Below are 116,531 nucleotides of genomic sequence, written 5' to 3'. Positions count from 1 at the left end.
CTTTTATTGTCCCCAGCACAAGGTGCACCTGTGTAATGATCACGCTGTTTAATCAGCTTCTTGATATGCCACATCTGTCAGGTGGATGGATTATCTTGGTAAATGAGAAATGCTCACTAACAGGGATGTAAACACATTTGTGTGCAAAAATTGTGAGAAATAACTTTTTGTGCGTATGGACATTTTGGGGATCGTTTATTTCAGCCCATGAAACATGGGACCAACACTTTACATGTTGCGTTTATATTTTTGTTCAGTGTAGTTAATTAAAGGGGTAGTTTCGATAATCTATCCCAGTCATTTGAAATTGATACATGCAGATTTCTCTCTAATGCATACATTTTATAAACCTTTGATTTTTGGATGAACTATACAGTACCTTCAAATCAAATCTTTAAGAGCTACACATTCTCACACTATGAAACAGGTAGTGGGTACAGCAGAGAGGAAGAAGCGAAACGAGAGGGTTTACTCTGCCCAAAACACGCCCGGGAAGGTCAATGAGTGTCGAATTTGGTCAACACATTTTTTTATTTCAAATTTGCTACGTGAGGCTTATTTGATAATGGTTTCGTAATGCGCTGATATAAGTGGACACGTAGCCTGTTGTTCACACGCGTATCTGCCCTCTCATTGGCTAGAATGGTCCCACCGGATTCTCGCCTCCTCCCGCCTGCCTTCCATCTTTGAGGACATGTATTTCCATTGTTAGAGCTGTCACTCAACTATCTTGTCAAATATTATAGATAATCTTTGGGTACAGGTAGGGGTGAGGGTCACATGACTGAAAGGTCAGAGAAACAACTCTTCACCTTTGACCTCCAGATAAACCACAGAGTAGACATCCAGACCTCGATCGACACGGACGCCACACATATACATCCCAGAATCCTCTTGAGTCAGCCCAGTGATTGTCACGGTGAACACTCCATCTGTGTTGTTGTCATGGAGAGAGAACCTCCAAGTGTTGTGGTTGGATGTGACTGTAGCCTGTTGTAGACATGTCGAGGGTCGGGTCCCTATGCAGAAGTACTTCTCACTCTCCTTGTGCTGAGGCTTGTAGGGACAGCTTACTGACACAGAAGCTTGGCTGTTGCCCTGGACGAGGGCGCGGTTGTCACAGCACCAGTCTGCCAATCAACTGAGATACACATTTCAGTTCTATTCCATTTCTTCCAAGACATTATCACACAAAGGGCAAATTCCTTACGGAAAAACCATATGAATTTCACGTAATCACTATTCACATGTAATCTTACGTGAAGTTAATGTGATAACATGTGACAACATGTAAAGATAACATGAAACTACACGTGAATGTTTCTTGCATGTGGAACTGCAAATTTCAAATGTGAATCTGCAATTCACATGTGAAAACGTGGTGTTAACATGTGAACTCTATATTGAATACATGTGAACATATGTTTTCACATGTCAACAACTGACCTCACATGTCTCTTTTGTTTTCACGCGTGAACATTTCAGCTCAACATGGGAAAACAGCTATTTCACATGTGAAACAGCAAATTTCACGTGTTTTCTTTGTAAAGGAAGTAATAAAAATGGTATGGGGGTTTTAAAGTAAGTGGTTCCCTGTTCAGCTAAAATAGTGTACAAATCTTAAATAAATGACAATATGATTACATTAAACCTAGTTCTGACTCTTCAATAAAACCCCACCTGGGATTTGAACTCACAACTCCTGGGTTGAAGGTGCATTGATCTTTCTGCTGCACCACAAAGTCTGTAAGTCTGAGGCATTCTCAGAAGTCCCCTACACATTCATTACCTATAATACATCTCTGCAGTTAGCAAAATAGTTCCATCTGCACTGTTATTTTAGTTATTAATTAATCCGATTTTTCTCCCATCATTGATTTAATTGACTTATTTCAGCAATTTGAGGGTTTTCTGTATAGTTGTCTAATGTTGGTGGGGCATATTATTCTGTTTAATGTTACTCCTGAATCACTATGATAAATATAATAGTTTTTCTTGAGTGTATTGTGCAAAGCTGAAGTCCAAAGTGTAGGAATAGAGGTGAAATCAGTCATTGACACAAACATGGTGTAGCGTTGCAGGAAGATCGGAATGCCGTGAACCAAGAGGTTGTGAGTTTATAATCCCAGGTGAGGACATGTTGAATAATAATTACTGTATAAATACACACACACAATATAATCATGTATGTCAAATATGTAAATTGAAAACACTGCGATTATTTTGTGACGTTCCAGGGACATCCTAACGAGTCATTTTTGTTTCCAGGATATCATCTGTAAAATCGAATGTGAAAAATATTAATATGTGAAAGGTTATGTGATCACATGTGAAATATCACCACATGGGAAGTGTTCCAAAACCACATGGTTTCACATGATTTCACATGTGAAATAAATTGTTACGTTCAAAACGTGGAAATTTCACGTGAAATCATTCTATAAGGGATGTGCTGGACAAAGCGATTTGAGATACATTATATACAAATACACATGAAACGTTAGTACATGAGCTTAGTTATGTCAAGTTTAGTTATGTCATGAGTTTAGTCAATGCCATCTGTGTCTAAGTATCTGTAGTCTGTAATGTTTATTTGAAATTGTTAAATGTGCCGTGTCATATTTGTGTTGATGTTTGTGTAAAATAAAAAAAATAAAAAAAATAAATAAATAAGAAAATATATATATATATACACTACCAGTCAAAAGTTTGGACAAACCTACTCATTCAAGGGTTTTTCTTTATTTTTACTATTTTTACCAAAAGTTTGAGATTTGAGATTCTTCAAAGTAGCCACCCTTTGCTTTGATGACCGCTTTCTTAAAAGTTAATTTGTGGAATTTCTTTCCTTAACTTTTAAGAAGGCACACCTGTTAATTGAAATGCATTCCAGGTGACTACCTCATGAAGCTGGTTGAGATAATGCCAAGAGTGGGCAAAGCTGTCATCAAGGCAAAGGGTGTATATTTGAAGAATCTCAAATATAACATATATTTTTATTTGTTTAACACTTTTTTGGTTACTACATGATTCCATATGTGTGTTATTTCATAGTTTTGATGTCTTCACTATTATTATACAATGTAGAAAATAGTAAAAATAAAGAAAAACCCTGGAATGAGTAGGTATGTCCAAACTTTTGACTGGTACTGTATATAAAAAAAAGGGAACTTACCTTTGACTACTTGAAGTCTGACTTCTGTATAGATGTCTTTCCCATATCTGCTCACCGCACACCAGTATGTCCCAGCGTGTTGTAGGGTTAGTTTAGTGACATTCACAGTGAAGACTCTTCTCTTTATGTCATCATACAGAGAAAAGCTGCCTTTCTTAGTGTGGTGAACTCCCCATTGAGTTTCAATGACAATATCAGAGTAGTAACAGCCCCTATTACAGAGGTACTTCTGGTAATTCTCGTACCCACGGCCATAGGAGCATCTGATCTCTGCTTCTCCTCCCTCATATCCTGATACCACAATCTCATCTGCAATAGATACGCTCCACAGAGCAGCTGGAGAGAGACCACAAGTTCACATCAGACACAGATCTGCCTGTTAGTTATTAGCTGCTTCAGCACAGAGAACAATTAGCTATAAGCAACAGCAAATCAAATGTGTTTAGCAACTGCGACGGTGTCCAGTGTTCTTTAAAGAAGCTTTATTTTATGTTCTGTAGATTCGATGATGAACTCACCAGAGAGGCTAAAGAACACTCTTCGAAGACTTGTCATGATGAACTGCTGTCCTCAGTTTGTCTAAAGTGACTTTATTAAGCTGCTGTGTCCTGTCTCTCACCAGTTCGGTATTTCAGAATGAATCCTACTTCCTCCTAGTGAGGATAGGTTACCTAGTATCGGTGTGTGTGTGTGTTATTCTATTCTCTCCTCTTCAGTGTTTCCTGTGTGTGTCGGCTAGTTTCTGTTGGGGGACACCAGCCCTGCAGATCACACATTGTTGTTCACGCTCATATAAGGCAAAGGGTGTATATATACACCCTTTGCCTTGATGACACATTGTTATAATAATTGTTTTTTAAATATACAAGTAGGAAGGCCTTAAAATAAATAATCCACTTCTTTAGAGAGAAACATTTAGATAATGTTTTAGTAAAGTTGTAATCTGTTGGATGAGTGTGTTGGGGGTAACCCCCCCCCCCCCCCCCCCCCCCCCCCCCCACACTACTATGGGGTAACTGGCCCCTGGGTGCTAGTTACCCCTTTATGGTTATGAATGTGTTTCTACCTGTCATTCAGACAATGACTAGCCCAGTTAGCGCTAGTTTATACTAACTTACTAGCTAACAACTTCACTAGCAGTAAATGCTAGCCTGCTACCAAGTTAGCATAAGCTGCAAGGAATGCTAGCTAGCAACCTTACTACCAGATCGTCTGAGGTAAAATACATTAAAAAGATAACGTAACTTAATTGCAGTTGTAAATGTTTCCACTAGTGACTGATAGCTTTACAGTTAATGTTACTTTATAGCCTTTTAGCTATTTTATGTCATTTTTACATTTTAGTCATTTAGCAGACACTCTTATCCAGAGCAACTTACAGTTAGTGAGTGCATACATTATTATTTTTTATATATATATATTTAATTTTTTTTACTGGCCCCCCGTGGGAATTGAACCCACAACCCTGGCGTTGCAAACGCCATGCTCAACCAACTGAGCTACATCCCTGCCGGCCATTCCCTCCCCTATCCTGGACGACGCTGGGCCAATTGTGCGCCGCCCCATGGGTCTCCCGGTCGCGGTCGGCTACGACAGAGCCTGGATTCGAACCAGGATCTCTAGTGGCACAGCTAGCACTGCAATACAGTGCCTTAGACCACTGCGCCACTCGGGAGACCACTAATATAGCTAGATAGCTAGATAGCTACAGTTAAAGTCAGAAGTTTACATACACCTTAGCCAAATACATTTAAACTCAGTTTTTCAGAATTCCTGACATTTAATCCTAGTAAAAATGTCCTGTCTAAGGTCAGTTAGGATCACCACTTTATTTTAAGAATGTGAAATGTCAGAATAATAGTATAAATAATTATTTCAGCTTTTATTTATTTCATCACATTCCCAGTGGTTCAGAAGTTTACATACACTCAATTAGTATTTGGTAGCATTGCCTTTAAATTGTTTAACTAGGATCAAACGTTTCGGGTAGCCTTCCACAAGCTTCCCACAATACGTTGGGTGAATTTTGGCCCATTCCTCCTGACAGAGCTGGTGGAACTGTGTCAGGTTTGTAGGCCTCCTTGCTCGCACACGCTTTTTCAGTTCTGCCCACAAATATTCTATAGGATTGAGGTCAGGGCTTTGTGATGGCCACTCCAATACCTTGACTTTGATGTCCTTAAGCCATTTTGCCACAATTTTGGAAGTATGCTTGGGGTCATTGTCCATTTGGAAGACCCATTTGCGACCAAGCTTTAACTTCTTGACCGATGTCTTTAGATGTTGCTTCAATATATCCACATAATTTTCCTTCCTCATGATGCCATCTATTTTGTGAAGTGCACCTGTCCCTCCTGCAGCAAAGCACCCCCACAGCATGCCACCCCCCTGCGTCACGGTTGTGATGGTGTTCTTCGGCTTGCAACCTACCCCCTTTTTTCTCCAAACATAACGATGGTCATTATGGCCAAACAGCTCTATTTTTGTTTCATCAGACCAGAGGACATTTCTCCAAAAAGTACGATCTTTGTCCCCAGGTGCAGCTGCAAACCGTAGTCTGGCTTTTTTATGGCGGTTTTGGAGCAGTGGCTTCTTCCTTGCTGAGCGGCCTTTCAGGTTATGTCGATCTAGGACTCGTTTTACTGTGGATATAGATACTTTTGTACCTGTTTCCTCCAGCATCTTCACAAGGTCCTTTGCTGTTGTTCTGGGATTGATTTGCACTTTTCGCACCAAAGTACGTTAATCTCTAGGAGACAGAACGCGTTTCCTTCCTGAGCGGTATGACGGCTGCGTGGTCCCATGGTGTTTATACCTGCGTACTATTGTTTGTACAGATGAATGTGGTACCTTCAGGCGTTTGGAAATTGCTCCCAAGGATGAACCAGACTTGTGGAGGTCTACAATTATTTTTCTGAGGTCTTAGCTGATTTCTTTTGATTTTCCCATGATGTCAAGCAAAGAGGCACTGAGTTTGAAGGTAGGCCTTGAAATACATCCACAGGTACACCTCCAATTGACTCAAATGATGTCAATTAGCCTATCAGAAGCTTCTAAAGCCATGATATCATTTTCTGGAATTTTCCAAGCTGTTTAAAGGCACAATCAACTTAGTGTATGTAAACTTCTGACCCACTGGAATTGTGATACAGTGAATTATAAGTGAAATAATCAGTCGGTAAACAATTGTTGGAAAAATTACTTGTGTCATGCACAAAGTAGATGTCCTAACTGACTTGCCAAAACTGTAGTTTGTTAAAAATTAATTTGTGGAGTGGTTGAAAGACGAGTTTTAATGACTCCAACCTAAGTGTATGTAATCTTCCGATTTCAACTGTAGCTACGTTTTTAAGAGAGAGCTTTTCAAATGGCATCTTTCCCCGTTTTCAGTCACAGGTGGGAACTGGATTAGGTGTGAGCAGAGCAGCAGGTGGACTCATGAGTTGAGCTACAATTTTATTGGGGATAGCTTTATTTGTGACCTATGTACAAATTAGAATCGTGGAATAGCACAGCATAAGAGAGTTGCCACATCAATAGGTCGATTGAGGTTTTACAGACGTGTTTAATAACGTTTTATGTACACACTTTATTAGAATACTTATGAAATGCACATTGTTATATTTGGTAACATGTTTATTTTCCTTCGACTCCAACCCCATTCGATGCATTGAACAGATGTGGGTGGAGCAATGTCTATATGTAGGTCCGGTGTAGCTCAGTTGGTAGAGCATGGCGTTTGCAACGCCAGGGTTGTGGGTTCGATTCCCACGGGGAGCCAGTATGAAAATTTATGCACTCACTAACTGTAAGTCGCTCTGGATAAGAGCGTCTGCTAAATTACTAAAATGTATATAAGGGTGCAAATTACAGAAGGTCTTGAGGCCGATACGTACAGCGTAATAAAGAGCAGTGATACTAGCAAGAAAGAGTGGGTTTATTATTTTTATCTCTCAAGAAATCCAATTCATGAATGAAAATCCTTTTTGAAAAATGTCACTTTTTAAGTCACATTGGAATTGACTGGATTGAAATGGAATTCACCCCGTGATTACACCCAAATGGTCCCAAGTAGCCTAACCCATCCTATATAATTTAATAAATTATATGTTAGGCTTATTCTGGCATGTGCAATACGCTATAATAAATTATATTAGGTCTAGTGAAAAGGCAAAAACTTGACTTATTTGTCAAATGTGAAGAAATCAACTGTGCATGAACAGGACAAGGATGCGATGCGCGCGTCCTTCAGAACCCATATTCTAACCAAATAGGCATAATTGCGGCGAACGTAATTGATGGAGACTGCGTACATGTTTTATTGGAGGATTGAAAAGACCATGGGGATGAGAATAGCCTATGGTTTATGTCGTTAGACTGGTGTGATAGTTTGCGGCACAGGGCATTGATCACCGCGGGGTGATTCACCTTCTCTGTGGGTCTCCATCAATATGCTCTCAGTTTGCGTCCGCTTGGTCCGCCTCCAGGCAGAGCGCGTACAACTCCATTCGAAGCAGCTACAGCCGCGCATGGTCGCCAATCTGTCCCGTTTATCGGTCACAGAATCCTTTTAGGCAGCCTTCACCGGAGGATAGCCTACATTTGGACAACGCAGTCCCTTCCGGATTTCAAATAACATTTTACCGGGTATTCTTTCAAGGAATGATTCTCTTTTTCTTTATTTAGGCCAACGTTTTCCTTGACAACTGGATATTTTTTTATTTCTTGAAACCCCTATGGCCAGTCTTTATATCAATGAAATGATACGTCTGCTGTGCGGACCTGCGCGTCATCGGTTACCTTGCTGGTTTTACAGGGCGTGGTATTCATGTAAGTATTTCATTTATCTCAACGTGGATTTATAAAATGTATATGGAAAAATTATTTATCAATATGTGGCAGGTTTTTACGGGTACATGGCAGGTCGTCCCGATTCACATTGTGGTGGGTGCAGAACGTCATGTGACGCAATTAATCCCTGAACGGCAGATGGATGGAATAGGTATTTGTGTTATTGAGCAGTGGCATAATATTTGTCGCAGCGTTTGCCCCATTAATTGGTGAGCATCACAGTTATCGATAACCTGCTTGTGTACCAGCTAGCTATACGTCAGTCTTGCTAATTATCCTTATTAGTAACATATACTTTTTTTTTATATACAATAAGGTTTATCATAATAGCCTAATAATAATAATAATAATTAGTATTATTACATAATATTCATCAACTATGTTTGTTGTTAATCATATTTGAGTTTTACATCATATCAAATGCATATATGATTAGCCTACATATTGGCACTGCTTCATTTTAATGAATGCAAATGCATGCCGGTTATAATTGAACTCTTATGACCATGCCCAAGAAAATATAGCTCATGGGTTTCTCCATGAAGTCAGCAATACCCACCAGTGTTTGTGTACAGTGGCTTGCAAAAGTATTCATCCCCCTTGGCATTTTTCCTATTTTGTTGCCTTACAACCTGGAATTAAAAAAATGTTGGGGGGGGGTTTGTATCACTTGATTTACACAACATGCCTACCACTTTGAAGATGCAAAATATTTTGTCTTGTGAAACCAACAAGAAATAAGACAAAAAAACAGAAAACTTGAGCGTGCATAACCCCCCTTCTGCAGCAATTACAGTTGCAAGTTTCTATAAGCTTGGCACATCTAGCCACTGGGATTTTTGCCCATTCTTCAAGGCAAAACTGCTCCAGCACCTTCAAGTTGGATGGGTTCCGCTGGTGTACAGCAATCTTTAAGTCATACCACAGATTCTCAATTGGATTGAGGTCTGGGCTTTGACTAGGCCATTCCAAGACATTTAAATGTTTCCCCTTAAACCACTTGAGTGTTGCTTTAGCAGTATGCTTAGGGTCATTGTCCTGCTGGAAGGTGAACCTCCGTCCCAGTCTCAAATCTCTGGAAGACTGAAACAGGTTTCCCTCAAGAATTTCCCTGTATTTAGCGCCATCCATTATTCCTTCAATTCTGACCAGTTTCCCAGTCCCTGCCGATGAAAAACATCCCCACAGCATGATGCTGCCACCACCATGCTTCACTGTGGGGATGGTGTTCTCGGGGTGATGAGAGATGTTGGGTTTGCGCCAGACATAGCGTTTTCCTTGATGGCCAAAAAGCTCAATTTTAGTCTCATCTGACCAGAGTACCTTCTTCCATATGTTTGGGGAGTCTCCCACATGCCTTTTGGCGAACACCAAACGAGTTTGCTTATTTTTTTCTTTAAGCAATGGCTTTTTTCTGGCCACTCTTCCGTAAAGCCCAGCTCTGTGGAGTGTACGGCTTAAAGTGGTCCTATGGACAGATACTCCAATCTCCGCTGTGGAGCTTTGCCGCTCCTTCAGGGTTATCTTTGGTCTCTTTGTTGCCTCTCTGATTAATGCCCTCCTTGCCTGGTCTGTGAGATTTGGTGGGCGGCCCTCTCTTGGCAGGTTTGTTGTGGTGCCATATTCTTTCCATTTTTTAATAATGGATTTAATGGTGCTCCGTGGGATGTTCAAAGTTTCAGATATTTTTTTATAACCCAACCCTGATCTGTACTTCTCCACAACTTTGTCTCTGACCTGTTTGGAGAGCTCCTTGGTCTTCATGGTGCCACTTGCTTGGTGGTGCCCCTTGCTTAGTGGTGTTGCAGACTCTGGGGCCTTTCAGAACAGGTGTATATATACTGAGATCCTGTGACAGACCATGTGACACTTAGATTGCACACAGGCAGACTTTATTTAACTAATTATGTGACTTCTGAAGGTAATTGGTTGCACCAGATCTTATTTAGGGGCTTCATAGCAAAGGGGGTGAATACATATGCACGCACCACTTTTCCATTATTTATGTTTTTGCATTTTTTGAAACAAGTTCTTTTTTTCATTTCACTTCACCAATTTGGACTATTTTGTATGTCCATTACATGAAATCCAAATCCATTTTAAATTACAGGTTGTAATGCAACAAAATAGGAAAAACGCCAAGGGGGATGAATACTTTTGCAAGGTACTGTATGTCATTGAAATGGTCAGCCCTTATGTATGACCCAAACCTGGGCACTGTTGGAATACTTAAAAAAATGCATCCTTCCTTCCTCCCCTTTCTTGGAATATCTACTGACCTGACATTATTTGATCTGTAATAGATACTGTGCTTGTTTTGGCCAGGAGCTCAACCGAGCTGAGTACCGGCACCTCAAAATTTCTACTGCATTATAGAATATTATCTCAAAAGTATTGTGGAGCTCCTGCACCTAAATATAACCAGTACCGGCACCCACAATGAGTACCATAACTTATTTTTGTCCAAGTCAAACACTGAATAGATGTGTAGTGGAAGCACTACTTTATCCGATCTACACTGAACAGAAATATAAACTCAACATGTAAAGTGTTGGTCCCATGTTTCATGAGCTGAAATAAACGATCCCAGAAACTTTCCATAGACACAAAAAGCTTATTTCTCTCAATTTCTGTGCACAAATTTGTTTACATCCCTGTTAGTGAGCATTTCACATTTGCCAAGATAATCCATCCACCTGACAGGTGTGGCATATCAAGAAGATTAAACAGCATGATCATTACACAGGTGCATCTTGTGCTGGGGACAATAAAAGGCCACTGTAAAATGTGCAGTTTTGTCACACAACACAATGCCACAGATGTCTCAAGTTTTGAGGGAGCATGCAATTAGCATGCTGACTGCAGGAATGTCCAACAGAGCTGTTGCTGCCTCCAACGTCGTTTTAGAGAATTTGGCAGTATGTCCAACCGGCTTCACAACCGCAGACCACGTGTAACCACACCAACCCAGGACCTCCACAACCGGCTTCTTCACCTGCGGGATGTCTGAGACCAGCCACCCAGACAGCTGATGAAACTGAGGAGTATATCTGTCTGATTGGCTGGGCCTGCCTCCCCGGTGGATGGGCCTATGCCCTTCCAGGCCCACCCATGGCTGCGCCCCTGCCCATAGATTGAATTGATTTCAATTTATATGAACTGTAACTCAGTGAAATCGTTGAAATTGTTGCATGTTGCGTTTAAATTTGTGTTCAGTATAGTTGTGTTGGATCAGTACTTAGCCTATAGGCCTACTCTAAAGAAGAGAGGAAGAAAGTATGCATGTGTTTAATTTTCAAACAGGACCCTGCGATTTGTGTACTGGTGGACCAGTTATGCTAAACCTCTCTCTCATTATAGGCTAGACACTACAGGGGACACAGATCAAGTGTTGTACTGGAAAGACACGTGTGCCGGCAAGACGCCACCAATAACAATGTGCTGTACAGCAATCAAGACTGTTTCCTAAGCAGGCCTAAACAATAGTAGTTATCCAAAACACAGATATAGAGAGAGTGTGAACTTGACTAAAGCCCCCCAAAATGACTCACTTGCAAGCGGGCCTGAGCTCCGAGACCACGGAGAAAGCTCGACAGGAGCTCAACGAGAACCCCGACACCCTCCACGCGGACATCCAGCAGGTGCGCGACATGATAGTGACGCGGCCAGACATCGGCTTCCTGCGCACGGACGACGACTTTATCCTGAGGTTTCTGCGGGCGCGCAAGTTTAACCAGGCAGAGACCTTCCGGCTCCTGGCCCAGTACTTTCAATTCCGCCAGCAGAACCTGGACATGTTCCAGAGCTTCAAGGTGGACGACCCAGGGATCAAGCGGGCGCTGATGGATGGCTTTCCAGGTGTCTTAGAAACACCGGATCAGCACGGCCGGAAGATACTCATCCTTTTCGCCTCCAACTGGGACCAGGGCAGGTGAGTGTACGGATATTTTAGTATGCACATTTGTCTCAATAAAATGGCTTCAGTGATTTCTCACTGAAATGGCTTCAGAGATGTCTCACTGAAATGGTTTCTGTGATCTAATTGTTTCATTAATCAAATAAGCAATTGTGCTGTAGCTACTGATTGGTACTGATTTGATAGAATACTTTCAAACATTTAATTTGGAACTAAATAGCAAAACTCACATGCACAGAAACTTTACTCCGGCCCTTGTCTGGACAATGTCATTGGTCAGACACACCAGAACGGACCCAGAACAAAAATCATTGAATTATTGTAATAATCTTGATACAGTACAGTGCTGGATTGTTCTGGATTTTATCCCAATCTGATGTCTCTTTCTCTCTCTCTGTGAAGGAACTCTTTCACAGACATCCTCCGGGCCATCCTCCTCTCCCTGGAGGTTCTCATAGAGAACCAGGAACTCCAGATCAACGGCTTCATCTTGATCATGGACTGGAGTAACTTCTCCTTCAAGCAGGCTTCCAAGCTCACGCCTAACATCCTCAAACTGGCAATCGAAGGCCTGCAGGTAGGCCTGACCAGGGATGTGTTCAGTAGGCATGAACAGGTAGGCCTGACCAGGGATGTGTTCAGTAGTTTGGTCCTCTGTAGCTCAATTGGTAGAGCATGGCGCTTGTAACGCCAGGGTAGTGGGTTCGATCCCCGGGACCACCCATACGTAAAAATGTATGCACACATGACTGTAAGTCGCTTTGGATAAAAGCGTCTGCGAAATGGCATATTATTATTAATATTATTATAGTTTACCCATGCAATATGTGGAGCCATCGCACCCCATATGGCCGATTCTACAGTCAACTTTTTTTATTGCATCATTTCATTGTCCTTCTTTATCAGTTCTAAGGACAGAGACAGATAGACAGCGTATCCTGCCTTGCAATGTAGCCTATATGACTACCAGTAAATAAAGATTTCTATACAATATGATGATGATCCTCATTTTAGACCTACATAACGATGGGATGTCCTGTTGCTAAGTAACAAGGTGAAGCACAATGGTTAGTGTATGCCCTGATTTTAAATGCTATGATAATCAGACACTGAATGATGTGGACACATTATATGGGCAGATCAACAAGCAGACAGTGGATATATCAGGGAATATATTAATTTGAAGTTAATTACAAATAGATAGTGAGCCCAAAAGTGTTGTGAAAACACCAAATGCTTATGGCTTATGAGGAAATTATTTAGCATTGGCCATGATACGTCTGAGATGTACAACCAATCTATTGTAGGAGTATACCACTTTACAGAAAACTTTTTTTTTATGCTTTCACAATATTAAATCCTGTGAGACGCATAATTGAATGACCCAGCCGCCTTGTTTTACATGGTTTTGTCACGGGGATTACATTGTTGGTCTTACACTGCAATCATTAAAGGTGTCAATTGCAAGGGTGAAAGGGACATGTCCAAACAATGCACTGTAGCAGTGCTGCACACTGTAGATGGCTAGCACAGTTTCAAACAGCAAGGAAAATCCTCATTATCAGCATCTATTTAAGCAATAAAGCATGAGAAAGCGGGGGATTATTGTGTGAAGGAGCAGCCTTTAGAAGGGTGTTATTCACAATAATTCCCGGGTTCTGGGGCTACTACTTTTGTAAAATGGTTGCCAACATATAAAAAAAGATTAACAACATGTTTTCATTAACAGCGTTATTTTAATGAGTTTTATTTAATCCTTCCACCATAAAATATAGTCTGGGCAAAAGTCAGTCGTTAGTTCTGATATTCTGAAGTTGCTAGCCAAACAGGCTGGATGTCCATTCTTCCGTTCTAAGCAAAACAGGTTGCTATGAAGGCTAGCTACTTCTCCTTTGCTAGCTAGCCAACTAAAGCTAACACACAATCACATCAAGCAGCTGAAATGACAACAACCTAGGCTGTATGAATTTGGAAATAATTTCTAGATGCTTTTTTCCCAGGGGAGATGAAGTTTATGCCTGTCTGGGCTGTTGGAAAGTGGACGCGCATTGATAAATCAAATGGAACTATTAACATGCATTACCCAGGGATTGTGGTGAATAGCTCCCTGCTCTCAACCAATCAGCATCCAGGATACAAACAACCTGTTTTATAATAGAAACTCTGTCATGCTCTTGGCCTGCTTCCCTAGGTCCCTTTTGCTGCAGGGTACTGTACTGTTAGGTCAAAAACCTTTTCAATAATAGAATGAATGCCATTTCATTTAGCTATAACAATCGAGAAGACCGAGGAACTGGGTTAGCCTACCATTTAATACATTTTTTTTGTTATGCCATTGAATTTCTAAAGAATCTCTATTGCAACTAAAATAAAAGAGAGGGAGCAGAGTTTATGAAACAACATTTAGTAAAACATATAACTGTATTTGAGTATCTCAACCAATTTCCCCTTCCCTGCTTCACTACAGGACAGCTTCCCTGCTCGCTTCGGTGGGATCCATTTTGTGAACCAGCCCTGGTACATCCACGCCATGTACACCATTATCAAACCTTTCCTCAAGGACAAGACTAGGAAAAGGGTAATTGCCTTTTTCACTGCTTAGTCACCTTCTCTAACCCCTCCCCCCTTTTCCCATCCATCACTTTATAACTGCCTCAGTTGCAGTTCTATCGAGTGGTTACGCTCTGGCCTGCTAGAGGTACAACACTAATGAGCTGACGAAGCCAGATAAAGAGATGTCATTAAATGCCTTTGCTAGTTGAATAAAATGAAAGGTACCACAAAGGAGATGTATCATTTAGTACTTCAACCTTTCCTCAGGTTAGTGCAGGTTAGATCAATGGAAAAGCTAAAAGCTATTTTGTAATACAGCTTCCTTCAAAGATGACGCCGGTCAAACATGAAAAGGGAAAGTAAGATAACAGGAATTGTGGGAGTTCTGAAAATAGTGTCTGAAAACCTTCTTCCCATCAGATTTTCCTCCATGGAAACAACCTCAACAGTTTACACCAGCTAATTCTACCCGATTGTCTGCCGTCCGAGTTCGGCGGCACGCTGCCGCCATATGACATGGGCATCTGGGCACGGACCCTCTTAGGGCCCAACTACAACGACGAGACGGAGTACACACTCACCTACGACGCCCTCCACGTCAAAGAGAACTATGGTGGCGGAGACAAGGAATGTGCCGACAAACTTCTGAAAAGGTGAGCTACAAAAAAGGTGGCAAAATTCCAGTAATTATCAAACTGAAAAATATCTATGGGAATATATGGGATTTGTGGGAATTTACCGGAATGTTTGGACTATTCCCCTCCCTAGCTACAGTATAGTAGTGCAGAAAGCTAACAAAAAAGCTCAACAGAAAGTTAGAGAACACAAACGGCTTGCCTATGGAGCAGTGAGGGGAACGGCACCTCTGTACCTTCGGGCTCTGATCAGTCCCTACACCCAAACGAGGGCATTGCGTTCATCCACCTCTGGCCTGCTGGCTCCCCTTCCTCTGCGGAAGCATAGTTCCCGCTCAGCCCAGTCAAAACTGTTCGCTGCTCTGGCACCCCAATGGTGGAACAAGCTCCCTCACGACGCCAGGACAGCGGAGTCACTCACCACCTTCCGGAGGCATTTGAAACCCCACCTCTTTAAAGAATACCTGGGATAGGATAAAGTAATCCTTCTACCCCCCCCCCCCCAATTGTAAAGTGGTTATCCCACTGGCTATAGGGTGAACGCACCAATTGGTGAGTCGCTCTGGATAAGAGCGTCTGCTAAATGACGTAATTGTGCCCTTGAGCAAGGCACTTAACCCTAATTGCTCCTGTAAGTCGCTCTGGATAAGAGCGTCTGCTAAATGACTAAAATGTAAATGTAAATGTAAATCCAGAGCGGTCATTCTTCTCCGATAGTATTGACAGCCGATTGTTTGAAGTCTGCCAGGGCAATTACGCAGTCCAAAGACTTTCAGATAATGACCGCTATGGGGCTGATCACTGACTAGTGTGAACCCTAAGAAATGCCTGTTTCAATACGAGATGGTCATTACGCTTGAGATTTGCCCACTGCTGTCTCCTAAACAGCTCACTCACTCAGAGACCCACTGCAGTTTTCCATTAATTCTCGCCCCCCAGCTAAAAAAAAGACTCCTCTCTGAAACACAAAAGGTTACACCAGAGCTATGTATAGAGGTACTGTACATGGCTCTGGGTAACATTACTTTTAGGTTCAGAGCTTTTGGACAACGTACCCTTTTACAAGCTGAAAGCTTATCTATAAGACTGAACATGTATACAGTACTGTAGATGGATGCTCTGTCGAAAGCAATGGGAAAACAGAATGTCTTAGAGACAGAGAGAGAGAAGAGAGAGAAATCTAAAAACCTTCTCCACATAAACTGGCCGCATGCACGACTCTCTCCCATCTGCAATCAACAGAAAGCCATGTAGTATCAGGTCTTGGGAGAGCGGGCTCCTCTGAATTTTTTTAATTAAAAAAGCATATAAGAGACCCTCTTCCTGACCCCAGCTAGTGTCTGCTCCAATCCCAGGGTTCCCCAGTTTCATTCGCTTGCCACAATAACCCAGGAGACGACATCTGGAGGGGGCGGGGCGTGGATGGGAGGTTGGTGCAAAGAACATGAACCTGCTCCCGCTACATGGCCAAGCTGCAAAGTCAAAATTGACTATATCGTGAAAATGTATTAGCACGGAAATGAGCGTTTAGTTCTTAATTTAAGGTTGAGTTAGGGCGAGCCACATGGTTAGGGGTATGGTTGAGGTTAGGGTTTGTTTTAAAATCAGATTTGTTTGGAGAAGTTGTCATACGGCCGGCTTTGTAGCTTGGCCGGATAGTGACAACCGTTGATGAGGGATACTGGGAATGCTTGCCTGTTATTGGTCATCTGAGATTGCCATTAGTGCAGCCAGTCAACATAGTAGTCATGAGCAATGAGATGGCATGAGCCCATGGACGCAACGATCGGATGGATAAAACAGATTATTGAAGATTGGGTCGTTTGTGGGTTGGTTGAATACGCTTAGTGTTCTCTGATTAGATCAAGGAGGGCTTGTTAGTCTTTGATTGCTGCTGTTTTGCTCCAGTGTGGAGTAAGTAAGCCATGTTGCCTGTAGTCTTACAAGGCTGTGCAGCAGAAGGCCTGACAGATGTAACTGAGATTAAGGCTGCTAGTGAAGAACATCCTCCCAGAAACAAGATGGCAGAATAAACTCACCTCTTGGACTGTACTGACTAGTAGAATTTTGCTACAATTTGATTTGCAAAGCTCCAGATGTAAAGACCCTGCTATATAATCCAGTTCAATAGGTTAGCGACACCTGCTCTTTCCATGACATAGATTGACCAGGTGAATCCAGGTGAAAGCTGTGATCCGTTATTGTTAAATCCACTTCAGTCAGTGTAGATGAAGGGGAGGAGACCGGTTAAAAAAGGATTTGTAAGCCTTGAGACAATTGAGACATGGATTGTGTATGTGTGCCATTCAGAGGGTGAATAGACGAGACAAAATATTTAAGTGCCTTTCGAACAGGTTATGGTAGTAGGTACCAGGCGCACCAGTTTGAGTGTGTCAAGAACTGCAACGCTGCTGGGTTTTTCACGCTCAACAGTTTCCCTTGTGTATCAAGAATGGTCCACCACCCAAAGGACATCCAGCCAATTTGACACAACTGTGGGAAGCATTGGAGTCAACATGGGCAAGCATTCTTGTGGAACGCTTTCGGCACCTTGTAGAGTCCATGCCCCGACGAATTCAGGGATATTCGAAGGGCAAAAGGGGGTGCAATTCAATATTAGGAAGGTATTCCTAACGTTTTGTACACTGAGTGTACATGATCCGTGAAGCTCTATGTAGGTTTTATAAAGGATTATGGAGAGGCTTTATTAAGCTTTATAAGCTATACTTCTGCATTATGAGAGATAATGTGAATTGGGACCTTTCACTGTCATATAAGCGTTTCATTTTGAGAGTTGCATTCAACAATATGAGGCAAAATTGAAAACATTCAATTCAATGCTATATTCATCATCACGTTAAATCGGATAGATATTTAACAAAGCTTATTTTGGGATATCTAAATCTCAGTACTCTCAATGTGACTGTCCTTCCTTCCTTTAGCATTTACATTTTAGTCATTTAGCAGACGCTCTTATCCAGAGCGACTTACAGTTAGTGAGTGCATACATTTTTCATACTTAGCAGAGAGAGTTTTGGGTAGGCTCCATTTTTATCGGCTGTTGATTTTAATCAGTGGGCTTACAAGGGGAGAGGAGAGGAGGGAGTGGAGAGGAGCGGAGCGCTAATCTCCCCCACTCGTGTTAAACAGCACGGAATCAGGGATTTAGTCTTAGCCCCATTGGATTGCCCTCCTCAGCTTGGTCGTTGAGCTCATCTTTAATGGACCAGTCATAACCTAGCATGCTATAAGTACTTCCTGGTAGCTAAAAGAGACAAGAACACAGAGGCTTTGTGATGATGACGCATGGAAATGAGGGTAGATAAGAGCACAAGGAGGAGGAGTGTTTAGGGACGAGGGGTATTGCGTCATGTATTTTACCATTGGCAGTCATGTGTTTTTAGGATATAAAAACAAGTGTGCTATTTTCCTAATCTGGATTTTCCCCCAAAATGGTTGGTTTTCAGTTTGTGTTCAGACATTATAAGGGGGGTGATCCAAACTTAGTCTTACAATGTATTATAATCACATCGTAATGCATCATAACCCCAGATACAGTACGTCTACAGTTCTCTCTTTGATCTCTATTACCCTGGTCCCTGCTGGACTTTCTCCATTATACTGCTGATAGTAGTCCATCTGTGTCTTACAGGAAATGACCATCTCTTACTGTTGTTGTTGTTTATCTCAGGTCCCAGTCAGCCGTGGAGCCGGGTACCCTACGGCAAGCAGACAGGGAGAACACGGCACAGCCACTCCTGGCTCTGGACTGATCTCTCCCTTCCGCCCACACTGGATCGAAACCCCTCTCATTAGGATTCCAACCCCACTGACTCCAAAACCTAAAGCTGAACTTTGAGAAAGTATCAAACTAACTCTAAACCATTGTTCACATGGAGCTGCTGTACTGAAAACCTCTCATCTCTCGACTTTGAGCCAGTGGCAGTTTCAGCTGTGCCATCCACTTTCACAGGCAAACCGATCTGTCACCAGCCATCCAAATCAATGCCGATAGGAGTAGAATGATTAAACGAATGTCAGTGTTACCAGTACCACTAGGAGGGACTGACTGACAAGAGTTAAATGTCAAAAAGTCCAGAGAACGCCAAACTGTATCTTACTGTTTTAGGGGCTGTCGTTACTATGAAAGTCAATATATTTCAAGATTGTATATTTATCAGGGCTACTGCACCATCGAACTGCAATGTATTTAAAGTAATCTTTAAAAGAATGTATAGAAAATGCATTTTCAGTTGTGTGCTAATTACGTGTGTGAATGTTCAGGTTGTCATTGAAAATCACACAAATGAGTAGAATTTCAAATGAGACGAATCAGTGTTACAATATACAAATGAAGCTACCTATGTAATTAATTAAAACTACACAAAATTCTGATCACTTGACACCATTTTGACCAAATGTTTAATTTACTGAAAAATAGCTTTACAATCATTCAGTGCAACTAATTACAACACACAAAATATAATTGAAAGAAACATTACTTACTTGGAAGGCCAGTTACAACAGTTGGAACAGCTCAGTGATATCAACACCATAAAAGTATTAACTTCATATCTAAGATGAGTGATAGCAATTCATAAGAGTACCATAAAAGGTGAAAACTCAAACGATGTGGCTTTGTGAAGGTGCTTGATTTGTTACCCTTGTAACTAAGGAAATCATTTGAAGCATGGAGGAGATAACTTGAGTGTCATCGTCACAACCCAAACTGATAACCACAAATACCCCAAGACACATTTACATTTACATTTTAGTCATTTAGCAGACGCTCTTATCCAGAGCGACTTACAGTACCAATGTCCATGAGACACAACCACAATGTTGAAAGGCAATTCAATGAGCCTAAGGGTTCGACATGGCATTATGATGTATTGACATGCTCCTCTGAAGTAGGGAAGTTGAGGGTAAAATGATGTTACCCAAGTTTCCCACTCGTAGTTCCCACTTGGAAGTTCATTATGAACGGTTTTGGACATCTGAATCTCGTATTGTGACGAGTCCCTGGGATTGCCAAGAATTTGTCAGATATATAATGTTTTATTGTCTCACAGGTGCATTTCATTGCTCCAATGAAGCTGACTACCATTGCCCATAGAGAGTGATTAAATAACATATCTAGAAGAATATGCTTTGGCACTTTTCTTTTGAATATCAACAACATTGGTTAGGCAAAGACCCTCTAATCAGCTCTGCTATACATGGAATGGAGCAGATCTGGGTCCAATACTTTCAAATACTCAAGTATAGTCTATGCTTGATTTAGCTTGGGGTTCTCCTTTTAGGGACTATTCCATTGGTTCCATTGTACAAGGCAAACTAAATTAAGAGCAGATGAAGTATTTGACATGTATTTGACCCAGGTAAGAATGCAGTGTGACAAGACTGGTGTACATTTAACATGCTCCTGCCGAAGTTTTACACAGGGAAATTGTAATTTTATAAAACATTAAAATGTTATGCATCTACAAAATACATGCCTTCAGTCACGTGTTCATATGACACATTTAATAATGTAAATTCACACATTTGGCAGGATTTTAAATGACAAAGACAAGCCTGTTGAGTAGAATGGTTTGTGTGCGCTCCCAGGTCAAGGTGCAGTTGAAAATAGCGTATATTGTTAGCGTACAAAAATAAGATGTGTCAGTCAAGGTTTTCTTGGCAATATTAATTCTGCAATAAAAACATATTCTTGGCATTGTGAAGTCCCATTCATTGATCTAAAGTGACATGCGAAAATCCTACAAGTGAAATGGAATGGCCTAATAAGTACTGTGTCTGTATTTTACAATAGTTTTTCTCCCAAAATACAGTAAGAGGCAGGTTACTGTATAAAGCCATGGAAGTTACAGGAAGTATATTCACAAATTACGTGTTAGAGAAACAACAGATTTAGGTTCCCACTTTTCAGCTAGTAGAGGTTTAGCTAGCTTAGCAACATCTTAAAAGGATAGTTTTCTGTGTTTTAACCCATATCATTTACTTACCTCAAAAGTAATCAACTACATTTTCTTGAGGTAAGAAATGAATTATCCCTTTAAAGTATCAGTAAGTGTCCAACAGTAAACTCGCAAACTGCAATAGTACAGCTTTGTGAAGTTCATGTAGGTACTGTATGTTTCAGACATATAGCACTTTGGTTCCCTAATGAAAAAACAAGAATGCACTTGTGAAAAATTTACAACACAACCTACATGATATTCAACCCACACCTTACCGTTCTTATAAATTCATATTTATGCCTAAAAACCTACTTGGTGAGTACCACAGTTAGCAGTCAGTGTTCCCAAGGGTCGTTGTAAGGCTTTTTCCAATCTGAGAGGGCCTTTAGTAACTCTTCAAGATGGAGCCAAAATGGCACCCTGGACTGAGCAAAGGCAAGTGTCACATTTGTCACGTTTGACCTAAAATGGCTGGCTGTGGGGTCAATACTTGTGAGGGAATGGGTTGACAGATACCTTGGACCCTTCTGTTCTCATGGGTTAAGCGTGTTAACCCCAGCACTCGAGTAGGCGACAGTTTGTCTGCACATCTGTCTGCCCGTCTGACAGTCTGTCGGACAGTCTAAATGGGGGAGAGAGTCTGCCGTTGGTACTGGGTGAGCTCGGGGTGCCACACGTCCACGATGAAGATGAGCCGGTAGCTGTCGGCGTCCTGCCACACCTCATGCTCAAAGGAATCATCAAAGATGAGCACTTTCCCCTCCTCCCAAGCCCTGGAAGAGAACAGAACAAACCATAGCCTTTCTATTAATGAAGCCACATGGATGAGTTTATAAACCCAACAGCAGCTCCTCCAGTTAGTTTGGTATAAAGCTGAGAGGGATGGGGCTGGGGAAATGCAATCACTCAAATTCATAGGTGGAGCTATGGATGCAAGAACTTACAGTCCACAAGATCGACAAGATAACATTAAAGATATTTTGCAACAATACTTAGTCTTGAGTGATATTAAGTACTGAGCACTCAAATGATAAGTATCACACTGTACCAAAAACTAACAAGTGCGTGATGTTATTAGATGTAAAAAGGCATGACGTTGATAGCTGTGGAAGGTGTTACCTGGTGTCGTTAGTGCACCTGATCTTGCAGCCCGTCTTGGGGACGACCAGGCCCAGGTGCATGCGCAGGCGACAGTTGGTGGGCCCCGTGTGAGGCCAGACATGAGTACCAGACTGCATCACCGAGAACTTGATCTGGAACCCAGGGAGACAGAGACAGAGAGAGACAGAGAGAGACAAGAGACAGAGACACAGAGAGAGACAGAGACACAGAGAGAGACAGAGACACAGAGAGAGACAGAGACACAGAGAGAGAGAGAGAGAGAGAGAGAGAGAGAGCAGAGACAGAGAGAACAGAGACAGAGAGAACAGAGAACAGAGACAGACAGAGAGGCGGTCATACACCCAGAGAAAGTGAACACAACTGAAATTAAAGTATTTAAATGAAGTACGTAAAAAAAAAAGAATTCAGACAATTTATATTTGTTTTTGAAGCAACCTATTAGCTCAAAGGCACATTGGCCAGCCACATACAAAAAACACAAACATTTCCTATTTTTGCAACAGAAATTGAAAGAAATTGCAGTGAGTGCAGCATAGTGCCTTTGTAACTCCATCCATCTCCAGTAGGAGCCTGCAGGGCAAGACTGTCTCTCCATCTATCCTCCCCTGCTCTACAGCAGTGCTGGTTGCCTAATAGTTGGCATGTCAGTCCCGTCTGTGGCGGGGTGACCTACCTGTCCTCTCTTGCAGCCCGTAGCCTCTGGATAGCGCTCCAACAGGCCACAGGTCTTTGGAACACTGCGGCACGACTCCCCTGCCTTCTTGCCTGCATGACCAGGAGGACAGAGAAACAAGGAATTAGAGGCCAGGTTCAGACACCACTAACCCCTAATCCTAAAGCACTTGTGGGGAGTTTTTCAGTCTATTTGTAACATAGGAAGTTGCCAGGTGTTTGATTGGTTTACCTTGCTGCCAGAGGGTAAACTGACCCCACTCCCCTTTTTCTCTGAGGTTCTCCTCCTCTGGAACAAAGAGGCCGGTGGTTTTATCCATCACTGACAGGGCCTCGTCCCTGATGGTCCTCCAGTTCCTCTCCAGGGTCTGTCCCGTTGACATAGAGACACGTTATTATATTTCTATGGTCTGCCCCTGGCACAGCAAAGGGGATACATGGTCAGAGACTGCTTTACGCCAGTTCAAAACTCAAACGGAGAAGAAAACTATTTTAAAAAAGCAGGCAGCCCATGTTCAATCAATCAATCAAATGTATTTTATAAAACCCATTTTAAGCAGTTGTCAAAGTGCTATACAGATAACCAACCTTAAATCCCAAACAGCAAGCAATGCAGATGCAGAAGCACAGTGGCTAGCAAAAACTCCCTAAAAAGGCAGGAACCTAGGAAGAAACCTAGAGAGGAACCAGGCTCCGAGGGGTGGCCAGTCCTCTTCTGGCTGTGCCAGGTGGAGATTATAAGAGTGCATTAAGGCCAGATCGTTCTTCAGCTGTCCCTGCCCACGCTGTCACAGAAGTGATCAATGGAATAGAGAGGAAGTACTCCCTCTAGACTTTATTGAACTCTGTCACATTGATCAATCAACTATCAGGGAGAAAAGACAACCAGCTGAGACATTATCATGTCTATCATTATTATCATCATTTACAGTACCTTGACTAGATCCATATAGCCAGTGTCCTTGGGCGTCCACCACGGCTGGGCTTTGAGACCGTCCACATTGTAGAGAGATCGCTGCCATACAGAGGCAAAGTGACCTCTTTGGTGCCCTATCTCATACCATTTGTAGGCCTGGAAGATTATTCCAAAACCAACACATTTTAACTCACATACAGTATTTTCAAATGCTCTGTTTTTGTCTTATTGTCAGAAGAAAAATACTATTACGAGAAGCCATACTGCTACAATACTCAGTGAAGTTACTATCTAGTGAATACTGCTGGTGCTGAGTCAGTATTGCTGTAAGCTTGGTGTCTGAGTTTGATCTTAACTCACACTGTCATCTCCCATTCTCTGTAAAGCGTCTCCGAGGTGGAAGTAAAACCTGCCGTCGTCTGTGCCAGGGTCTCCTGATTCCAAACCATCCTGCAGTGCAGAGAGAGGGGTTTCAGTGCAGAGACAGGGGTGTCGGTACAGAGACAGGTGGTTCAGTGAAGAGAGAGGGGGGTTCAGTGCAGAGAGAGAGGGGTTCAGTGCAGAGAGAGAGGGGTTTAGTGCAGAGAGAGGGGTTTCGGTGCAGAGAGAGGGGTTTCGGCGCAGAGAGAGGGGTTTCGGTGCAGAGAGAAGGGGTTCAGGATCAAAAGAGTGGTTTGAATCTGTGTGAGCATGATTGATTTATTATTTATTATACACACAGTACATACCCTGAGGAATGGGATGCTCTCTGCTATCTTGTTTTCTGATTTGAGGATGAAGCCGTAATGGACTTTAGCAAAGCCGTCACTTGGTGCAATGGCCAACACCTACCGGGGGATAACATCATTAGAAATCATCAATTGTTAATCAAACAATCAATCATGACACTCATTGAAACTTCCCTACTGAAAATGGCCACATTCCATTTACAAATTACGACCACATTTAAATTGCAACACAATAGCGATACATTTTTAACACATTGTTTCACCAATGTGGTGACGACTTTGGCTCACCTCCTCGTAGACCCTCTTGGCGCTCTTGTTGTCTCCGATGAGCAGATGGGCCACGCCCAGATCGTTCTTCAGGGCCACGTCCTCAGGGAAGATCTGTACCAGTTTCTCCAACGTGGCCAAGGCACCCCTCATACGACCTACACCAGAGAGAGAGAGGAAGTCACCCTATGTACAACCAGACTCCCCAGTAATCTCAATTAGACTAAATATTCCAAAATACTGGAGATATAAAAAAGATATACTCAATTAAATCTCATTGAGAAAGACAACCACTACAACCCCTTTCCCAAATGGTTTTCAAACTAAGTACGCAGGAGAAATGGACAGTATAATATTCTCTCTCCCTTCAAAAATATGTGTGTGTGTGTGTGTGTGTGTGTGTGTGTGTGGTCACTCCAGTATGCTGGGCCCTGTGCGTTACCTAGGAACTGCTGACGCTCAGCCCGTTTCTTCAATGTGGCCTTGATGAGGTCAGGCGTGGCGTTGGGCAGCTCTGACGCCTCCTTGTATGTGCCGATGGCCTTCTGCAGCATGTCGTTGCTGAGCATCTTCTCTGCCAGATCATCCTCAGCCTGGACACACACAATGAGCCCCAGAACATTTCAGGCCTTTTCCCTATTTGTACATGGGTGCAATTTGTTTATGCTCATAGTATACAGTAGTGTAAACACTAAGTGTTAAAAATGTTAAAGGGTTACAATTTGTTTAACCAGTTCAATATAAACCAGGAAAATTGAGACAGTCGTTCTCACCAGAGCTTTCCCATAGCGACACCTGGGACTCTGGGGGTACTGCAGAACTAGAGTTTCAAAAGCCCGGACAGCCTCCTCCACTTTCCCCTGGGTGGTGAAACAAGACAACAACAGATCAGCATTGATTCAGCCATTTACTTTCAAGATACATGTTCATTAAAAACCTCACACAGGCTTATAAAGAGGACAACATCAGACCTTTTTTACTTACCTTTTTACGTAACTTCTCAGCAGCGTCAATCTCCGTCTTGATTGTTTTCTCAAATTTATTCAGGAGTTTGGGCTTCTTCTTTTTAGCTGAAACGAAGAACAGAACCTCAGTGAGGGATTGGTTGGATCACTCAAAGCGCGTGTGGCTGCAATCTCAGCATGTGGCTACTGTATGCAGTTTCTCAGTGAAAATGGCAGAGCACACTGTAATCTCAGTTATGTTCTACTCTAAAGTCACTTCCTGATGCGTCACTCATTGTGACTGAGTGGGTCGTTTCAAGACATTTCAATGACATCAGTATTCACAGTTAAAAGCTTGACACAGCAACATCATTGGCAGGGCTAGGTGGGAGGCCATTAATGCCGACTGAGGACAATAACTACAATACTACGGTGCGGGGGTGGCCAACCCTCCTGGAGAGCTTCTGAGTGTACAGGATTTTGCTCCAGCCCTACACTTACACACCTGATTCAGTAAATCAAGGTCTCGGGGGAGGATAATTAGTAGGTGTGTCAGAGTAGGGCTGGGAAAAAAAACCCTGCGGCAGGGTAGCTCTCCAGGAGGGTCGGCCACCCCTTGCTATCCTGCTTCTATAAAGCTTGTGTTCGCCATAAAAATAAGGATTAAAAGAAACAATGACCTTTTTCTTTAAGCTTATCCTTGGGTTGGACCTCAGCATTTTCTGAAAGACATACAAAAGGGAAGAAAATGACAGCTAGACTAATGCTATGAATGCTATCAACATACTGAATAACGCTTTTCAGATCCATGTAACTAAAGCACGGTCTAAAAAACATTACAAGATTTTCCATAGTGCTTTTAAAGGAAGACACATTTAAGCCCCAAGAACAGATCTGGTTTAAAAAGCATAATGATTTTCTTGGAAAAAACAAAGGTTTATATAAAGGATTCTATTGAGAATGGTGTCCACCAATTCAGTAAAGAAAATAATAACGCCAACAGCAGCAAACCAATGATTTATATACAGTATAAACTAGATGACTGTGCTGAAGCCACCGTGCTTCCATCTTGGCACTCCCCTACCATTAAATGCATTTGTCTACATTGGTTTTTGCCATGTTTATTCTATTACAGATACCTAATGCATACTTTTAAATTATATGAGCTAAACATAAAAAACTATATTTATAAAAAACATATTAAAACATTTTCCTCAAAGTATAATTTTTAGAAAGTTCTAATGTTACTGTCCCCATTTCAACAAAAAAAGACAGTCATTTTGTCCTTGAATCATTCAATAGAAATATTGTAGAATTCCATTCATTCTGGAGGACTGCTTCCTCTGGGGAGGACCAATATGGCTGAACAGTGGCTTCAAAGCCTCTCACTGACCAATACATAGCATTTACAACCCAGGGTTTACAAACACTCTGCAATAATAGACACTTGACATTGTAGAGGTCTGCTTTTTTCATGATGTATATTGACTGCTCATATTATACAAATCTCACAGATTACAATAAAACTGACAAGGCCTGATGAAAATGGCACGCAACCAGGAATAAACTGAAGAATTCATTTTAAATTGTGACATGAGCTGACATTTCTCAGCAGTGATGTAAGGTGATTATGTCACAATTGACTAGGCTTATTGGATACAGGCCATAGGCAAGGGATCTGGGGGGCTTTTCAAAGTGCACCCCACACTTCAACTTCAGACCAGTGTTTTTCCTTCTGCTGTATGTGGTCCTCTGTAGCTCAATGTGGTCCTCTGTAGCTCAATTGGTAGAGCATGGCACTTGTAACGCCAGGGTAGTAGGTTCGATCCACGGGACCACCCATACGTAACAATGTATGCACACATAACTGTAAGTCGCTTTGGATAAAAGCGTCTGCTAAATGGCATATTATATTATTATTATTATTATTAAAAATTACTGTATAGGCAGTGTTCCTCCCACCACAACATTGTCCTTGCAGTTCATGACCACAAGAAGGTGCTGATGGGCCAGTATATCAGTCAAGGCTTATTAGGAGGAACTGAGTGACTTTGATACCTAGTAATGTAGTGATGCACGTCTATTGAACATCTTACTCCACTGTTAAGAGCCAACTCATGTGTCAACTAGTGGCAAAAAGTTATACTACTTCCCGCAGCTATGGGAACCACCCAAAAAAGTATCCAGCACAAACTCGCACAGCACAACCCTCAACATGCAGGTGAAGCCCTCCATAGAAAGGACAGTTACATAAGTGCCTTTGAGGTGGCCTTGAATGACTGGAAGCACTGGGATATGCCAACGGGGGCTATAATTACATACACGCTGCATTGAGCCCCCCGACACGTCAAGCAAGCCTGCCTGTCAACTGCAGCTGTAGACGGCTGATCCGAGGTCAATAATGCAACTCTACTCTATACAATAACCTGGCCTGCATTAGAGTCCCTATTATAGTCACGTTATTTGACTGCCAACATTAACAGATTTATTATTCAAATTAGCTTTAGCTGTTGACATACAATGTATTTATGCGTGTTCAAATGTTTACTGTGAATAAAGCATAAACGTGTGTGTTGTTGGTGTGCCCACGTTCTGAATCTCCCTCTGGTGTTTTGTCCTCTATCACCACTGGCTCCTCTGCTACATTTTACATTTACATTTACATTTTAGTCATTTAGCAGACGCTCTTATCCAGAGCGACTTACAGTTAGTGAGTGCATACATTATTTTTTGTATTTTTCATACTGGCCCCCCGTGGGAATCAAACCCACAACCCTGGCGTTGCAAACGCCATGCTCTACCAACTGAGCTACATCCCTGCCGGCCATTCCCTCCCCTACCCTGGACGACGCTGGGCCAATTGTGCGCCGCCCCATGGGTCTCCCGGTCGCGGCCGGCTACGACAGAGCCTGGATTCAAACCAGGATCTCTAGTGGCACAGCTAGCACTGCGATGCAGTGCCTTAGACCACTGCGCCACTCGCCACAATCCACATGCACAGGTTAGCAGGTACAGTGCAGTTAACGTAGGAAATCAACACTATTCAATGGTAGACACAGGAGCTCTAAGTGAGAATGTTCCTTTAAAAAGCAATGGTTTGAGACTATGGCACAAGACGTGTTATACTCCTAACCTTTCAGTTCTGGGACTGATTCAGCTTCCAGTTCCGGAACAGATTCCACCTCTGGTTCCACGTCAGCCTCCGGTTCTGGGACTGATTCAGCCTCTGCATTGTATCGCAATTCTACTAAAGATTAGATTTCAGTGCCCTTTGTAAGATTGGGGACTTATCTAAGATATCACATTGGTGTGTGTTGTGTGCATCAGCAACCCACCTGCTTCCTGTGTCTCCTGGGAACCTGACTGGTCATTGTACTGCTCTGACTCTTCTGCAAGACAAGCAAATAAACACTTCATAAATACACAGACCCTTCACAGACCCTTCACAACGTCTAACTATTCACAGACCCTTCACAACGTCTAACTATTCACAGACCCTTCACAACGTCTAACTATTCACAGACCCTTCACAACGTCTAATAAATCACGCTATGACCAATGGTCATACTGAAACGTTTAAATGTAGAATCGGTACTGTAGCTTACCTTCTGTCTGCTGTGGCTGTGCCTTCTCAACCAATTCTGAAAATATACATCCCACAGTTTATTTAGTGCAAAACGTTCTGCTTAGTGTTCAGTGCAAGGTCACAGTTAAGACCAGTTAACCAAGGAGAAGGCAGGGAAGGAGAAAGTAGAAGAGTCTATTTGGCCAATGAATAACAAAAACATTCTGAATATCTCACCTCCTTTTGTGTCAATGGCATCGTTTTCACCCTCTAAAAAAGAAATGCAAAACAGACTCATGTAAGTATGAATGACTTAAAAGACACATTGTAAAACAAATCGAAGACATACTAACCATAAGGATGTGTTGCTTCATCTCTACTATCATCTAAAAGAGAGACAGGACAGATCATTTAAAAACTTTAACAATCATGCTAAAACACACAGCAGCCTATAAGGGTACTGGCATGATAAGTAGTAGGAATGTAATGACTCTCGATTCAAATGTTTAAGATGCGACTAAATCGGTCTGCTAACCCCAAACCTATCCAAATGTAGCATGGATCGGTGAGAAAATCGACTCAAACGTTACGAATCGCGATCAACTAAAATGTTTTCCTTATATTATTTTCTTTCTACCTTCCGAAAATACCAATTGTTTTGTGACAACTGATGCGTCCTCTCCTTCAGTGTCGAACTAAGCATGTAACTGTGTTGATCTATAAGTCATTTTGCATACTAGGCCAGGGTTCCACAATTGGCGGCCTGTGGTTTTATTTGGTCCTCTGTAGCTCAGCTGGTAGAGCACGGCGCTTGTAACGCCAAGGTAGTGGGTTCGATCCCCGGGACCACCCATACACAAAAAAAATGTATGCACGCATGACTGTAAGTCGCTTTGGATAAAAGCGTCTGCTAAATGGCATATTATTTTATTATTATTTATTATTATTTGGTCCCTCAAGTTTCGGAGCAAAAAAAAGTAATAATTATATACAGTACCAGTCAAAAGTTTGGACACACCTACTCATTCAAGGGTTTTTCTTAATTTTTACTATTTTCTACATTGTAGAATAATAGTGAATATCTCAAAACTATGAAATAACACATATGGAATCATGTAGTAACCAAAAAAGTGTTAAACTATGTGTTAAACTATATAAATATTTTATATTTGAGATTCTTCAAAGTAGCCACCCTTTGCCTTGAACACAGCTTTGCACACTCTTGGCAGTGTTCCCACATATGCTGAGCACTTGTTGGCTGCTTTTCCTTCACTCTGCGGTCCAACTCATCCCAAACCATCTCAATTCGGTTGAGGTCGGGTGATTGTGGAGGCCAGGTCATCTGATGCAGCACTCATCACTCTCCTTCTTGGTCAAATAGCCCTTACACAGCCTGGAGGTGTGTTTTGGGTCATTGTCCTTTTGAAAAACAAATGATAGTCCCACTAAGCGCAAACCAGATGGGATGGCGTATTGCTGCAGAATGCTGTGGTAGCCATGCTGGTTAAGTGTGCCTTGAAATCTAAATAAAATCACAGACAGTGTCACCAGCAAAGCACCCCCACATCTCCTCTTCCATGCTTCACGGTGGGAACCAGACATGCAGAGATCATCCGTTCACCTACTCTGCGTCTCACAAAGACATGGCGGTTGAGTCTCAAATTTGGACTCATCAGACAAAAGGACACATTTCCACCGGTCTAATGTCCATTGCTCGTGTTTCTTGGCCCAAGCAAGTCTCTTCTTCTTATTGGTGTCCTTTAGTAGTGTTTTCTTTGCAGCAATTCGACCATGAAGGCCTGATTCATGCAGTCTCCTTTGAACAGTTGATGTTGAGATGTGTCTGTTACTTGAACTCTGTGAAGCATTTATTTGGGCTACAATCTGAGGTGCAGTTAATTGCCGATTTCTGAGGCTGGTAACTCTAGTGAACTTATCCTCTGCAGCAGAGGTAACTCTGGGTCTTCCTTTCCTGTGGCGGTCCTCATGAGAGCCAGTTTCATTCTTTAAAAGTGCTTTCCTCTCCATCTTAAATAAGCATGCCCCATTCAAAAAATGCAGAACTAAGAACAGATATAGCCCCTGGTTCACCCCAGACTTGACTGCCCTTGACCAGCACAAAAACATCCTGTGGCGTACTGCATTAGCATCGAACAGCCCCCGCGATATGCAACTTTTCAGGGAAGTCAGGAACTAATATACACAATCAGTTAGGAAAGCAAAGGCTAGCTTTTTCAAACAGAAATTTGCATCCTGTAGCACTAACTCCAAAAAGTATTGGGACACTGAAGTCCATGGAGAATAAGAGCACCTCCTCCCAGCTGCCCACTACACTGAGGCTAGGAAACACTGTCACCACCGATAAATCTACAATAATCGAGAATTTCAACCAGCATTTTGCTACGGCTGGCCATGCTTTCCACCTGGCTACCCCTACCCCGGCCACCAGCTCTGCACCCTCCGCTACAACTTGCCCATGCCCCCCCCCCGCTTCTCCTTCACCCAAATTCAGACAGCTGATGTTCTGAAAGAGCTGCAAAATCTGGACCCCTACAAATCAGCTGGGCTAGACAATCTAGACCCTTATTTTCTAATATTAGCCGCCGAAATTGTCGCAACCCCTATTACTAGCCTGTTCAACCTCTCTTTCGTATCGTCTGAGATCCCCAGAGATTGGAAAGCTGCCGCGGTCATCCCCCTCTTCAAAGAGGTTTCAAACTGTTACAGACCGATATCCATCCTGCCCTGCCTTTCGAAAGTATTTGAAAGCCAAGTTAACAAACAGATAGAATCACTACTCTCGGCGGGTCTGACTTAGAATATGTGGACAACTACAAATACCTAGGTGTCTGGTTAGACTGTACACTCTCCTTCCAGTCTCACATTAAGCATCTCCAATCCAAAGTTAAATCTAGAATCGGCTTCCTATTTCACAATAAAGCCTCCGTCACTCATGCTGCCAAATATGCCCTCGTAAAACTGACTATCCTACCGATCCTTGACTTTGGCGATGTCATTTACAAAATAGCTTCCAACACTCTACTCAGCAAATTGAATGTAGTTTATCACAGTGCCATCCCTTTTGTCACCAAAGCCCCATATTCTACCCACCATTGTGACCTGTACACTCTGGTTGGCTGGCCCTCACTACATATTCGTCGCCAAACCCACTGGCTCCAGGTCATCTATAAATCACTGCTAGGCAAATCCCCGCCTTATCTTAGCTCATTGGTCACCATAGCAACACCCACCCGTAGTATGCGCTCCAGCAGGTATATCTCACTGGTCATCCCCAAAGCCAACACCTCCTTTGGCCGCCATTCCTTCCAGTTCTCTGCTGCCAATGACTGGAACGAACTGCAAAAATCTCTGAAGCTGGAGACACATCTCCCTCACTAACTTTAAGCATCAGTTGTCAGAGCAGCTTACCGATCACTGCACCTGTACACAGCCCATCTGTAATTAGCCCACCCAACTACCTCATCCCCATATTATTTACATTGTTATTTATTTTGCTCATTTGCACCCCAGTATCTCTATTTGCACATCTATCACTCCAGTGTTAATACTAAACTGTAATTATTTTGCACTATGGCCTATTTATTGCCTTACCTCCATAACTTACTACATTTGCACACAGATTTTCTATGGTGTTTTTGACTGTACGTTTTGTTTATCCCATATGTAACTCTGTGTTGTTGTTGTTTTTATCACACTGCTTTGCTTTATCTTGGCCAGGTCGCAGTTGTAAATGAGAACTTGTTCTCAACTGGCTTGCCTGGTTAAATAAAGGTGAATTTTTTTTAAATAATCATAGCACTTGATGGTTTTTGCAACTGCACTTGAAGAAACGTTCAATGTCCTTGTTCATGAAGCTGGTTGAGAGAATGCCAAGAGTGTGCAAAGCTGTCAAAGGCAAAAGGTTGCTACTTTGAAGAATCTAAAATACATTTTTTAAAGAAAAACCCTTGAATGAGTAGGTGTGTCCAAACTTTTGACTGTACTGTATATAAATACATTTTTTCATTGTTTGTCATAAAAGCCCATAAAAACACAAGGAAAATCAGCACCAAGTGATTTTAATTTTGGAAATCTATTCCCAAGTATTACCACACATAATAGAGAGACACATGATCATATACAAATGTAAGCAAGGTTCGAAGAATTATGTTTTAGTCAAATATTATATCTGTTTGGGCTTCTTGCGGTCTATTCACAGTCTGCTAATTATTTGTGATTATGTTCCAGCCTCCCGACCATCCACTCAAGAAAAAAAAAAAGTCCAGCGGCTGAATCTAGTTGAGAAACCCTGCTGTATATGGTCATTTTTAGATATACAGAGTAAAGTATATCATTTCATAATGAGGAATCACTTTTGTGAGGTGCACTGCATGGCCAAAGCGGGAGGGGAAAAGAAGCTCATTAAACTTCCAACCGGTCAAAGCCATTCAATTTTGAGATGAGGGTGAAATCCATAGTTGTGCTACATATTCATTGGCTATGTCATTTGTAAACAATAAATATTGATACATTACTGGCTCAAAACACTTAATTTGCAAAAATGACAAGTTAATTTGAGGATAATTAACGTAGCAGGTTAGGAGAATTAGGTTAAAGTTAGTAAAAGGGTAAGGGTTAGCAAAAATGCATTAAAGAAAATCTACTTTTGATGTTAATTTGACAAAAGCTGAATCCCTTCTAGCCATGACCCAGATCAGGTGTCTACATAGTATATACACCATAGATGTACATCACACGTGCACGTCAGCTCAGACAGATCCAGCTCAGAGGCCCATCAGCAGCAGATTTTAATTTTGAATGGAAAATGAATGAGTTTATGCAACAAATGTTAATGCATCAAATTGCATCGATTCGTTCTCTAATCAAACCGAATCGAAACAAATAGTTTCAAACTAAAACGTATGGTTCCTGTATTGTATCAGAGCCCATGTATCTAGATATGTATCTAATCATCTTAAACGGGAGAGATGCACATCGCTAATGAGTAGATACAGTACAAGTATGTATAAGAGTCCGTTTTGTGATTCATGATAACATGTTGTGATAGCCATTGCTAAAACATTGCATGTCATTTATAATTGTTGTCACGTTTCAGTAAGAGGAGATGCAAAACATACCTGGGATAAAATCATCTGATATCGGGGGGAGAGGGACAGCAGCTGAAATGATATTGACATGAAGCTTGAGGAAGATAGAATAAATACTGAAACGTGGAAGGCAGTCACACCATACTGTACAGCAGAAGCTTTTTAACTAGGGTTAAACTGAGCTTGATGGGAAAAAAACTAAGCCGGTTTACAGTTATGTGCTTAGCCTATTGCTGTAGCAGCCATTGACAGCTACAGTATGCTTTCATTGGCAGGAAGAAGGCCAATCCAGTGTCTTCCCATTATGACTTTTTCCAGGTGGGTCGTATCAGTTTGTGCAGTTTCCAGAAACACTCCTGCTGCCTTTTCGGGTGGTTCCTGCCTTTCTTTGTGACACACCCAATTGCAATTACTTTTTCCAGGTGGTTTTCAAGGCCCCCAAAGCAACATCCATTTTCTATTGGAAAATGGGCCAAGCAGGTTACTGGTCCTGCCATTGCTTTGACCTCTCCAGTCCTTTCAGAAGGACGAGTCATCACAGTAAGTATAAAGGTATGGTGTTAAATGAATGGAGCCTAGCCATTCCCCCATCTATCCAAAGGTATTATCATGACATATGCAGCAGTGCAATCTCTATACAAAAACCCCCAATGTTGTTATGATAAGATCTCTGAATCTGAATTGCAGCTTTTGATTGAATTCCAAATCAGGATTATAAGAACGAGTTACACAAAATAATGAATAAGAGGCCGGTGCCGACCACAAAGAGATTTAGTATCCATCCTAAATGGATTGGGCCAATGGTTCTTCTATGGGTTCATACGTTGAGGTTTGGTAGAGACATAAGACAGCCATCCATTATTTGTCCATCATTTTTATGCTATGTGCGTAAAAAGTTGAAATGAGTAAAAAAAAAAAAATCTTGATTAACGGATGTGTAATGTCTTCTTCAGGCATTTAATCAGTCTCTGTGAGGCCGGGACCAAGGAGGATACATGACTGAGGTGAGTGGAGGGAAAAGCACTACAAGATCTTGACTACCTCTATCATGTACAATAGTCTGATTCACACAAACCTTGGATTTCAGACTCCACATCCGTGTTTTGAGCTCCATCAACTGTTATGAGTAATGACATTACAAAAGGTTAGTGGTTAGGTTAGTGAATGTTACAGTCTGATGGTTAAGACAGAGAGAGAGAAAATATACCGACTTACCATCATCATCAGGAGTGGGGACAGCATCTGGAAGGAACAGACAGGACATGTATTGCAAACTGACAGAAACCAATTATATTCTGTGATTCCATAATTCTGCAATGAAGCACAACGACAGAGTGAGTGGAAGGTATTTGTCTCAAGAGTCACAGTGAACATATCTCTCCACTGAAACTGTATGCCAGCAGATTGACACATTGGTGGGACAGCGCTTAGCTACACATGGAGGAAATGGAACAGCAGTAGATATGAGCCATGATGACAATATGTACCAGGTGATAATGAGGTGGTTTACATTCGTACCCTGGTGGGATTGGGACGGACAATGTTTTATCAAGAGGGGTATTCACCTTCCTCTACCTGGACAGCAGGCCTCAGAGAGAGCCTCAAGTTATCCTGCCTCAACCTCCAGTTTCCCCACAAAAGCTTCCTCAGAGGTAGCTTCCGATAATGACCGGATCTCCCTCTGCATCCGGACTCTCCCCTTCAGGGGCCTGCTGTTCCTGTGATGGGGTCGGTGGATGCTCAGTCCCCTCTGCGTCCGGACTCTCCCCTTCAGGGGCCTGCTGCTCCTGTGATGGGGTCGGTGGATGCTCAGTCCCCTCTGCGTCCGGACTCTCCCCTTCAGGGACCTGCTGTTCCTGTGATGGGGTCGGTGGATGCTCAGTCCCCTCTGCGTCCGGACTCTCCCCTTCAGGGGCCTGCTGCTCCTGTGATGGGGTCGGTGGATGCTCAGTCCCCTCTGCGTCCGGACTCTCCCCTTCAGGGGCCTGCTGCTCCTGTGATGGGGTCGGTGGATGCTCAGTCCCCTCTGCGTCCGGACTCTCCCCTTCAGGGGCCTGCTGCTCCTGTGATGGGGTCGGTGGATGCTCAGTCCCCTCTGCGTCCGGACTCTCCCCTTCAGGGGGCTGCTGTTCCTGTGATGGGGTAGGTGGATGCTCAGTCCCCTCTGCGTCCGGACTCTCCCCTTCAGGGGCCTGCTGTTCCTGTGATGGGGTCGGTGGATGCTCAGTCCCCTCTGCGTCCGGACTCTCCCCTTCAGGGACCTGTTGCTCCTGTGATGGGGTCGGTGGATGCTCAGTCCCCTCTGCGTCCGGACTCTCCCCTTCAGGGGCCTGCTGTTCCTGTGATGGGGTCGGTGGATGCTCAGTCCCCTCTGCGTCCGGACTCTTCCCTTCAGGGGCCTGCTGTTCCTGTGATGTGGTCGGTGGATGCTCAGTCCCCTCTGCGTCCGGAGTCTCCCATTCAGGGGCCTGCTGCTCCTGTGATGGGGTCGTGGATGCGCAGTCCCCTCTGCGTCCGGACTCTCCCATTCAGGGGCCTGCTACTCCTGTGATGGGGTCGGTGGATGCTCAGTCCCCTCTGCGTCCGGACTCTCCCATTCAGGGGCCTGCTACTCCTGTGATGGGGTCGGTGGATGCTCAGTCCCCTCTGCGTCCGGACTCTCCCATTCAGGGGCCTGCTGCTCCTGTGATGGGGTCGGTGGATGCTGCTCTTCTTCCTCAGTCCCTTCCGTTGTCTGGACGACTTCCTCCACAATGGGCTCGGCTAAAAGTTGAATTTTACAATCCAAGGACATTCGTTTAGGGCAGGGACTATATCCTTATGAAGACATGTTTGTCGAAACGCATCGGTCGTAAGTGGGAGTTTGACTGATCTTCGAGATACAAACCACAGGTTACTTTGCTTTTTGTCATTCATTTTTAAGACTAGGTGTGTACTGCATGTCCAGGCAGTGCAGCACAACCCCTTCATAGTTAGTCATTTTAGCTCTATGGGGTTCTGCTGGCCGGAGGTCATGCATACGTTTCTCATTCAAATATCTTCCTATCCGTGACGGTCTCTGACCAAACACCAACGTCAGGCTAGATAATGTCTACCGGTTGTGGGTCATTCCATGGGTCCTACAGTGCAAACTCCGCCCACCACGTTGGATGAGCTTATCCAACGCTTTTAAGACGTTTATCCGGCTAACGAAACATGGATGGTTAGCTGTAGGACAGGACAAATGCCTTTTCTGATAACAAATAAGCCCAGAGGGCGTCATTTGAGTGACAGTTACACCCAACCTAACCCATTCTACACCCACTCTAAACTGTCCCCTAAAAAAAAATCTGGTGAGGATATGTACACAGGCATCTTTGACATTCCGGTAATTATTTCAACGTAGTATCATTTCCTCATTGTCTCTTGGTAATGGAAGATGGAACAGATCACATTATCCGTCTGTGTTTTTGGAGTAAGAAGAGTGTGTTTGTTTACGTAAGATAATACCTTGCTATATGTAATGTGAAGGGACACTATGTTTGGTCCTTGCACAGAATCCCTGAAAAACAAATCAGCCTCAAGAAGGTGTGGTCTTACCTGGTTCTTTCACAGCAGATTCCTCCTTGGTTTCCCTCAGCACCACAGAAACCGGCCTCTCCTTCAGACCTGTTCATTTGTAAATGTTCATGCGGGCACGTGAAACATTAGGTAAAAAGAAATATGCCATTTCTCACCACCACACAACTCTAGAAACCCAATCTCGGCTAGTCTATTTGCAACACAGACAAAAAAAATAGCTATTTCACAAGAGTATCATTTTCGACTGTCAGGAATATGATTCATTTAAAAACATTAATACGTTTGAAGAAGTGAGAATAACCAAAGACTTAGGCCTAAGTCTTTTGTAGAGCCCGACCGATATATTGGTTCACCGATATTAATAATCTGCCTTTTATCGATATATTGCTATCAGTCGATAATTCAACCGATAACCAATATTCAATAAATAGGATGAAAAAAGGGACAGTTTCTATAAAGATTAAGGGAAATGAAATGAAAGAAGTCATCAACAATGCACAACTGACTTGGGTTTACAGCTTGTCGTACCAGTGCCTGACCCAGCAGGTATGGGAACACTTCCATGGGCCATCAGTCACACAGCAGGATATGACATCCTGAACTATTAACCCCCTCCCATCTTGTTTGGTTATTTTAAGAGGATCCTTTGACAGTCCTGGCCATGCCCTAAGCAATGTCAACATTGACAGTTTATCAATCACATATCAGGGCTACTGGGAATCTGAGAGAATAGAGCTCTACTTACAACACTAACGTAAAGAACATCAAATATGTACTACATGCTCCAAGATTAAACATGTTGGGGTTGGGCTACAACATTTTGTATGAAAGTTGCTATAGATAAAGTAATTATTGCTATTGAACGAGCACACACGCCAATTTGAGAACAGATCTTTAATAAATCAGAGAGGCTTTACATTTTGAGGACACAAGCTTTCCTTATCTGGTATCATTACATTTTTGGACCATAAACTGTAAGTCAGTAATGACTTCAGGTTTTCAGCAGGACTACCAGCACCTGATAAGATTTTAGTTTCATCAAATCAAGAAAAGGCCTTAATCTGATTATGAAAATACACCTCAGCTGTTTCAAACACAAAGACACAAAAAACTAAACAAAAGTATTTTTTCTGTCATACAATTTCTAAATAATACCTTTACAACAATAAAATACAGTACAGGTAGGATTTACAACTGGTAAATGGCAAAAAGAGTGCTCCAAAAGGAGTTGGTAGGTTGTTCCACCCGGAGAGTTTCACCCTTTCACCAAAACAGCATAATCAAGTCTAAATAATGTACAGCCTGGTTTCATAAGACTTCTCACATAATATGCAAAGAAGCGCCCAGGTTATACTGCAGATACATGTTCTCTCTAAAGAAACAATCTTATTGTCATCATACATAAACACCTAGCTAGCTAACACAATACATATTATTTAACTAGCATATACAGTGGGGAAAAAAAGTATTTAGTCAGCCACCAATTGTGCAAGTTCTCCCACTTAAAAAGATGAGAGGCCTGTAATTTTCATCATAGGTACACGTCAACTATGACAGACAAAATTAGAAAAAAAATCCAGAAAATCACATTGTAGGATTTTTAATGAATTTATTTGCAAATTATGGTGGAAAATAAGTATTTGGTCAATAACAAAAGTTTCTCAATACTTTGTTATATACCCTTTGTTGGCAATGACACAGGTCAAACGTTTTCTGTAAGTCTTCACAAGGTTTTCACACACTGTTGCTGGTATTTTGGCCCATTCCTCCATGCAGATCTCCTCTAGAGCAGTGATGTTTTGGGGCTGTCGCTGGGCAACACAGACTTTCAACTCCCTCCAAAGATTTTCTATGGGGTTGAGATCAGGAGACTGGCTAGGCCACTCCAGGACCTTGAAATGCTTCTTACGAAGCCACTCCTTCATTGCCCGGGCGGTGTGTTTGGGATCATTGTCATGCTGAAAGACCCAGCCACGTTTCATCTTCAATGCCCTTGCTGATGGAAGGAGGTTTTCACTCAAAATCTCACGATACATGGCCCCATTCATTCGTTCCTTTACACGGATCAGTCGTCCTGGTCCCTTTGCAGAAAAACAGCCCCAAAGCATGATGTTTCCACCCCCATACTTCACAGTAGGTATGGTGTTCTTTGGATGCAACTCAGCATTCTTTGTCCTCCAAACACGACGAGTTGAGTTTTTACCAAAAAGTTCTATTTTGGTTTCATCTGACCATATGACATTCTCCCAATCCTCTTCTGGATCATCCAAATGCACTCTAGCAAACTTCAGACAGCCCTGGACATGTACTGGCTTAAGCAGGCGGACACGTCTTGCACTGCAGGATTTGAGTCCCTGGCGGCGTAGTGTGTTACTGATGGTAGGCTTTGTTACTTTGGTCCCAGCTCTCTGCAGGTCATTCACTAGGTCCCCCCGTGTGGTTCTGGGATTTTTGCTCACCGTTCTTGTGATCATTTTGACCCTACGGGGTGAGATCTTGCGTGGAGCCCCAGATCGAGGGAGATTATCAGTGGTCTTGTATGTCTTCCATTTCCTAATAATTGCTCCCACAGTTGATTTCTTCAAACCAAGCTGCTTACCTATTGCAGATTCAGTCTTCCCAGCCTGGTGCAGGTCTACAATTTTGTTTCTGGTGTCCTTTGTCAGCTCTTTGGTCTTGGCCATAGTGGAGTTTGGAGTGTGACTGTTTGAGGTTGTGGACAGGTGTCTTTTATACTGATAACAAGTTCAAACAGATGCCATTAATACAGGTAACGAGTGGAGGACAGAGGAGCCTCTTAAAGAAGAAGTTACAAGTCTGTGAGAGCCAGAAATCTTGCTTGTTTGTAGGTGACCAAATACTTATTTTCCCCTATAATTTGCAAATAAATTCATAAAGAAATCCTACAATGTGATTTTCTGGATTTTTTTTTCTCAATTTGTCTTTCATAGTTGACGTGTACCTATGATGAAAATTACAGGCCTCTCCCATCTTTTTAAGTGGGAGAACTTGCACAAATAGTGGCTGACTAAATACTTTTTTTCCCCACTGTAACTGGAAAGCGAGAACTGACAGCACAGAGTTGATAGTTAACAATTTAGGCTATAGCGCTTATATTTAAATCTGTATTTATGATAGGTATTTTAAAAGACATTTGAATTCACTGAGAAACACCTTAAAAACAAACAGAAATATTCTCTGTTTCATTTTCAAATGGAAAAAAACTCAATTCAAGCAAATTATTATACTTCATGTCTCTAGTCTGAAATTGTATATGGTTTTTCTGTCATTATCTTTTGACATTATGACATTACCACTTTTATGTCAGAAAAATGGTAGGATGATGTAAATGTTTGTAGCAAAGTAAAAAAATATAAGTTAATCGTCACTCTTATATTGCATTGTAACTAGTTTTAAAGTAGAGTACGCACATTCTGTGACTTGCAGGTTCAGGGTACAAAAAGTACACTAATGAAAGAAAGACAGACACCCACACACTAATGAATGCTTCCGCAGTTTTAATGAATGCTCCCAGAGTTGTATCTGTGGCAGCACTTATCAGTGCGCAGGTACCAATTTTTATTTCATTATTACATTGTATTGTGGGATAACAGTGGAGCGAAAGGGGGAACCCAACCCTCTGATTTGTATGAGCCAATGTCCAAAACAAAAGTCACAGACCACCACAGACCAGCCATAACATATTTAGCACTGAAAGTGATTGAGTTCAGCACCACCAATTCCTAGCCCCTCCTTAGACACACTTGTAGATCTGAAGGGGTGGGATAGGTGTAAGCAATATGGCGGAACATCCATCCAGCCAATCAGAAGCAAAGGTGAAGCAAACACTGCATTGTGTATACCTGTCTGATCCCTTCAGATATACAGGATTATCTTTAGGGAGGATTTATAACATCAGCCTGATCTGCGCAGTTTCACTTCTTGTTCACCTTGGTGGCTTTAGGCTTTAAGGTTTATTAGGCTAGAAGGTTTATTGCAGCCAACTTTTCCTCATTCATGATTATTTCCTTCTTGTTTGTAGTAGTGCAGTTGTTTGTATTCTTCTCAGGCATCTCTTCTTTAGCCTGTTTGGACTTTTTCTCCTCTTTCACAACTATCTCCATTTCTCCACTCTTTTTCAGCTCTCTCCTTCCCTGTCTTGACCTTGGTTAACTGTTCCGTCTCGACCTTGGCCTTTGCAGTCTTTTCTTTGACTAAGCGCTCATTCGCTAACCACTCTTTTTCTTTAGCAGCTCTCTCTTTGGCTCGTTGCTCTTTCTCCGCTCTCTCCTTCTCTGCCCTCTCTTTGGCCACCCTCTCCTTTTCTGATTTTTCCTTGGCTACCTGTTCTCGCCACCCTCTCCTTTTCTGATTTTTCCTTGGCTACCAGTTCTCTCGCCACCCTCTCCTTTTCAGATTTTTCCTTGGCTACCTGTTCTCTCTCTCCATCCTCTCCTTTTCTGATTTTTCCTTGGCTACCTGTTCTCTCTCAATCCTCTCCTTTTCTTTGGCGGCCTGTTCCTTCTCAATCCTCTCCCTCTCCTTTTCTTTGGCGGCCTGTTCCTTCTCAATCCTCTCCCTCTCCTTTTCTTTGGCGGTCCGTTCCTTCTCAATCCTCTCCTTTTCTGCTCCCTCTTTCTCCATTCTTTCCAGCTCTGCCTTCTCCTTTTCTATCCGCTCTTTTTGTCTCTCCTCCTCAGCTTCCCGCTCTTTCTCCAGCCTCTCTTTCTCCAGCCTCTCTTTCTCTGCTTGCTCCTGTGCTCTCCTTTCAGCCTCTTTTCTCTTCTTGTTCTCTTTCCTCCCCCTCTCTTTCCTCCCCCTCCTTTTCCATCCTAAGATGAGCCGCTAGCATTTCCTGGCCTTTTTGTGCCGCCTCTTGCCTCTTAAGCTCCAGAGCATTGACAAATTGTCTCTCTTCCTCCACTTCGGCCATGATCCTCCTCACTTCAGCCAGAGCCATTGCAGAATTTTTTCTCTAGTTGGATGCTCTGGGGGTTGGAAACTTGTTTTAAAGGGCAGCATGTCAACACCCCTTCCATTTTCCACTGCCCATGCCAGAAGGTTTAACATTATGCTATGTTTAGGGCTGTCAAATGACAAAAAATAAAACATTTGAGTTAATTTGCTGTGATTAATCACAAATTCGGAATTTGCTCAAATTAAGCTGCAAAGTAAGTTTGTTTTTATAAAAAGCATTAGGAGAATATTTCCAAATACCAAATTTAACAGCATGTTAATTTTCAAAACCTTAAATTTCTAAAAAATAATAAAAAAATAAACACAAGTTGACAGTGTCCAAGAGCAAGCTGGAAAGTGAAAAATGGCTATATTGTGAAAATGTATGAACACGAAAATGTGCTTTTTGGTTAAAGGGTTAGGTAAAAGGTTAGCAGAATGGTTAAGGTTAGATTTTTAGCAGAAATGACAGAAGTTCCGGCTTTGCAGCTTGGCCAGTTGCTTAGAAACTATTTAACGCTGCCTGGTTGCTTTAGACCTTAAGCTCCATCTTAGAATTACCCTTAAAAAAGGTAGAATCCGCAGTCACCCCGCCTCCGTTTTGGATGGCCTGGAGAAATGTAACCACTCTCAAATTCATAGACAGAGCTATGGATGCAAGGACTGACCATCCATGATATCAAAAGTTTTTCAACAGGGAAAGTAAAAAAATGACTGGAGTGCATCTTTAAAGCTAGAATCCTTAGTTGAGACATTCGTTTTTGGACTTAAATTAATCATATACAGTGGGGAGAACAAGTATTTGATACACTGCCGATTTTGCAGGTTTTCCTACTTACAAAAGGTACACTTCAACTGTGAGAGACGGAATCTAAAACAAAAATCCAGAAAATCACATTGTATGATTTTTAAGTAATTAATTTGCATTTTATTGCATGACATAAGTATTTGATACATCAGAAAAGCAGAACTTAATATTTGGTACAGAAACCTTTGTTTGCAATTACAGATATCATACGTTTCCTGTAGGTCTTGACCAGGTTTGCACACACTGCAGCAAGGATTTTGGCCCACTCCTCCATACAGACCTTCTCCAGATCCTTCAGGTTTCGGGGCTGTCGCTGGGCAATACGGACTTTCAGCGCCCTCCAAAGATTTTCTATTGGGTTCAGGTCTGGAGACTGGCTAGGCCACTCCAGGACCTTGAGATGCTTCTTACGGAGCCACTCCTTAGTTGCCCTGGCTGTGTGTTTCGGGTCGTTGTCATGCTGGAAGACCCAGCCACGACCCATCTTCAATGCTCTTACTGAGGGAAGGAGGTTGTTGGCCAAGATCTCGCGATACATGGCCCCATCCATCCTCCCCTCAATACGGTGCAGTCGTCCTGTCCCCTTTGCAGAAAAGCATCCCCAAAGAATGATGTTTCCACCTCCATGCTTCACGGTTGGGATGGTGTTCTTGGGGTTGTACTCATCCTTCTTCTTCCTCCAAACACGGCGAGTGGAGTTTAGACCAAAAAGCTCTATTTTTGTCTCATCAGACCACATGACCTTCTCCCATTCCTCCTCTGGATCATCCAGATGGTCATTGGAAAACTTCAGACGGGCCTGGACATGCGCTGGCTTGAGCAGGGGGACCTTGCGTGCGCTGCAGGATTTTCATCCATGACGGTGTAGTGTGTTACTAATGGTTTTCTTTGAGACTGTGGTCCCAGCTCTCTTCAGGTCATTGACCAGGTCCTGCCGTGTAGTTCTGGGCTGATCCCTCACCTTCCTCATGATCACTGATGCCCCACGAGGTAAGATCTTGCATAGAGCCCCAGACCGAGGGTGATTGACCGTCATCTTGAACTTCTTCCATTTTCTAATAATTGCGCCAACAGTTGTTGCCTTCTCACCAAGCTGCTTGCCTATTGTCCTGTAGCCCATCCCAGCCTTGTGCAGGTCTACAATTTTATCCCTGATGTCCTTACACAGCTCTCTGGTCTTGGCCATTGTGGAGAGGTTGGAGTCTGTTTGATTGAGTGTGTGGACAGGTGTCTTTTATACAGGTAACGAGTTCAAACAGGTGCAGTTAATACAGATAATGAGTGGAGAACAGGAGGGCTTCTTAAACAACAACTAACAGGACTGTGAGAGCCGGAATTCTTACTGGTTGGTAGGTGATCAAATACTTATGTCATGCAATAAAATGCAAATTAATTACTTAAAAATCATACAATGTGATTTTCTGGATTTTTGTTTTAGATTCTGTCTCTCACAGTTGAAGTGTACCTATGATAAAAATTACAGACCTCTACATGCTTTGTAAGTAGAAAAACCTGCAAAATCGGCAGTGTATCAAATACTTGTTCTCCCCACTGTATACCCATTGATTCTTGAAGAATATAACTTCTAAAATGCCTCATGAGCTTAGTTCAACTGTCTTAACCCATCAGACTCCACAATACAAGCTTGTTTTACGCCAATGTTTGTAAACAACGCAAATGTCAACAAACACTGTATAGGGTTCAGGCATAGCAATGGTATAGTTATCCAAATCAGCCATCTGATTCACGCTGTAATTGGCTATCGTGGTTCTGCAGCAGACATATGCAGTAGTTCTGCAGCAGACATATAGTGAGCAATATGTTTGGAACATCGAATCACAATACATATAGAATCGTGAGAATCGCAATACATATCGGCACGTAAGTGTCATGATAATATCGTATCATGTAGTCCCTGGCAATTCCCAGCCCTACCCAATAACCCACAATAAAACCAAGTAACGTGCATGATTTGTCATTGTCAAAACCCACCAACAATGAGAGAGCAGTGGACTTAGCTATCCCACCAGGTTTACTCCTCCATTAATGTTTTTGTTGCCATTTTAACGGCACGATTTATTGCATCCATTTTTCTTTTCTCTTCCCATAGGTTTCTTAACTGACATTTTGTTGCCGGGTTGAATTAGATTTTTTTTTATATACGTTTTCTCTTCCAGTAGTCTTCTAGAAGTAACTGTCAAAGAATAAATGCCATTAGTTTTATCTAGCTTCTCTGCTAGAAATGTACAGTTGTTTTGGTAAGTGTGTAATGTTCATACCATAACTGCAGCAAATCACTTAAGGTTTTCCCTTACATGAGGAAAATGTTTGAGGGGCTAAATGTAATGTTCCCAAACTTGGTTGGTCTGTGACCCCATTTTGATATGTTTTTCCACACCATGTAACAAAAGTGACATAAATCAACAGCCAATGTTTACTTTCTTGTTTGGGGCTATGACACCATTACAAAATCAGTCTGACAGTACTTCATTCTGAAGACGGTATGGTTTGAAGTGATTGAAATGCATCAGAAAGGTATTGGGAAGTTCAGAAGATCATCAAGCAATAATTGTGTATGATTTTCTGTGTAGAACAGAACACCATCATTGCTTTCAATGATGTTCATTTCCCCCCAGTCTGATTTGGTGCCTGGTCCTGTCCAGTTGGATTGTGAGCAGTGTAGAGGGAAACAGAAGACACACACACTACCGGTCAAAAGTTTTAGAACACCTACACAATCAAGGGTTTTTCTTTATTTGTTACTATTTTCTATTTGAAATAACACATATGGAATCATGTAGTAACCCAAAAAGTGTTAAACAAATCAAAATATATTTTATATTTGAGATTCTTCAAATAGCCACCCTTTGCCTTGATGACAGCTTTGCACACTCTTGGCATTCTCTCAACCAGCTTCATGAGGTAGTCACCTGGAATGCATTTCAATTAACAGGTGTGCCTTCTTAAAAGTTAATTTGTGGAATTTCTTTCCTTCTTAATGCGTTTGAGCCAATCAGTTGTGTTGTGACAAGGTAGGGGTGGTATACAGAAGATAGCCCTATTTGGTAAAAGACCAAGTCCATATTATGGCAAGAACAGCTCAAATAAGCATAGAGAAACGACAGTCGATCATTACTTTAAGACATGAAGGTCAGTCAATATGGAACATTTCAAGAACTTTGAAAGTTTCTTCAAGTGCAGTCGCAAAAACCATGATGAAACTGGCTCTCATGAGGACCACCACAGGAATGAAAGACCCAGAGTTACCTCTGCTGCAGAGGATAAGGTCATTAGAGTTACCAGACTCAGAAATTACTGCCCAAATAAATGCTTCACAGAGTTCAAGTAACAGACACATCTCAACATCAACTGTTCAGAGGAGACTGTGTGAATCAGGCCTTCATGGTCGAATTGTTGCAAAGAAACCACTACTAAAGGACACCAATAAGAAGAAGAGACTTGCTTGGGCCAAGAAACACGAGCAATGGACATTAGACCGCTGGAAATGTGTCCAAATTGGAGATTTTTGGTTCTAACCGCCGTGTCTTTGTGAGACGCGGTGTGGGTGAACGGATGATCTCTGCATATGTATTTCCCACCGCAAAGCATGGAGGAGGAGGTGTTATGGTGTGGGGGTGCTTTGCTGGTGACACGGTCTGTGATTTATTTAGAATTCAAGGCACACTTAACCAGCATGTTTACCACAGCATTCTGCAGCAATACGCCATCCCATCTGGTTTGGGCTTAGTGGGACTATAATTTGTTTTTCAACAGGACAATAACCCAACACACCTCCAGGCTGTGTAAGGGCCATTTTACCAAGAAGGAGAGTGATGGAGTGCTGCATCAGATAACCTGGCCTCCACAATCCCCCGACCTCAACCAAATTGAGATGGTTTGGGATGAGTCGGACCGCAGAGTGAAGGAAAAGCAGCCAACAAGTGCTCAGCATATGTGGGAACTCCTTCAAGACTGTTGGAAAAGCATTCCAGGTGAAGCTGGTTGAGAGAATGCCAAGAGCTTGCAAAGCTGTCATCAAGGCAAAGGGTAGCTATTTGAAGAATCTCAAATCTCAAATATATTTTGATTTGTTTAACACTTTTTTAGTTACATGATTCCATATGTGTTATTTCAAAGTTTTGATGTCTTCACTATTATTCTACAATGTAGAAAATAGTAAAAATAAAGAAAAACCCTTGAATGAGTAGGTGTTCTAAACCTTTTAACCGGTAGTGTACGTGTTTCTGAGAGTTTCTTCACTTTCAGGAATGGGGTCATAAAAGCTTATATCTCCAACCATTTAAAAAGTTAGAGCCACATTTGTAGGAAGAAAACAGAAACCGTTCTGTTTGTCACACTCACATTTAATATTGAATATCGGAGGTTACTTACGTAACCGCGGTTCTCTAAACCAAGCGGAACAGTTTCTCTCGCGACCCCATTTTCAAATCAGGCGAACCCACATGGGGTCGCGACCTCTAGTTTGGGAAACGCTGCACTAAGGTAAGGGGAAATCATTCCTTAAGGTAGATCCTTAAGGAAAACCCTTAAGATGTTTAATGCAACCAGGCACAATACTGTTTACCACTGTAGCGAAGTCTTCAATCATTTAACCAACTCAAAAATGGTTGTCTGTATTGCGTGTATCCCTTTGTGTAAAGGGTGGTGTGACCAACCTACTATAGTAAGAAAGGTGAAGATGCACAGATGCAAAAGAGAACATTCCGGTTCCTTTCTTATTACTTCACATCTATGGAAATAAGTGTTTGGCGCTAGGAACACAAGCATTTCGCTACACCCGCAATAACATCTGCTAAGTATGTGTATGTGACCAATAACATTTGATTTATGATTTATTTAAGTGTTAAAAGCAGCCACAGCCTGCTCCAAAAAAACACACACCGACAGGAGGAGATGTGAATCAACGCAACGTACTGATCTAATGGCGGATGATTCCACAACTCTTTATGGAGTTAATTCATCCAAAACAACTCACTCCAGTCATTTCAACACCACTAAATCAAAACGAAACAAATCACATCAGAAAAACAAGGTTATTCAGACTATGGCACACATTAGGTATTAGGACAACCAATCAATCTTAAATACCATTCTCAATCCAGCGTTTTTGTCACGTTTTAAAACCAAGAGGGATGCAAGCAAACACAAACCAGTTGTCAGTTTTGACAAAGCCTGTGCACGTCAGGTAAAACAACCACAAACCAAAGAAGTTCACTTTATTCTTACAACCAAATGCAACATGCTGATACCTTTTGTTCTGTTCTTTTTAGAAGCCACCTCTCCAGGACTCATCTGATTTGGGAGAGGAAGAACAGTAATAGAACAGCGAGGCCATTAGTGCTAATTCACAATAAATTACAGCCATGGTTGATAGTTAGCCTGTTAGACCCTTAAAATTCAGTGACCTTTAAACTTGCCGGAATACTTAGTGTAGCCCCCAGTGCCCTTTGCTTTAGGAAGGGATTAAAGACGTAGCACAGTAGTTAGAAATACAATGGGTGTGAAAACAGTGGCACACACAACTATGCAGTTAGGCCTACGTGAAAAGTTATGTGAGCAAATGTTACCACATATCGTATAAACTACTCACAAGGTAAGACAATGGTAAGCTCTAACGTTAAACAACTACTCAAACAAGTAGCTTTGCAATAGCCACCCTCTTCGTCCGCTAACCCAAAATCTTTCAAGTATATTCAGCAATTAGACTTAAGAATGCAAAGTTGTCCTGAATGCAAACAACTTTAGTTTGGGTCAACATTAATGGTTTTGGGGTTATTACAAATACTGTATTTCCTCATACAATGTTAAATCTACGTACCTCTGACCCTTGTCCATGCCCCACAGAAATGTGGTCTGATGCAGAATCAAAACTCAACGTCTCCAAAAGTATGACTGATGATTGTATTCATGAATCAATGAATGAATGAATGAATGTTAACCTCACACATATGCAAACACAAGCAAACACATAACCTTTTTTTTATCCTGAGAGTAAAACTAAATGAAAAATGGAAACAAACTAAATATCAGGTAAAGTACCTTCAGGTTTGACTTTATCTAGCATCCACAGGCTTGTCTTTCATTTTTTTCAAAGAAAGGAAGAGCTTTTAGCTTCAGCAATGGTCAACAACAATGTAGACTACTCATACAACAGACTCACAACCATTAAAAGAAGTAGGCTATCTTTTGGCTTTTCTGTTTTTGGAACAGGAACCTCTAAAATTATGGTGGAAAATAAGTATTTGGTCACCTACAAACAAGCAAGATTTCTGGCTCTCACAGACCTGTAACTTCTTCTTTAAGAGGCTCCTCTGTCCTCCACTCGTTACCTGTATTAATGGCACCTGTTTGAACTTGTTATCAGTATAAAAAGACACCTGTCCACAACCTCAAACAGTCACACTCCAAACTCCACTATGGCCAAGACCAAAGAGCTGTCAAAGGACACCAGAAACAAAATTGTAGACCTGCACCAGGCTGGGAAGACTGAATCTGCAATAGGTAAGCAGCTTGGTTTGAAGAAATCAACTGTGGGAGCAATTATTAGGAAATGGAAGACATACAAGACCACTGATAATCTCCCTCGATCTGGGGCTCCATGCAAGATCTCACCCCGTGGGGTCAAAATGATCACAAGATCATCCAAAATCCGAGAACCACATGGGGGTACCTAGTGAATGACCGGCAGAGAGCTGGGACCAAAGTAACAAAGCCTACCATCAGTAACACACTACGCCGCCAGGGACTCAAATCCTGCAGTGCCAGACGTGTCCCCCTGCTTAAGCCAGTACATGTCCAGGCCCGTCTGAAGTTTGCTAGAGTGCATTTGGATGATCCAGAAGAGGATTGGGAGAATGTCATATGGTCAGATGAAACCAAAATAGAACTTTTTGGTAAAAACACAACTCGTCGTGTTTGGAGGACAAAGAATACTGAGTTACATCCAAAGAACACCATACCTACTGTGAAGCATGGGGGTGGAAACATCATGCTTTGGGGCTGTTTTTCTGCAAATGGACCAGGACGACTGATCCGTGTAAAGGAAAGAATGAATGGGGCCATGTATCTTGAGATTATTAGTGAAAACCTCCTTCCATCAGCAAGGGCATTGAAGATGAAACGTGGCTGGGTCTTTCAGCATGACAATGATCCCAAACACACCGCCCGGGCAACGAAGGAGTGGCTTCGTAAGAAGCATTTCAAGGTCCTGGAGTGGCCTAGCCAGTCTCCAGATCTCAACCCCATAGAAAATCTTTGGAGGGAGTTGAAAGTCTGTGTTGCCCAGCGACAGCCCCAAAACATCACTGCTCTAGAGGAGATCTGCATGGAGGAATGGGCCAAAATACCAGCAACAGTGTGTGAAAACCTTGTGAAGACTTACAGAAAACGTTTGACCTGTGTCATTGCCAACAAAAGGTATATAAACAAAGTATTGAGAAAGTTTTGTTATTGACCAAATACTTATTTTCCACCATAATTTGCAAATAAAATCATTAAAAATCCTACAATGTGATTTTCAGGATTTTTTTCCCTCATTTTGTCTGTCATAGTTGACGTGTACCTATGATAAATTACAGGCCTCTCATATTTTTAAGTGGGAGAACTTGCACAATTGGTGGCTGACTAAATACTTTTTTTTCCCCACTGTATATCTATATATAGAAAAATTAACTTTGAAGAATTAGATCAATTCTGAACAGGGAACAACTTGAATCCACTACTGAGATGTCATTGTACCATACAAAAGCCTGCAGGAGCTGCAGTTCGTCTTACATCATACAAATTTAGTCTAACCACAAAATAGAGAGGATTTAGGCTCAAAGCTTGAATTGGGCAGGATCGTAGAATAGCAGGTCAACTACCTCTGGATGGAGAAAACAGATGAACAGTCTAATTTAAAATGGAACATTTAAAAAGAATCCAGCCTCTCTAAACTCAAATTGCACAATTTGAGTTCGAACTCAGGCCTTCGTTGGCTACACGAGCCAAAACTCCTATCTTTTCTCTCCTTCTTCAAAATGAGAGGCAACAGTGCAACACAAGCTAATTCAACCACAGTTTTGACTGAGGTGTTGCATGAGGTTTTTTCTACTATGATTTGCTTCCAGGTCAAAACACCACGTGATTGATACGATACAAGTCTTCTACCTCTGATCCCTGACTGCTGGCAAATCGCGTTTTCAAAATCCCTGGTGCACACGCAAACAGAGCTAAGGGTCACAGTCCAGAGAAAGTTGATTCTCACACAAAGTGTGCCCATGTCATGCCCACCATAAATCAATTGTCTTACTTAAAAACACATACGCAACACGCACAGACAAACAGGACAATTGTATTCCCAAAGGAGAATTCAATCATTCTGGAAAAGAAATAACTCGGGGAAAGATACCTTTGGTTTGGATTATTTTATTGTCCTCTAATTATGTCAAAGGAAAGAAGAATCATTAGCTACAGTGACATATTTTGACATAGTATGTTTTTTTTAAAGGACTGGTCCATTTGCTAGGCAATATGCAGGAGTTGAGCAACAAAAAAACATTTTAGGCCAAAGGGCAACACGCACAGGGAGCAACCAACCAGGACGAAGTACCTTTTTTCAGCCTTTCCTTTTTGGGAGCAGGAACTTTTACATCTAACATACAAACAAAACAAAAAATGAAATTAGAGACAGCATGGACCATGTCGGAGGGGACTGTACGTGCCAATTTCAAAGAGTGCACTGTGCATCATACTGCCAATTTAACACAATCGCTCAATCAATATCAAACAGAAACCAGTCACTTATTCCTGTCATGATCCTCTCCTGTACAAAAATGCATAAAATACTTCATCGATGCCCATAACCGTTGATAGTGACCATGCTTGTAGATCATAGACACTACACATAAGAGTTCAAACAACATATTTATTCGATAGACAGACGTTTAAACTACCTCACAACATAAACAAAATGCAGTGTTCAGATATTTTATGTCAAGATATTAACAGGCTTACATCTTGCAATATGCCTCCTTAAAATAGCTGTTTCATAAAATGGCCTAAACTGGGCAATTGTCCCTCCAGTCTGAAACAGAAATAGACCCCTCTTAGTCACCATGACCTTCGGTAAATAAAAACTGAAAACAGTCTGAAACCCCTCCGTAAATACTTAGCCCACATGACCACAAGTCAACGTGGACGACATTCCTAAACTCTGGGGTCCAGGCTGACCTTTATGGGGCTGTTTGGCAAGAGATGGGTGAACGTTTGGATTGAAGATAAGTTCCCATAATAGCATGGTGGTATATTAGCAGTTATAGTTTAACAAACATTTGCAACAAACAGAAGTATCAAAACATTAGTTCCACATTCAGAGAATAGGCCCTGCTCAAGTATTCATTCCCATTGCATCATTCCAACAACACACTCAGTGTTTTCACTTCCCATATGTAAGCCTAATACCATGGAGTCATAGGAATTTAGGCACATCAGTCTTCCTAGACCTACTTCTGGGAAAAGAGAGGCGACTGCTAGACTTAGGACAGACAATGCAAATAGATACAGCACGCTTTGAATTAAGTTTACATTACTACCAGCACAACAAGCTAATTAAACAAAGGTGATCATCACTGACGTCATCTGTTATAGAGTATAAAAACTGCATGAAATGCAGTATCTAACATTGCTTTGCTTAAAAGCTACATGACATCATATTTCTTTGCTAATTAAACTAGGAGTCACCTGAACTGCAACATCCAACGTTATCAGAAGCCTGAACAGTGTTATGCGGATGGTTATATAGATAGAATAAATGGAAATAGCTCATTACAGTAAAAGGAATTACTGTAAGGCTTAAGAGTATAGATTAAGTGATTCATTTACATTTAAAAAATGTATTACAACTAAACGCGAAACAGTTTAACTGGCAAAATGAAAAGATTAGAATAGCACAAAGGATTAATTCAGGCCAGAACACAGATGAGCAAAGAATTAGTGCATCACAAAGACGGTGAGAAGGACAGATTGCAGAATCTTAGAAAAAGTGCAAAGCATAGTCCCAAAAGTCCAGGTCAATATTCCCAATGGCAAGCGCCATCGCAGCAAGGCCAAAGTCGAGGAGGACAAAAACATAATATCCTTTTCTCAGACACACTGTCCTTCCTTTGACAGGACCAGCGCCAGATTCAACTTCCTCCAGTTACAGTTGGGGGGGGGGGGGGGGGTGACCTTTGACCTCACCCAGTAGACTAGTCTCGTTCTGCTCCTCATGGATGGCAGGCTAGGAGACGAACGCTCAGGAGCTTTTGGCTATTGATCCTGTAGGTCTAATATAACGCCCTGAACCCCACCGTCGTTCTGGGACGTACCATCCTCCTCCTCTGCTCTCTGACTCTCTGGATCCTTCTCTACGGGAGGTGTGATCACGTCATAGAGAAACGTGAAGAAGCCGTAAAACCAATCAGAGCCCTCCTCGGCTAAAATACCGAAGATTTCCTCTAGGGAATCTGCGTTTTCATTAGTAATTTCACCGCCATCTTTGGTCAAGCCTGACAAGAGAGAGAGAGGAGAAAAACAAAGGGAAGGGAAGAGGAGCGAGAGGAGCGAGAGAGAGAGAGAGAGAGAGAGAGAGAGAGAGAGAGAGAGAGAGAGAGAGAGAGAGAGAGAGAGAGAGAGAGAGGGATGAGAGAGGATGAGAGAGGATGAGAGAAGAGGAGCGAGAGGATAGAGAGAGAAGCAAGAGAGAGAGAAGAGAAGCAAGAGAGAGAGAAGAGAAGCAAGAGAGAGAGAACAGGAGCGAGAGAGAGAGAGAGAGAGAGAGAGGATGAGAGAAGAGGAGCGAGAGGATAGAGAGAGAAGCAAGAGAGAGAGAAGAGGAGCGAGAGAGAGAGAGTATAGAGGATGGAGAGAGAGGGGGAAGAGGAGAGAGAGGGGGAAGAGGAGAGAGAGGGGGAAGAGGAGAGAGAGGGGGAAGAGGAGCGAGAGGATGGATGGAGAAAGAGAGGGAAGAGTGACAACAAAATACCCTCTTTAATAGTTGAGAATAGCTCTCTCGAAGTGCAGAATTACGAAAGGTCGTTGCCAACTATGCTCAGGGATTGTTGTCGGTAAGGTACAGTCATGTGTTCTGGTCTTTGATTGGTTAAGACTTTATTAGTCCCTTTATTTGTTAGGATACAAAAGACAAGAGCTATTAGGCTAGGCATTGTGTGAAATGGGAAGTGTCAATAATAAGCCAGTATTTTAGATACTGTACATGCAGCAGGTGAACAACGTTGCAATATTGTTGGTTTTCAGCGCAACTGCACTACAGAAATGTAGATTGTTGTTGCAATGGTTGTTGGAGTTAAATAACGCTGTGTAGATGCTGCCAGAGGACTTCAAGCTCTTTTGAGCCGCATACTAAACTAAATAGCTACTTCTGAACAACAGGAGTACTTACATGGAACTATTTGTTTATGTGAAGTTTTAGTACCGATTCATAGGGAAGTTAACAAAGATTGGTTTTTTTTAAAGCCACACACTTGGGTTTTTCCAATTGAAGTAAGCTCATGGCACTGGTACTCAAACACAATAAAACCAAGTCAGTCATGCATGAGTAACATTTTAGAGATCACTATTAGAAAATGCACTTGCCGAGTAGTACTTTGGCGTCCTCCACATCGAAGTCGCCATCGCCATCTGCGTCATACGCTGAAAGTTTACCTGCAAAAAGGGAATAGTCTTAAAGTCATGTCATAAAAAAATTTCCACAAATAAGCCTGTTCTTGGCCTTTCCATCAAAATCATTGCGAGGGGGGGTTGACTCAGAAAATACCAGTCTAAGGGACATACACTTCCTCTGTAATTACAAACAGTTAATAGGTCATTGTGATTGTTTTAAATGTGATCCTCCTGGTTTTAGTGATACTTCACTACTTGCCAATGAAGTCATACTATGGTGTTCAGAGTGGAACCGTATCTTATCTACAGCTCAGCTCTGAATTTCTTCTGCATTTCTGAGAGGGAAGTTGTGGTCATGGTGATACTGCTGAACTGCAGTCACTAGCTCTCCCACAGCCAGATTGATGTAGCCAACAACCCCATGGATAGAACGCTAGTCTGTCACAGGAACCTTGATGAAATCAAGCTATACCTTCAACAACCCCATGGATAGGACGCTAGTCTGTCACAGGACCTTGATGAAATCAAGCTATACCTTCAACAACCCCATGGATAGGACGCTAGTCTGTCACAGGAACCTTGATGAAATCAAGCTATACCTTCAACAACCCCATGGATAGGACGCTAGTCTGTCACAGGAACCTTGATGAAATCAAGCTATACCTTCAACAACCCCATGGATAGGACGCTAGTCTGTCACAGGACCTTGATGAAATCAAGCTATACCTTCAACAACCCCATGGATAGGACGCTAGTCTGTCACAGGACCTTGATGAAATCAAGCTATACCTTCAACAACCCCATGGATAGGACGCTAGTCTGTCACAGGACCTTGATGAAATCAAGCTATACCTTCAACAACCCCATGGATAGGACGCTAGTCTGTCACAGGACCTTGATGAAATCAAGCTATACCTTCAACAACCCCATGGATAGAACGCTAGTCTGTCACAGGAACCTTGATGAAATCAAGCTATACCTTCAACAACCCCATGGATAGGACGCTAGTCTGTCACAGGACCTTGATGAAATCAAGCTATACCTTCAACAACCCCATGGATAGGACGCTAGTCTGTCACAGGACCTTGATGAAATCAAGCTATACCTTCAACAACCCCATGGATAGAACGCTAGTCTGTCAAAGGACCTTGATGAAATCAAGCTATACCTTCAACAACCCCATGGATAGGACGCTAGTCTGTCACAGGACCTTGATGAAATCAAGCTATACCTTCAACAACCCCATGGATAGAACGCTAGTCTGTCAAAGGACCTTGATGAAATCAAGCTATACCTTCAACAACCCCATGGATAGAACGCTAGTCTGTCACAGGACCTTGATGAAATCAAGCTATACCTTCAACAACCCCATGGATAGGACGCTAGTCTGTCACAGGAACCTTGATGAAATCAAGCTATACCTTCAACAACCCCATGGATAGGACGCTAGTCTGTCACAGGAACCTTGATGAAATCAAGCTATACCTTCAACAACCCCATGGATAGGACGCTAGTCTGTCACAGGACCTTGATGAAATCAAGCTATACCTTCAACAACCCCATGGATAGGACGCTAGTCTGTCACAGGACCTTGATGAAATCAAGCTATACCTTCAACAACCCCATGGATAGGACGCTAGTCTGTCACAGGACCTTGATGAAATCAAGCTATACCTTCAACAACCCCATGGATAGGACGCTAGTCTGTCACAGGACCTTGATGAAATCAAGCTATACCTTCAACAACCCCATGGATAGAACGCTAGTCTGTCAAAGGACCTTGATGAAATCAAGCTATACCTTCAACAACCCCATGGATAGGACGCTAGTCTGTCACAGGACCTTGATGAAATCAAGCTATACCTTCAACAACCCCATGGATAGAACGCTAGTCTGTCAAAGGACCTTGATGAAATCAAGCTATACCTTCAACAACCCCATGGATAGAACGCTAGTCTGTCACAGGACCTTGATGAAATCAAGCTATACCTTCAACAACCCCATGGATAGGACGCTAGTCTGTCACAGGAACCTTGATGAAATCAAGCTATACCTTCAACAACCCCATGGATAGGACGCTAGTCTGTCACAGGAACCTTGATGAAATCAAGCTATACCTTCAACAACCCCATGGATAGGACGCTAGTCTGTCACAGGAACCTTGATGAAATCAAGCTATACCTTCAATCCAAACAATTTGCTTCTTCAAAATCAGATATGAGAAATAAAACATTTAGTATGAGTCAAATAAATAAAAGGGACAAGTAAAGAGAAGCCATGCAACATAATATATATATATATGCCATTTAGCAGACTCTTATCTAAAGTGACTTACAGTCATGTGTGCATACATTTTCGTATGGGTGTTCCCAGAGGGAACATCAGCAAGCTAAGACAAGTGCATACTGCTAAATCATTATTTTGAGGCATATTATAACGTAACCTATTCAAAACTAATAACCGATAGAACTGAAGGTATTTTTGTGAAGTATGATGCTTGAATTGTTTGGTGATACATGCAAGTAAAGACCATACCTTGTAAAACCTCTGAAAAGTTATAACGGAATTCCTTTGCTCTCTCTGCTTGCAAGATTTAAAAAGACACACACAGGAGCAGTTTGTTTAAAGGGGCATCATCAGTAACAGTGTCAATATTACGTCACGTTACACATATTCAATACACATTCTTTTTTTTTCTTTTTTTTACAAAAACTATTACTAATTTCAGTAGGAATTCCTCTTTCCCCTTAATTTTCTTCTTCATAAGGTGCCTGAAATGTGTTTATTTCTAAACCACATACAACATTTCAGTTCCTGTATTATTCAGAGAAGGCATTAAGTGCAGTTCTCATGCACCTACAGAAAGGTTTGTGGTCAGAACATCATCTAGAGGGTATTACTCAATTTAGGCTAAACATTGCAGGTTGAAATGTAGCATACAAACTGCCCAATGCCCTACATTCTACATGATATTATACTGTATATTGCAATACATACATTTTGTAACGTTGTGCATTCTTATATTTAAATCAGATATAACTTATTTCTTATGTTATTGTAAGACAATAAGAGGCAATAGTTTACTTAATTTACAGCCTGCAGATAGTTACTTAGAAATAACTTCTGTACACTTTGTTTTCTTTGAGATTCATTGACATACGTGTCACTACCATTTGGTAGTTAGTAGTTACCAATAGTGTGTAATTCTTTGAGGTGAGTATTGTAACACACAAAGTTCCTTTGTTAATAACATGTCAATACCAAGTACCAGCTTAAACCGGGCTGTAAAATAAAGCATTACTATTTATCATAGGGATGAGGGGAGGTCAGGTGACTCACCGATGACGTTGTCGTAGTCCACCAGGTCAAACCACACCACGGCCACTGAGCTCCACACCCCCAGCAGAGCCAGCACCATGAACCAGGTGAAGATCTTTGTGCCGCTAAAACCACCAGCACCACCACCACCCCCACTAGCAGCAGTCTCCATTTTCACACCATTCTTATTCACCACTGCTGCGGGCTTCACCTCTGGAAAAGAAAGGACAAAATCAGTATGTTAGTCATTCTGACTGGAGCACAGGCTACCGGGACATATCTCAGTCACTCTGACTGGAGCACAGGCTACCAGGACATATCTCAGTCACTCTGACTGGAGCACAGGCTACCGGGACATATCTCAGTCACTCTGACTGGAGCACAGGCTACCGGGACATATCTCAGTCACTCTGACTGGAGCACAGGCTACCGAGACATATCTCAGTCACTCTGACTGGAGCACAGGCTACCGGGACATATCTCAGTCACTCTGACTGGAGCACAGGCTACCGAGACATATCTCAGTCACTCTGACTGGAGCACAGGCTACCGGGACATATCTCAGTCACTCTGACTGGAGCACAGGCTACCGGGACATATCTCAGTCACTCTGACTGGAGCACAGGCTACCGGGACATATCTCAGTCACTCTGACTGGAGCACAGGCTACCGGGACATACAGTGCCTTGCAAAAGTATTCAGACCCCTTGGATTTCTACACATTTTGTTGTGTTACAAAGTGGGATTTAAATGGATTTCATTGTAATGTTTTCTCAACAATCTACACAAAATATTCTGTCATGTGGAAGTGGAAGATTTAACATATTTTTTTGAACAACTAATAAAAATTAAAGTCGTTGCATAAGTATTCAGCTCCCTGAGTCAATACATGTTAGAAACACCTTTGGCATCGATTACAGCTGTGAGTCTTCTTGGGTAAGTCTATAAGAGCTTTGCACACCTTGATTGTGGAATATTTGCCCATTATTCTTTTCAAAAATGTTGAACTCTGTCAAGATGCTGGGGATCATGGATAAACAGCTATTTTCAGGTCTTGCCATAGATTTAAGTCAAAAATGTAACTTGGCTACAAAGGAACATTGTCTTCTTGGTAAACAACTCCAGTGTAGATTTGGCCTTGTATTGTAGGTTATTGTCCTGCTGAAAGGTGAATTCCTCTCCCAGTGTCTGGTGTAAAGCAGACTGAAGCAGGTTTTCCTCTAGGATTTTTCCTGTGCATAGCTCCATCCCGTTTCTTTTTATCCTGAAAAACTCTCCAGTACTTACCGATGTCAAGCATACCCATACCATGATGCAGACACCACCAAGCTTGAAAATAAGGAGGCAGTTACTCACTCAGTGATGTGTTGGATTTGCCCCAAACATAAGGCTTTGCATTCAGGCCAAAAAGTGTGTTCTTGCACTGGCTCAATGCACACTCACTAGACTCTACCCACACACACTACAGACAGTACCCCTACCCCACATGTACACACTGTATTACCTCAACTACCTCGTACCCCTGCACATTGACTCAGTACCGGCGCTCCTTGTATATAGCCTCGTTATTATTTTGGGTGAATATTTTCTTTTTTGCTAATTTTTCTTACTTTTTAACTCAGCATTGTTGGGAATGGGCTTGTAAGTAAGCATTCCATGGTAAAGTTTACACCTGTTGTATTCGGCGCATTTGACCAATACAAATTGATTTGATTCCATTGCAGTGTTATTTTGCAGTATTACTTTAGTGCCTTGTTACATACATAAGCATGTTTTGGAATGCTTTCTGTATATTTGTATTCTTCCATTCACTCTGTCATTTAGGTCATTATTGTGGAGTCACTACAATGTTGTTGATCGATCCTCAGAGTCCTCCCGTTTCCTCCCACTGAACTCTGTAGCCGTTTTAAAATCACCAATGGGCTCATGGTAACATCCCTGAGCAGTTTCATTCCTGTCCTGCAGCTCAGTTCAGAAGGACGATTCATGTCAACCCCTATTATTTCACAGAGTGAGTCCATGTAACTTATCTGATTTGTTAAGCCAAACGTTATTTCTGAACTAATTTAGGCTTGCCTAAACAAAAGGGCAGAATACTTATGCAACAACTATATTTTAGTTATGAATTTTTTATGCACTTTTTTCTTCCACTTTGACATTAGAGTATTTTGTATACATTGTTAATCCCACTTCGTAACACAATAAAATGTGAAGGAATCCAAAAGGGTCTGAATACTTTTGCAACTATTCAGACCCCTTGACTTTTTCCACATTTCGTTATCGCATTATTCTAAAATGGTTTACATTAGTTTTTTTCCTCATCAATCTACACACAATATCCCATAATGACAAAGCAAAAACTGGTTTTTAGAATTTTTTGCACATTTATAGAAATACCTTATTTACATAAGTATTAAGAACCTTTACTATGAGACTCAAAATTGAGCTCCGGTGCATCCTGTTTCCATTGATCATCCTTGGCATGTTTCTACAACTTGATTGGAGTCCACCTGTGGTAAATTCAATTGATTGGACATGATTTGGAAAGGCGCACACACCTGTCTATATAAGGTCCCACAGTTGTCGGTACATGTCAGAGCAAAAACCAAGCCATGAGGTTGAAGGAATTATCCGTAGAGCTCCGAGACAGGATTGTGTCGAGGCACAGATCTGGGGAAGGGTACCTTCATTGAAGGTCCCAAAGAACACAGTGGCTTCCATCATTCTTAAATGGAAGAATTTGGAATCACCAAGACTCTTCATAGAGCTGACCGCTCGGCCAAACTGAGCAATCGGGGGAGAAGGGCCTTGGTCAGGGAGGTGACCAAAAAGCCGATGGTCACTCTGACAGAGCTCCAGAGTTCCTCTGTGGAGATAGGATAACCTCCCAGAAGGACAACCATCTCTGCAGCACTCCACCAATCAGGCCTTTATGGTAGAGTGGCCAAACGGAAGCCACTCCTCAGTAAAAACCACATGACAGCCCGCTTGGAGTTTGCCTAAAGGTCTCTCACACCATGAGAAACAAGATTCTCTGGTCTGATGAAACTCATTGGCCTGAATCCCAAGCTTCACGTCTGGAGGAAACCTGGCACCATCCCTACGGTAAGCATGGTGGTGGCAGCATCATGCTGTGGGGATGTTTTTCAGTGGCAGGGACTGGGAGACTAGTCAGGATTGAGGGAAAGATGAACAATGCAAAGTACAGAAAGATCCTTGATGAAAACCTGCTCCAGAGCGCTCAGGACCTCAGAATGGGGCGAAGGTTCACCTACCAACAGGACAATGACCCTAAGCACACAGCCAAGGCAACGCAGGAGTGGCTTCAGGACAAGTCTCTGAATGTCCTTGAGTGGCCCAGCTAGTACAGTTTGCCGGACAGTAGCAGAAGGAACAGTCTATGGCTTGGGTGGCTGGAGTCTTTGGCAACTTTTCTGGCCTTCCTCTGACACCGCCTTGTATAGAGGTCCTGGATGGCAGGGAGCTCTGCCCCAGTGATGTACTGGGCTGTCTGCACCACCCTCTGTAGCGCCTTGCGGTCAAGGGCGGTGCTATTGCCATACTAAGCGGTGATGCAGCCAGTCAAGATGATCTCGATTGTGCAGCTGTAGAACCTTTTGAGGATCCGAGGTCCCATGCCAAATCTTTTCAGCCTCCTGATGGGCAAGAGGTGCTGCCGTGCCCTCTTCACGACTGTGTTGGTGTGTGTGGACCATGTTAAGTCCTTAGTGTTGTGGACGCCAAGGAACTTGAAGCTCTCGACCCACTCGATAGGGGGTGTGCTCTGCCCTCTTTCTTCTATAGTCCGTGATCAGCTCCTTGGTCTGACGTTGAGTGAGAGGTTGTGGTCCTGGCACCACACTGATAAGTCTCTGACCTCCTCCCTGTAGGCAGACTCATCACCGTCGTTGATCAGGCCTACCACCGTCGTGTCGTCAGCAAACTTGATGATGGTGTTGAAGTCGTGCGTGGCCACGCAGTCATGGGTGAACAGGGAGTACAGGAGGGGTCTGAGCATGCACCCCTGAGGTACTAGGGGTGTAGTTGGACAAAACGTAATGTTTAATTTTTATTGGCCAGTCTGAGATATGTTTTTTTCTTTGCAACTCTGCCTAGAAGGTCAGCATCCCAGAGTCGCCTCTTCCCTGTTGACGTTGAGACTGGTGTTTACGGGTACTATTTAATGAAGCTGCCAGTTGAGGACCTGTGAGGCATCTGTTTCTCAAAATAGACACTAATATATTTGTCCTCCTGCTCAGTTGTGCACGGGGCCTCCCACTCCTCTTTCCATTCTGGTTAGAGCCAGTTTGCGCGGTTCTGTGAAGGGAGTAGTACACAGCGTTGTACGAGATCTTCAGTTTCTTGGCAATTTCTAGCATGGAATAGCCTTCATTTCTCAGAACAAGAAAAGACTGACGAGTTTCAGAAGAAAGTGCTTTGTTTCTGGCCATTTTGAGCCTGTAATCGAACCCACAATTGCTGATGCTCAAGATACTCAACTAGTCTCAAGAAGGCCAGTTTTATTGCTTCTTTAATAAGCACAACAGTTTACAGCTCTGCTAACATAATTGCAAAAGGGTTTTCTAATGATCAATTAGCCTTTTAAAATGATAAACTTGGATTAGCAAACACAACGTGCCATTGGAACACAGGACTGATGGTTTCTGATAATGGGCCTCTGTACGCCTATGTAGATATTCCATTAAAAATCAGCCGTTTCCAGATACAATATTAACAATGTCTACACTGTATTTCTGATCAATTTGCTGTTATTTTAATGGACAAAAAGAAAATGCTTTTCTTTCGAAAACAAGGAAATTTCTAAGTGACCCCAAACTTTTGAACGGTAGTGTATATATATATATATATATATATATATATATATATATATATATATATATATATATATATATATATATATATATATATATATATATATATATATATATATATATATATATATATACATACATACAGTTGAAGTCGGAAGTTTACATACACTTAGGTTGGAGTCATTAAAACTCATTTTTCAACCACTCCACAAATTTCTTGTTAACAAACTATAGTTTTGGCAAGTCGGTTAGGACATCTACTTTGTGCATGACACAAGTAATTTTTCCAACAATTATTTACAGACAGATTATTTCACTTATAATTCACTGTATCACAATTCCAGTGGGTCAGAAGTTTACATACACTAAGTTGACTGTGCCTTTAAACAGCTTGGAAAATTCCAGAAAATGATGTCATGGCTTTAGAAGCTTCTGATAGGCTAATTGACATCAATTGAGTCAATTGGAGGTGTACCTGTGGATCTATTTCAAGGCCTACCTTCAAACTCAGTGCCTCTTTGCTTGACATCATGGGAAAATCAAAAGAAATCAGCCTCAGAAAAAAAGTTGTACACCTCCACAAGCCTGGTTCATCCTTGGGCGCAATTTCCAAACGCCTGAAGGTACCACGTTCATCTGTACAAACAATAGTACGTAACTATAAACACCATGGGACCACGCAGCCATCATACCGCTCAGGAAGGAGACACGTTCTGTCTCCTACAGATGAACGTACTGCTGCGAATCAATCCCAGAACATCAGCAAAGGACCTTGTGAAGATGCTGGAGGAAACAGGTACAAAAGTATCTACAGTGGGGAGAACAAGTATTTGATACACTGCCGATTTAGCAGGTTTTCCTACTTACAAAGCATGTAGAGGTCTGTAATTTTTATCATAGGTACACTTCAACTGTGAGAGACGGAATCTAAAACAAAAATCCAGAAAATCACATTGTATGATTTTTAAGTAATTAATTTGCATTTTGCATTGCAATACTTGTTCTCCCCACTGTTTATCCACAGTAAAACGAGTCCTATTTCCATTGTTATGTTTGGAGGAAAAAGGGGGTTGCTTGTAAGCTGAAGAACACCATCCCAACCGTGAAGCATGGGGGTGGCAGTATTATGCTGTGGGGGTGCTTTGCTGCAGGAGGGACTGGTGCACTTCACAAAATAGATGGCATCATGAGGAAGGAAAATTACGTGGATATATTGAAGCAACATCTCAAGACATCAGTCAGGAAGTTAAAGCTTGGTCGCAAATGGGTCTTCCAAATGGACAATGACCCCAAGCATACTTCCAAGGTTGTGGCAAAATGGCTTAAGGACAACAAAGTCAAGATATTGGTGTGGCCATCACACAGCCCTGACCTCAATCCTATAGAAAACGTGTGGGCAGAACTGAAAAAGTGTGTGCGAGCAAGGAGGCCTACAAACCTGACTCAGTTACACCAGCTCTGTCAGGAGGAATGGGCCAAAATTCACCCAACTTATTGTGGGAAGCTTGTGGAAGGCTACCCGAAACATTTGACCCAAGTTAAACAATTTAAAGGCAATGCTACCAAATACTAATTGAGTGTATGTAAACTTCTGACCCACTGGGAATGTGATGAAAGAAATAAAACCTGAAATAAATAATTCTCTCTACTATTATTCTGACATTTCACATTCTTAAAATAAAGTGGTGATCCTAACTGACCTAAGACAGGGAATTCTTACTAGGATTAAATGTCAGGAATTGTGAAAAACTGAGTTTAAATGTATTTGGCTAAGGTGTATGTATATATATATATATATATATATATAATAAATGACAGTGGAGGCTGCTGAGGGGATGACGGCTCATAATAATGTCTGGAACGGCGACGGAAACGAATAGTTTACCGGAGTGTAACTCCAGTTCTATGAGTGGAGCGGAGCCCCATAGGGGAGCTCTGCTCCTATTGGTTTACCCTCTGCCCTAAGGCAGCATCAGCCTGAGACAAAATTATGCACACACCTGCAGCCAATAGGAGTACAGGTGTCCCTATAAGAGGGGATGCCTCCCCTCAATCAGCCTCCCGAGATATTTTTCTTCAGCGAGACTAGAGAGGGTTGGCAGGGCCTTAAGTCCTATGGGGCTCCGCTCCACTCATAGAACTGGAGTTACACTCCGGTAACTATCGTTCTATATCGTGGAGCTCCGCCCCATAGGGGAGCTCTGCTCCTATTGGTTTAAGGCGGAGCGTAGCGCTCCAAAATGTACTCCCTGCCGAGCCCAACACTTCCCATCGAAACGAAAAGGTCTGGCCTAGCAATGGCTGCGACCAAGTCCCGCAGTACTGCAACTAAAAACCCCTACGGGCGTCACAATATACCGCGTCATCGGTTAAAGACCCGCCCCACCTAGTCCAATGGCAATGCCAATGACTAGTGGGCAGATCACCAGAATAGAAGCCATACTAATCTGTACTAGCAGATAGATGTGCCTCAATATCCTGTGAAAACACTACCGACCACTAATGGAATGACACCAAGTGTCACTCTACATTGTGAACGCGGTAGACCGCCTCACTTACTCAATGAAATCCCAGAGATTAGTGGGCAGGAACAAAACATGGGTCATACTAAACTGAACAAGCAGATAGATGACCTCACATTCTGTCAATCAACACATGCCTCTACTGTACTGAACCTGTCAGTCAGGAGTCATGCCACAAAATATGTTTTCTTATCCAAAGCGGACCTGATGGAAACCTTGTCCATAGTCCTGCTTTTTCCTCTCTTCCTAGCTCAAGATCTCCCTTCAGTTATGCTGAGTACAGACCGAGCCAAAGAGTTAGAAAACACATCTGTCAAAAACACGTCTTCCTAACCAAAGCGGACCTGATGGAAACCTGTGTCCACAGTCCTGCTTCTCCTCTCTTTCTTGCTCAAGATCTCCCTTCAGCCACGCTGAGTACAGATCGAGCCAGAGAGTTAGAAGACATATCTAAGAGATAGAAACGGATAAATGGAGACGGCGTCGACCAGGATGCTGCTCTACAGATATCCTCTACCCCTGTTCCTCTGAAAAGGGCAGTAGAAGCCGCTACTCCACGAGTAGAGTGAGCTCTGATACCCTGAGGCAATTGCCGCCCCGCTGCCTCATAAGCTGTCTCAATGCCTTCACAAAGCCAGTGAGACAACCGCTGTTTTGAAAGTGGTCTACCTAGTGCAGCCGCACCGTGACACACAAACAACTGAGGCGATGACCTAATCACTGCTGTGCGCTCGACGTAACACGCCAAAGCGCGTACCGGGCACAGGCGATGGAGCTTTTCCTCACTCCTCTCTCTATGAGGAGGAGGAGAAAAAGCCCACAGCTCCACGGTCTGTGACCTATATGAACTCTTAATAACCTTCGGCACAAATGCCGGGTTAGGACGTAACACTGCTCTGCTCAGGTCACCATTGATGGCCAGGCAGTCAGGTCTCGTCGAAAGAGCACACAAATCACTGACCCGCTTAGCTGTAGTCAAAGCGAGCAACAGTGCTGTCTTGATAGACAGCATCTTGAGGGGTATTTCATTCAATGGCTCGAACGGCGACTTACATAGCGCTTCGAGTACCAAAGCCAAATCCCACTGAGGAAGCGTGACTCTAGGTGTTGGCCTAAGTCGCCGCGTTCCTAATAGGAAGCGTTTCACTCGAGGGTGGCTAAAGACATTGTCTCTGCCAAACCCCTCATGACAAGCTGAAATCGCTGCTGCAAACACCCTAATAGTGGCAGGCGATTTTTGCTTATCAAACATGAGCTGTAGAAAAAAGAGAATACTCTCCACCTGACAGCTCATGGGGTCTACACCTTGTGTGACACACCATCGTGAAAACACGTTCCATCTACTGGCATACATCTTAGAAGTGGAACTGGCACGTGAACCCTGTATGGTCCTGATCACTGCATCAGATAACCCATGGCGCTCTAGCCTGTCCCTCTCAGCAGCCAGGCCTTCAGTGGTTGGCCGATTATGGGCAATTTCCCTATCGTGCCTCCCGCCTGAGACAACGCGTCCCGTCGATGTGGAATTGGCCAAGGTGGCGCAATCAACATCTGACTCATCTCCGCAAACCAAGGAGCCCCCGGGCGATCGGGCGCTATCAGTATCACTGACAGCCCCCCTGACCTCACCCTGGCTATCAGTGGGAGAATGCAGGACAGCGGAGGGAATGCATACAGGAGAACTCTCGGCCACGGTTGGTGCGCAAAGGCGTCCCTTCCCAGTGGCGGTTCGTCCTGTTCCCTCAGAGAGAACCACAGAGGACATTGCGCGTTCACTCGTGACGCGAATAGGTCCACCTCGGCTCTCCCGAATTGTTCCCAAATCTGGAGAACAATGTCCGGATGCAGACACCATTCGTCGTCTCGAGGACCCCCTCTTGACATGAGGTCTGCTCCTACGTTCAAGTAGCCCGGAATGTGTGCTGCTCTCAATGAGCGAAGGTGCTTGTGAGCCCACAGCCACAATTCCTCTGCCGCCCGATGGAGAGCAGGAGACCCGACTCCTCCCTGGCGATTTATGTGAGCTACTGTGGTCCGGTTGTCTGACCAGACCAGCACATCGCGACCCCGAAGGGTAGACGCGAAGTGGGTCAGAACCAGTCGAACCGTTTCCAACTCCAAGAGGTTGATATGACAACCTGATTGAGGCCACACACCTCCTATCGCTTGGGTCTGACATGTCCCTCCCCATCCCGTAAGGGACGCATCCGTGAATACTGGGATGTGAGAGGACACCTTTCCTATCGGGACTCTGTGCGTGAGAACGCGCGGGTTTCTCCAATAGTTCAGATCTGCACTGAGCGAGAGGGGAACCACCACCAACCGATGACGTTGACGCAATGGGTCTAGTCTTAGTTGGGCGAACCATCACTGCATCCTGCGCATATGCAGGAGTCCCAGCGGAACCACAGAGTGGGCTGACGACATGAGACCCAAAAGTGACATGATCGACAGCGCCGTCACCGTGTGATTCGGACGACACTTCCTCAGGGCTAGCAACAAGGCTACCCTTCGGGGGTCCGAAATTCGAGCCCTCATCCTCACAGTGTCTAGCTGTATCCCCAGGTAGACAATCTGATGAGTGGGCCAGGGCGCGCTCTTTTTCCAATTCACAGCAAACCCCAGACTTGTGAGATGCATCACTGTCTGTGTTGTGTGAGTGATCGCCAGCTCTGCTGACGGGGCGAGAACCAGTAGATCGTCCAGGTAGGCTAGTAGCCGTATTCCCTGACGACGCAACGGTTCCAATGCCGCCTCCACACACTTGGAAAATGTGCGAGGTGCCAGGGCGTACCCAAATGGCATCCTCGTGTATTCGTACGCCACCCCTTGAAAAGCGAACCGCAGAAACTTCCTGTGACGCGGCTGAACCGGCACATGAAAGTACGCGTCCTTTAGGTCTATGCTCGTACAAAAGTCCCCTCTCTGGACACATTCCAGCAGACGTTTTGTCGTTAGCATTCGGAAGGGCCGTTTGGTTATGCTCTCGTTGAGAATGCGTAAGTCCAAAATCGGCCTCACTCCCCCCGTCTTTTTGGGCACTAGGAAATAAGGCGAATATAGCCCTTTGCCAAAAGTTCCGTAATCTCTGTCACCAGAGCGGCCACTTTGTCTGGCGTTTTCATCACCGTCTCCACCACTCCCCTGAACGGGGATGGGGTCCGGTGGAATTGGAGAGCATAACCCTTCTGCAACGTCTGTTCTAGCCAGCGTGAGAGGGTGCAGCTTCTTCGCCACTGCCAGCAATGCAGGGAAAGCGGCTGAGCATGAAGCTGTGGTGCATCCAGTAGGAAGGACCTGTATTCCTCTATGGCCCTTACCGCCACTGTTCCCCAACATTGAAGTGGTGGAACAGCCCAAGGTGGGCCTCCCGTGAAAGGGAGAGGAACCATCACAGCGTTCTGAGAGAGAAAGAGGAGCAGGGACGTCGGTTAAACTCGTAACCGTCGTATTCCTGCCCTCCTTGAACGCATCGCGGGTCTGAATTGCGCTGACCGAGGTCACAGCCTGCGGCAGGGCACCATCCCCAGCAAGCGATTGCGTCATCTTAGGTGACTGCAATTCGCTATCAGAGCCCTTCACTACAGTACTCCTAGAAGTCTGTAGTATGAGGTCTCTATGAGGTAAAACAAGGCGGCGCCTTGATACCTTCTTAACTTTCACCCTCTGTGTGTGTTCAACTCTGCACCCCTGGTGGGTTGATTCACACTCAGTGTGGTGAGTACTAGCTCGTTCTGTCAGGGGAGCTGATACTTTGGTTATTCCCATAACCCTAGTAATCCGGCCCTCCGTGAACGTAGCATGGGTCTGAATCGCATTAACCGAGACCTTGGTCTGCGATAATGCGCCGTCCCCAGATAGCTGCTGTGTTACAATGCCTGGGGGCGCCGATACTCTGGACACCTTTGTGACCGCGGTAATCGGGCCCTCCGTGAACGCAGCATGGGTCTGGCTCGTACTAGCGGAGACCTTAGTCTGTGCTAGTGCGCCATCCCCAAATAGCGGCTGCGTCCTCATGTCAGAATCTGACAGGGACTGCTGCCTGCTATGTAAAGCACTTCTTATACGTGAAGTGTGATGTGACGACCTGATTGAGGTCTTATGGATACCTACTCTAAGTGCCTGTTCAGCAACGCACCCTCGGTGGGCTGAACGGCTCTTAGAGTGGTAAGGAAGAGAGGGTGAGATTTGAACGCTCTCGGACGTATTATGGAAAAGAGGCTCTTTTTTGACAAAGTCAGGTGGAGCCAACTCTTTATTAAATACATCAACAAAAGGCATTTACATCAACACCCATCCCTTCAACCGAAGGGTGGGGGGGAACAGTGGGCACGTTCGACACCATCGATGCGTCCTCCATCCACTCCCCCGCGTCCCGTCACGTACGCCTCCTCTTGCCTCCCTTGGAGGGCCAGGTCGGCGTCCTCGTCACCTCCCTCGCCGGCTGTAGTGGGGCTACCGTAGCTGCTGGAAGGGCGGGGCCCGTTCCCTTGCTGCTCGTGGCCGCCGGATGACGCCGATTACGCCGCCTCGCCGTAGACCCCGGTCTACTTGGAGGGGCGGAGGTAGATGGCCTTTGGGATGGAGCGGGGCCGAGTCGTCCTGCCAACGGCAGGTGCTTGGCCAGCTGTTTCTTCTCCTCCTCCAGCTTGGAAAAACGCTCCGTCGCCTCTTTGACTGCGACCCCAAAGAGGCCGTCGTCAGAGAGGGGGGCGTTCAAGAGAGACGTCCTGTCTGCCTCTTTCATGGATGTCAAGGACAACCAGAGGTGTCGTTCCCCGACCACCGAAGTCGCCATGGACCTCCCCGCGCAGACTGCGGACGCCTGTGTCAGGTGGAGTATGGCGCCAGAAATTCTGGACGCCTCCTCCACCTCCTCCGGTGCCAGCTCTGTCTTGCCCGTGGTTAAACGGGACAGAGAGGCCGCCAAGAGGGCAATGTTGTTAGCTGCTGCTACAGCTTGGGCTCCCAACCCAAAGGACTTCTCTAACAGCGACGCTGTGAGTCGGTCCTTCTGGGATGGCAACGTGGCCTTCTTGGAAGAGGGCCAAGGGCTCGAACCCGGTACGAGATACGCCGCCATGGCGCTCTCTAACCTGGGGATTCCCTGACCCTGGAACCTTCCTTCCACTCTCGTGAATGGGAGATACGCTTTTACTGGCGAACGCGCCGCTAAAGGTGCCTCCCACGAGCCTCCAACGTACCTAGCCAAAGAAGGCATGGCAGGAGCCACTGGCTCTGCCGCCTTCCTTGGCCTGGAATAAGGACCGCCCTCCATCATATCAACCTCCGGTGCGGAGGGAAGAGGGGGCAGCCTTATCACCAGCCGTTGAGCAGCTCTCTCAATGAGACCCGGAAAATCCGATCTCAGAGAGGCTGCAGCGAAAGAGAGAGCTTCTGATCTCTCAGAGCTCGTATCCCCTTCGCTATAGGGACTACAAGCCCTCTCGCTCTCCAAAGGAAAGGGGGGCTTGAAAGTATGAGGGACGGGGTCCGACTGTTCCATTGGAATGCCAGACCCCTCCTCAAAGTCCCTATCTTCCCCCGAGTCTGCGCCGTCGGACGACGCCTCTGAAGCAGAGGCTAGTATCGACAGCACGTCCTCAAGGGGGATGTCCTCCCTGAAAAACGCCCAACGCTGCTTCCTCTCCTTTAAAGAAAGGAGGGCGTAGGAGGCGCAATTCGGGGGACTGCAGACGCCTTCCTTGGCATGCTGGGATCCCAAACACACGAAACACAGGTCGTGGTGGTCACCGGCCGCCATGGAAGTGCATCTGCACTGAGCTCTGAAAAGAGCTTTTGGGGGTGGAAAATCTCCCGGTGTGCTCATTTAGACGACGTTGATGACTGGAATATCAACGGCGTTTTCGTCCTGAGTCTTGTGCTTCGTCTCTTCTTGGCTCTTCAGTCTAGTCATCCAGTCGCTGAAGAAAAAGGGAGGGAGGCTGATTGAGGGGAGGCATCCCCTCTTATAGGGACACCTGTACTCCTATTGGCTGCAGGTGTGTGCATAATTTTGTCTCAGGCTGATGCTGCCTTAGGGCAGAGGGTAAACCAATAGGAGCAGAGCTCCCCTATGGGGCGGAGCGCCACGATATAGAACCATGTGTTTGATGCATTTGATAACACTCCACCTACTCTGCTCCAGCCATTACCATGAGCCCATCTTCCCCAATGAAGGTGCTACCAACCTCCTGTGATATAAGACTTCAAAGTTAGTTTACAACGCTACCCATTTAGAATAAGTTGCTGGCCAAGGTTGCTCTGTCGACTACCTTTTGTAATAGCCCTACAGTCCGTTACTGCAGACACTCGTCATATCAGACAATGCTCTGTTAACCAGAATAATGCAGTTCCTCATTCTAGTCTATTCCATATTATAAACTGGGTGGTTCAAGCCCTGAATGCTGATTGGCTGGAAGTCGTGGTATATCAAACCGTATACCACGGGTATGACAAAACATTTATTTTTACATTGTAACCAGTTTATAATAGCAATAACGCACCTCGGGAGTTTGTGGTATATGGCCAATATACCACGGCTAAGGGCTGTATCCAGGGACTCCGCGTTGCATCGTGCATAAGAACAGCCCTTAGCCGTGGTGTATTGGCCATTACCACACCCCCTCGGACCTTATTGCTTAATTATTGTTTAATGGCACCACACTGTAGGTTACCATTCAACACTTCTGAATGAAGCAGTTAAGCAGAATCATTAGCCTACCATTTATAAATTCCCTTGACCCTACCTATGATTTCTTCAGCCAATATGGCTTCTTCACAGATAGGTTCCTCCATCAGGGCAGATGAAGTGGGATTCACGATGAGCGAACTCCTCGATTTTTCCCAGTTTAATAACAAATCTCTCCTGCCTGAATGAGGCGCAGAGTGGCCACTTGGTCAGCTGGAACTCGACCCTGGCCAAACTAGCCCATGAGACTCTTTTTTTAGAGCCGTCAAACAAATATGGGGAGGGCATGCCGTGTGTGTGAGACACTACTCTGCCATAGCCAGACAGGACAGAAGGGGGACTGTGAGGAACAAGGGGCGCACAAAGACATTGCAGCAGAGTTGGCACGAGTCCTAACAGACAATGTAACAACATGACAGTGGCCTTTTGAAATGTCTTCAACGGTCTTTAGAGAAGATCTGCTGCAGAGGTTGAACTTCTCTTGAATTTTGAGCACATTGCACAACAACAATTAGAGATTGCTGTAAACAATGTTTTAAAAAGGTTGCTTAAATGTGTGTGAAGGAGCAGCTCATGAAGTCTGGCACACCCATTCTGGTGCTGGAGTAGTGTTTTATTGGCATACAAACTTCCAACCATTTAACCTAGTCTAAATATGTTGATACCATACCTTTAGGGAGGACACTGTGCAATACATGGCACTCTCGACTGCTTCCAACAATGGGGCACTTAATACGCAAGTTGCCATGATATAGATCAATGCAATTTGAAAACTCACAGTCATCATTACACATGCAGTCTTCTACAATGAAGAGCAAGATGTGCAGCTCTGTTCTGGGCCAGCTGCAGCTTAATTAGGTCTTTCTCAGCAGCGCTTGACCACATGGCTGGACAATAATCAAGATAAGACAAAACTAGAGCCTGCAGGACTTGCTTTGTGGAGTGAGGTGTCAAAAAAGCAGAGCATCTCTTTATTACGGACAGACCTCTCCCTATCTTTACAACCATTCAATCTATTTCACATCTGCCACGATGATCCTCAAAACGTGGGCACCTCAGGGGTGCGCGCTCAGTCCCCTCCTCTACTCCCTGTTCACCCATGACTGCATGGCCAGGCACGACTCCAACACCATCATTAGTTTGCCGACGACACAACAGTGGTAGGCCTGATCACCGACAACGATGAGACAGCCTATAGGGAGGTCAGAGACCTGGCCGTGTGGTGCCAGGATAACAACCTCTCCCTCAATGTGATCTAGACAAAGGAGATGATTGTGGACTACAGGGAAAAAAAAGAGGACCGAGCACGCCCCATTCTCATCGACGGGGCTGTAGTGGAGCAGGTTGAGAGCTTCAAGTTCCTTGGTGTCCACATCACCAACAAACTATCATGGTCCAAAAACACCAAGACAGTCGTGAAGAGGGCACGACAAAGCCTATTCTCCCTCAGAAGACTGACAAAATTTGGCATGAGTCCTCAGATCCTCAAAAAATTATACAGTTGCACCATCGAGAGCATCCTGACTGGTTGCATCACTGCCTGGTATGGCAACTGCTCAGCCTCCGACCGCAAGGCACTACAAAGGGTAGTGCGTACGGCCCAGTACATCACTGGGGCCAAGCTTCCTGCCTTCCAGGACCTCTATACCAGGTGGTGTCAGAGGAAGGCCCTAAAAAATGTCAAAGACTCCAGCCACCCTAGTCATAGACTGTTCTCTCTGCTACCGCACGGCAAGCGGTACCGGAGTGCCAAGTCTAGGTCCAAAAGGCTTCTTAACAGCTTCTACCCCCAAGCCATAAGACTCCTGAACAGCTAATCAAATGGCTACCTGGACTATTTGCATTGTTCACCCCCCACCCCCTCTTTTACGCTGCTGCTACTCTCTGTTTATTATCTATGCATAGTCACTTTACCTCTACCCGCATGTACATATTACCTCAATTACCTTGACTATCCTGTCCCCCCCCACATTGACTCTGTACCAGTACACCCTGTATATAGCCTCGCTACTGATATTTTACTGCTGCTCTTTAATAATTTATATATCCATTTTTTACTTAACACTTATTTTTCTTAAAACTGCATTGTTGGTTACGGGCTTGTAAGTAAGCATTTCACTGTAAGGTCTACACCTGTTGTATCTGGCACATGTGACAAATACAATTTGATTTGATATGTTTTGACCATGACCGTTTACAATCTAAGGTAATGCCAAGTAATTCAGTCTCCTCAACTTGTTCAACAGCCACACCATTCATTACCAGATTCAGCTGAGGTCTAGAACTTAGGGAATGATTTATACCAAATACAATGTTCTTAGTTTTAGAGATGTTCAGGACCAGTTTATTACTGGCCACCCATTCCAAAACAGACAGCAACTCTTTGTTAAGGGTTTCAGTGACTTCGTTAGCTGTGGATGTGTCTATGGGATTCTGGCCCATGTTGACGCCAATGCTTCCCACAGTTGTGTCAAGTTGGCTGGATATCCTTTGGGTGGTGGACCATTGTTGATACACGAGGGAAACTGTTGAGCATGAAAAACCCAGCAGCGTTGCAGCTCTTGACACACACAAACCCGTGCGCCTGGCACCTACTACCATACCCCGTTCAAAGGCACTTAAATATTTTGTCTTGCCCATTCACCTTCTGAATGGCACACATACACAATGCATTTCTCAAGGCTTAAAATCCTTCATGAACCCATCTCCTCCCCTTCATCTACACTGATTTAAGTGGATATAACAAGTGACATCAATAAGGGATCATAGCTTTCACTTGGATTTACCTCGTCAGTCTATGTCATGGAAGGAGTTCCTAATGTTTTGTACACTGTATTTCAGCCATCATGACTTAAGACTATAATGACTTCCTCTAAGGCCATCGGCTAATCTTCATGTGTTTATAATAATGTAAGGTTATCGGCTAATCTTCCTTTGTGTTAACCTAATAATAATCCTATTTTTCAATAGGTGAGTGCATCAGAGTAGTAGGTCCATAAATGGCGGCCAAAGATTTCAGCAACAATCTGTCTAACAAAGGATGTTACAAAAGCATGGACCATTAAGATTAAGAACTGTCAGGCATATGCAAGCCTGCAAAATGTTTCTGTAGGTGGTTGATGTTGCCTTGGCTGTTGTGACACCCTTGTGTAGATTCACTGTCTATTTGACAATAACAGCACAAACAACACATTCAGTTCACAGTATGGCAAACAGGGCCAAGCATTACATTTACATTTTACATTTTAGTGATTTAGCAGACGCTCTTATCCAAAGCGACTTACAGGAGCAATTAGGTTTAAGTGCCTTGCTCAAGGGCACATCGACAGATTTTTCACCTAGTCAGCTCGGGGATTAGAACCAGCGACCTTTCGGTTACTGGCACTACGCTCTTAACCACTAAGCTACCTGCCGCCCATTAGTAGGCTATACCTTCCTATCAGATATTACAATAACAGTGCATGCTGACTTTTTATGATAGCGTCACATGCACTGCAGTGTGACAGACGAGTTTCCCATGTCTTTGCACTTCTGATTGAAACCCACTTCCCACTTAGGGGGAAATCCTTGGTATAAGCTAAGTCAGTTCGTGCAATGAAAACGCATTTAAAATCCATGCATTGACTTATAAGAAGGAACTGTATTATCCATAAGTCACAAGACAGGACTCTTTCCACTAGTTTAGACTCAGTCCTCACTAAGACACTCTTCTTCGAAGATAATTGAAGAGGAGTAGGCTATTAGTGTGAAAATGTTAGGCAACCCTTTAAATCACACAAAATCCATTGCACAGTTAGACAGGCTTTTTACCAGATATGCGTGTCCAGGGATGGTCTGGATGATTGACATGGTGTGCACTGGGAATATGGAATAATTTGATGACCATTCACTAAATTCCCCAGAGGCCAACATAGCATCATTCACATTCATCATCATTTGAGAAGAGAGAAACACGAAGCCTTAACCAACCACAGAAGACAAATAGCTAAACATATAAACTCCCTTCTAAATGTCGTGAAGACATTAACTAACACGCTGACACAGTGGACAACAGTGAACGTTAGCAGCGGGGCTACATTGTAACAGTCACTAGTTGCTACATTGTAGCGTTCCAAAATAGATTCTGCACAATTGGCTCGAGGAAAGAACATTATCAAAGACATTATTATTTGCCTAGTTATCGTACAGTTGCATAACTTGCTAATAAATATTTAACAAGCTAGACTTGCATAATCATTTAGCGTACGAGCTATGATTTTAGCTAGTTAGCACAGCGAAGGGTACCGACCTTTTTTGGCTTGGTTTCTGAAATTCTTCCTTGGAGCCATCGTAAGTGCACGGATGCTGACTGTTCAAAGGGTTAGAAATGTTCAAATAATTAGCCTGTAAACTCCCTTCTTGTTCCCTAAATGAATTTCTGATACCACCTTGACAGAGGTAGCTTCCTAGTGCCTACTATTCCAACAAAAAATCATGTCCTCATGGATACTGACATGCTAAAGTCCATGGTAACCAGTTTACTATTGAGTGATCTTAAATTCCGCCAGTCCACGACAGGGAATGAAATCATGGGCGGAGTTTTCAGCGGATTCGTTTTTGTTGTAATTCAACCTCTTGGACCACTACACGTTGGGAGTGCCCAGAGATTCCGCCCTGCAGCTTTTGATAACAGCAAAAACGTGGCAAGATTTTTTAGTGTCCACTGTCTATCGCGAAATCTTCACATAACATAAACATCAAAGGGGTTTAGGTGGCTGCTGGCTGGAAACACGAGGAGGTCCTATCCCCCCCTCATCACAATTATGTATGTTTCCTGTCACATAGGCAGTGGACCTGGGAGGGACATAGAGGGCTGTTATGTATCCAACCTGAGACAGGCGGGGATTCCTCTGCCTGGGTCCCCTGATGGGGATGCCTGCAGTATCTTATGGGGGGTCAGATCCAATGATGTATATAAACCCTGGATTGTAAATGCTATGTATTGGCCAGTGAGAGGCTTTGAAGCCACCGATCGGCCATATTGGCACCCCCCAGAAGGAGCAGTCCTCCATAGGAATAAATGAAATATTTCAATTAAATGTTTCAAGCACAAAATTACATGTATTGAAGTATTTTAGTTGTTGTATTGGGGACTGTAAAATCTTTATGTTTATATCACATAATATAATTTAAAAGTATGCATTAAGGTGTAGGCTTGGGTGGTATCCAGATTTGCATGTTGTCATACCGGGACTTTCGGTATTACCAGCATAGCACACAAGGGGCGCTAAAAACGCAAGAAAAGCCCATTGGGCCTCTATAACCAGAATGCTAACAAAATTATCACAAACTAATAGCGAAATCACAGATGCTGGCTAACGAGCGAGAACGAACATAAACTAATTGCAAAGACAAGCAAATCCAGCTCATAAAGTTATACAAGCTTAGCTAGTAGCTACCGAATGTCATTTTCGGTGAGTGTGGACATTTACAAGCGACAGTGAATGAGAGAAATTGTGCAAATGAACAAAGTTGTGATGCATGCTTTTCTGAAGGAAGAGCAGATGGGAGAAGAACGGAGACGAAAAAACAGAAAACGCTAGTAGGAAGCATTTTTTAAAAAGGCAGCTGTACAGATACCTCATCCAGAGCTCTTTGACTTCTGGCAGAAAGCCATTATAAGATATCTGATGGCACCTCGTGCGCCGCACAACAGACTCGCCGATAGATATGGAACACTATGGCCTCACCAGCTCGCTTTCTCTTATTGTGCTATATTCACAAACAAACACGTAACTGGCTCAACTGTTCTGGGGAACTATGGTCAGTTTAATAATTTAAAATAATTTGACAGATGAAATGAAGAACGCAATCTGCTTTATCTCCTAAGGTATTGCACAAGTTGACTGCAGGTAATAACAAAAAAAAGTCACAACAAATATTCATATTTATTGAAAAACTTCAAAGAAATTGTTTCGATGGTATTTACGGTATTGAAAAACCCTCCTTTTATTTATTTTTTATTTTACCTTTATTTAACCAGGTAAGCCAGTTGAGAACAAGTTCTCATTTACAACTGCAACCTGGCCAAGATAAAGCAAAGCAAAGCTTTTTCCAAATACCCCGGTATACGGTGTACCGCCCAAGCCTATTAAGGTGTCTGTAATAGAATAAACATGGCAAAAAGAAATGTAGACATTAATAAATGCATTTCTATAGCTTCCAAAATATTTTTTTACGATGATGGGGGTGTGCCAAGATGGAACCATGGTGGCTTCAAAACAGTGCCCCCTGTTTGTCATCTAGTGTACATATAAATAACTGGTCAGATCTAACCATGTAAGGCAGTGTTCCCTAACTGGCGGCCAGTGGCCTGAATTTCAAATATTATATCTGTTTGGGCTTCTTGCTGTCAATTTGGAGTCTACAAATTATTTTTATTTATGTTCAGGTCCCCTGACCATCCGCTCAATAAATAAATCGTCCCGTGGCTGAATCTAGTTGTTGATCCCTGATGGGCTCCCTGGAGACATTCATTTGGAGAGAGATGTAGATAGAGAGAGAGCTTCAGGGATGACTATACAATTGTAAGAAATGTATTAAGTTCTTTGTAGCTAGCTAACTTTTTAGTTTGGATCCCGCGACACAGTTGGCATCAGTTGCTGGGATTGCTAGTCTTTGTCCAGTGATCCTGCCGATCAAGGACGGGTCTGAGGAGCTATTTGGCGGGGCAGCTAGCCTTGCTGCTAGCTAGCAGCATATCAAGCTAGCAGGGTTTTCTTGAGGGCTTGAACGCAGCCCGCGACGCGGTTAGCCATTGTGGCTGGGACCACGGATTGTCCCGGGTTTGTGGCTGTCTAGATCCCTGCTGTTTGTTGTTTTCAATCTTCCCTGTGACCTGCCCTGTCTGGAACTGCGAGGAGTAACAGCGTGACCTACGTTGCTACCATGACAAAGACCAAAGCCGGCGGGAGTACCGTTGAGGACAGTGGTGTCTCTCTATCACACGTGAAGGATCTTTTAAACGAACAAAAATAGTTCTACAAGCAGTTGTTACAACAACAAGAAAATAGCTTCAAGTGCTTTGTCCAAATACTGGTGGATTCGACTAATACAATAATGGACGACCTGACCAGAGAGGTCCAGGACCTAAAGAACAGTTTGCAGTTCTCCCAGGGTCAGCTCGATGAGTTGAAACAGGAGAATGGCAAGATTACAGCAATCTGTAAGTCATTGAGAGAGGACATCAGTTCTGTCTGTGAATCCATGAGAACAATGACGGATAAATCAGATCTCGAGGGACAATGGTTGTGGACGGAATTGCAGAATCTCAGAATTGCAGAATCTCCACATGAGACCTGGATGGTGTCTGAGGACAAAGTGAGGGAAATGATCTCTGAGAAATTGAAGATGGACCACAGGAAGATTGAGGTGGAGTGCGCCCACAGGACTGGAAAACCCACCACCGGCCCAGGTGACAGGCCCAGGCCGATAGTGGTCAAGTTTCTGAGGTTCAAGGACAAGGTAGCTGTTCTGGAAAGAGCTAAGAACTTGAGAGGAACGTATATCTTTCTCAACAAGGACTATCCTGAAGCTGTGCTCCAGAAGTGGAAAGAACTTATCCCAGCCATAAAAGCTGCCAGAGCGTGTGGGGACATTGCTTACATCCGCTATGACAGGCTCATTGTCCACCCTCCCTCCCAGAAGCCTGGAAGGGATAAGAGAGCCAAGCCTATGGGTTTGTAGCTTCAACCCCGCAGCACACACACACACCAATTGATTAATGGACTGCTGAATGTATCTTTTTTTCTCTTGCTTTGTTTGCTCTTTCCAGTATTATGTCTATCTCTGATAAGCTACCAAGGAAAAGGCTGAAAATAGCCCATATTAATATATGTAGCCTTAGAAATAAGGTTCATGAAATCAATAACTTGCTAACATCAAATAACATTACTATATTAGCCATTTCTGAGACTCACTTAGATAATTCATTTGATGAGACAGCAGTAGCAATACAAGGATATAACATCTATAGAAGAGACATAAATGCTTATGGGGGTGGTGTTGCTGTATATATTCAGAGCCATATCCCTGTAATGCTTAGAGAAAATCTTATGTCAAGTGTTATTGAATTGTTGTGGTTGCAGGTTCACTTGCCACATCTAAAGCCTTTTCTTTTGGGGTGTTGCTATAGGCCACCAAGATGCCAACAGTCAGTATTTAAATAATATGTGTGAAATGCTTGATAGTGTATGTGATGTAAACAGAGAGGTCTACTTTCTTGGGGACCTGAATATTGACGGGTTTTCATCAAGCTGTCCGCTCAAGAGGAAGCTTCTTACTGTAACCAGTGCCTGTAATCTGGTTCAGGTTATTAATCAACCTACCAGGGTGTTTACAAACACTACAGGAACAAGATCATCCACATGTATCGATCACATTTTTACTAATACTGTAGAACTTTGTTCTAAAGCTGTATCCGTACCCATTGGATGCAGTGATCACATTATAGTGGCTATATCCAGGAAAGCCAAAGTTCCAACATCTAGGCCTAAAATAGTTTATTATTGATCATACAAAAGATTTTGCTGTGACATGTGGATGATGTAAAAAATATTTGTTGGTCTGATGTGATTAATTAGGAGCTTCCAGATGCTGCACTTGATGAATTTATGAAATTGCTTCTTCCAATTATTGATAAACATGCACCTGTTAGGAAACTGACTGTTAGAACTGTTAAGGCTCCATGAATTGATGAGGAATTGAAAAACTGTATGGTTGAAAGAGATGGGGCAAAAGGAGTGGCTAATAAGTCTGGCTGCACATCTGACTGGTTGACAGACTGCAAATTGAGAAATGATGTGACTAAACTCAAAAAAAAGAAGAAGAAACTGTATTATGAAGCCAAGATTAATGATATAAAGAATGATGAAGAAAAAAAACTTTGGAGTACTTTAAATGAAATTATGGGTAGAAAGACAAATTCAACTCCATCTTTCATCGAATCAGATGGCTTATTCATCACAAAACCATTTGATGTTGCCAATTATTTTAATGATTACTTCATTGGCAAAGTGGGCAAACTTAGGCAGGAAATGCCAACAATGAAAAGTGAGCCATCGTATTCATGCATAAAAAAACAAATAATTAAAGAAAAGCATTCCAAATTTGAATTTTGTAAAGTTATTGTGGGAGAGGTGGAAAAATGATTGTTATTGATCAATAATGACAAACCTCCTGGCATTGACAACTTACAGTGCCTTGCAAAAGTTTTCATCCACCTTGCGTTTTTCCAATTTTGTTGCATTACAACCTGCAATTTAAATGGGTTTTTATTTGGATTTCATGTAATGAACATACACAAAATAGTCCAAATTGGTGAAGTGAAATGAAAAAAATTACTTGTTTCAAAGATCTGGTGCAAGATCTGGTGCAACCGATTACCTTCAGAAGTAACATAATTAGTTAAATAAAGTCCACCTGTGTGCAAAAAAAATATCAGAAACTTTGAACATCCCACGGAGCACCATTAAATCCATTATTAAAAAATTGAAAGAATATGGCACCACAACAAACCTGACAAGAGCGGGCCGCCCACCAAAACTCCCAGACCAGGCAAGGAGGGCATTAATCAGAGGCAACAAAGAGACCAAAGATAACCCTGAAGGAGCTGCAAAGCTCCACAGTGGAGATTGGAGTATCTGTCCATAGGACCACTTTAAGCCGTACACTCCACAGAGCTGGGCTTAACGGAAAAAAGCCTGAAAAAAGCCATTGCTTAAAGAAAAAAATAAGCAAACATGTTTGGTGTTCGACAAAAGGCATGTGGGAGACTCCCAAACATATGGAAGAAGGTACTCTGGTCAGATGAGACTAAAATTGAGGTTTTTAGCCATCAAGGAAAACGCTATGTCTGTCGCAAACCCAACACCCCTCATCACCCTGAGAACACCAATCCAATTGAGAATCTGTGGTATGACTTAAAGATTGCTGTACACCAGCGGAACCCATCCAACTTAAAGGAGCTGGAGCAGTTTTGCCTTGAAGAATGGGCAAAAATCCCAGTGGATAGATGTGCCAAGCGTATAGAGAATTACCCCAAGAGACTTGCAGCTGTAATTGCTGCAAAAGGTGGCTCTACAAAGTATTGACTTTGGGGGGGTGAATAGTTATGCACGCTCTAGTTCTTTTTTTTTGGTCTTGTTTGTTTCACACAAAAAAAATATTTTGCATCTTCAAAGTTGTAGGCATGTTGTGTAAATCAAATGATACAAACCCCCAACAAATCAAGGTTGTAAGGCAACAAAATAGGAAATATGCCAAGGAGGGTGAATACTTTCGCAAACCACTGTAGATGGAAAGCTACTGAGGATGGTAGCTGACTCTATAGCCACTCCTATCTGTCATATCTTTCATCTGAGCCTAGAGGAAAGTCTTTGTCCTCAGGCCTGGAGGGAAGCCAAAGTAATTCCGCTACCCAAGAATGGTAAAGCGGCCTTTACTGTTTCTAACAGTAGACCTAGAAGCTTGCTGCCAGCTCTTAGCAAACTGTTGGAAAAAATGGTGTTTGACCAAATACAATGCTATTTATCTGTAAATAAATTAACAAGACTTACAACATGCTTATAGGGAAGGGCACTCAACATGTACTGCACTGACACAAATGACTGGTGATTGGTTGAAAGAAATTGATAATAAGAAGATTGTGGGATCTGTACTGTTAGATTTCAGTGCAGCCTTTGATATTATTAACCATAACCTGTTGTTGAAAAAACCTGTGTTATGGCTTTTCAACCTCTGCCATATCGTGGATTCAGAGCTATCTAATATAACTCAGAGAGTTTTCTTTAATGGAAGCTTCTCTAATGTCAAATATGTAAAGTGTGGTGTACCACAGGGCAGCTCTCTAGGCCCTCTACTCTTTTCTATTTTTACCAATGACCTGCCACTGGCATTAAACAAAGCATGTGGGTCCATGTATGCAGATGATTCAACCATATACGCATCAGCAACCACAGCCAATTAAGTCACCGAAACCCTTAACAAAGAGTTGCAGTCTGTTTTGGAGTGGGTGGCCACTAATAAACTGGTTCTGTATGTCTCTAAAACTAAGAGCATTGTATTTGGTACAAATCATTCCCTAAGTTCTAGACCTCAGCTGAATCTGGTAATGAATGGTGTGGCTGTTGAACAAATTGAGGAGATTAAATTACTTGGTGTTACCTTCGATTGTAAAATGTCATGGTCAAAACATATAGATTCAATGGTTGTAAAGATAGGGAGAGGTCTGTCCGTAATAAAGAAATGCTCTGCTTTTTTGACACCACACTCCAAAAAGCAAGTTCTGCAGGCTCTAGTTTTGTCTAATCTTGATTATTGTCCAGTGCTGTAAGGAAAGACCTAGTTAAGCTGCAGCTGGCCCAAAACAGAGCGGCACGTCTTGCTCTTCATTGTAATCAGAGGGCTGATATAAATACTATGCATGCCAGTCTCTCTTGGCTAAGAGTTGAGGAGAGACTGACTGCATCACTTCTTCTTTTTATAAGAAACATTAATGTGTTGAAAATCCCAAATTGTTTGCATAGTCAACTTACACACACACTTACCCCACCAAACATGCCACCAGGGGTCTTTTCACAGTCCCCAAATCCAGGGGTCTTTTCACAGTCCTCCGTTCCATCTCACATTGCGCAAATAAACAGCAAACCTGGTTTCAAAAAACAGATCAAGCAACACCTCACGGCACAACGCCTCTCCCCTATTTGACCTAGATAGTTTGTGTGTATGTATTGATATGTAGGCTACGTGTGCCTTTAAAAAAAAATGTATAAATGTATGTAGTTCTGTCCTTGAGCTGTTCTTGTCTATTAATGTTCTGTATTATGTCATGCTTCATGTTTTGTGTGGACCCCAGGAAGAGTAGCTGCTGCTTTTGCAACAGCTAATGGGCATCCTAATAAAATACCAATACCAATATATATATACTGTATAGTTGAGCATTTACACATTGCACATACTTGCAGATGTACAGACCCACAGATGACAGAGCTCAGACCATGACAACTGGGCTCCTGCTTCCAGCAGCATTTGTATTCCATGACAAATATGACATTCCACATTGCAAGTGGTAGCCTTTTGTGTCCTGGAATTCTGCAATGTGATTTCTGACCTTAATTCTCTGATCAATGCAATTAATCTTGCTCTGAAATTCAAAACATGTTGATCTCATTGTCATGTTGGCTAATTTATTAAGCGCTTATTTACTCAAAATATATATTTAATTACAATCAGCACGTGGGTATATAAGGGGTTGTGGATACAGTGTCATAGAATTCTTTAGTAGCTTTTTTTAATATAGAGATTATTCAACAACCAAAGTTTCTTTAGGATTAAAACCAAATAAATTGTTTATTATAATACATTTGCTATAACACTGTGCAATTCACATTGTTGGAGTGTTCCATTGAGAGCACAGTCTTCATTTTGTTTGCATAAAAAAAAAAAAGTGAGATTCACTCCACTTTCCTCAAGAATATACCCCCATAAACGTTGTCAGTGTATAATGGATATAGGCCGATTTAGCAGCAGACTGTCATAGGTAATGCCAATGACAACAATTTAGCTTTGCTCTCAAATACAGTACAGTAGCCTATAAACATCCTGATTCAGTGGGTCCTTTAATTGAACATACCCGTTGCTTCTTGACATTTGTGATATAAATTATATATTTTTAACATGAGAAAGCACCCTTTTGAAAATAACATAGGTTTTGCTAAAAAAAAAGGAAATATAATGTTCCTGATGATCAGAAGTACAACTTGTGCCAAGTTGCCTATAAAATAATTACAGTCTATTTACAAAAAGAAAGAGCTTCAGTAATTTAATAACAGCATTAGCTAAAGAGATAGTTTGGGGGATGTGTCCTAGTATGTGTCCATTTGCTGAGAGAAGCTTCACCCAGCAGCCTTCAATACATCAGCCAGTTGCCAAACAGAGGTAACTGAGGGATATGACACAAGCCATAAAATAAACATCGTCATGTCTTTACATTCTGTCATGTCCTTGATTGGTTTGAATGGTCGCCTGACTATCCAGAACATTTTCCTCAGTAAACCCTTTCCTAACCATGGACGAGGATGAAGGGTGGTGATAGGTGGTCGGAAACAAGCACGTTCCAGGAATGTATATTAAAAAAAATAAAAAAACATACTCATGTCACAAAGTGAACCCCCAAGCACAGCGACTTTCTCAAGCTGGTCGTCACGCCCTCAAGCTGGTCGTCACGACATATCTCTCGGAAGACGGCATGTCAATAAAAATCGTACTTACAAAAAAGGAAAAAAATTAACAAAAAGGAGGCGAGGAAATGTAAAAAGTAAAACCTAAATGACATAGAACCTTAAAACGCCCTGGAAATGTCTTCAGTCCATTCACTGTACACAGTAACAATAGTTTCCCTCCTTTCTCCTTGTGTGTTCTGGCTGATTGGAGAACGGTGATTATTGTGTGACGTTCTGGCTACGGACCAAACGGATGCCTTCTGAAGGGTTATAAGGCTCTTAACAAGGAGTCGTTGAACACAGGTTTGTGTTACTAACACATGGATCTGGTTGGATGAGTTTGAACAGTCCATGTTTGGTGCCAGATGATGATGAAGGAGGAGGAGGAGGAAGAAGAGGTCAGGATAGCAGAAGATGACACCGGCGACCTCACGTGGACTTCTGCCGATAGTGAAGGGTTAGGTCTCCGCCGCTCTTCCAGATAAAATGCTTGACCGTCCGCAGATCCATGTTGGGATCCAATACCTACAGACAACGAAAAGTGGGAACATATATCAATACATTTTAGTCATTTAGCAGACGCTCTTATCTAGAGCGACTTACAGTTAGTGTATTCATCTTAAGATAGCTAGGTGGGACAACCAAATCTCACAGGCATAGTAAGTACAGTTTGCCTCAAAGTAGCTGTCAGCAAAGTCAGAGCTAGAAGGGTTTCAGGTGCTTTCGGTAGATGGGCAGGGACTCTAATACAAGAAGTAACACAAATGCAGCACGTGGGGACTGTCCCGTATAAGCGTACAGTACCTGGTCCTGACAGAGCAGCTCAATCTTCTCCTCGGCCAGCATGGCCACGTCCTCCTCCTCCTTCTGCTCGCTGGGCTTCTCGTTGTTCCCCGAGGTCCCCGTCTGAGACTCGTTGTCCAGGTTGATGATCTTCTCGTATACGTGCTCCATCACCTTCCTCACCTGGAGCATGTCGCTGGCCGACAGGCGGTCCCTACGGAAGAACCACAACGTTGGAATATAATTTCAAGCTTAGAACATTGAACAGTGAGATAAATAGTTCAAGTGAATGATACCATTAGGAAAAAAATTTTGCAGGGAAGGATGAACATGCATCACTAATAGGAACAGAGAAACGGGTTCAGTCGGTTTTAAATGCTGTACTTACTTCTTTAAGGTTTTTGCACCAGAGGAAGAATGAGGCTGGAGGTAGAATGGGATTTTGTTGAATTTGGGCATGTTTTTCTAAAACACAGGGAAGAATCATACATGGGAATCATATTGTATCAACACTACACAATTAGCTATAATACTGTAATGTTGTAAGATATATATATATATACACTACTGTTCAAAAGTTTGGGGTCACTTAGAAATGTCCTTGTTTTCGAAAGAAAAGCCATTTTTTTGTCCATTAAAATAACATCAAATTGATCAGAAATACAGTGTAGACATTGCTAATGTTGTAAATGGCTATTGTAGCTGGAAACTGCAGATTTTTAATGGAATATCTACATAGGCATACAGAGGCCCATTATCAGCAACCATCAGTCCTGTGTTCCAATGGCACGTTGTGTTTGCTAATCCAAGTTTATCATTTTAAAAGGCTAATTGATCATTAGAAAACCCTGCTGACCTTCTAGGCAGAGCTGCAAAGAAAAATACATATCTCAGACTGCCCATCTTAATGTTCTTTTTATTGGCCAGTCTGAGATATAGCTTTTTTCTGGCCATTTTGAGCCTGTAATCGAACCCACAATTGCTGATGCTCCAGATACTCAACTAGTAGATATTCCATAAAAAATCAACAGTTTCCAGCTACAATAGCCATTTACAACATTAGCAATGTCTACACTGTATTTCTGATCAATTTTATGTTATTTTAATGGACAAAAAAATGGCTTTTCTTTCGAAAACAAGGACATTTCTAAGTGACCCCAAACTTCTGAACGGCAGTGTATATATTATATTTATCATTAATAAAAAGTTGAGTGCTCACATCCACGGTGATGTCGATGACCCACTGTGGCACGGTCTCGTTGAGCAACATGGACTCAGTCTCACCACCCGAGTCTCGACACAACAACCTGGAGAAAGAGAGCCTTGATTAAGCCTGAAGGTCCAAGTGGGTGGGGTTTGCACTTTTAGAAATATTCCATTGGTTCCATTACACCAGCAAAAGCTCAATTGAGTGCCGCTTAAGTACAGTATTTCAACGAAAACCAATACTATCTCCACCCATGTCGGACTATGACAGGGCAGTTTAGCACAGACTTCAATAGCAGCTTGGATGGAAAATGTTCATATTTCATGTACTGTAAGTAATGCTGTGTATTTGACCTGAATAAGGTCCTTCCCCCTGTCTCTCCAAAGATGACTGGAGTGTGAGGGGGAACCAGGAAGTAGCCGTTCCCTTTCTGTATCCTGCTCTCATGCTCCCCGTTCACTGTAGACACACACGCGCGCGCACACACACGCGCACACACACACACACACACCATCAGAACATAGACTATCACTGATAGATTTCATTCAACTCAATAACGTCAGAATAATATCACAAAGGTTGTCTGCATTACATTATTAGAGTAGTATTTGCAAGTGTGTGTGTGTGTGTGTGTGTGTGTGTGTTTATGTGTGTGTATAACAGCCCACCGTGATTCATCTCTGTTTCTTCATCCATAGGGTTGATGTGTGTCCGAGGCCAATACTCCAGTAAGGCCTGCAGCAGCAGTCCACCCAGGTTCACTAGAAGAGAAGACAACTCTATACGGACGGTACTGCACATACACGACCACATTCAGTTTGGCTGATTAAAAAGTCAACTTGATCTTGCAAGTCAGTAACAAAAAAAAACGCTCACATTTGGGGTCAGCCCCATCAGGACTGGAGAAGCCTGCATCTTTGGCCGACACCCACGCAGCAAAGCAGTCGCTCTCATCCAGCGTGATGGTCAACATCTACCCAACGGAATATGTGCATTAGAATGCCGGCATATCACTGTTCTACCTATTGCTATTACTGTCCAAAGCTTACAACGTAAAAAGAGGGCAGGATCATCTTACCCCAGTTTTAAGATCCACAGAGAACCAGTTTGGCACATACACCATTTTAAACCTCTTTTTAATCTCTTCGTCAAACTCCATCTTTCCCAGGTCTTCCCCTTTACACGCCTGGATGAGGACAAGAGGTATTCAATCAAACAATATGGCAAACAATGGAGAGATGGAAGAGAAATGAAAGATAGCAGAGAGATGGAAGAGAACCCAAATGTAAAAGACAAAAGGCAATGGGCACGCACCTTTAAAACATCCCAGTATGCAACGTTGTTGTTGGTATCTTTGGTTAGTATATGTCTCTTGTCGTTCAGAATGTGGCACTGAATAATGCTGGCTCCGCCTAGTGGACAGAAATACACACAACACCCATTTAGGCCTAGAACATACATAGTGTACAAAACATTAAGAACACCTTCCTAATATTGAGTTCCCCCCCCCCATGGACTCTACAAGGTGTCGAAAGCGTTCCACAGGGATGTTGGCCCATGTTGTCTCCAATGCTTCCCACAGTTGTGTCAAGTTCGCTGGATGTCCTTTGGGTGGTGGACCACTCTTGATACACACGGGAAACGGTTGAGCGTGAAAAACCCAACAGCATTGCAGTTCCTGACACAAACCGGTGCGCCTGGCACCTACTTCCATACCCCGTTCAAAGGCACTTAAATATTTTGTCTTGCCCATTCACCCTCTGAATGGCACACATACACAATCCGTCTCAATTGCCTCAAGGCTTAAAAATCCTTCTTTAACCTGTCTCTTCCTCTTCATATACACTGATTGAAGTATATTTAACAAGTGACATCAATAAGGGATCATAGCTTTCACCTGGTCAGTCTGTCATGGAAAGAGCAGAATGTTTTGTACACTCAGTGTACAGTATCTGTTATATTCTAAATACCTTCAGAATTTGCAATGCAAAGATTATTGGGAGACTTGTGAAGTGAAATGTTTACCTTTAACAACCTGGTCGGGCTGTGTGCAGAGAGGCGTCAGGGGAGTAGTGCAGTCGTTGTCGTAATCTCCAGATGCTCTGAAATTATGAATTCCCTTCAGAGACTGAAATGAATCACGACAGGAAACATAAATCAGGGCGTGAACATTGCATTAAAAGTATACAGACGCAAGGTTTTCTTAGAAGAGACACAGGCTATATCTTTGTTTCTACTATGTTATGTCCAGTATAATTCTACTTCCATGTAATCCTAACATATCAACTACTCATATTAAACCTCTGTTGTTCCACTCCAGCTATGCAGCTTACCCATTTGTTGACGGTGGACTTGGTGGTGGAGACCCAGAGGGCTGTGGGGGGGTCAGCTGAGCGGTCCAGCTCCATCTGAACCAGGGAGACACAGAGCAGACACTTCAAGGTCCAATGCAGCTGTTTTTATCTCAATATCAAATCATTTCTGGGTAACAATTTAGTACCTTACTATGATTGTTTTAAATTAAAAAGGTACAAAATAAAGAAAAATAGCTTCTTAGCAAAGAGCAATTTCTCAAGCAAGAATTTTGCTAGGACTGTCTGAGTGGTCTGAGTTGGGAGGGGAAAACGGAAAACTAGCTGTTACTGGCAGAGAGGTTTGGAACTCTTTTTCTTATTGGTCAATTAACTAATTTACCACCTGGTGATGTCACCAGGCAGGCCAAATCTCCATCCTACCAAAACAGGCTGTAATTTCAGGTGGTCTTTTCAAACAGCTCTTACACTAAATGGGCACTATCATCATTTTCACAAATTCACAGTATTATTCCGACCTCATAGTGTGTACATATAAAAATAAAACAGGAAAATCACATTTTGGACTGCACTGGGCCTTTAAGGTTGAGATAAGCAAAAACATATTTGTTAATGTTACACTGTAACATTATGACTGGACTGTATATGGCTCAAAAATACTTAAGTCCAATAAACATCTAGGCCTAATATCTACAAGTTAGCCTTTACAACTACATTTCCCAGCATGCCCTCTGCTCGGAGTATCCCAGTAACCCTCTCACCTTGAGGACAGGGGCCTTCTCCTCACAGATGAGCATGCGGAGGTCTGGGTTCCTCAGGTCAGTGCAGTAGATCTTGCGGTCGCGGCCACCAGAGTAGACGTGCGTGAAGGCCTCGTTGACCTGCAGGGCCCACACGCCCTCATCGTGCACCCGGTAGGTAGCGATGCACCGCTGCTGCCCCAGCGACCACAACCGGATGGTCCCATCCGAGCTGCCCGAGAGACACTGGGCGGGAAAAGTGAGCTGTAACATTAGGAATGCTAAATTCCCCAAACGTTCAAAATCCCTGTTGAAAATTCCAGGTTGGAGGCTTCCCTCGCAGTTTATTCCCTGCTGATTCCAGAAATCCACCAAATGTTTTTTTGTTTTTGTTTAAGTCCTCTTTATCCTTATATGAGGCATAAGGCTTCCACAAAAGAGTACCATTGTGGCTGACATTTTTAAGGGTGAGCGACAAGATGAGATTTCTAAGGGCCATCCTTACCTGAGTGCCATCCCTGTTTAGCAGTAATGATTTGACGTTGTCTGTGTGACCTTTCAACTTCATCAGTTTGGCACAGGTTCGAGGATCCCAGACTCTCAGTACCTTTAAAATGATACATTCACTCTTTATTATTTATGAGGTATATGAAAAAAAATTAAACGGCTGCATTGGACCTTTAAACACATCTCAATTTAGAAAATGGCAGTAAAATAAATCAGCTTCAGTTAGCTGGAAGTATTATACCAATCTCATCACACCCCTGGAAATGTTAAGAATATATCAATACAAATGTGATTTAAGAACCCACCTTTTCAGTGGACCCTGACACAATGACGGTGCCCATCTGATTCATAGCCAGACTGTAGATGGAGTCTTTGTTCCCACTCAGTGAGGAGGCTGGGAGAAGACAAAAACAGCAACACTCAGGTCCGTCTCAACAGACTTCTGGTCAGTCAGTAGCACTTGAAGACCAGTAAAGATACCCAAAGCCATCATTCAAATTGATGTGTACTTCAGGACATTAACTGTATTCGAATAACCATTCTAACATACTGTATACTACATACTTAATGAGTATATACTACATACTATTAGTTCATTTTAGAATCCTGTAAACGAACGGTATCCTTTCAGTTGAGTGTACTAGCGCTTCGCCTGTCTACAGGAAGTTGATGCTGTTGCTAAGCAACTTCTTGCTAGCTTGTTAGCATAACAAATACTAGCTAGACATCTTACGACTTCATTAACAATGCCCATTGAGAACGCACAATGACTATATAACTTAGCTAAGAATGACGTGAATAATCAAGTCAATAAATGTTGGGTAGTTAGTGAGATAGCATATAGTTAATATACTGGCAAGTTCGATGTATTAGTAGCCAACTAACTTTAGGTAGCTAGCTAACATAACCGTACATACGAGCAACAGCTGTAATGATATGATATGCTATGCGGTTCGTAAGGCTAGAGTAGCTAACAAATTGTCAGCCAACATAACGTGTAACGTAACTTATTTGAAAAGTCATTAGTTTATGATATTGCTCAACATTTTCTTAACATTTGTCATAATTAATTAAAGCAATAATTTGTATCCGCTCTCGTCGGACTTCGACGGCATCTTCAAATCTGAAAATGTTGTGAAGCCACGCCCATTTTCTGAAGAATTGCATTATGGGCCCTAAAAGCACAGAAATAGTGTCTACTGCTTGTATACTTCGTATTTTGGTGAATGTAGTACGACATCCGGGAACTTTTGGCATACTAACTATATCCATACTATGACCAATAAGCATACTACATACTCAATTTGCGTCACAAATAGTAGGTTAGTGCGGTTAGTATGAGTATTCGAACAAAGCTATTGTCTTCAACGACCGATTCCTCCAGATATACAGTACATCTATCTATATCTGTACAGTACATTCCAAGTAGTCCAGTGAACATTTAAAATACTCCAGGGTGTGCCTGTGACATGGTAGCTGAGTCACTTTCATTAGGGGATGCAACAGAAAACATTTGAAAACATTTTGCAAGAGGAAAATAAAATTAGCATTTCTTATTGGAGTCCAGGTAATCCCTCCCCTGTTTAGTCATTTTTTTCAGTTTGGTGCTGAATGAACATGATCCAGATGAGAGAGCATACTCACTGGTGACTGTGTTATTGGAGGCAGTCAGTGCCGTTAGTGTGTTGACGTCCCATAGGAAGATCTGTCTGTCCAGCCCCGCTGAGGCCACCAGCTCCTTGTCCTTGGCATAGGCTAAGGCTTTGACATAGTCCTGTACAGACAAAACCATAGGGTGTTAGGCGGTCACACATAAAATATGATGCCAAGTCTCAGTGCTTTTAAATGGTTCCGATTGTGCTTTAGCCTATCCCTTGAGATGTGCATGCTAAATCTAATGTAGCTGAAGACAAAGTTGTATTGTAACTTTCGCTTGAAATATGCATTGATCTCAAAGGAAGATTTGTGTGATCACTGAAGTTATGGGTACTTATCTCAAGACAGCATTCAGGCCTTTGTGATGGGATAAGAGGTGAGGTATTTTGGAGCTATCAGTATACAGTATGGTATTGCTTACCTTGTGTGTTCGCAATGTGGACATGCAGAATCCCTTATGCGCATTCCAGACTTTCACTGTGGTGTCTGAGGAAGCAGATATCACTGGAATACAGAGAGTGAGATTATTCAAACACAGGATCAATAGGAAGAGGCAATATGGCTTTAAAAGCATCCCTTTTCAAAAGGCAAAATACTACTTCTTTATAAAAATGGCTTGCAGGCTTAACTGCACCAGACTGCAGATTGCACCTGTACACAGCCCATCTGAAATTAGCCCGCCCAACTACCTCATCCCTATATTGTTATTTATTTTGCTCATTTGTACCCCAGTATCTCTATTTGCACATCATCTCTTGCACATCTATCATTCCAGTGTTAATACTAATTGTAATTATTTTGCACTATAGCCTATTTATTGCCTTACCTCCATAACTTGCTACATTTGCACACACTGTATATATATTTTTTCTGTTGTATTTTTGACTTTGTTTTATTTTACCCCATATGTAACTCTGTCTTGTTGTTTTTATCGCACTGCTTTGCCTTATCTTGGCCAGGTCGCGTTGTAAATGAGAACTTGTTCTCAACTGGCTTACCTGGTTAAATAAAGGTGAAATAAAAAAAAATAAAAAAACTGCAAAACATTCTAAATATATACAGTGCCTTCAGAAAGTATTCACACATCCTGACTTTTTTCACGTTGTTGTGTTATAACCTGAATTTAGAATGGATTACATTTAGATTTTGTCACTGATCTACACACACTCCCCAATAATCTCAAAGTGGAATTATGTTCTTAGAAATCTTTACAAATTAATTAAAAATGAAAAGCTGAAATGTCTTGAGTCAATAAGTATTCAAACTCTTTGTTATGGCAAGCCTAAATAACTTTAGGATTTTTTTTATTGACTAACCCATCGCTGTACCCCACACATTTAATTATGTGGGTCCCTCAGTCGAGCAGTGAATTTCAAACACAGATTCAACCACAAACACCAGGGATGTTTTCCAATGCCTCGCAAAGAAGGGCACCTATTGGTAGATGGGTAAAAAAAAAAGAAGACATTTAATATGCCTTTGATCGGGGTGAAGTTATAAATTACACTTCGGATGGTGTATCAATACACCCAGTGACTACAAAGATACAAGCGTCCTTCCTAACTCCGTTACCGGAGAGGAAGGAAACCGCTCAGGGATTTCACCATGAGGCCAATGGCTTTAAAATGGTTGCAGAGTATAATGGCTGTGATAGGAGAAAACTGAAGATGGATCAACAACATTGTAGTTACTCCACAATACAAAACTATACTGAACAAAAATATAAATGCAACATTCAACAGTTTCAACTATTTTACTGAGTGACACTTCATATAAGGAAATCAGTTCATTAGGCCCTAATCTATGAATTTCACATGAGTGGGCAGGGGCGTAGCCATGGGTGAGCCTGGGAGAGCATAGGCCCACCCACTGGGGAGCCAGGCCCAGCCATTCAGAATGAGTTTTTCCTCACAAAAGGGCTTTATTACAGACAGAGATACTCCTCAGTTTCATCAGCTGCCCGGGTGGCTGGTCTCAGACAATCCCACAGGTGAAAAAGCCGGATGTGGAGGTCCTTGGCTGGCGTGGTTACACGTGGTCTGCGGTTGTGGGGCTGGTTGGACGTACTGCCAAATTCTCTAAAACGATGTTGGAGGCGACTTATGGTAGATAAATAAACATTACATTCTCTGGCAACAGCTCTGGTGGACATTCCTGCAGTCAGCATGCCAATTGCAAACTCCTTCAAAATCTGAGACATCTGTGGCATTGTGTTGTGTGACAAAACTGCACATTTTAGAGTTGCCCTGTGTAATGATCATGCTGTTTAATCAGCTTCTTGATATGCCACACCTGTCAGGTGGATGGATTATATTGGCAAAGGAGAAATGCTCACTAACAGGGATGTAAACTAATTTGTGCACAACATTGTTGAAAAATAAGCTTTTTGTGCGGATGGAACATTTTGGGGATCATCAAACATGGGACCAACACTTTACATGTTGCGTTTATTTTTGTTCAGTATAAATGACAGAGTGAAAAGAAGGAAGCCTGTACAGAATACAAATATTCCAAAACATGCATCCTGTTTACAATAAGGCACTAAAGTAATACTGCAAAGAACTGAGCTTTTTGTTTGGGGCAAATCCAACACAATACATCACTGAGTACCATTCTTCATATTTTCAAGCATGGTGGTGGCTGCATCATGTTATAGGTATACTTGTCATCGGCAAGGACTAGGGAGTTTCTTAGGATAAGAAACAAACGGAATAGAGCTAAGCACAGCCAAAGTCCTAGAGGAAAACCTGGTTCAGTCTGCTGGACAATAACCTAAAACTCAAGGCTAAATATACACTGGAGTTGCTTACCAAGACAACATTGAATGTTCCTGAGTGGCCTAGTTACAGTTTACTTAAATTGGCTTGAAAATCTATGGCAAAACTTGAAAATGGCTTACTAGCAATGATCAACAACCAACTTGACAGAGCTTGAAGAGTTTAAAAAGAATAATGGCCAAATATTGTACAATCCAGGTTTGCAATGCTCTTAAGAGACTTACCCAGAAAGACTCACAGCTGTAATCGCTGCCGAAGGTGATTCTAACATGTATTGACTCAGGGGGTTGAATACTTTTTAATCAAAAATATATTTGTGATTTTTTCTTCCACTTCGACAAAGTATTTTGTGTAGATCATTGACAAAAAATGACAATTAGATCAATTTTAATCGCACTTTGTAACAAAGGAAATGTGGAAAAAGTCAAGGGTTGTGAAAACATTCTGTAGGCACTGTACAAGCAAATATCCACAAAAATGGTTTTGCCAATTTGCATGTGATGGAATTGTCCTAAAATGTGGTTGCATTTCAGTGATAATTCTTTAATAATAAAAAATATAGGCTATCCATTCTGAGGGTTAGGGCTCTGTTCGACACTGTTCTCAGACAATTTAACCCCTTAAACTCTGGTTTAACACATCACACTGACTCACATGTCTTCCCATTGCAACAGAGGACGATGTCATTGACCCAGTCCGTGTGGTGTTCCATCGACGCAATGTACGGGTCCTGCTCCAATAAAGAAGGCTTATGCTGCAATATCAGTGGGTTTATGCAAGTATTCTATGACAATCAATTACAATAACAGCACAACAAAAAGTTTGGAGCTTTTCATTTGAACATTGACCATAGGTATTGTTCTGTACATCTATGCATCTGACATATCAGCTCTTTCTCAATTCTTCTTTCCTCGACACCTCACATCCCCCGATATTGGAGAAGAAAGTCAGAGGGGAGGGCCTCTCCTCCAATACAGTTGAAAAGTAGGAAAAGAGATAGGATGAAAGCAATCAACCCATTTTGACTTTGTGGATGTGTTATTTAGTGGAAATTAGCACAGTGTGACCTAGACGGAAAGGTTTCAAGTGGTCAAGATAGGATGGCATCCTGCCAAGTTAAGTGTGTAGGTGACGGACAGGTTACCTTGTGCTGGTTGACGCTCCATATCCTAATGATGGAGTCTCGGCCAGCTGTGAAGAGGCGGGTCAAGGCCGGGTCGAGCTGCAGGGCGTTCACCCCATTGCGGTTATACTTCTCCACCTCATCCCTAATCACATACGATACCTGCACATAGAATTGGATATGAGTGCAATTTGAACCACATAACAATAAAATGAAGATGGTACTGGGGTTGTTTCTGGTGAATCCTTGACATTGATTTTAATGAGTTACTGTTCATATAAGGAAATCAGTCGATTGAAATAAATTCATTAGGCCCTAATCTATGGATTTCAGATGACTGGGAAAACATGGAGTGCACGGTTGGACGTACTGCCAAATTCTCTAAAACAATGTTGGAGGCGGCTTATGGTAGATAAATGAACATTCAATTCTCTGGCAACAGCTCTGGTGGACATTCCTGCAGTCAGCATGCCAATTGCACACTCCCTCAAAACTTGAGACATCAGTGGCATTGTGTTGTGTGACAAAACTGTACATTTTAGAGGGGCCTTTTATTGTCCCCAGCACAAGGTGCACCTGTGTAATGATCATGCGGTTTAATCAGCGTCTTGATATGCCACACCTGTCAGGCGGATGGATTATCTTGGCAAAGGAGAAATGCTCACTAACAGGGATGTAAACAAATTTGTCCACAACATTTTAGAGAAATAAGGTTTTGGGGATCTTTTATTTCACCTCATGAAACATTGGACCAACACTTTACACGTTGCGTTTATATTTTTGTTCAGTATATAATAACATGTAGGCACTGGTCTTGGCACTGTTGCTGAAACCTCTCAAGTGTCATAAATGGCTTGTAAACACTGGTAATGTATATTGGTCAAGGATATACTGTATGTTGAAATGGATTATGGTACTTATGTAAATTACGCTAAACCAGGGGTGTCAGGTGTGGTAATTGTCAGTTACAGGAAGTCCAGCCGTTTGCTGCTCATATTCATCCATAGATAAATATTAACCTTCCAATTAAACACATAGTCTAAATGTATGTTCTGAGAGACCATAGCCTGTTGACAGACATTGATGTTATAATTGCACTATATTCAGATTGCCGTGGCTCTGCAATGGCATGCAAATGGATTTCCAGGTGCAGCATATACATTTGCAGATATCTACAGTGACTTCAGAAAGTATTCACACCTCTTGACTTCCGTTGTCTTACAGCCTGAATTTAAAATGGATTAAATTGAGATTTTGTGTCACTGATCTACACACAATACTCCACAATGTCAAAGTGGAATTCTGTTTTGAGATAATTTTTTTACAAATTAATAAAAAAATGTAAAGCTGGTATGTTTTGAGTCAATAAGTATTCAACCCCCTCGTTATGCCAAGCCTAAATAAGATCAGGAGTAAAAATGTGCTTACCAAGTCACATAATAAGTTGAATAGACTCACTCATAAATAAACATTATCTTTAAATGACTACCCCATCTCTGTACACCACACACATACAATGATCTGTGAGGTCTGTCAGTCGAGTAGAGAATTTCAAGCACAGATTCAACCACGAAGACCAGGGTGGTTTTCCAATGCCTCGCAAAGAAGGGCACCTATTGGTAGATGGGTAAAAAACAGCTGACATTGAATATCCCTTTGAGCATTGTGAAGTTATTAATTAGGCTTTGGATGGTGTTTCAATACACCCAGTCACTACAAAGATACAGGTGTCATTCCTAACTCAGTTCCCATTTTCAAGCATGGTGGTGGCTGTATCATGTTATGGATATGCTCCTCATCGGCAAGGACTAGGGATTTTTTTAGGAGGATAAAAACAAATGGAATAGAGATAAGCACAGGCTAAATCCTAGAGGAAATTCTGGTTCAGCCTGGTTTCCAACAGACACTGGGAGACAAATCCACCTTTCAGCAGGACAATAACTTAAAACTCAAGGCCAAATATACACTGGATTTGCTTACCAAGACAATATTGAATGTTCCTGAGTGGCCTAGTTACAGTTTTGACTTAAATCGGCTTGACAATCCATGGCAAGACTTGAAAATGGCTGACCAACTTGACAGAGCTTGAAGAGTTACAAAAAATATATAAATGGGCAAATATTGTATAATCCAGGTGTGCAAAACTCTTAAAGATTTAACCAGAAAGACTCACAGCTGTAATCGCTGCCAAAGGTGATTCTAACATGTATTGACTCAGGGGGTTGAATACTAATCTAATCTCTGTGTTAGTGTTTTATCTTTCATTAATAAAAAATACAAAAACGGACAATATAATATTTTGTGTAGATCCTTAAAAAAAGAGAAGTCAATTAAATCAATTTTAATCCCAATTTGTAACAACAAAATGTGGAAAAAGTCAAGGGGTGTGAATACTTCGAAGGCAATGTACATACAAACAAACAAAGTAAATCATATTGCATCAGGGGACAAGGACACTAACTTGTTGACCATCATTGAACATACTGCATGCCATCATTCGTAAAGCATGTGTGTGACAGGAGTTTGCTGACGTCGGGCAAAAAAGGATCAAGCCTATGCAATTGTAATCGGACAAAAATAATTGCACCATCCGACTGGTTAAATACCACTAAAGGGGATGTGATTTTCTAGCTAGCTCGTGATGTGATGTGATGGTGGGCGCGGGGGAAATCTTCAATGTCTATAGTTAGCTGTAATAACAACGCCACATAATCCCACGTTCACATGCAAATCCCTTGACAAACCATTAAACCCGAGACCGTGTCTCGGTCAACCGAATTCAGTAATTTGCAGCGGGCCGCAGAATCTATTGAGTAGCAGCAAGCTAAACTAGCTAGCTCTCTGCTAGTATTACAATGCCAGAGCCAAGGGAGGAGTGACCGGCTGCACTTGCCCGCCACACGTTGAGTGTTCAAAGACATCCATGGATGAGCAGGCAAAATATACATCTCCACGGATAAGTATCGTGTATGAATGCAAGTTGGAAAATCTTTACTGCATGACAAGATAGATACATCAGTGATTTACCTGGACTTTTCTCCGCCCAGCAGCATTCTGCCTGTGATGAGTCGCCATTTTACATGATGACAGTTTGACGTCACTTCCATAAAGCGGTTGTCACTAGTTACCACAGCCACAAAGACATAAACCCCGCCTATTTCTAAAATGTTCAAATGTCTGTTTCCAGTTGTATTAGTCATATGTACAGGAAACGCATAGCATACATCATCCAACGAAATGCTTTCTCGCAGGTTCCTTCTCGACAATGCAACAACAATAAGAAATAAAAAAAGATAAGAATACGAACATAAAGTAAATGTTAGTAGAATAGAATAATATATGTTAGAAAAGAATAATAAATGTTAGCATAGGTATAACACAGGAAGGCACAATGTATAGTCCAATATTTACATGTGTTTTGGGGAAGGCGGGATTGGGGGGCAAGTGTTTAAATTGAGCAGTATAATAAGAGTTTGGTAGCAGCAGTTATGATGCGTGTGTAGCATGAATGTATATCAAAGGAGGCTGGTGGGATGAGCTATAGGAGGACAGGCTCATTGTAATAGCTGGAATGGAATAAAAGGAACGGTATCAAACACATCAAACACATGGAAACCACATGTTCGACTCGTTCCATGAATTCCATTCCAGCCATTACATTGAACCTGTCCTCCTATAGCTCTTCCAACCAGCCTCCACTGATGAAGATGTGTGTGTGTGTGTGTGCATATGTCTCTGTGGGTGTGTGCATGAGTGAGTGCATGTGTGCTAAGGTCCAGAGAATAAGAGCAGGAGGTCCGTCCAGTTCAAGTGTTCAGCAGTCTGATGGCTTGAAGATAGAAACTGTCTCTGAGCCTGTTGGTGTCAGACCTCATGCTCCGATACCGTCAGCCCGACGGTAAGGGAAATAACAGCTTGTGGTGGGGTGTGTGGGGTCCTTGATGATGCTGCATGTCTTCCTCAGGCACTATTTCGAGTAGATGTCCTGGATGGGTGGGAGCAAGGTCCCAGTGATGTACAATTTAACTTATTTAAATTAGATTTTAAACCTTAACCCTAACCTTAACCACACTGCTAACTTTATGCCCAACCCTAACCTTAAATTAAGACCAGAAAGCAATTTTTAAGATACAGCCAATTTTGACTTTGTGGCTGTGGTAACTAGTGACCCCAGAGATTATCAAGGAATTATTCGGGGTTTGAAACTATCCTGCAATCTGTATTGTACTGGAACTATTTTATTACAGCGCATGGCGCAAGTATATTCATGGCGTCATGCAAAAGATGATTGGGCAAGTCGGTCCGGGTGCATCCTTCGTAACAAGTCCAGTGAAGACAGTCTCTTGTGTTATGTTACTTATTGTTTCACCATCTGCAGCTCTGCATCTTGACGACATCAAGCTAGGTGGGTGAGATAGGTCATGCTGTACGAACTGCATCCTCATGGGCCTCGATTTCACTGGTCAGCTCTGCGACCTCTCGTGTAAAAGCTGCCTGGAGTGGAATATAACAAGCTGTTTCACCCGGAACATACTCGGCTGTAGGGTTAAAACGCATCGTGCGCATCAAGAGTCTCTGATGCCTCAAAGGCACTGAGTCAAGGTCTTTACAGTTCATTAGTGGAATAAGAAGTTTGTGATCCCTCCGCGGTGTGAATGTATCGGGGCAATCATATTCTGGCTTTAACTGTCCATCTTGTATCTGTAGTAGGACCCCACCTAACCCATTACTACTGGCATCTGCACTGACCATGGTAGGTTTTGTCATGTCATAGAATGCCAATGCAGGTGACTCTGTGACGAGTTGCTTTACCTTCCTCAAGGCCTCCTCCTGCACTGCACTCCATGTCCATGTAACGTCACTCTTGAGCAGGTCGTTGAGTGGTTTGTTGACATCGGCTAGACCCGGCAGGTACCTGTCTAGGTAGTGAATCATACCCAACATCCTCCTCAGATCAGATACATTACTTGGCGGCTCCAGCAGGGTGATGGCCTGGATCTTGGTCTCATCAGGACATGCCATTCTCATCGATAAGAAGTGTCCTAGGTAGTTAAGCCGTTTCTGACGCAGTAGACATTTGTCTGGGTTGAGCTTCAAAACCTGCTTTCTCCAGTGTGTATAGGGTTTTCTGGAGTCTCACCTCATGATCCTCTGGCGTGTCTGAGTAAATAAGTATATCATCTTGGTCCTTCAGGAGCTCTGTCATCTCGCGCTGGAAGATTTCTGGAGCACTACTGATTCCAAATGGTAGTCTGTTGAAATAGTACCTTCCAAAAGGCGTTATGAATGTGGTAAGCTTGGCACTCTCTCTGGTTAGTGGAATCTGCCAGAAGCCACTTGCTGCATCTGAAAGCACCTTGACACCAGCCAGCTTTGGCAGGATATCGTCTATGGTGGGTAGAATGTATTTCTCCCTTCTCACTGATTTGTTTAACCTTCTCAGGTCAGCACATACCCTCCGCTGGTCTTTGTTTTTCTTGGGTACCAGAACTATAGGAGCACAGCGCTCTGTAGGCTCCCTGATCTCCGTGATCACACCACTCGCTACCATGCAGTCATGCTCCTTTTTCGCTTTGCGGCTTGGGCACTGACACACGTCTGGCTGTGTTTACACTGTAGGGCATCTTTCAGGCTTATTTTGATTGGTTTTATCTTCAGCTTGCCCACGTCTGCAGGATGAGCACTCTTGAGCTGCTCTGTGCTTTTCATCTCTTCTATTCTCTTCAACAAGACCACTGCAACGCCTAGCATTACGGCCTAGCAGATGGCTTCCATGCCACCCCTTTATCACATACACTTTGAACCTAAACCGCTGTCCTTTTTCAAATAGTAGTAACTGTAAAGTGACCCATACAGTTCAGTTTCCCCCACCGGTATGATGGTCGCCATATGGGCAGACAGAAGTTAAAACTTGCCACCTGTCCCCCTGTGAAAGGAGGGGAAAAGGGCACTGAAAATCAACATCTGTCCACCTCAGTACAGTCCACCTCAGTAATTCTAAACTGTCGAGTTTAGTTACTGTACTCTTCAGTGGTGGCATGTTTTTCAGTGTGCTAGAAATATTTTCCAATATTAAAGTCTATTGCAGTACCTTTTACTAGCAGTTTCACTGTCCGTCCATTGTTTGTCATCAAAATCTGTGACTTTTCCCAGGATATGGAACTCGTCTTCTTTTCCTCCCTCGTTGAGTGCAGTAACCTCGTTGACCACACGGCAGCGACAAACGACCACGAAATGCCCCAGCTTCCTACAGTTGCGGCATTCTACATTCTTAGCAGCACACCTGTCCTCTTTAGCATGTACCTTATCACATCTGAAGCATTGGCCCCTTTGATTTGTCCATGCCCGTTTCTGTGTCTCTGTTTCTCATTGTGCACCATGTGTTTGTATGCTATTTCACTGAGCTGTGCACCGTTAGCATTAGCCCCTTGTTCGCTAACATGCCCCTTTACTTTCTCTGACTGCCTCACAAGATCTACCACTTTGTCGAGCGCCAAGTCAGGCGTTAGTTGAAGCTTCTCTGACAACTCCTTATCTAATATCCCTATGATCAACCTGTCGTGGATATTTTCGTTCTTGGCAGTGTCGAAATCGCATGTATCAGCTAGTGCATTCGAAAAGTATTCAGACCCCTTGACTTTTTCCACGTTTTGTTATGTTACAGCCTTATTCTAAAATGTATTAAATCTACAGATTTATAGCCCATAAAGCCCATAAAGACAAAGCAAAATAGCCCATAAAGACAAAGCAAAAACAGGTTTTTATAATATTTTTGCAAATGTATAATAATAAAGAAATTGGAAATATTACATTTACATAAGTATTCAGACCCTTTACTCAGTACTTTGTTGAAGCACCTTTGGCAGCGATTACAGCCTCAAGTCTTCTTGGGTATGACGCTACAAGCTTGGCACACATGTATTTGGGGAGTTTCTCCCATTCTTCTCTGCAGATCCTCTCAAGCTCTGTCAGGTTGGATGGGGAGCGTTGCTGCACAGCTATTTTCAGGTCTCTCCAGAGATGTTCGATCGGGTTCAAGTCCGGGCTCTGGCTGGGCCACTCAAGGACTTTCAGAGACTTGTCCCGAAGTCACCCCTGCGTTGTCTTGGCTGTGTCGCCACAATCTGAGGTCCTGAGAGCTTTGGAGCAGGTTTTCATCAAGGATTTCTATGTACTTTGCTCCGTTCATCTTTCCCTCAATCCTGACTAGTCTCCCAGTCCCTGCCGCTGAGAAACATCCCCACAGCATGATGCTTCCACCACTATGCTTCACCGTAGGGATGGGGCCAGGTTTCCTCCAGATGTGAAGCTTGGCATTTAGGCCAAAGAGTTCAATCTTGGTTTCATCAGACTAGAGAATCTTGTTTCTCATGGTCTGAGAGTCCTTTAGGTGCCTTTTGGCAAACTCCAAGCGGGCTGTTATGTGCCTTTTACTGATGAGTGGCTTCCGTCGGCCACTCTACCATAAAGGCTCGATTGGTGGAGTGCTGCAGAGATGGTTGTCCTTCTGGAAGGTTCCCCCATCTCCACAGAGGAACTCTGGAGCTCTGTCAGAGTGACCATCAGGTTCCTGGTCACCTCCCAGACCAAGGCCCTTCTCCCCCGATTGCTCAGTTTGGCCGGGCGGCCAGCTCTAGGAAGAGTCTTGGTGGTTCCAAACTTCTTCCATTTAAGAATGATGGAGGCCACTGTATTCTTGGGGACCTTCAATGCTGCAGACATTTTTTGGTACCCTTCCCCAGATCTGTGCCTCGACACAATCCTGTCTCGGAGCTCTTCCTTCAACCTCATGGCTTGGTGTTTGCTCTAACATGCAATGTCAACTGTGGGACCTTATATAGACAGGTGTGTGCCTTTCCAAATCATGTCCAATCAATTGAATTGACCACAGGTGGACTCCAATCAAGTTGTAGAAACATCTCAAGGATGATCAGTGGAAACAGGATGCACCAGAGCTCAATTTTGAGACTCATAGCAGAGGGTCTGAATACTTATGTCATTAAAACCTCTTAAGAATCTGACTTTTGTTTTTCAAATTTCACCTAAAATGACATACTCAAATCTAACTGTCTGTAGCTCAGGACCTGAAGCAAGGATATGCATATTATTGATACCATTTGAAAGGAAACACTTTGAAGTTTGTGGAAATGTAAAATTAATGTAGGAGAATATAACAAATTAGATCTGGTAAAAGATAATACATTTAAAAAAACATGCATTTGTTTATTTATTTTTTTGCTTTAGCTTTGCAATGCAAGAGAAAGGCCAGACAGTGATGTAGGAATCTTGGTGTAATTTAGATTCTGTCCACAAGATGACAGCATTGTGTGTGAACAGTTTCAGACTGATCCAGTTAAGGATTACAACACTACACAATATTTTGTATCAAGTCTGCCAGGAGTTTTCCCAAATGTCCGAATTGGTCAATTTATATATTTTCAAGTACATAACTATAGAGAACATACAAAAATGCTATGGTAATAAAAAGGAGCCAGAGACAGCAGTGGGTCAAACTGTAGAACCCAGTTTCTACATTTGAAAATCAAATTGATTTTATCAAACAAAACTATGCTACATTTGATCTCTGGGACCCTCAGGATGACAAATCAGAGCAAGATTACTGAATGTAAGTACATTATTTACCTTCAGAGGTGAATGTATCAAACCAGTTGCCATGACAAAAGTGTTTTGTTGTTGTGCACTATCCTCAAACAATAGCATGGAATGTTTTAGCTGTAATAGCTACTGTAAATTCGACAATGCAGTTAGATTAACAAGAATTTAAGCTTTCTGCCCATATAAGACATGTCTATGTCCCGGAAAGTTGGATGTTGTTTATAACGCCATTCTAGTCACATACAGTGGGGAAAAAAGTATTTAGTCAGCCACCAATTGTGCAAGTTCTCCCACTTAAAAAGATGAGAGAGGCCTGTAATTTTCATCATAGGTACACGTCAACTATGACAGACAAATTGAGATTTTTTTTTCTCCAGAAAATCACATTGTAGGATTTTTTATGAATTTATTAGCAAATTATGGTGGAAAATAAGTATTTGGTCACCTACAAACAAGCAAGATTTCTGGCTCTCACAGACCTGTAACTTCTTCTTTAAGAGGCTCCTCTGTCCTCCACTCGTTACCTGTATTAATGGCACCTGTTTGAACTTGTTATCAGTATAAAAAGACACCTGTCCACAACCTCAAACAGTCACACTCCAAACTCCACTATGGCCAAGACCAAAGAGCTGTCAAAGGACACCAGAAACAAAATTGTAGACCTGCACCAGGCTGGGAAGACTGAATCTGCAATAGGTAAGCAGCTTGGTTTGAAGAAATCAACTGTGGGAGCAATTATTAGGAAATGGAAGACATACAAGACCAGTGATAATCTCCCTCGATCTGGGGCTCCACGCAAGATCTCACCCCGTGGGGTCAAAATGATCACAAGAACGGTGAGCAAAAATCCCAGAACCACACGGGGGGACCTAGTGAATGACCTGCAGAGAGCTGGGACCAAAGTAACAAAGCCTACCATCAGTAACACACTACGCCGCCAGGGACTCAAATCCTGCAGTGCCAGACATGTCCCCCTGCTTAAGCCAGTACATGTCCAGGCCCGTCTGAAGTTTGCTAGAGTGCATTTGGATGATCCAGAAGAGGATTGGAAGAATGTCATATGGTCAGATGAGACCAAAATAGAACTTTTTGGTAAAAACTCAACTCGTCGTGTTTGGAGGACAAAGAATGCTGAGTTGCATCCAAAGAACACCATACCTACTGTGAAGCATGGGGGTGGAAACATCATGCTTTGGGGCTGTTTTTCTGCAAAGGGACCAGGACGACTGATCCGTGTAAAGGAAAGAATGAATGGGGCCATGTATCGTGAGATTTTGAGTGAAACCTCCTTCCATCAGCAAGGGCATTGAAAATGAAACGTGGCTGGGTCTCTCAGCATGACAATGATCCCAAACACACCGCCCGGGCAACGAAGGAGTGGCTTCGTAAGAAGCATTTCAAGGTCCTGGAGTGGCCTAGCCAGTCTCCAGATCTCAACCCCATAGAAAATCTTTGGAGGGAGTTGAAAGTCTGTGTTGCCCAGCGACAGCCCCAAAACATCACTGCTCTAGAGGAGATCTGCATGGAGGAATTGGCCAAAATACCAGCAACAGTGTGTGAAAACCTTGTGAAGACTTACAGAAAACGTTTGACCTGTGTCATTGCCAACAAAGGGTATATAACAAAGTATTGAGAAACTTTTGTTATTGACCAAATACTTATTTTCCACCATAATTTGCAAATAAATTCATAAAAAATCCTACAATGTGATTTTCTTGAAAAAAAAATCTCATTTTGTCTGTCATAGTTGACGTGTACCTATGATGAAAATTACAGGCCTCTCTCATCTTTTTAAGTGGGAGAACTTGCACAATTGGTGGCTGACTAAATACTTTTTTCCCCCACTGTATCACATATTGAGCAGCAACCGTCCCGGTATAGGGACACCAATCCTGTAGAGGATAAGGTATTTCTGTTTGTTATTTTTATACATTTGCAAACATTTCTAAAAACCTGTTTTCGCTTTGTCATTATGGGGTATTGTGTGTAGATTGATGAGGAAAACAATTAATTCAATCCATTTTAGAATAAGGTTGTAATGTAACAAAATGTGTGTAGTATCGAGTCAATGCTGGCAATTATTGCTGATAAACAAAGGAGTCCGCTCATACTGAACCTTTGATCATAAGTTTTATTCATATCACAAGATTCCAGCATGAGTTTACAGGTGTCAAGATCACCCGGAGAACGGCGTCCCAGATTGCAATGGCCGCTCTAACCTCTTCTTCCTTTTTACCCAGTATATATAATCTTCCCAAGATATGGGTGGCTCCCTCTACTGTCCAATCCCCTGTCTACAACACACACTTCCTGTATTTTGTATGTGGCGTCACACTAAAACCGGCTCTCTTTCTGCCAAATAAACCTCCTCTCAGATTCCACTTAAAAACATTAACAAAGTCATAATTTTCCACATATACGACATGTGGAAAAGGGGAAGGGGTCTGAATACTTTCCAAATGCGCTGTAGGCTTCTGATGTATTCTTCTGTGGTTTCTGCTGGCTTTTGGGTGCACTGATGAGAGTGGGGTGTTTCATAAATAGTGTTCACTTTGGGCACAAAATAATTGTCCAGTTTACCCATAACAATCTCATAATCATTGTGATCCTCCTCCACAGAAAACATGAATGTATTGAAAACTTGTTCAGCTTCTTTCCCCAGCGAATAAAGCAGAGTACAAACCTGTACCACTCCATCTTCTTTGTTTAGCTTAGTTGCTATACTGCAACGATGAAATCGTTGGTGCCATTCTGGCAAGTTCTAGCATGTTCTGGGCGACCAAAGTCGACGTTTTCTGGAGGTGGAAACTTAGCCATCGTTGCTGATCTTCTGACAACATGGTGTTATGCTTTATATGAAGAATCCGGATGCAAATATCACTTTGGTTGACTTTAATGAAACAATAAGTAACAACAAAGGAGACTGAGCGGCAGAGCTGCAGATGGTGAAACACTATGTGACAGTATGCAGACAAAGGGCCAGACAAGGTAAAAGTCTACTAGACATCCCGACAGAACCTCCCAACCTCACAAGGACTAGTGTTGTATGGTAATAGAATAGCAGTGCCTCAAGACATGAGAACAGAGATGTTAAAGACACGACGGCCATCAGGGTGTTGTGAAATGCCGGGAGCGAGCTAGAGGTTGTGTGTGGTGGATTGGAATAAGTGAAAACATCCAGGAAATAGTCAGTACATGCAAAGAATGCCAGGAGTCCAAACCTACTCAGAGGGGGGAACCTCTGTTCACCACTCCACTCCCCAGTCGCCCATGGGAAAGAGTAGCAGCTGACATACACTACCAGTCAAAAGTTTGGATGTACCTACTCATTCAAGAGTTTTTCTTTATGTTTACTATTTTTTAAATTGTAGAATAATAGTGAAGACATCAAGTAGTAACCAAAAAAGTGTTAAACAAATGAAAATATATTTTATATTTGAGATTCTTCAAATAGCCACCCTTTGCCTTGATGATAGCTTTGCACACTCTTGGCATTTTCTCAACCAGCTTCACCTGGAATGCTTTTCCAACAGTCTTGAAGGAGTTCCCACATATGTTCAGCACTTGTTGGCTGCTTTTCCTTCACTCTGCCGTCCGACTCAGCCCAAACCATCTCAGTTGGGTTGAGGTCGGGGGATTGTGGAGGCCATCACTCTCCTTCTTGGTCAAATAGCCCTTACACAGCCTGGAGGTGTGTTGAGTCATTGTCCTGTTGAAAAACAAATAATAGTCCCACTAAGCCCAAACCAGATGGGATGGCGTATCGCTGCAGAATACCGTGGTAGCCATGCTGGTTAAGTGTGCCTTGAATTCTAAATAAATCCCAGACAGTGTCACCAGCAAAGGACCCCCACACCATAGCACCTCCTCCTCCATGCTTTACGGTGGGAACTACACATGCGGAGACCATCCGTTCACCCACAGCGCGTCTCACAAAGACACAGTGGTTGGAACCAAAAATCTCCAATTTGGACTCCAGACCAAAGGACACATTTCCACCGGTCTAATGTCCATTGCTTGTGTTTCTTAGCCCAAGCAGGTCTCTTATTATTATTGGTGTCCTTTAGTAGTGGTTTCTTTGCAGCAATTCGACCATGAAGGCCTGATTCACACAGTCCCCTCTGAACAGTTGATGTTGAGATGTGTCTGTTACTTGAACTCTGTGAAGCATTTATTTGGGCTGCAATTTCTGAGTCTGGAGTGGTTGAAAAACGAGTTTTAATGACTCCAACCTAAGTGTATGTAAACTTCCGACTTCAACTGTATATTACTAATTCCAATTTGTTGTGGCTAACGTTGGCTAGGTGGCTAACGCTAATGTTAGTTGAGTGCCGAATGTTAGCGAGGCAAGGGGTTATGGTTAAGGTTAGGATTAGGGTTAAGGTTAAGGTTAGGGTTATGAGTTAGATTAAAGAGTTAAGGTTAGGGTTAGGGGAAGGGTTAGCTAACATGCTAAGTAGCTACAAAGTAGCTATAAAGTTGTAAGAAGGCTAGTTACAAAGTTGCTAATTAGCTAAAATGCTAAAGTTGTCCGTAATGGAATTCGAACATGAAACCTTTGGGTTGCTAGACATTCACGTTATACGTCCACCCATCCAAAGTAACCTTCTGTCTTATGAAACCATACCAAACATAACATATCATACTAAATTGAGTGTCCCAGATTTACTATTACTATGTTATGTCTAGTGTATGAGACCATGCTGCAAGTACTTGTTACATTTGGAATGCTTAGCAGGACAGGAAAATGGTCCAATTCACACACTTATCAAGAGAACACATGATCATCCCTGCTGCCTCTGAAGTAGTGGACTCACTAAACACTAATGCTTGTTTATAAATTGGGTACTTTTCCCACCACTGGCTGTGACAAACGATGGCTGAGAATTGGGATGCCTGTGTAAACGCAGCCAATGACTATTTATCAAGTTGATTAATTATGACATCTATGTGATATAGGCTAAGTATCTCCATTTTGCATGTGACTCGCCAGCCTCTTAGGACCAGGGTGGCAGTGACGCAGACTCAGGAGGGTAGGCCTACAACATGTAGAACTTTGCATATAGTAATAATGAGCAATTCCTTCTTCTGCATGCCAGAGAATAAAGTATAGCTGTTCTACACAACATAGGCTATTACTTCAATTACAGTATTTATCCGATATTAATCCAACAAGTAGGCCTAGTAGAAGGCCTACTGTAATGTATGCTGGTCAGTGCAATTTACAACAGGCTGTTCTTACTCTTTACCAGCAGAGGGGGTAATGAACCCAAGTTTGGAAAACATTTCAGTGGAGTTGAGACACTATGGCTGCGTTTATAGTCAGCCCAATTCTGATATTTTTTTCCTTCACTAAATTGGCCTTTTAATCAATCACTTTAGATCTTTTCATATAATATATTTTTCAGAGCTGATCTGATTGGTTAAAATACCAATTAGTGAAGCAAAAGATCAGAATTGGGCTTCCTGTCTAAACGCAGCCCACAAGGCATCGACACACATTATAGCAGGGCTCTCCAACCCGGTTCCTGGGGAGCTACCCTCCCTAGGTTTTAGCTCCAACCCCAGTTGTAACTAACCTGATTAATCTTATCGACCAGCTAATTACTAGAATCAGGTGCGCTAGATTAAGGTTGGAGTGAAAACCTATAGGACGGTAGCTCTCCAGGAACAGGGTTGGAGAGCCCTGCATTACAGGCTACCAGATGGGTGGTGGAACTTTATAGAACATTGTATTATTGACTCATATTGTCCTAACCATTAAGGGTAAGCTATAGTGCTACGTTAAATCAACCCAGGAGTAAAACAAACGTTTTGTTGCCATGACAACATAATAATCTTGATTGGCCTCATAATCCTCCTGAGTCTAGTTTTTCAAAACAACATTGGTCCTGATGTTAACTTTCGGAAGAAAAGTTAAGCGGTTAGCTAATTATATCGTGGAAATGGATTCCACAAGTCACTATATAGTCTCCATCAGGAGGAGGCATACACTCACTAATAGTTTAGTTAAATAATAATATTCAAGATCAATCAAATGGCCTAACCCTTTAATCCTAACGTGCTAGGCCTATATTTCAACTGTCGGCTATTTAAAAGCGCAATGTGCTGCTATGACACGTCTAAAGCCAGCAGGATTACAGACTCATCATAAGGAGTTTTTAATAATACTGTTTCATTATCTAGACTTCTTTGCTCATCGTCATTCCGTCTCTACATTATTTAAACTTAGTAGCCTATTATTGCATGCTCGACTATAACTTTATTAGCCTGTGCCCTCCTGAAGAGCACAGCCGGTGATGTGATGTACTGTCCGAACATCACAGACAAATGGGAGTAGGCGTTACCTCGGTACGTCTGACTTCCTCACTTCGCAGCTCAAGGGCAATCAAATGGTCCAGACGCGTTTTCCGAGAGAGGTTACAGAATCTCTCTTGCGGTAAACCGTCGCGCGTAAAGTTGTTATAGCCTACTTGGACTAAATCAACAGCTGTGTGGACAACGACTGTTTCTGCACGGAGCATATGAAATAATTTATTTGGAGTCTAATTATTGGAAAGTGCAATAAAAGATAAATCGGTTAATTCAGAACCGTAAGAAATATGCCTAATAATAAGGAGTTGGGTTAACATCTGGTAGGATAGGCGCGTTTTTTTCTGATAATTGGGTGCACCTTGCATTAACAAAAACATTTCTCTCTCGAATTAATTATAACACTTTTCAAATAAGGTATTTCAGATGGTCTGGAATTGTGTAAAGAGTGTTCGACATGGCCTTATTTTGGGTATCTCTACCAGTGGATGGAAATGCCAAATTTAATTGAAATAGACTGGGGGACGCAATGCTGTAAAGAAAGGAGTTTCACATGTAAGTAGCCTATTTTCATCTACCTTTGCTGTCCAGTGCCGGTTCATAACCTCAACAAAATATGTCAATAGATTCCAACTGGCCCTATGCTTTTTCTTTAAATAAAGAATTTAGCTAAAGTGTAGGATATGGTTAACAAAATATGCGTCTATTGATTTACGTTGACTGTTAGCCTAATTTTAACCTTTTGGAGGGGCCAATAGGCTATTTCATATTTTCAAACAGGCTAATGAATATCATATATGGGATATCATTCATGGAAATTATACTTAGGCTACGATATTTTAGCTTTTTCATTACAGCCTAAGATGTTGGGTTGTTTTTTTATTACTTTATACACAGTTGACTTGGCATATGAAGTGGTGAAACAAAACTTGTGCTTTCATTTACAGTTAGAAGATTATAGGCTTGGCCACTAGTTGTTTAAGTTGAAATAATGTTAATTTGGTAAAGGGTTTTCGAAAATGCGCAACCTTTAATGCTTTGAATATGTTGTTTGGAAATCACGGTGGCGCGAGCACGGGGGATTAGTCCCCCCACTTGGTAATCATGTTTAGAACCACTCTTTGGTTGATTACATGGGTTGAAATGATTAGGGAGCGGGAATAGAACAAAAGGTTCAAGTCTTCAAAGCGGTGACGGTGTCGTGGTTTTTCTATTCACATTTGGCACAACAACCAAAAAAGGTTAGAATTTGTGTTGGTTAGGTTTGTGTTACACTTTGCCCCGTCAGCATTTATTTTATTTGTGGCCAGCTCTAAACACTTGTCCTTTGTCTTTATGTGATCCAAAGTGTGATTCCAATGTATATATAGGCTACAGTATTAAAATACGTTTTTACATCAGCAAACATAAAATAAGAGCAGCATTGGCCACACCGCCAATACAACTTTAATAAAGGACAACAGGTGTCTGCAGGCTATGCCTCCATGCAATAGCCAGGGTAGCCTACATCTGAGAGTACCATCGCAGTTCAAAAGCCGTGACACTGAGATGTTTGTTCAGTGTACCAGCAAGCTGTTCTCCTGAATAACTGACCTTTCGAAGTGTATGTAGTTGGCTAAGTAGACGCGGAAGCTGTCAGGGCTTGGAGCGCGCCGTGGTTTTACAGGCGACGCGTACCGCTGTGCTCTTGTCCAAGGTCCTGAAAGTCAAGACAGTAAACGGGTAATTCTGTTAAAGTCGAATTTCGTACTAGGTTAAAACCCTTTAAAGTTTATAATATATAACAGAACTGGGACGAATGTTGTTTTATCTACTGCACTTGCCGAAAGCATTTGCTTCAACAGCAGCAAAATAATAGAGTTTAATGAGGATAAAAAGAAAGGAAAAACAAGAACTGATTCATGTTAAAAACATAATTATATATAGATATTAATATATATTTAAAAACATGAATAAGATATAGGCTAATATATATATAAATATACAGTACCAGTCAAAAGTTTGGACACACCTACTCATTCAAGGGTTTGTCTTTATTTTGACTATTTTCTACATTGTATAATAATAGTGAAGACATCAAAACTATGAAATAACACATATGGAATCATGTAGTAACCAAAAAAGTGTGAAACCAATCAAAATATATTTTATATTTGAGATTCTTCAAATAGCCACCCTTTGCCTTGATGACAGCATTGCACACTCTTGGCATTCTCTCAACCAGCTTCACGAGGTAGTCAACTTGAATGCATTTAAATTAACAGGTGTGCCTTCTTAAAAGTTACTTTGTGGAATTTATTTCCTTCTTAATGCATTTGAGCCAATCAGTTGTGTTGTGACAAGGTAGGGGGATATACAGAAGATAGCCCTATTTGGTAAAATACCAAGTCCATATTATGGCAAGAACAGCTCAAATAAGCAAAGAGAAACGACAGTCCATCATTACTTTAAGACATGAAAGTCAGTCAATACGGAAAATGTCAAGAACTTTGAAGTTTCTTCAAGTGCAGTCGCAAAAACCATCAAGCACTATGATGAAACTGGCTCTCATGAGGACAACCACAGGAATGTAAGACCCAAAGTTACCTCTGCTGCAGAAGATAAGTTAATTAGAGTTACCAGCCTCAGAAAATGCAGCCCAAATGAATGCTTCACAGAGTTCAAATAGCCAATCCTTGCCTTGATGACAGGTTTGCACACTTTTGGCATTCTCTATACCAGCTTCACCTGGAATGCTTTTCCAACAGTCTTGAAGGAGTTCCCACATATGCTGAGCACTTGTTGGCTGCTTTTCCTTCACTCTGCCGTCCGACTCATCCCAAACCATCTCAATTGGATTGAGGTCAGGAGATTGTGGAGGGCAGGTCATCTGATGCAGCACTCCATCACTCTCCATCTTGGTAAAATAGCCCTTACACAGCCTGGAGGTGTGTTGGGTCATTGTCCTGTTGAAAAACAAATGATAGTCCCACTACGCCCAAACCAGATAGGATGGCGTATCGCTGCAGAATGCTGTGGTAGCCATGCTGGTTAAGTGTGCCTTGAATTCTAAATAAATCCCAGACAGTGTCACCAGCAAAGCACCCCCACACCATAACACCTCCTCCTCCATGCTTTACGGTGGGAACTACACATGTGGAGATCATCCGTTCACCCACGTCTCACAAAGACACAGCGGTTGGAACCAAAAATCTCATATTTGGACTCCAGGCCAAAGGAAACATTTCCACCAGTCTAATGTCCATTGCTCGTGTTTCTTGGCCCAAGCAGGTCTCTTATTATTATTGGTGTCCTTTAGTAGTAGTTTCTTTGCAGCAAATCGACCATGAAGGCCTGATTCACACAGTCCCCTCTGAACAGTTGATGTTGAGATGTGTCTGTTACTTGAACTCTGTGAAGCATTTATTTGGGCTGCATTTTCTGAGGCTGGTAACTCTAATTAACTTATCCTCTGCAGCAGAGGTAAATCTGGGTCTTCCATTCTTGTGGTTGTCCTCATGAGAGCCAGTTTTATCATAGCGCTTGATGGTTTTTGCAACTGCACTTGAAGAAACTTTCAAAGTTCTTGAAATGTTCCGTATTGACTGACTTTCATGTCTTAAAGTAATGATGGACTGTCGTTTCTCTTTGCTTATTTGAGCTGTTCTTGCCATTATATGGACTTGGTCTTTTACCAAATAGGGCTATCTTCTGTATACTCCCCCTACCTTGTCACAACACAACTGATTGGCTCAAACACATTAAGAAGGAAATAAATTCCACAAATTAACTTTTAAGAAGGCACACCTGTTAATTGAAATGCGTTCAAGTTGACTACCTCATGAAGCTGGTTGACAGAATGCCAAGACTGTGCAAAGCTGTCATCAAGGCAAAGGGTGGCTATTTGAAGAATATCAAATATCAAATATATTTTGATTTGTTTAACACTTTGGTTACTACATGATTCCATATGTGTTTTGATGTATTCACTATTATTCTACCATGTAAAAAATAGTAAAAAGAAAGAAAAACTCTTGAATATATATGTATATATATATATACACTACCAGTCAAAGGTTTGGACACACCTACTCATAAAATCGTGTGTCCTCGGTTGCAACATTCACTGCCGAGTTCCAAACTGCCTCTTGAAGCAACATTAGCACAATAACTGTTCTTCGGGAGCTTCATGAATTGGGTTTCCATGGCCGAGCAGCCGAGCACAAGCCTAAGATCACCATGCGCAATGCCAAGCGTCGGCTGGAGTGGTGAAAAGCTCCCCGCCATTGGACTCTGGAGCAGTGGAAACGCATTCACTGGAGTGATGAGTCACGCTTCACCATCTGGCAGTCCTACGGACAAATCTGGGTTTGGCGGATGCCAGGAGAACGCTACCTGCCCCAATGCATAGTGCCAACTGTAAAGTTTGGTGGAGGAGGAATAATGGTCTGGGGCTGTTTTTCATGGTTCAGGCTAGGCCCCTTGGTTCCATTGCA

General features: G+C 42.6%; 3 protein-coding genes across 7 annotated transcripts; 1 reads left to right on the top strand and 2 right to left on the bottom strand.

Annotated features, from left to right (window-relative positions):
* Nucleotides 1-11,568: 11,568 nt before the first annotated feature.
* On the top strand, nt 11,569-18,903 carry LOC311109325 (clavesin-1-like; the record flags this gene model as incomplete). Its single annotated transcript, XM_084152169.1, has 5 exons — nt 11,569-11,957; nt 12,345-12,519; nt 14,410-14,520; nt 14,916-15,148; nt 18,822-18,903. The coding sequence occupies 5 exons, from the start codon at nt 11,569-11,571 to the stop codon at nt 18,901-18,903; spliced, it is 990 nt and encodes a 329-aa protein (XP_084008295.1).
* A 631-nt stretch (nt 18,904-19,534) lies between these two features.
* Nucleotides 19,535-77,271, bottom strand: LOC311109324 (aspartyl/asparaginyl beta-hydroxylase-like). Of its 5 annotated transcripts, none has more exons than XM_084152164.1 (25): nt 77,053-77,271; nt 58,741-58,932; nt 57,937-57,981; nt 55,375-55,443; nt 37,995-38,063; nt 35,631-35,657; nt 35,491-35,532; nt 34,446-34,487; nt 29,661-29,693; nt 29,545-29,577; nt 29,348-29,383; nt 29,078-29,131; nt 28,876-28,986; nt 26,423-26,464; nt 25,783-25,868; nt 25,572-25,658; nt 25,241-25,391; nt 24,820-24,956; nt 24,532-24,630; nt 24,164-24,253; nt 23,822-23,959; nt 23,120-23,255; nt 22,889-22,980; nt 22,213-22,346; nt 19,535-21,866 (listed from the first exon to the last, which is right to left on the bottom strand). In XM_084152164.1, exons 1-25 carry the CDS (start codon nt 77,090-77,092, stop codon nt 21,716-21,718), a joined length of 2,136 nt encoding a protein of 711 aa, XP_084008290.1. In that variant the 5' UTR covers nt 77,093-77,271; the 3' UTR covers nt 19,535-21,715. The 5 variants fall into 5 exon arrangements, with proteins under 5 accessions (XP_084008290.1, XP_084008291.1, XP_084008294.1 ...); XM_084152165.1 differs by having other exon boundaries at nt 28,876-28,968; XM_084152168.1 differs by lacking the exon at nt 28,876-28,986.
* A 7,858-nt stretch (nt 77,272-85,129) lies between these two features.
* On the bottom strand, nt 85,130-100,227 carry LOC311108878 (WD repeat-containing protein 48-like). Its single transcript, XM_084151668.1, has 19 exons — nt 100,156-100,227; nt 97,150-97,290; nt 96,660-96,735; nt 93,650-93,732; nt 93,217-93,346; nt 91,878-91,966; nt 91,571-91,672; nt 91,087-91,311; nt 90,347-90,421; nt 90,039-90,141; nt 89,328-89,425; nt 89,092-89,199; nt 88,890-88,986; nt 88,682-88,774; nt 88,367-88,472; nt 88,026-88,113; nt 87,195-87,271; nt 86,828-87,020; nt 85,130-86,548 (listed from the first exon to the last, which is right to left on the bottom strand). The coding sequence occupies exons 1-19, from the start codon at nt 100,201-100,203 to the stop codon at nt 86,453-86,455; spliced, it is 2,028 nt and encodes a 675-aa protein (XP_084007794.1). The 5' UTR covers nt 100,204-100,227; the 3' UTR covers nt 85,130-86,452.
* Between the last annotated feature and the right edge of the window lie 16,304 nt (nt 100,228-116,531).

This window comes from Coregonus lavaretus (assembly GCF_964263955.1).
Source record: "Coregonus lavaretus genome assembly, chromosome: 34".
Taxonomy (NCBI): Eukaryota; Metazoa; Chordata; class Actinopteri; order Salmoniformes; family Salmonidae; genus Coregonus; species Coregonus lavaretus.
Note: the sequence above shows the minus strand (reverse complement) of the source record. Positions and strands in the feature narration are given on the sequence as shown.

Excerpts from the sequence above, each read along its gene's own strand:
- LOC311109324 (XM_084152164.1), bottom strand. The coding sequence starts at position 77,092 with ATGGCTCCAAGGAAGAATTTCAGAAACCAAGCCAAAAAAG. Across the intron at positions 25,659-25,782 it reads CTGAGAAGTTACGTAAAAAG|GGGAAAGTGGAGGAGGCTGT; the intron begins GTAAGTAAAAAA and ends TTCACCACCCAG. Across the intron at positions 24,631-24,819 it reads CCAAGAGGGTCTACGAGGAG|GTGTTGGCCATTGCACCAAG; the intron begins GTGAGCCAAAGT and ends ATCCCCCGGTAG.
- LOC311108878 (XM_084151668.1), bottom strand. The coding sequence starts at position 100,203 with ATGGCGACTCATCACAGGCAGAATGCTGCTGGGCGGAGAAAAGTCCAG. Across the intron at positions 91,967-93,216 it reads CTCCAATAACACAGTCACCA|CCTCCTCACTGAGTGGGAAC; the intron begins GTGAGTATGCTC and ends GTCTTCTCCCAG. Across the intron at positions 88,987-89,091 it reads CTGTGGATCTTAAAACTGGG|ATGTTGACCATCACGCTGGA; the intron begins GTAAGATGATCC and ends TCCGTTGGGTAG.